The 144,179-nt window shown below is 44.3% G+C and overlaps 1 long non-coding RNA gene across 2 annotated transcripts; it reads right to left on the reverse strand.

The window, feature by feature from the left end:
• Positions 1–17,694: 17,694 nt before the first annotated feature.
• Positions 17,695–79,975, reverse strand: LOC141173221 (uncharacterized). Of its 2 annotated transcripts, XR_012252616.1 has the most exons (7): positions 79,824–79,975; positions 65,824–65,867; positions 29,294–29,461; positions 29,009–29,103; positions 20,271–20,395; positions 19,754–19,941; positions 17,695–18,085 (listed from the first exon to the last, which is right to left on the reverse strand). It is a non-coding gene; the product is annotated as an uncharacterized lncRNA (long non-coding RNA). The 2 variants fall into 2 exon arrangements; XR_012252615.1 differs by lacking the exons at positions 29,009–29,103; positions 29,294–29,461 and having other exon boundaries at positions 17,699–18,085.
• Positions 79,976–144,179: the final 64,204 nt, after the last annotated feature.

Here is a 144,179-nt window from a genome sequence, read left to right on the forward strand (position 1 = left end):
ACAAGTCTCTTCTGCTTGTTGCCTGTCCTTAGCAGTGGTTTCCTAGCAGCTATTTTACCATGAAGGCCTGCTGCACAAAGTCTCTTCTTAACAGTTGTTGTAGAGATGTGTCTGCTGCTAGAACTCTGTGTGGCATTGACCTGGTCTCTAATCTGAGCTGCTGTTAACCTGCGATTTCTGAGGCTGGTGACTCGGATAAACTTATCCTCAGAAGCAGAGGTGACTCTTGGTCTTCCTTTCCTGGGGCGGTCCTCATGTGAGCCAGTTTCTTTGTAGTGCTTGATGGTTTTTAGTTTGCCCAATTTTTCGGACTGACTGACCTTCATTTCTTAAAGTAATGATGGCCACTCGTTTTTCTTTACTTAGCTGCCTTTTTCTTGCCATAATACAAATTCTAACAGTCTATTCAGTAGGACTATCAGCTGTGTATCCACCTGACTTCTGCACAACACAACTGATGGTCCCAACCCCATTTATAAGGCAAGAAATCCCACTTATTAAACCTGACAGGGCACACCTGTGAAGTGAAAACCATTTCCGGTGACTACCTCTTGAAGCTCACACATGATTAGAATAAAAGGCTAAAAGGATACAACTTATTTGCAAGAAACAGACTTGATAAACGAGGAGGTGTCGCATTGTATGTTAGAAAAGCTTATATCTGCACAGAGATTGAAGCTTCAGAAACTGGGAGTTCTGTGGAAACTGTTTGGGTAAGAATACAAGGAGAAGACAACGGAAAGGACACCATTGTAGGCATTTACTACAGGCCACCTCGGCAAACTGAAGATATGGATGAACTCTTTATGTATCAAATGACCAATTCTCCAAAAAATATGACGTAGTGGTTGTGGTGCCCCTGGGGGTTCGATCGCCACAGGGATACTGCACCTCTTTAATGGGGTGTGGTATCTCTCCTTCGAGGTAAGGATGGTGCAACTGTCAGGACCCCACCTCTACATCCAACACCACACTTCTCCCACCTGTAGGGGGGGCTAATAGGCACCAGTGTGCTGCCCCAGCCAAGATAAGAGATTGGGGAACCAAAAGCTAAGGGGAACCATGTAGTGGGTGAGGGTGTAGGACGCACATGTAGGTTACACTTAATAATTCATATTTAATAACCGGCCATCTTGGGCTTATGGTCTTTTGATTGTGATCTTCATCACTGAACGTGTCTTTCTGTGTGAACCTGCAGTTGATGGGAACATGGTCCTCGTACTCTGGCCTTGAGACGAGGAGCGGGTTTGAGTTAACGGCTGTCTCTACCTGGTCAAGGTCCCAACCCAAGAAGGCATGGAGCTGAGGAGTCTAGCTCCACCGCAAAAGGATCCCAGGGGGATGCAGACAGAGCAAAATACGCCACCTGTCCTCGCTATTCTGGCTTAGTCAGAGGGATTCCGGCTGCAAGAGGGGTACCAGCCCCCGACACCCGACTTTGCTACTTCACGTCCTAGTCGGGAAAGCCCAGAAGGCTCAGTGGATCCCTCTGGGTAACAGACGGAGTGGAGTTGCCACCCGTACCCTTGTTCTGTGCATAGTCCAGAGGGAGACCCGGCCTTTCTACACACACACGGACCAGAGAGGACTCAGTTTGAAGTCTAGGAGCACTCTGGTGTGGGGTCCTGACTAAAGCACCTGAACTGCTCGGAGGTTGTCGGACCCCCGGTCCTGGTGGCCGCAGAGCCCCGTGAGGAGCAGGGAGAAGCCTTGCAGCTGCATGCTCTACCGTGAGTAAAAACCCTGGAAGTCAACCCCTATGGCCTCCGGTCTCTTTATTTCTGCACCGCACAGCACCAGAACACCTCCACTACGACTTCCTCCATCCGCGTCTCTGCCCTGAGGCCCTGCTCCGCCTGTGGGGAGTACTATCAACTACGGCTGCCACAACATCCCGCCTCAGAGGACTGCAGCAGCGCTGGTGGCCATCACCAGATACCACAGGTGGCGTAGTCGATAGCAACCACTCAACCCTGATAAAAGTTAATGGGCTATGTGACGGCCCTGGGCACGGAGCGGGTCCTGGCCACGACTGCCTCCCCAACATCTGACCCGGCTCCGAGTACCCCATTTCCCAGGGAGGGCTGTGAGCGTCACATGGTCATGGGAGATTTCAACTATCCAGACATTTGTTGGGAATCTCTCTCAAGTAAAACTAACAGGTCAAGCAAATTCTTATCCTCTCTTGCTGACAACTTTATCTTCTAAAAGGTAGGCGAGAAAACAAGGGGATCTGCTACTTTGGATCTAATCCTTATAAACAGGGAGGAAATGGTTGAAGAGGTAAAGGTGGCTGGGACACTAGGAGGCAGCGATCATGCTATTATAGAATTTTGGATAACTAGAGGAGGAAGACATGTGAAGACTCAAACTTCAAGGTTAGATTGCAGAAAGGCAGATTTTAAGCAACTCAGAAAGAGAATAAGAGGGATCCAATGGCTGGATGTCCTTAAGGACAAAAATGTCCAGGAAGGATGGAAAATTTTTAAAAATGAGATTCTCAAAGCACAATCGTTAACAATCCCGAAAAGTAGGAAGAATGGGAAGCATTTAAGGAAACCAGGATGGATGAACACAGAACTTAAACACATAAAGAAATGTTTATCAAATGGAAAGAGGGAGGCATATCTAAAGAAGATTACAATGCAGTCTGCAGAACCTGTAGGGCACGTATCAGGTTAGCTAAAGCTGACAATGAAGGCTTGCAAGAGGTGTCAAAAGCAATAAAAAAGGATTTTGGGGGTATGTCAAAAGTAAAAGAAAAGTCAAAAATGCTATAGGATTTTTACAGGATGAGAATGGTGAAATGGTAAGAAAGGATGTTGAGAAGGCCGAACTTTTTAATTCCTATTTTGCATCAATGTTCTCTCAGAAAAAAAATTTAACATAAACTGATCTTCACTGTCCTATTAAAGGAATAGAAGAATCCAGGTTATCTGTAAACAGAGAGATTGTGAGGGAATATTTAGCTAACATAAATGAGTTCAAGTCTCCAGGTCCAGATCAATTACACCCCAGAGTACTGAAGGAGATTGTAGAAGAAATTTTAGAACCACTCTCCATAATCTTTGAAAATTCTTGGAGAACAGGAGAAGTCCCAGAAGACTGGAGAAGAGGAAATGTTGTTCCTATCTTCAAAAAGGGGAAGAAGGTGGACCCAGGGAACTATAGGCCAGTGAGTCTGACTTCTATACCAGGAAAGATCTTTGAACAAATTATTAAACAACATGTATGCAAGTACCTGGATAAGAATGAAGTGATTAACCAGAGTCAGCATGGGTTTGTAACTAACAAGTCATGTCAGACTAACTTAATTTCCTTCTATGACAGAATCACTGACTGGGTGGATCAGGGAAATGCTGTATAGTATATCTTGACTTCAGCAAAGCATTTGACAAAGTATCTCACACCATCCTTATTGAAAAAATGACCAAGTATGGAATGGACAAGGCAACTGTTAGGTGGATTCATAACTGGCTTAGTGATCGGACTCAAAGGGTGGTTGTAAATGGCTTCACATCCAGTTGGATGAATGTCTCAAGTGGGGTACCACAGGGCTCTGTCCTGGGACCTGTATTGTTCAACATCTTTATCAATGATTTAGATGAAGGAGTTGAGGGTAAACTGATTAAATTTGCTGATGACACAAAGCTAGGAGGAATAGCTAACACTAGAGAAGAGAGAGAGGCTTCAAAAAGACCTAAATAAACTGGAGCAGTGGGCAGCAACTAACAGAATGGTTTTTAACAGGGAAAAATGCAAAGTACTACATCTGGGCAATAAAAATGAAAAAAAGCATATACAGAATGGGAGGAATAGAGCTAAGCAACAGTGCATGTGAAAAAGACTTAGGTATACTAATAGATCATAGACTGAACATGAGTCAACAGTGTGATGCAGCAGCAAAAAAGGCAAATACAATTCTGGGATGTATTAACAGAAGCATACAGTCTAGATCACGTGAAGTCATTATCGCACTTTACTCCTCTTTGGTCAGACCTCATCTGGAATACTGTGTTCAGTTTTGGGCACCACATTTTAAAAAAGACATTGACAAACTGGAACAAGTTCAGAGAAAAGCAACCAGAATGGTAACCGGTCTGCAAACCATGTCCTATGAGGAACGGTTACATGATTTGGGAATGTTTAGCTTGCAAAAAAGACTGAGAGGAGACTTGATAGCTGTCTACAAATATCTCAAGGGCTGTCACATTGTAGAAGGATCATCTTTATTCTCATTTGCACAAGGAAAGACTAGAAGCAATGGGATGAGACTGAATGGGAGGAGACACAGATTAGATATTAGAAAAAACTTTTTGACAGTTAGGGTGATCAATGAGTGGAACAGACTGCCACGAGGTGGTGAGTTCTCCTTTAACGGACGTCTTCAAACAGAGGCTGGACAGACATCTGTCTGAGATGATTTAGTGAATCCTGCTTTGAGCAGGGGGTTGGACCAGATGACCCAGGAGGTCCCTTCCAACTCTACCATTCTATGATTCTATGAGTGTGCAAAGCAGTCATCAAAGCAAAAGGTGGCTACTTTGAAGAACCTAGAATATAAGACATATTTTCAGTTGTTTCACACTTTTTTGTTAAGTATATAATTCCACATGTGTTAATTCATAGTTTTGATGCCTTCAGTGTGAATGTACAATTTTCATAGTTATGAAAATACAGAAAAATCTTTAAATGAGAAGGTGTGTCCAAACTTTTGGTCTGTACTGTATATAGCTTTCTATTTATTATAATGGAGAACACATAGCTTTACATATAATATTGACCCCACAAAACCACTTAATTTAATATATGAAGTCTTCCATTTAATATATGGGCCCCACATAGCCCTATATTTAATATAATGGAACCCATATACAGTGCTGGCCAAAAGTATTGGCACCCCTGCAATTCTGTCAGATAATACTCAGTCTCTTCCTGAAAATGATTGCAATCACAAATTCTTTGGTATTATTCTCTTCATTTAATTTGTCTTCAATGAAAAAAAAAACAAAAAGAATTGCCCTAAAGCCAAATTGGATATAATTCCACACCAAACCTAAAAAGGTGGTGGACAAAAGTATTGGCACCCCTTGAAAAATCATGTGATGCTTCTCTAATTCGTGTAATTAACAGCACCTGTAACTTACCTGTGGCACCTAACAGGTGTTGGCAATAACTAAATCACACTAGCAGCCAGTTAACATGGATTAAAGTTGACTCAACCTCTGTCCTGTGTCCTTGTGTGTACCACCACATTGAGCATGGAGAAAAGAAAGACCAAAGAACTGTCTGAGGACTTGAGAAACCAAATTGTGAGGAAGCATGAGCAATCTCAAGGCTACAAGTCCATCTCCAAAGACCTGAATGTTCCTGTGTCTTCCGTGCGCAGTGTCATCAAGAAGTTTAAGCCCATGGCACTGTGGCTAACCTCCCTAGATGTGGACGGAAAAGAAAAATTGACGAGAGATTTCAACGCAAGATTGTGCGGATGGTGGATGAAGAACCTCGACTAACATCCCTGCAGTCCGAGGGTACAACAGTGTCAACCCGTACTATCCGTCGACGTCTGAATGAAAATGGACTGTATGGTAGGATACCCAGGAAGACCCCACTTCTTACCCCGAGACATAAAAAAGCCAGGCTGGAGTTTGCCAAAACTTACCTGAGAAAGCCTAAAACGTTTTGGAAGAATGTTCTCTGGTCAGATGAGACAAAAGTAGAGCTTTTTGGGAAAAAGCATCAACATAGAGTGTACAGGAAAAAAAAAATAGGCATTCAAAGAAAAGAACACGGTCCCTACAGTCAAACATGGCGGAGGTTCCCTGATGTTTTGGGGTTGCTTTGCTGCCTCTGGCACTGGACTGCTTGACCGTGTGCATGGCATTATGAAGTCTGAAGACTACCAACAAATTTTGCAGCATAATGTAGGGCCCAGTGTGAGAAAGCTGGGTCTCCCTCAGAGGTCATGGGTCTTCCAGCAGGACAATGACCCAAAACACACTTCCAAAAGCACTATAAAATGGTTTTAGAGAAAGCACTGGAGACTTCTAAGGTGGCCAGCAATGAGTCCAGACCTAAATCCCATAGAACACCTGTGGAGAGATCTCAAAATGGCAGTTTGGAGAAGGCACCCTTCAAATATCAGGGACCTGGAGCAGTTTGCCAAAGAAGAATGGTCTACAATTCCAGCAGAGCATTGTAAGAAACTCATTGATGGTTACCGGAAGCGGTTGTTCGCAGTTATTTTGGCTAAAGGTTGTGCAACCAAGCATTAGACTGAGGGTGCCAATACTTTTGTCCGGCCCTTTTTTGGAGTTTTGTGTGAAATGATCAATGATTTGATTTTTGCTTCATTCTCTTTTGTGTTTTTTCCTTGCAAGCAAATTAAATGAAGATAATAATACCAAAGAATTTGTGATTGCAATCATTTTCAGGAAGAAACTGAGTATTATCTGACAGAATTGCAGGGGTGCCAATACTTTTGGCCAGCACTGCAGTTCTCCATTTAATATAGTGGGTCCAACATAGCCCTCCATATAATATAATGGGCCCAACGTAGCCTTTCCTTTAATATAACCAAAAACATCCAAATAATCCTGATCAAAAGTTCACATACCCCAGTTCTTAATACCGTGTATTGCCCCCTCTAACACCAATGAAAGCTTGAAGTCTTTTGTGGTAGTTGTGGATGAGGTTCTTTATTTTCTCAGATGGTAAAGCTGCCCATTCTTCTTGGCAAAAAGCCTCCAGTTCCCATAAATGCCTGGGCTGTCTAGCATGAGCTGCGTGCTTGAGATCTCCCTAGAGTGACTCAATGATATTCAGGTCAGGAGACTGAGATGGCCACTCCAGAACCTTCACTTTGTTCTGTAGCTAATGACAGGTCGATTTGGCCATGTGTTTTGGAGCCTTGTCATGTTGGAACGTTCAAGTACGTCCCATGCGCAGCTTCCGGGATGTTGAGTGCAAATTTGCCTCCAGTATTTGCTGATAATGTGCTGCATTAATCTTTCCTTTTAACTTTTACCAAGTTTCCACCTGCTTGCTTTAAAGTAGGAATGGTGTTCCTTTCATCATAGGCCTTGTTGACCTCCCTCCAAATGGTTTATGGTTGTGGCCAAAAAGTTCAAATTTTGGTCTCATCACTCCAAATTACCTTGTTCCAGACGTTTTGAGGCTCGTCTCTGTGCTATTTGGCATATTGTAGGCGAGATACTTTGTGGCATTTGCACAGTAATGGCTTTCTTCTGGCGCCTCGACCATGCAGCCCATTTTTCTTCAAGTGCCTCCTTATTGTGCATCTTGAAACAGCCACATCACTAGTTTTCAGAGTCCTGATTTTCAGCTGATGTTATTTGTGGGTTTTTCTTTGCATCCAGAACAATTTTCCTGGCAGTTGTGGCCGTAACTTTTGTTGGTCTAACTGACCATAGTTTGGTTTTTACAGAGCCCCTGATTTTCCATTTGTTAATCACAGTTTGAACGCTGCTGACTGGCATTATCAATTCCTTGGATATCATTTTGTATCCCTTTCCTGTCTTATACAATTTAACTACCTTTTCCCATAGATGCATTGACAATTCTTTTGCTTTCCCCATGACTCACAATCCAGAAATGTCAGTGGCTGGTTGAAAGATGTCTGGATCCCAGAAACTCACTCAGCTTTTATGCACACACTCTGATTACAAGCAAACAGGTCACAGGAATTTGTGTCAAATTCTGTGCACGTTTTCAGGCCAAAATCACCAGAGTATGTGAACTTTTGATCAGGGTCATTTGGATGTTTTTGGTTGTCATTAAGATTTAAAAAGAGAAAACACAGTAATTTGAAAATAAATGGCTTCACCCAACCAATAACCATGAGTGGAGAAAAATTTTTTTTGTTATCATTCATTCTCTGAAACAAGGCCAAAGAAGCAAAAATTCTCCCGTGGTATGTAAAGTTTTAAACACAACTGTAGCTTTCTATTTATTATAATGGGCACCACATAGCTTTACATATAATATGGGCCAAACAAAACCCTTCATTTAATATAATGTGCCCCACATAGCTCTCAATTTAATGTATTGGGCCCCACATAGCCCTCCATTTAATATAGTGAGTCCAACATAGCCCTCCATTTAATATTATGGGCTCCACATAGATTTTCTCATAATATACTGGGACCCACATAGCCTTCCATTCAACATAAGGGGTCGCATATAGCCCTCCATTTATTATAATGCGCCCTACATAGCTTTCCATTTAATATACTGTGACCCACAAAACCCTTTATTTAATACAATGGGCCCCACGTAGCCCTGCAATTAATATAATGGGTCCCACAAAGAACTCCATTTAATATAATGGAACCTGCATAGAATTCTATTTAGTATAATGGGACCCGCATAGCCCTTCAATTAATATAGTGGACCCCACACAACCCTCCATTTAAAATAATAGACCCCACACAGACTTTCATTTAATATAATGGGCGCCACAGAGCCATCCATATAATATCATGAGGCCCACATAGCCTTCCATTTAATATAAGGGGTGACATATAGGCCTCCACATAACATAATGGGCCCATGGTGCTAAATTTAATAACGGCCCCATATACCCTTTCATTTAATATAATAGGCCCCACATAGCCCTCCATTTAATGTATTGAGCGCCACATAACCCTCAACTTGAATATAGTGGGTCCAACATAGCCCTTCAATTAATGTAATGGGCACTACATAGCTTTACATATAATATAAAGCGCCCTACAAAACCCTCTATTTCATACAATGGGGCCCACGTAGCCCTGCAATTAATATAATGGGTCCCACAAAGAACTCCATTTAATATAATGGGACCTGCATAGCATTCTATTTATTATAATGGGACCCGCATTGTCCTCTATTTAATATAATGGACCTCACATAACCCTCCATTTAAAATAATTGCCCCACATAGCCTTCTATTTAATATAATGGGCGCCACATGGCCATTCATATAATATCACGGGACCCACATAGCGTTCCATTTGGTGTAAGGGGAAAGATATAGGCCTCCACGTAATATAATGGGCCCCTCATGGTACTAAATTTAATAACTGCCCCATATACCCTTTCATTTCATATAATGGGCCCCACATAGCCCTCCATTTAATGTATTGAGTACCATATAGCAGTCAATTTAACATAGTAGGTGCCACATAGCCCTTCAATTAGTGCAATGAATACCACATAGCTTTACATATAATATAATGGGTCCTACCGAGCCCTCAATTTAATATAACGTGCCCCACATAGATTTTCTTATAATATATTGGGACCCACATAGCCCTCCATTCAAAAAAGCGGGTCCTAAATAGCCCCCCATTTATTACAATGTGCTCTACATAGCATTCCATGTAACCCTAGAATGTGTATCCTGGGCCTTTTAGGCCCGGTAGCTTACTGTTTTGCTATTTTCTGCAAAATGACTTTAAAATTTTGAAACTCTAGGTATTCCTCAAGTATGTCGTTGTTGGTAATATCCAGTTGTACATATAACTTTATGTGATAGGCATTTTGGTATAAGAATGCTTTTTTGGGGAAACCCCATATTTATAGAACCCGGGCCTATACCGGGCCTTGTACTCATCAGTGTTTGTGTCTCAAGCTACTGTGTTATTGTAGTCAGGGTTGCTGGGGAGGGGGGGTTTATCATGCCTGTGTGTTGAAAGACCTGTGATGATGTAATGGCCATGTGATCTTGGGAGGGAGACTGACTCCTCCTTCCCAAAGTCATAAGGCCATAACATTGCTTCTGGAATAAAAAACATGGCAAAATATCTCAAAAGAGGAATTGTTTGCTTATATTGGACTAGCAATATCCACTTAAACCAGCTAGATGTATTAACACTAGAGGGATAACAGAGACTCTAGTTAGAATTTAAAAACATGATTTTATTGAAACACATATATTAAAAAACATACACAATATAAAAAACAGGGGACCTCCACAATAGAGAAGTGAAATGTAAGCGGATTCAAATCTCCATTTCCAACAAAAAAAGTTTAATGATGCCTCACAAATGTAAAAGTGCTGGGGGTGCAGAAAAATGTCCTATTTAAGACAAAAGATGCCAGCTATAGGGTTAATATTAAATATAAAGTGTAAAGTGCTATATAATTAAACCCCTATGACCTGACTATAAAGTAATCAATAAATGGACGCACCAACCACTATAGCACTAGGCAAAGGAGATGTATAAAATTCAATACCTGATTAGGCTTTTGACCAGAGATAAACCATGTGGAGCAGCTTCACCTCTCACCCTACGCCGTTTCGCAATTAAGCCTCTTCCGGGGTTGTGTCTTTACGATAGGGGGCTTGGACATATATCTAGATAAAGTTTTTGCAGTGTCTAGTGCACCTTTCTGCATTTATGGAAAATGGATTAATAATTATATTGGACTAACACTTCTGGCAGGGTGTAGAAAACCTTGTGATATTCCTATCAGAGAATTATTTCTGGATCCACTTTCTGATCCACACTACAAAGCAACAATGTCAGTGGATAGATATGAGGAAATTCGGAGAAGCCTTCAATTTGATCATAAGCGAACTTGTCCTGCGAGGTTGGAAATGGATCAAATAGCACCTATCAGTTACATCTGGAATATTTTTATCAAGCATTGTACCAAAGTCTACAATCTTAGTGCTAATGTAACAGTGGGTGAGCAACTTGTAGCCTACAGAGGATTTTGCAAGTTCATTCAATATAAGCCTAGTAAACCAGCCAAGTATGGAATAAAAATATTCTGGATGTGTGATTCTGCAAATTATTATGGGATGAATGGGCTTATCTACTGTGGCAAAGAACTTGGCGCTCCAGTGTAGAAAGACCTAGGTTCAGACATTGTAAAAAAAACTTGCTGTACCAATTTATAATTCTGGTAGAAACATTACAATGGGCAATTACTTTACTAATGTTGAACTGGGCAATTTTTTTGCATGAAAAAGATCTTACAGCTTACTATGAAGCCAAATTGACAAGATATTCCTCCAGTGATGAAGCACATTCCACAGCAATCACTTTATGATAGTGTCTTTGGTTTCAGCAACAAAGCAACAATTGTGTATTACAAAGTGAATAAGGAAAAATCCTTTATATTACTCAGCACCATGCATCATGGTTCCAGTATTGTCAGGAAACAGAAACCACAAATCATCCTGCACTGTAATAAAACTAAAGGAGGTGTGGACAAAATGGATGAAATGGTTGGAAAATATTCATGACAGAGGCAAACAAAATGTTGGTCTGTAGTAATTTTTTCAAATATGCTTGATGTATCAACCCTTAATTCCTACATTATTTATACTGAAACTAATCCCCATTTCCATGCTAGTAGGAAGGACAGTAGACGCCTATTCTTCAAGTTCCTTTGCCATGAACTTGTAATGCTTCACATGATGCAGCGAAGCAACATAAAATGCTTGCCAAAGCAAACTAGAAAAGCTATCAAATGGTGTGGCATATTCCATTTTCAGGTAATTCCAGAGCCAGGAGAAAGAAAACAAAAGCGTGGTTTTATTTCTCCAACAAACAAAGACAGGAAAACTTGAGTGTTACTGTATCATTTGTGCAGAAAATATCTGTAAAGAACATTTTTCACAAAAGATAACATGTAACTTGTGTGGAAGATCAATAAAATTGAAAAGGAAAAGTTGGAAAATAAATGTAGCTGCAGCCAGTTTAGTTCAACATTTATACACCCTTGTGTGTTTTTCATGTCTTTGTTTGAAATTTGAAAAAAAAATCGTTAAATGATAAAAAGGATTAATCACATAGAATGCGTAACCCGGGCCTTTTAGGCCCATGTACTTACTTTTTTGGTGTTTTCTGCAAACAATTATAATTACAACTAGATGGTGGCCCGATTCTAACGCATCGGGTATTCTAGAATATGTATGCGGCCGACCGGGCGCAATCAGCAGAGCGCTGTTTAAATTTGGTGCCAAAATCGCTGATTGGTCGCGGCCGGCAACCGCGACCAATCAGCAAAACGGTGTTTAAATTTGGCGCCAATATTGCTGATTGGTCGCGGCTGGCGGTCGCGACCAATCAGCAGAGGGGTGTTTAATTTGGCGCCAATATCGCTGATTGGTCGCGGCCGGCAACCGCGACCAATCAGCAGAGGGGTGTTTAAATTTGGCGCCAATATCGCTGATTGGTCACGGCCGGCGACCGCGACCAATCAGAAGAGTGTTGTTTAAATTTGGCGCCAATCTCGCTAATTGGTCGCGGCCGGCCGCAACCAATCAGCGAACCGTATTACTGAGGACCGCGCAGCGGCTCCGTCCCTCCCTTCACACTTGCCGTCAGGAGATCAGCGGCCCAAGCAGCTGATCTCCCGACGATAGCCGCATGGAGGTCAGAGCGCCACCCGTCGGGGTACTTGTGCTGCCAGCAGCAGGGGAGATGAGCGGCTAGCGCCGCTCATCTCCCAGCTGCTTCGCCACTGACTTCAGTCCCGCAGATGAGCCGCTAACGGCCACCATCTTTCTCTGAAATCCCGCGTCGCTGAATGGCCGCGGCCGGACCAATCAGCGACGCGGGATTTCCTGGACAGACAGACGGGATAAGACGATTATATATATTAGATGTTGTGCATTTTTCATATCTTACTTTGCAATTTTGAAATAAACGTGTAAAAGCTATTTATTTGAGTTCCTCCATATGATTTGTACAAGAGCCTAAAAGGCCCGGGTTACGTGAAAGTGTATATTTCAGACGTCACGCATTCTAGGGTTAATATATATTTGGAACGACAATACCCTTAATTTAATATAATCGGCCCCACATATCCCAACATTCAATATAATGGGTTATATGGGGACCATTACATTATATATAAAGCTATGTGGTGCCCATTATATTAAATTGAGGGCTATGTGGTGCCCATTACATTAAATGGAGGGCTTTGTGGGGCCCATTATATTAAATGAAAGGGTATATGGGGCTGTTACATTAAATTTACTGCCATGTGGGGCCCTTTATATTAAATGGAGAGCTATGTGGTACCCATTAAATTATGTGGAGGGCTGTATGTGACCGCTTATATTAAATGGAGGGCTATGTGGGTCCCGTGATATTATATAGATGGCTATGTTATTGGGCCCATTATATTAAATGGAGGGTTATGTTGGACTCACTACATTAAATGTGGGGCCCAATACATTAAATTGAGAGCTATGTGGGGCACATTATATTAAATGAAGGGTTTTGTTGGGCCCATATTATATGTAAAGCTATGTGGTGCCCATTATAATAAATAGAAAGCTACAGTTGTGTTTAAAAGTGTACACACCCCGGCAGAATTTTTGCTTTCTTGGCCTTGTTTCAGAGAATATAAATTATAACAAAAAAACTTTTTCTCCACTCATGGTTATTGGTTGGGTGAAGCCATTTATTGTCAAACTACTGTGTTTTCTCTTTTTAAATCTTAATGATAACCAAAAACATCCAAATGACCCTGATCAAAAGTTCACATACCCTGGTGATTTTGGCCTGATAACATGCACACAATTTGACACAAATGGGTTTGAATGGCTACTAAAGGTAACATCCTCACCTGTTACCTGTTTGCTTGTAATCAGAGTGTGTGCATAAAAGCTGAGTGAGTTTCTGGGATCTAGACAGACTCTTGCATCTCTCATCCAGCCACTGACATTTCTAAATTGTGAGTCATGGGGAAAGCAAAAAAATTGTCAACGGATCTACGGGAAAAAGCAGTTGAACTATATAACACAGGAAAGGGATACAAACAAATATCCAAGGAATTGATAATGCCAGTCAGCAGCGTTCAAACTGTGATTAACAAATGGAAAATCAGGGGCTCTGTAAAAACCAAACCACAGTCAGGAAGACCAACAAAAATTTCGGCCACCATTGCCAGGAAAATAGTTCGGGATGCAAAGAAAAACCCACAAATAACATCAGCTGAAATTCAGGACTCTCTGAAAACTAACAGTGTGGCTGTTTCAAGATGCAAAATAAGGAGGCACTTGAAGAAAAATGGGCTGCATGGTCGAGTCGCCAGCAGAAAGTGATTACTGCGCAAATGCCACAAAGTATCTCGCCTACAATACGTCAAACAGTACAGAGACAAGCCTCAAAACTTCTGGAACAAGGTCATTTGGAGTGATTAGACCAAAATTGAACTTTTTGGCCACAACCATAAACGTTACATTTGGAGAGAGGTCAACAAGGCCTACGATGAAAGGAACACCATTCCTAAAGTAAAGCGCGGAGGTGGATCGCTGATGTTTTGGGGATGTGTGAGCTACAAAAGCACAGGAAACTTGGTAGAAGTTGAAGGAAAGATGAATGCAGCACGTTATCAGCAAATACTGGAGGCAAATTTGAACTCATCAGCCCGGAAGCTGCGCATGGGACATACTTGGACATTCTAACATGACAATGATCCAAAACACAAGGCCAAGTCGACATGTCATTGGCTACAGCAGAACAAAGTGAAGATTCTGGAGTGGCCATCTCAGTCTCCTGACCTGAATATCATTGAGAAAATCTTGGGAGATCTCAAGCGCGCAGTTCACGCTAGACAGCCCAGGAATTTACAGGAACTAGAGGCTTTTTGCCAAGAAGAATGGGCAGCTTTACCATCTGAGAAAATAAAGAACCTCATCCACATCTACCACAAAAGACTTTAAGCTGTCATTGTAGTTAGAGGGAGCAATACACGGTATTAAGAACTGGGGTATGTGAACTTTTGATCAGGGTCATTTGGATGTTTTTGGTTGTCATTAAGATTTAAAAAGAGAAAACACAGTAGTTTAACAATAAATGGCTTCACCCAACCAATAACCATGAGTGGGGAAAAAAAAAATTTGTTATCATTCATATTCTCGGAAACAAGGCCAAAAAAGGAAAAATTCTGACGGGGTATGTAAACTTTTGAGCACAACTGTATACAGGTGCAGTAACCATACAAAAATAGCTAACATATTTACCAAACGAATTAAAGTACATCGTGCATGTAAACAATCAAATTGTCCATAAAGTATTAGCCATATATGGTCCCCGCTAAAGAGATTGATGAACCAAAAGTAGTGGTACAGCAAGAGTACTTACTAGTGAGTGCCAAATAGTAGTGCCAGCCCCAACGTGCGTTTCGGTGTGTGCCTTCTTCCGGGTGTGTAGCATCATAAGCAGTTTGTGTCCCATAAATAAACATAAGGTACCAATAGCAGCAACCATAAAATAAAGAGTATTCATGAGGAACGAGTCGGCGCTAAGGATAGGACAGACCTGTGCCGACGTCATTGCAAGAAAGCCGCCTCCCTAGTGTATCAGAATAGGTGTGCAACCCAACACCACGCCCACTGAGGTCACATGAGCGGAGAGAAAGTAAGGGTAAAAGTGCAGCCAAAAGCCACGCCCACGGAGGGTCATATAAATGGAAAGAAAGACTAAATGAGTGTGAAGCCTAAAGTCACGCCCACTAAAAGTCACATGAGCGGAGGAGCAGTCACTCAGAAGCACGCCACCCTTAATCGCAAATAGTGATGTAGGGGGAGAACGGGAGGAAGGCAAGCGCATAGATGGAAAGTCACAGTTAGATATAAGGAAACCTGTCACAAAAGGTCAAAATAGAGAACAGCTCAGTGAGAGGTAAACCCAGACATATAGCACAACAGGGTACTAATTAGTATTAACTTTTACCAGACATGGAGAATATATAGTATTAACTTTTACCAAACATGGGAGAGTATATGGATATCTAGGTATGACAGAAGGGGTTTAAAGCCTGGGCATAAAAAAGAAGCATGTATGTCAAATGACGACCTGTATGGTAAAGAATCAACAAAAAAGGTTTTATGCAATCTTAACATATACAATTTATACTATCTTAAGATATACAGTACAGACCAAAAGTTTGGACACACCTTCTCATTTAAAGATTTTTCTGTATTTTCATGACTATGAAAATTGTACATTCACACTGAAGGCATCAAAACTATGAATTAACACATGTGGAATTATATACTTAACAAAAAAGTGTGAAACAACTGAAAATATGTCTTATATTCTAGGTTCTTCAAAGTAGCCACCTTTTGCTTTGATGACTGCTTTGCACACTCTTGGCATTCTCTTGATGAGCTTCAAGAGGTAGTCACTGGAAATGGTCTTCCAACAATCTTGAAGGAGTTCCCAGAGATGCTTAGCACTTGTTGGCCCTTTTGCCTTCACTCTGCGGTCCAGCTCACCCCAAACCATCTCGATTGGCTTCAGGTTTGGTGACTGTGGAGGCCAGGTCATCTGGCGTAGCACCCCATCACTTTCCTTCTTGGTCAAATAGCCCTTACACAGCCTGGAGGTGTGTTTGGGGTCATTGTCCTGTTGAAAAATAAATGATGGTCCAACTAAACGCAAACCGGATGGAATAGCATGCTGCTGCAAGATGCTGTGGTAGCCATGCTGGTTCAATATGCCTTCAATTTTGAATAAATCCTCAACAGTGTCACCAGCAAAGCACCCCCACACCATCACATCTCCTCCTCCATGCTTCACGGTGGGAACCAGGCATGTAGAGTCCATCCATTCACCTTTTCTGCGTCGCACAAAGACACAGTGGTTGGAACCAAAGATCTCAAATTTGGACTCATCAGACCAAAGCACAGATTTCCACTGGTCTAATGTCCATTCCTTGTGTTCTTTAGCCCAAACAAGTCTCTTCTGCTTGCTGCCTGTCCTTAGCAGTGGTTTCCTAGCAGCTATTTTACCATGAAGGCCTGCTGCACAAAGTCTCCTCTTAACAGTTGTTGAAGAGATGTGTCTGCTGCTAGAACTCTGTGTGGCATTGACCTGGTCTTTAATCTGAGCTGCTGTTAACCTGCGATTTCTGAGGCTGGTGACTCAGATAAACTTATCCTCAGAAGCAGAGGCGACTCTTGGTCTTCCTTTCCTGGGGCAGTCCTCATGTGAGACAGTTTCTTTGTAGCGCTTGATGGTTTTTGTAACTGCACTTGGGGACACTTTCAAAGTTTTCCCAATTTTTCGCCCTGACTGACCTTCATTTCTTAAAGTAATGATGGCCACTCGTTTTTCTTTACTTAGCTGCTTTTTTCTTGCCATAATACAAATTCAAACAGTCTATTCAGTAGAACTATCAGCTGTGTATCCACCAGACTTCTGCACAACACAACTGACGGTCCCAACCTCATTTATAAGGCAAGAAATCCCACTTATTAAACCTGTCAGGGCACACCTGTGAAGTGAAAACCTTTTCCGGTGACTACCTCTTGAAGCTCATCAAGAGAATGCCAAGAGTGTGCAAAGCAGTCATCAAAGCAAAAGGTGGCTACTTTGAAGAACCTAGAATATAAGACATATTTTCAGTTATTTCACACTTTTTTGTTAAGTATATAATTCCACGTGTGTTAATTTATAGTTTTGATGCCTTCAGTGTGAATGTACAATTTTCATAGTAATGAAAATACAGAAAAATCTTTAAATGAGAAGGTGTGTCCAAACTTTTGGTCTGTACTGTAGGTCAGGGAGAACCAGATAAGAAAGAAACAAAAAAGGGAAGGAAAACCCAAGTTGGAGATTGGGCGCCCCCTGGGGCATCAAGGACATGAATTCAACACAGGTGGCAACATGGTACCAATGATGCCAGTGATATGAGCCATGCCCTGATGTCATGGAGGTAACCGCAATAAGGATAAACAAGGAAAATGCCCCAGAAAGAGAAAAAGACATTGTAGCAAATACCCGAATCCAAAAGCTATTAAGAGTATGGATAAAGCTGAAAGACATACAGAAAAATGAACCTGCAGGTCATTTAAAAAATGAAGTTGGACAAGTCAATAACATTGATTATATGCATATAATAAGAACATAGTATATATCCACATGAAACAAACTAATGTCCAGATGTAGTAGATATAGGCTGTTAAAGCCTAATTGTCCGCATCTTGTCTAGTGGTGCCTTCTCATCCTATTCTCTTATTTCTCCCCTTCAAAATGATGCCAGGAGGCATCCACATCCTCTTCAACATGGATAGAAGCAAGAGCCAACATCAACGTACGGTAAGTATATACTAAAAGATGATAAATGGGACATTATTAGGATTGTAGCAACAAACACAATTAAAAATAATTTTAGTTTAAAACATTATAAAAACATGATGCCAAAAATACGGCTGGAGGGGAAAAAGGGGAGGGAGATTAGAGAAATGGAGTAAAAGTCAAGGCCTCATTAAGGCCATGGGGATGTAACGTTTTCAAAGTCCAGATCCATCTTGAGTCTTTTTGGGCCAGGAGTCGGCTGGTATTACCACCACGCAGGTTCAAATATATGTGGTCTATCTCCTTAACCCGAAGGATCACAAGCGTTATGGAGCTTAAAAGGTTTAGGTATTGTCTTTAATAGATCCAAATTGTCTTCTGTAGCAGCTGCCATGATGTCCTGGACAAGTTCTCTCGCTCAAATTTTGAGCATCCTAGTTGTCATGCCTATATATATTAAGGAGCAGGGACATGTAGCAAGATATATTACGTTACGTGTTGTACAGGTAATAGGGTATGTGATAACAAACTCCTTTCCAGTCGAAGAGAGAAACTTCTTAGTCTTTTCAATACTAAGGCAAGTTATACAGGAGCCGCATGGAGTGAAGCCCCAATTCCTCTTCTTATAGGTTGGTTTGATGTCCGTAATCCGTGACTGATTAGTCGGTGTATAATAGCTCCGAACCAAATGGTCCTGTAAATTTAAAGATCTACGTGCAGTGATAGATGGGATTTGTAGGGAGGTATTGTTTAAGGGTGCGATCAGCCAATAGGATGAGCCAATGTTTTTTAAAAATGAGAATGGTATTGAGTCACCATTCTCACAGGATTGGCTTGCACCGATTGTCTCTTAGGATAGATTAATTGTTGACGAGCAGCATTTTTCGCTCGATTGTAGGCATACTTAATGCTTCTCTTACTGTACCCTCTATCCAAAAACCTCGCTTTCATTTCCTCTGCTCTCATTTCAAAGTCTTCAATGGTAGAACAAATCTGTCTGATTCTAAGAAACTGACTAATTGGAACTGATCTAACCACGTCTTGGATGTGAAGAAGAGGCGTGCAAGACAGCACTGACGGCTGTCTCTTTCCGATAGACATCAGACTGTAAAATGCCAGATTCACCCCTTTTAATAGTCACATCCAAGAAATCAATCTTTTGATAATCTAATTTATACGTCAGTCTGATATTAAGTTCATTAGAATTCAGTTCTTGAAAAAAACTGAGTAGTTCTACAGATGTACCTCGCTAGATCAAAAATACATCATCAATGTACCGGGTCCAAAAAATGACCCGGTCCATTGATGAGCATCAATGTGATGAGAAGAGCTCCCTCTCCCACAGCCCCAGGAACAAGTTAGCATAAGAGGGCACACAGGCTGCCCCCATTGCTGTTCACTGGAGCTGCAGGAAGAAGGACCCATTGCAGACAAAAAAGTTTTTGGTGAGTACAAACTCCAACAGTGTTAGAATGAAGTCTCTCTCCTCAAAGGTAAATTGAGACATGGAAAGGAAATGGGCAACGGCTCTCAGTCCATCACCATGGCGGATACTCGTATTTAATGACTACACATCACAAGTAACAAGAAGCATATCCTTGTCAATGTGAGTGGAGTCAATTTTTTGTAGATCAGATGTATCACGTAGATAGGAGGGAATTGTTTCCACCAAAGGTTTAAGAAATAATCCACATACTTACTGATCTCTGTGTGAGTCCTCCAATACCAGCAATTATGGGTCTACCCAGAGGGGTCTTCATATCTTTATGGACCTTCCGTAACAAGTACAGCGTTGAAACAGATGGATCCTTCACCAATAATGTGTCATACAATTCCCTGGTGATAATGCCTCTCTCTATCCCAGCTAAAAGGATTTTGTTGAGTTGATCTTTGAAAGATAATAAGGGATTGAACGTCAGTTTTTAGTAACACTGATAGTCTTTAAGCATTTTATTTTATTTGCCTCTGCCTCATACATTTTAGTTGGCCACACCACAACGTTGCCACTCGTGTCAGCTGGTTTGAATATAACGTCTTTTATTGCTTTAAGACGTTTCAAACCGATGTGTTCAGACATTCTAAGGTTATCATTGTGTATATTGATAGGTATGCTATATAAATCCTCAGAAACCAGCTGAACAAAGATGTCAACGTTGGAGCATAGTGACAATGGTGGAAAATTTTTTGATTTTGGTCGTAAGGATATTGGAACCTTACCTAAAGAAGGTATATTGTGTTCAGCCGCCAATCCCTCCAAAACTCTCAAAGCCTCCTGTTCCTCTGGCATTGGAAAATGCTTCTGTATATCTTCATTATGAAACCATTTTTTGAAAAGTAGAGTTCTGGCAAAAATGTATACGTCAAAGCTGTTAACTGATCAAGTCGCAGGATGGGAGGTAGCATATAACAGGATGGGGGCGCACATAGCCCTCAATTTAATAAAATAGGTCCCACATAGCCAAACATTCAATATAATAGGCCCCTCATAGCTTTACATAAAATATAAAGAGATCTTCAAAACCCTCCATTTAATACAGTGGGCCCCATGTAGCCCTGCAAGTAATATAATGGGTCCCACAAAGAACTCCATTTAATATAATATGACCTTTATAGCTTTCTACTTATTATAATGGGCACCACATAGCTTTACATATAACATGGGCCCCACAAAACCCTTCATTTAATATAATGTGCACCACATAGCTCTCAATTTATTATATGGACCCCATATAGCCCTCCATTTAATATAATGGGCCCCATATAGCCCTCCATTTAATATACTGAATCCAACATAGCCCTCCATTTAATATAAGGGGTCACATATAGCCCTCCACATAATATAATGGGTAGCACATAGCTCTCCATTTAATATAAAGGGCCCCGCATGGCACTAAATTTAATATAACGGCCCCATATACCCTTTCATCTATAATATAACCGGGGATGCGTATCTCTGTCTGAAGCCTTTATAGACTGCGCATGCGCGACGCGCAGTCTGGCTCCAGACAGAAGTAGGCATCCATCCGTTACAGGTAAGAGGAGTATATGGCGCCGGAGTTCGCGGTATGCGTAGACACTGAGCGCATACCACGATCTCCGGCGCCATACTTACATACTTACCTGACCGGGAGGAGCGTTTCCGCGGCGTCTCTCTTTGCCGGAGACCGGGGGCGGAGTGAAGGCATCGGATCGGCACATGCGCATAGTGCTATCCGGCGCCATTTTACGTCTTCAGCAAAATGGCACCGGACAGTGTGGTGCTCCGGCGCCGCACTCCTTCCCCGGCATCCGACAGAACAGGACACCGCAGCGCTGTAGCACAGGGAAGAAAGGTGAGTATAAAGTGTTTATTTTTTTGTATGTGTGTACAGCATGAAAGGCATGAGGGGGCCACACATACCAGGATTGTGGGATGAGGGGACCATGCATACCAGGATTGGGGGGTGAGGGGACCATGCATACCAGGATAGGGATCTGGGGGGACCATGCATACCAGGATGAGGGGACCATGCATACCAGGATTGAGGGGGTGAAGGGACCATGCATACCAGGATTGAGGGGTGAGGGGACCATGCATACCAGGATAGGGATCTGGGGGGACCATGCATACCAGGATGAGGGGTACCATGTATACCAGGATTGGGGGGTGAGGGGTCCATGCATACCAGGATTGGGGGGTGAGGGGACCATGCATACCAGGATTGGGGGGTGAGGGGACCATGCATACCAGGATTGGGGGGTGAGGGGACCATGCATACAAGGATTAGGGGATGATGGGGTGCCATGCATACCAGGATTGGGGGTGACGGGACCATGCATATCAGTATTGGGGGGGTGAGGGGACCATGCATATCAGGATTGGGGGATGAGGGGACCATGCATATCAGGATTGGGGGATGAGGGGACCATGCATACCAGGATTGGGGGGTGAGGGGACCATGCATACCAGGATTGGGGGTAGAGTGGTGCGATGCATACCAGAATAGGGATAAGGGGTGCCATGCATACCAGGATGAGGGATGGGGTGCCATGCATACAAGGATGAGGGGTACCATACATACCAGGATAGGGATGAGAGGTACCATGTATACCAGAATGGGGATGTGGAGTGCCATGTATACCAGGATTGGGGATGAGGAGAGCCATGCATACCGGGGTTGGGGATGAGAGAGCCATGCATACCAGGGTTGGGGATGAGAGAGCCATGCATACCAGGATTGGGGATGAGGAGAGCCATGCATACCGGGGTTGGGGATGAGAGAGCCATGCATACCAGGGTTGGAGATGAGGGGTGCAATGCATACCAGGATTGGGGATGAGGGGTGCCATGCATACCAGGATTGGGGATGAGGGGTGCCATGCATACCAGGATTGGGGATGAGGGGTGCCATGCATACGAGGATTGGGGATGAGGGGTGCCATGCATACCAGGATTGGGGATGAGGGGTGCCATGCATACCAGGATTGGGGATGAGGGAGCCATGCATACCAGGACCAGGATTGGGGATGAGGGAGCCATGCATACCAGGATTGGGGATGAGGGAGCCATGCATACCAGGATTGGGGATGAGGGGTGCCATGCATACCCGGATTGGGGATGAGGGGTGCCATGCATACCGGGATTGGGGATGAGGGGTAACATGCATACCGGGATTGGGGATGAGGGGTGCCATGCATACCGGGATTGGGGATGAGGGGTGCCATGCATACCGGGATTGGGGATGAGGGGTGCCATGCATACCGGGATTGGGGATGAGGGGTGCCATGCATACCGGGATTGGGGATGAGGGGGGCCATGCATACCGGGATTGGGGATGAGGGGGGACATGCATACTGGGATTGGGGATGAGGGGCGCCATGCATACCGGGATTGGGGATGAGGGGTGCCATGCATACCGGGATTGGGGATGAGGGGTGCCATGCATACCGGGATTGGGGATGAGGGGTGCCATGCATACCAGGATGAGGGACACCATACATACCAGGATAGGATGAGGAGTACCACACATACCTGGATAGGGATGAGGAGTACCACACATACCTGGATAGGGATGAGGAGTACCACACACACCAGGATTGGGATGAGGGGGCCACGCATATCAGGATTGGGGGTGAAGGGTGCCATGCATACCAGGATTGGGGGTGAGGGGTGCCATGCATACCAGGATTGGGGGTGAGGGGTGCCATGCATACCAGGATTGGAGGTGAGGGATGCCATGCATACCAAGTTAGGGGTGAGGGGTGCCATGCATACCAGGATAGGGGTGAGGGGTGTCATGCATACCAGGATAGGGGTGAGGGGTGCCATGCATACCAGGACAGGATGGGGGCAGCACAAATACCACGAGGGGGGTAGCACATACCAGCATGGGAGACCATATACCAATAAAAATGCTTGCCACACAGGCGTAGAACGGGTTCAATAGCTAGTTTAATATAATGGGCCCCACATAGCCCTCCATTTAATGTAATGGGTACCACATAGCCCTCCAATTAATATAATGGATCTGACATACCCCTTCAATTAATGTAATGGGCATCACATAGCTTTACAAATAAAATAATGGGCCAAATATAACCCTCCATTTAATGTTATGAGTCCCACATGGATTTTCTTATAATATATTGGAACCCACATAGCCCTCCATTCAATATAAGGGGTCCCATATAGCCCTCCATTTATTATAATGTGCCCTACCTACATAGCCTTCCATTTAATATAATGTGACCCACAAAACCCTTCATTTAATACAATGGGCCCCATGTAGCCCTGTAATTAATATAATGGGTCCCACAAAAAACTCAATCTATAATATAACTAGAGATGCTTACCTCTGTCTCAAGCTTTTATAGACTGCGCAAGCACGACACATCTGTGCAGTCTGGCTCCAGACAGAAGAAAGCATGTAGGTGTTACAGCTAAGAGGAGTGTGTATGGAGCCGGAGATCGCGGTATGCGTAGACACTGAATGCATACCCCGATCTTTGGCGCCATACTTACCTGATCGGGAGGAGCGTTGCTGCGGCGCCTCTCTTTTCTCTGTGTGCCCGCTAGTAAGGAGAATGAATATTCAGTGCTCCTCACTCCCATGGGCGTCGGGAGCAGTGAATATTCATTTTCTTTAGCAACAGGCACACGCAGGAGTTGCAGCAGCCATCTCCTGCCTCCTGTGTCAGCTCCTGCGCCGCTTCCCCCACAGTGTTTGTGTGTATGTATGTATGTATGTATATACACTGCTCAAAAAATAAAGGGAACACTTAAACAACAGAATATAACTCCAACTAAATCAAACTTCTGTGAAATCAAACTGTCCACTTAGGAAGCAGCACTGATTGACAATCAATTTCACATGCTGTTGTGCAAATGGAATAGACAATAGATGGAAATTAATGGCAATTATCAAGACACCCTCAATATAGTAGTGGTTCTGCAGGTGGGGACCACAGACCACATCTCAGTACCAATGCTTTCTGGCTGATGTTTTGGTCACTTTTGAATGTTGGTTGTGCTTTCACACTCTTGGAAGCATGAGACGGACTCTACAACCCACAGAAGTTGCTCAGGTAGTGCAGCTCATCCAGGATGGCACATCAATGCGAGCTGTGGCAAGAAGGTTTGAGGTCTGTCAGCGTAGTGTCCAGAGGCTGGAGGCGCTACCAGGAGACAGGCCAGTACACCAGGAGACGTGGAGGTGGAGCCCTGCAAAATGACCTCCAGCAGGCCACAAATACGCATGTGTCTGCACAAACGGTTAGAAACCGACTCCATGAGGGGGGTATGAGGGCCCGACGTCCACAGATGGGGGTTGTGCTCACAGCCAACACCGTGCAGGACGCTTGGCATTTGCCACAGCCCTGTGCTCTTCACAGATGAAAGCAGGTTCACACTAAGCACATGTGACAGACGTGACAGAATCTGGAGACGCCGTGGAGAGCGATCTGCTGCCTGCAACATCCTTCAGCATGACCGGTTGGCAGTGGGTCAGTAATGGTGTGGGGTGGCATTTCATTGGAGGGCCGCGCAGCCCTGCATGTGCTCGCCAGAGGTAGCCTGACTGCCATTAGGTACTGAGAAGAGATCCTCAGACCCCTTGAGAGACCATATGCTGGTGCGGTTGGCCCTGGGTTCCTCCTAATGCAGGACAATGCCAGACCTCATGTGGCTGGAGTGTGCCAGCAGTTCCTGCAAGATGAAGGCATTGAGGCTATGGACTGGCCCGCCCGTTCCCCAGACCTGATTCCGATTGAGCACATCTGGGACATCATGTCTCGCTCCATCCACCAACGTCACATTGCACCACAGACTGTCCAGGAGTTGGCGGATGCTTTAGTCCAGGTCTGGGAGGAGATCTCACAGGAGACCATCCACAACCTCATCAGGAGCATGCCCAGGCAAAAAAGTGTGAAACAACAGAAAATATGTCTTATATTATAGGTTCTTCAAAGTAGCCACCTTTTGCTTTGATGACTGCTTTGCACACTCTTGGCATTCTTTTGATGAGCTTCAAGAGGTAGTCACCGGAAATGGTTTTCACTTCACAGGTGTGCCCTGTAAGGTTTAATAAGTGGGATTTTGTGCCTTATAAATGGGGTTGGGACCATCAGTTGTGTTGTGCAGAAGTCAGGTGGATACACAGCTCATAGTCCCACTGAATAGACTGTTAGAATTTGTATTATGGCAAGAAAAAAGCAGCTAAGTAAAGAAAAAATAGTGGCCATCATTACTTTAAGAAATGAAGGTCAGTCAGTCCGAAAAATTGGGCAAACTTTGAAAGTGTCCCCAAGTGCAGTTGCAAAAACCATCAAGCGTTACAAAGAAACTGGCTCACATGAGGACCGCCCCAAGAAAGGAAGACCAAGAGTCACCTCTGCTTCTGAGGATAAGTCTATCCGAGTCACAAGCCTCAGAAATCGCAGGTTAACAGAAGCTCAGATTAGAGACCAGGTCAATGCCACACAGAGTTCTAGCAGCAGACACATCTCTACAACAACTGTTAAGAGGAGACTTTGTGCAGCAGGCCTTCATGGTAAAATAGCTGCTAGGAAACCACTGCTAAGGACAGGCAACAAGCAGAAGAGACTTGTTTGGCCTAAAGAACACAAGGAATGGACATTAGACCAGTGGAAATCTGTTCTTTGGTCTGATGAGTACAAATTTGAGATCTTTGGTTCCAACCACCGTGTCTTTGTGGGATGCAGAAAAGGTGTGCGGATGGACTCTACATGCCTGGTTCCCACCGTGAAGCATGGAGGAGGAGGTGTGATGGTGCTTTGCTGGTGACACTGTTGGGGATTTATTCAAGATTGAAGGCATACTGAACCAGCATGGCTCCACAGCATCTTGCAGCGGCATGCTATTCCATCTGGTTTGCGTTTAGTTGGACCATCATTTATTTTTCAACAGGACAATGACCCCAAACACACCTCCAGAATGTGTAAGGGCTATTTGACCAAGAAGGAGAGTGATGGGGTGCTACGCCAGATGACCTGGCCTCCACAGTCACCAGACCTGAACCCAATCGAGACGGTTTGGGGTGAGCTTGACAGCAGAGTGAAGGCAAAAGGGCCAACAAGTGCTAAGCATCTCTGGGAACTTCTTCAAGATTGTTGGAAGACCATTTCCGGTGACTACCTCTTGAAGCTCATCAAGAGAATGCCAAGAGTGTGCAAAGCAGTCATCAAAGCAAAAGGTGGCTACTTTGAAGAACCTAGAATATAAGACATATTTTCAGTTGTTTCACACTTTTTTGTTAACTATATAATTCTACATGTGTTAATTCATAGTTTTGAAGCCTTCAGTGTGAATGTACATTTTTCATAGTCATGAAAATACAGAAAAATCGATAAATGAGAAGGTGTGTCCAAACTTTTGGTCTGTACTGTATATACATTCAGGAGACCTTGCTTATAAAAAGGGTGCGAAGCTTAGAGCTTCATTTAGGCCCCGCGGAGTCCAGAGTAAGAATACATCTGGCCTCTTTATGGGCCAGAAGTTTTGCGGCATTGCCTCCCCGGGAGCCAAGATGTAACACATCTATTCCATGCACCTTCAATGTCCTTGGGTCCAAATTATGTACGGCCCGGAAGTGGCGTAGTAATGTGTTGAGATCCTGGGATCATCCGCCGTCCTGGCCGTGCTAATGTCCCGCGAGTGCTCCTGCACCCTGACTCATAGCTCTCGCGTAGTCAGTCTAATGTATATCAGGCCGCAGCCACAAGTGGCATGATAGACGACATTGGTGGTACCACACGAGATGTAATTCGTAATCCTAAATACAAGAGAGCCGCCAGATGATGCAAAGGATGCACTTCGGAAGAAATTGGCGCAGGCAAGACAGTGGCCACAGGGAAAGCAAACCACCGTGGGTCCGAAATGAGTTTGATGGAGATGGAACATAGTTGGTGGACAAGAGATCTCCCAAGTTTTTGGCCCGCCGAGCCTTCATCAGTGGGGGATTACCAAGGTGGCTTCGCAGGGAGGGCTCCATGCCAAGCATACCCCAATGTTTAGTCAAAATCGTCCGAATAGAGTCCCATTCGTGATTGAAGGTAGAAATATAGCGGGTACCTTCTTGTTCTTTCAAAGCCTCCCCCGAACAGGCTGGGTACAATAACTGGTTACAGGGAGTTCCCCGTGCCATCCGATAGCCACGGTCGATGTTCATGTTACTATATCCACGATTCCTAAAACGATCAGCCAGATCTGCGGCTTGTGTCTCAAATTTAGTCAGTGGAGCAAATCCGCCTCATCCTGTCCGACCGGGACGGCCCTAATCTTCGATCAATTATGTGCGGACTCAGTGTTTCAAAGCATTTACTGCCATAGGTTTGCGGTAGACGTCAGTCTGAATAGCGGAGTGGGCATCCACCTCCAGAGTGACGTCAAGAAAATCAATGCATTTAGCATGCTGTGTATAAGTGACTTTGATCCCAAGTGAGTTAGAAATGAGTCGCACCATAAAATTATCAAGCTCCTTCACCGTCCCCCGCCAAAAAAATAAAATGTCATCGATGTATCTCAGCAAAGACTCAACCTGGTCCACGCCCCGCGCGCCCTCATCACCAAAGAGGTCCCTCTCCCATGCCCCAAGGAAGAGGCTGGCGTACGAGGGCGCGCAGGCCGCCCTCATGGCTGTGCCTCGCTTTTGGAGATACACCATATCTTTAATTAAAAAATAATTATGTGAGAGGACGAGGTGAAGGAGCTCAAGGATAAATTCAAGCGATGGGCCGTCCAGGTCGGAGGTTCCGAGGAAGAGGCGGACAACTTCCAGGCCCAGATCATGGCTGATACAAGTGTACAGGCTCTCAACATCGGCCGTCACCATCAGAGTGCCGTCCTCCACAAGGACGCTATCAACCCAAGTAAGGACGTTCGTTGTGTCCTTTATATATGGTGGATAAACTCAACAAGGGGCCTGAGATGTCTGTCAATGTATTTTCATATCAATTCGCATAGGCTTCCCAAACCAGGCACGATCGGACGTCCCGGGGGGCTGACAGCGTCCTTGTGGATCTTGGGGAGGAGATAGAAGGTAGCCGTTTTTGGAAACTGCATTGTAAGAGCCTCCACTGTTTTCTTGTTGATAACTCCTTGTTCACAGGCATGAGCCAGGATCCCCTGGAGCACCGCGGACAACGTTGCTGTTGGGTTAAAAGATAATTTAGTATAGATGTTGAGCCCCGTAATTGGCGAAGTGTCTCCTTTTCATATTTGGAACAGGGCCATACCACTATGTTCCCTCACTTGTCTGCCGGTTTAAAGAACATGTCTTGAAGAGACTGCAACTGTTGAATGGCTACATGTTGGAAGTGTGTCAAATTATCAAATCTCCGGCGTGTGGAGAGACGTCTAAGGTCCTCCGTGACCAATCGCACAAATATCTCCACATCCGGACTGAGGGACAAGGGTGGGAAACATGTGGATTTAGGGTACAAGCATTGTAATGACCCACCTGTTGAAAGAGTTCCCTGCTTCAAAAGGAAGTCCTCTAAATTTTGTAGGGCCTCTTCCTCCACAGCGCTCATAGGGTCTCCATCACCACGCGACCTTGAATGGAGTTTATGGAGAATCAGTTTGCGGGCAAACATGTGGAGGCTCTTGAGAGCAGTGAAAAAAAGAATTGCATTTGTTGGTGAAAATGATAGGCCTCTCCCAAGAACTTCCACCTGTGCAGCAGATAGTATACAGTATGTGTAGATAGGTTAATGATACGGAGCCCCCCCTGGGATACACCAACCTGGAATGGAGTCGTCTGTTTCCTTCTGTTATTGAGTCTAGTCTGGACCCTTTGTGAGGGTAGGTGGGTGGTCTGGCATGAGAGCCTGATGGTTCCAGAGGGAAAAGGTCATCTATAGACGTCAATGACGCTGTTGATACCGAACGTGAGCGGGAATAGTTGCTGTTCCTAAAACGAGAGAGTGTGAAGTCTCAGATGGAAGCCTCCATCTATAAACACTCGAGGTCTGTTTATCCCGTATATAACGTTGTAATTTTTGGTCTTACTTGAATAAATTTCTTTGACCCACTTTTGGGATTCAGCGTCAATGTCGTCATTTAGTTTCTTCAGATCGTCACTAGTCATGTCTCTCTTGAGCTGGATCTGAAGCTGCTCAATTTCAGTTTCAATCTCTGAAAGGGATGCCTCATTCATCTTCTTTTTACTCACTCTTTTCTCCTTTGTCCTCATACTGCTTGAGTCGGCAGGTTTTCGTGATACACCAGTCCACTGGTAACTGGTGTATTTGCGACTCTTTTGTATAATATACTGGGCCTCCGTTTGACTCAATTTAATATAGTAGGTCCCACATAGCCGTACAATTAATGTATTGGGCACCACATAGCTTTACATATAATATAATGGATCTTACCTACCCCTCCATTTAATGTAATGGGCCCCACATAGATTTTCTAATAATATATTGGCAGCCACATAGCACTCCATTCAATATAAGGGGTCCCAATTAGCCCTCCATTTATTAAAATGTGACCTACATAACATTCCATTTAATATAATTGGAACCGCAAAACCCTTCATTTAATATAATCGGCCCCACATAGCCCAACATTCAATATAATGGACCCCACATAGATCTACCTATAATATAAAGAGCCCTACAAAACCCTCTATTTAACACAATCGGCCCCACGTAGCCCTGTAATTATTATATTGGACCTTGCATAGCCCTCCATTTAATATAATGAGCGCCACATGGCACTCCATATAACAGGCCACACTTAGCCTTCCCTTTGCCATTGCAGTGCCACCGGAGAACACCCTTTCCCGTTGGCGTGCTATCGGAGCACACCCTTTTCCATTGGCTTGTCACCAGAGTGCACCTTTTCCCATTGGCATGCCTCCATTCAATATAAAGGATCCCATATAGCCTTCCATTTATTAGAATACACCCTACATAGCCTTCCCTTTAATATAATCAAACCCACAAAACCCTTTCTTTAATATAATATAATGGATCCCATACAGCCCTCCATTTAACATACTGCGTCCAACTTAGCCCTCCACTTAATATAAGGGGTCACATATAGCCCTCCACATAAATTAATGGGTACCACATAGCTCTCCATTTAATATAAAGGGCCCCACATGGCACTAAATTTAATATAATGACCCCATATACCCTCTAATTTAATATGATGGGCCCCACATAGCCCTCCATTTAATATAATGGGTACCACATAGCCCTCAAATTAATATTAATGGTTCCGACATAGCCCTTCAATTAATGGAATGGGCACCACGTAGCTTTACATATAAAATAATGGGCCAAATATAACGCTCCATTTAATGTTATGGGCCCCACATTGATTTTCTTATAATATATTGGGACCCACATAGCCCTCCATTCAATAAGTGGTCCCATATAGCCCTCCATTTATTATAATGTGCCCTACATAGATTTCTATTTAATATAATGTCACCCAAAAAAAAACCTTCATTTAATACAATGGGCCCCGCGTAGCCCTGAAATTAATATAATGGGTCCCACAAAAAACTCTATTTAATATAATGTGATCTGCATAACTTTCTATCTATAATATAACGGGCCGAGCGTCCGTCTGTCTGAAGCCTATAGACTGCGCATGCGCGACGCGCAGTCTGGCTCCAGACAAAAGAACGCATGGAGCCGTTACAGGTAAGAGGAGTGTGTATGGCGACGGAGATCGCGGTATGCGTAGACACTGAACGCATACCGCAATCTCCGGCGCCATACTTACATACTTACCTGACCGGGAGGAGCGTTGCCGCGGCGCCTCTCTTCTGGCCAGAGACCGGGGGCGGAGTGAAGGCGTCGGAATCGCCGCATGCGCATAGCGCTATCTGGCGCCATTTTACTGAAGACATTTGCATTGTGTCTTCAGCAAAATGACGCCGGACAGCGCGTTGCTCTGGCGCCGCATTCCTCCCCGGCAGAACAGGACACAGCAGCGCTGGAGTACAGGGAAGAAAGGTGAGTATAAGTGTTTTTTGTTTGTATGTGTGCAGAGGAGTACCATGCATACCAGGATTGGGGGGTGAGGGGGCCACACATACCAGGATTGGGGGATGAGGGGTACCATGCATACCAGGATTGGGGGATGAGGGGGCCAAACATACCAGGATTGGGTGGATGAGGGGTACCATACATACCAGGATTGAGGGATGAGGGGGCCACACATACCGGGATTGGGGGATGAGGGGACCATGCATACCAGGATTGGGGGATGAGGGGACCATGCACACCAGGATTGGGGGTGAGGGGACCATGCATATCAGGATTGAGGGATGAGGAGGCCACGCATACCAGGATTGGGGGATGAGGGGTACCATGCATACCAGGATTGTGGGTGAGGGGTACCATGCATACCAGAATTGGGGGATGAGAGTACCATACATACCAGGATTGGGGGATGAGGGGTACCATGCATACCAGGATTGGGGGATGAGGGGTACCATGCATACCCGGACTGGGGGATGAGGAGTGCCATGCATACCAGGATAGGAGATGGGGGGTGCCACGCATATCAGGATAGGGGATGGGGGGTGCTATGCATACGAGTATTGGGGAAAGAGGGGTGCCATGCATACCAGGATTGGGGGAAGAGGGGTGTCATGCATGCCAGGATTGAGGGGCGAGGGGTACCATGCATACCAGGATTGAGGGGTGAGGGGTACCATGCATACTAGGATAGGGGAATGAGGGGTACCATGCATACCTGGATTGGGGGATGAGGGCTACCATGCATACCAGGATAGGGATCTGGGGGGGCCATGCATACCAGGATTCGGATAAGGGGCCATGCATACCAGGATAGGGATGAGGGGTACCATGTATACCAGGATAGGGATGAGGGGTACCATGCATACCAGGATGAGGGAGCTATGCATACCAGGATGAGGGGCGCCATGCATTCCAGGATTGGGGATGACGGATGCCATGCATGCCAGGATTGGAGGTGAGGGGTGCCATGCATACCAGGATAGGGATGAGGCGTGCCATGAATACCAGGATAGGGATGAGGGGACCATGCATACCAGGATTGGGGGATGAGGGGACCATGCATACCAGGATTGGGGGTGAGGGGACCATGCATATCAGGATTGAGGGATGAGGAGGCCACGAATACCAGGATTGGGGGATGAGGGGTGCCATGCATACCAGGATTAGTGGTGAGAGGTGCCATGCATACCAGGATTGTGGGTGAGGGGTGCCATGCTTACCAGGAATGAGGGTGAGGGGTGCCATGCATACCAGGATTGAGGGTAAGGGGTGTCATGCGTACCAGGATTGGGGGGTGAGGGGTGCCATGCAAACCAGGATAGGGATGAGGTGTACCATGCATACCAGGATAGGGATGAGGGCAGCACATAACAGGATGGGGGAACAGGATTGAGGAGCACAAATACCAGGATGGGGGCAGCACAAATACCAGGATGGGGGCAGCACATATCAGCATGGGAGACCATATACCAATAAAAATGCTAGCCACCCGGGCGTAGAATGGGCTCAATAGCTAGTTTATTATAATGGGACCTGCATAGCCCTCCATTTAATATAGTGGACCACACATAATCCTCTATTTAAAATAATGGTCCCCACGTAGTCTTCCATTTAATATAATGGGCGCCACTTAGCCATTCATATAATATCACGGAACCTACATAGCCTTCCATTTAATATAAGGGGACACATATAGGCCTCCACGTAATATAATGGGCCCCACATGGCAATAAATTTAATAATGTCAAATATACCCTATCATTTAATATACCGTATTTTTCAGACAATAAGATGCACTGGACCAAAAGACGCACCTAGGTTTTAGAGAAGGAAAATAGAAAAAAAAAATTGAAGCAAAAAATGTGGTCATGATGCGCTGTTAAAGGGGAGGGGGTCTCTTGCTGACACTTATAAGGGTAATGTCCCTCAATTCTGTTAATAATATCCCCCATCCTGGAATATATGGCCCCGCTCTTCCTATTATAAGTGGTCCCCATCTCTATCCAGGTATGCATGGCACCGCTGATCCCCATCCTGGTATGCATGTCACTCTTCATCCTTGTATACATGGCATCCCTCTTCCTAGTATGCGTGGACCCTTCATCCCTCTTCCTTATATGCATGGCACCCCTCATCCTAAAATGTATGGTCCCCCTCATCCCTCTTCCTGGTATGAATGCCCCCTCCCCGATCCCCATCCATGTATGCAAGGCACCCCTGATCCCCATCCTGGTATGCAAGGCACCCCTAATCCTGGTATGCATGGCACCCCTCATCCTTATCCTACAATACATGGCCCCCCTCATCGCTATCCTGGTATGCAAGTCACCTCTCTTCCCTATCCTGGTATGCATGGCACCCCTCATCCCTCTTCCTGGTATGCATGACCCTTTCATCCCTCTTCATGGTATGCATGGCACCCCTCATCCCTCTTCCTTGTATGGATAGCACCCCTCATCCCTCTTCCTGGTATGCATGGCACCCCTCATCCCTCTTCCTGGTATGCATGGCACCCCTCATCCTGGTATGTATGCCTCCCCCCATCCCTGTTCCTGGTATGCATGGTCCCTCCCCAATCCCCATCACGCTGCACACAAAAATAATAAACAATTAGGCTATGTGCCCACGATGCACAAATGCTCAGGATTTTTTCCTGAGCATTTCTGCATCTCCCTGGCAGAAAAAAACGCATGCGGATTGTACATGCGTTTTCCTGCCAGGGACATGCGGAAGTGAAGCGTTCTTCACATGAATTTCCGCATGCGGGTTGACAAGCGCTTTCCAAGCGATTTTAGCATCACTTGGAAAGTGCTTGTCAACTTGGTCACACTATATAAATCCATGCAAACAGCATGGATTTATATAGTGTGACCCGAGAAAATGTCAAAAAATAAAAAAATAAATCTATACTTCAGTCCCGGCTGTGGTAGACTGATGGACCTGCCGACGTCAGCGTCGCGTGACCCATCACATGACTATGACGTCAGCGCAGGTCCTTCAGTACATCGCGAACTGTCGGCATGTACCATCTGCATATTAGAACGCATGGAATGCGCATCTACATACGTATGTAGTGATGCGTAATCCATGCGGTCTAATGCAAGTCAATGGCGGCGAAAACGCAGCACTTCCGCAAAATAATTGGTAGTGCTGCGTTTTTTTCCGCAATGATAATCCACAGCGGAAATTTCCGCAGCATGAGCACAGCACATGCAGATTATCATTGAGGAACATGGCAGGCCTTCTACCATGCGTTTAAGTGTTTCTGCAGCGTTTTTGCCGCTGCGGAAACGCTTAAAAAACGCATCGTGGGCACACAGCCTAATGCTCACCTCCTCTCTCTACTACAGTGCTGTGTCCTGCTCTGCTGCCAGCACTGGTCTCACCGTGATAGCCATGCATGGCGTAACTTCCATGTGCCCTTACAAGGTGAGATCAGCTACCGGTATAGTCACTGCTTCCCACGCCGGGATTGTGTGCGTGCGGAGCAGTGACTTCATACTCCTTAATAGCCAGCACACAGTGTAGCCGTATCGTGGCTCCTGCTGCCGGGCGATCGCGTGTGCCCGCTATCAAAGAGCATGAATATTCATCCCTCTCCACTCCCATGGGCGTGGAGAAGGGTGAGTAATCATGCTCTTGAATAGCAGGCACACACGATCACCTGGCAGCAGCAGAAGGCGCGCTGCATCTATACTGTGTGCCCACTAGTAAGGAGAATGAATATTCAGTGCTCCCATGCAGTGAATATTCATTTTCTTTAGCAGCAGGCACACACAGGAGCTTCAGCAGCCGGCTTCAGTCTCCTGTGCCGGCTCCTCCGCCGCTCCCCCCACAGTGTGTATGTATGTATGTGTGTGTATATATATGTATATGTATGTATATATATATATATATATATATATATATATATATATATATATATATATATATATATATATATATATACAGTTATATTTGGGTACCCCTATTAATCTTAATGTTTTATAAAAATTGGTGTTTTTGCAACAGCTCTTTCAGTTTGATCTATGTAATAACTGTTGGACACAGTAATGTTTCTGCCTTGAAATGAGGTTTATTGTACTAACAGAAAATGTGCAATCTGCATTCAAACAAAATTTAACAGGTGCATAAGTATGGGCACCTCACAAGAAAAGTGACATTAATATTTAGTAGATCCTCCTTTTGCAAAAATAACAGCCTCTAGTCGCTTCCAGTAGCTTTTAATGATATCCTGCATGAAGGTATTTTTGACCATTCCTCTTTACAAAACAATTCCAGTTCAGTTAAGTTTGATGGTCGCCGAGCATGGACAGCCCTATTCAAATGATCCCACAGATGTTCAATGATATTCAGGTCTGGGGACTGGGATGTCCATTCCAGAACATTGTAATTGTTCCTCTGCATGAATGCCTGAGTAGATTTGGAGCGGTGTCATTTTTACAACAAAATTTACAAAACCATTTTTTAGGCACCACATCACATTTGAAGTGACTTTGAGGGGGCCTTTATGACAGAAAATATCCAAAAGTGACACCGTTCTAAAAACTGCATCCCTCGAGGTGCTCAAAATCACATTCAAGAAGTTTATTAACCCTTCAGGTGCTTCACAGGAATTTTTGGAATGGGGAAGAAAAAAATGAACATTTAACTTTTTTCACAAAAATGTTACTTTAGACCCAATTTTTTCTGTTTTTGCAGGGGTAACAGGAAAAAATGGACACCAAAATTTGTTGTGCATTTTCCCGAGCACGCAGATACCCCATAAGTCGAGAAAAAACACTGTTTGGGCTCACGGCAGGGCTCAGAAGGGAAGGCGCGCCATTTGACTTTTTGAATGTAAAATTGGCTTAAATAATTAGCGGACTCCATGTTGCGTTTGGAGAGCCCCTGATGTGCCTAAACAGTGGAAACCCCCAAATGACACCATTTTGGAAACTAGGCCCCTCCGGGAACTTATCTAGATGTGTGGTGAGCACCTTGAACCCCCAGGTGCTTCACAGAAGTTTATAATATGGTGCTGTGAAAATAAAATTTTCACATTTTTCCCACAAAAATGTTTTTCAGCCCCCAGTTTTGCATTTTCATAAAGGTAACAGGAGAAATTGCACCATGCAACTTGTTGTGCAATCTCTCCTGAGTAAGCCGATACCCCATATGTGGAGGAAAATCACAGCATGGGCGCACGGCAGGGTTCGGAAGGCAAGGAGCGCCATTTGACTTTTTGATTGTAAAATTTGCTTGAATAATTATTGGATGCCATGTTACGATTGGGGAGCCTCAGATGTGCCTTAACATTGGAAACCCCCCACAAGTGACACCATTTTGGAAACTACCCCCCTCAGCGAACTTATCTAGATGTGTGGTGAGCATCCTGAACCCCCAAGTGCTTTACAGAAGTTTATAACATGGAGCCGTGAAAATAAAAAAATTCTAACTTTTTCCACAAAAATTATGTTTTAGCCCCTATTTTTTTTTTCTTTTCACAAGGTTAAGAGGAGAAAATGGGCCCCAAAAACTATTGTGCAATTTCTCCTGAGTACGCCAATACCCCATATGTGGGGAAAATACAGTGTTTGGGCGCATGGCAGAGTTCAGAAGGGAAGGAGCACTGTGTGACTGTTTGAACGCAAAATTGACTGGAATCGAGAGCGGACGCCATGTTGAGTTTGGAGAGCCCATGATGTGCCTAAATAGTGGAAACCCCCCACAAGTGATCCCATTTTGGAAACTACACCCCTCAAGGATTTTATCAAGGGATATAGTGAACATTTTGAACCCAGAGGTACGATACAGAATTTGATAACATTAGGTCATCATATTCAATAAGTTGTCATTAGTCTTGAGCGCAAGTGCTCGCTACTTGAGTTTGCAACGGGTACTCAGGCATGCAGCATGTATCGCGCATGCTCAACTGACATGCTCAAGTCCCCGCCCGGCATGTTTCACGGTTAGTAGACACCCCAAAAAAAAAAACATGAGGGGATAGCTCGTGCAGGGCAGGCAATCCCCGCAAGGTTTTTTTGGCCGCGAAACATATGGGGCGGAGACTCGAGCATGTCACTTGAGCACCCGCGATACTCAGTGCATAACCGAGCACCCGATGCAAACTCAAGTAGCGAGCACTTGCGCTCAACACTAGTCGCCATATCGTCATTTTTTATTTTTTTTTTTACTTTTAAAAAAATCCCAACCCTAACCCTAGCCCCAACCCTAACCCCAACCCTAACCCTAACCCCAACCCCAACTTTAGCCCAACCCTAACCCCAGCCCAACCCTAACTCTAGCCCAACCCTAACCCTAGCCCCAGCACAACCCTAACCCTAGAGTGTATTTTTTACGCCGTTCCTCGTGCGGTATAATTGATTAGACGACTTTATTCTTCGGGTCGGTGCGATTACAGCGATAACAGATTTATGTCGGGTTTTTATGATTGACAGCTGTCACACACTAAAAGACGCATTTTTTTGTAAAATCTAGTTTTTGCATCGCCATATTTTGAGAGCTACTATTTTTCCATATTTCGGCCCACAGAGTCATGTGACGGCTTGTTTTCTGCGGGATGAGTTGACAATTTTATTGGTGCCATTTTCAGGCACGTGCCATTTTTTGATTGCTTTCCATTCTGATTTTTGGGAGGCAGAATAAACAAAAACCAACAATTCAGGAATTGTTTTTTTTTTTTTTTTTATTCTGTTCCGCATGTGGTAAAATTGATAAGGTAGCTTTTTTCTTCGGGTCAGTACGTTTACAGCGGTACCACGTTTATATAGCTTTTTGATGTGTTGGCGCTTTTACACAATAAAAGCTATTTTATAGAAAAATAATTTTTTTGCATCGCTTTATTCTGAGAGCTTTAACTTTTTTATTTTTCGGCTGATGGAGCTGTATGGCAGCTTGTTTTTTGCGGGACAAGATGACATTTTCAGAGGTACCATATTTATTTATATTCGTTTTTTTGATCGCGTGTTATTCCATTTTTTGATTGGCGGTATGATAAAGCATTGTTTTTTACTTAGTTTTTTTTTTTTTTTTACCATGTTCACTAAAGGGGTTAAGTAGTGGGACAGTTTTATAGGTCAGGTCATTCCGGACGCGGCGATACCAAATATGTGTACTTTTATTGTTTTGGGTTTTTTTCAGAATATTTATTGATGGGTACATTATATTTTTATTTTTGGTGGATTATTATTTTATTTTTTTTTAGATTTTTACAATTTTCTTTTTTCATTTTTTAATACTTTTTTTAACTTTTATTCTTTGTCCCACTATGGGACTTTCACTTTTTTTTATTCTGATCGCCTGTATAGCATAGGGATGGAGCACCATCCCTGTGCTATACAGGCTGTCAGCGCTGCAGATGCAGAAGATATTTTGGTCATGCACTGCGCATGACCAAAGTATCTTCCTGCTGTCTGGTGACCTAGATGTTGTCATGATGACATCGGGTCGTCAAGGCAACATCCGGGAAGCCGCAGCAGATAGCAATGGACACCGGCAGGAGAGATGAGCATCGCGATCACCTCCCATTGCCACTGCAATGCTGTGATCGACTTCGATCGCAGCACTGCGGGGATTAATGTGCCGGGAACGGTGCGGTACCGCTCCCTCCACATAGCACTGGGTGTCAGCTGTGACAATCAGCTGACACCCGGCGGCAATCGCGCATGCACAGCTTGTGTGCGGGCGCGATCACCATGACGTACTATTCCCTACCTGGATCTAAAGTCCCAGGGCGCAGGTACGTATTAGTACGTCTTGGGCTTTTAAAGAGTTGATAATAAGACCTATATAGCTCTCAAATTTAATGTAATGGGCCCCACATAGCCCTCCATTTAATATTGTGGGTCCCATACAGCCCTCCATTTAATATATTGCGTACAACATAACCCTCAATATAAGGGGTCACATACAGCCCTCCACATAATATAATGGGTACCACATAGCTCTCCATTTAATATAAAGGGCCCCACATGGCATTAAATTTAATATAACGCCTTTCAACGCAAAGCAGTGCGTCTTAATCATTCATTATAATGATTGATTAAGACGCACTGCTTTGCGTCGAAACAGGTATGTTTTTAATTTCTGGACTGTGACTTACTGGATTTTATACCATTTGAAGCTATGAAATAAATGAAGAATGGATTTTTAATGGGCTAATAGCGCTGGACTTATTCCTTTCTAAGTTCTGAAAACTTGCAGCACAGCAGGATCCGTGCGCTCCAGGAGGTGGTGAGCAGACATTAACTTTTTTGTATGTTTTTCAACTACCTCATATACTCTTTCATTTAATATGATGGGCCCCACATAGCCCTTCATTTAATGTAATGGGTACCACATAGCCCTCAAATTAATATAATGGATCCGACATAGCCCTTCAATTATTGGAATGGGCACCACATAGCTTTACATATAAAATAATGGGCCAAATATAACTCTCCATTTAATGTTATGGGCCCCACATGGATTTTCATATAATATATTGGGACCCACGTAGCCCTCCTTTCAATAAGAGGTCCAATATAGCCCTCCATTTATTATAATGTGCCATACATAGCCTTCCATTTAATATAATGTGACCCACAAAACCCTTCATTTAATACAATGGGCCCCACGTAGCCCTGAAATTAATATAATGGGTCCCACAAAAAACCCTATTTAATATAATGGGATCTGCATAGCATTCTATTTATTATAATGAGACCCACATAGCCCTCCATTTAATATAGTAGACCCCACATAGTCTTCCATTTAGTATAAGCCATTCATATAGTATCATGGGGCCCACATAGTTTTCCACTTAATATAAGGGGACATATATAGGTCTCCAAGTAACATAATGGGCCCCACATAGCACTAAATTTAATACCGGCCAGTATACCCTATCATAAAATATACCGTATTTTTCAGACTATAAGACGCATCGGACCATGAGACACACCCAAGTTACAGAGGAGGAAAATAGAAAAAAAATTGAAGCAAAAAATGTGGTCATGATGCACTGTTAAGGGGGATGGGGTCTGCTTCTGACACTGTTATAGGGGAAATGTACCCCAATTATGTTAATATCCCCCCATCCAGGGCTATATGGCCCCGCTCTTCCTATTATACGTAGTCCCCATCCTGGTATACGTGGCACCTCTGATCCCCATCCCGGCATGCATGGCACCCCTCATCCATGTATGCATGGCACCCCTCATCCCTCTTCCTGGTATGCGTGCCAACCCTCATCCTGGTATGTATGGTAACCCCCTCATCCTTCTTCCTGGTATGCATGGCCCCCATCATCCCTGTATGGATGGCACCCCTGATCCCTATCCTGGTATGCATGGCAACCCTGATCCCCATCCTGGTATGCAAGACATACCTCATCCTGGTATGCACGGACCCCCTCATACCTATCCTCGTATGCAAGGCATCCCTCATCCCTATCCTGGTATGCATGGCGCCCCTCATCCCTTTTCCTAGTATGCATGGCCTCTTCATCCCTCTTCCTGGTATGCATGGCGCCCCTCATCCTTGTATGCATGGCACCCCTCAGATGCATTGCACCACTCATCCCTGTATGCATAGCACCCCTCATCCCTAATCCTGGTATGTATGGTTCCCCTCATCCATCTTCCTGGTATGCATGGCTCCCTCCATCCCTCTTCCTGGTATGCGTGCCAACCCTCATCCTGGTATGTATGGTAACCCCCTCATCCTTCTTCCTGGTATGCATGGCCCCCATCATCCCTGTATGCATGGCACCCCTGATCCCTATCCTGGTATGCATGGCAACCCTGATCCCCATCCTGGTATGCAAGACATACCTCATCCTGGTATGCACGGCCCCCTTCATACCTATCCTGGTATGCAAGGCATCCCTATCCTGGTATGCAAGGCATCCCTCATCCTGGTATGCATGGCACCCCTCATACGCATAGCACCCCTCATCCCTGTATGCATAGCACCCCTCATCCCTAATTCTGGTATGTATGGCTCCCCTCATCCATCTTCCTGGTATGCATGGCTCCCTCCATCCCTCTTCCTGGTATGCATGCCCCCCCATCCTTCTTCCTGGTATGCATGCACCCCCCCCTAATCCCTATCAAACTGCACACAAAAAAATAAACAATTATACTCACCTCTGTCTCCTCCAGCATTGGGTCCTGCTCTACTGCCAAGCACTGGTCTCACCGTGCGAGACAGGCATGGCGTTACTTCCATGCGCCCTCACAAGATCAGCTGTCGGAATAGTCACTGCTCCACACGCTGGGACTGTGTGCGTGGAGAGCAGTGACTTCATACTCCTTAATAGCCAGCACACAGTGTAGCCGCAGCGTGGCTCCTGCTGCCGAGCGATCGTGTGTAACCGCTATCAAAGAGCACGTATATTCACCCCTTTCCGAGAGGGGTGAATATTAATGCTTTTTAATAGCAGGCACACGCGATCACCTGGCAGCAGCAGGAGCCACGCTGCAGCTACACTGTGTGCCCGCTAGTAAGGAGAATGAATATTCAGTACTCCCCACTCCCATGGGCGTGGGGAGCAGTGAATATTCATTTTCTTTAGCAGCAGGCACACGCAGGGGCTGCAGCAGCCGGCCCCTGCCTACTGTGCCCGCTCCCCCGCAGTGTGTGTGTGTGTGTGTGTATGTATGTATGTATATATATATACACACACACCACACAAACACACACACCACATTCGGACTATAAGACGCACCCCCCACTTTCCTCCAAATTTTTGGAGAAGAGTGCGCTTTATAGTCCGAAAAATACAGTTATGGGCCCCTCATAGCCATCCATTCAATGAATTGAGCGCCATAGGTCCCACATAGCCCTTCAATTAATGTATTGGGTACCACATAGTTTTACTTATGATATAATGGATTCTACCTACCCCTCCATTTAATATAATGGGCCCCACATAGATTTACTTATGATATAATGGCACCCACATAGCCCTCCATTCAATATAAGGGATGTGCCCCGCATAGGATTCCATTTAATATAACTGGAACAACAAAACCCTTCACTTAATATAATCGGCCCCACATGGAACAACATTCAATATAATGGACCCCACATAGATCTACGTATATTATAAAGACCCCTACGCAATCCTCTATTTAATACAATGTGCCCCACGTAGCCCTGCCTTGCATAGCCTTCCATTTAATATGAGCCCCACATGCCATTCCATATAAAAAGCCACACATAGCATTCTCCTTTGTCATTGCAGTGCCACTGGAGCACACCCTTTTCCCATTGGCGTGCCACAGCACTTAACTTAATGGGTACCACATCGCCCTCAAATTAATATAATGGATCCGGCATAGCCCTTCAATTAATGGAATGGGCACCACATAGCTTTACATATAAAATAATGGGCCAAATATAACCCTCCATTTAATGCTATGGGCCCCACATGGATTTTCATATAATATATTGGGACCCACATAGCCCTCCATTCAAAATAAGGGGTTCCATATAGCCTTCCATCTACTATATAATCGGCTTATCCCGTCTGTCTGTCCGTCCAGGAAATCCCGCGACGCTGATTGGTCCAGCCGCGGCCAATCAGCGACGCGGGATTTCAGAACAAGATGGCGGCCGTAAGCGGCTCATCTGCCGCACGGAGGTCAGCGGCGATGTAGCCGGGAGATGACTGGCACTAGCCGGTCATCTCCCAGCTGCTCGCAGCAGAAGTACCCCGACGGGTGGCCTAGGCGGCGCCGCTCCCCGGTCCTCCCTTCACACTTGCCGTCGGGAGATCAGCGGCCCTAGCTGCTGATCTCCCGATGGTAGCCGCATGGAGGTCAGCGGCGATGCAGCCGGGAGGCCGGTCATCTCTCGGCTGCTAGCAGCGGAAGTACCAGCACAGGCAGCGCCGCTCCCCCATCCTCACTAAAGCGGTTCGCTGATTGGTCGCGGCCACCGGCCGTGACCAATCAGCGATATTGGCGCCAAATTTAAACACCGCTCTGCTGATTGGTCACGGCCGCGACCAATCAGCGATATTGGCGCCAAATTTAAACACCGCTCTGCTGATTGGTCACGGCCGCCCGGCCGTGACCAATCAGCGATATTGGCGCGAAATTTAAAACACTGCTTCTCTGATTGGCGCCGGATTTGAAACACGCAGGCCACCGTCAGGAGATCAGCGACACAGCAGAAGTACCCCGACCGGCGGCCTTGCTCCCCGGTCCTTCCTTCACACTTGCCATCGGGAGGGGCCCCGGAGGGATACATTGGGGGGTTAATTTTAAAGTAGTGCGCAACCTATTTAAACACTGCTTTGCAGATTAGTCGCGCCCGGTCGGCCGCATACATATTCTAGAATACCCGATGCGTTAGAATCGGGCCACCATCGTTTATTATAATGTGCCATACATAGCCTTCTATTTAATATAATGGAACCCACAAAACCCTTCCTTTAATATAATGGGCCCCACGTAGCCCTCTATTTAATAAAATGGGTCCCATATAGCCCAATACTTAATATAATGGGACCTACATAGCTTAACATATAATATAAAGGGCCCTTCAAAACCCTCCATTTAATACAGTGGGCCCCATGTAGCCCTGCAAGTAATAAAATGGATCCCACAAAGAACTCCATTTATTATAATAGGACCTATATAGCTTTCTATTTATTATAATGGGCACCACATAGCTTTACATATAACATGAGCCCCACAAAACCCTTCATTTAATATGTGCACCACATAGCTCTCAATTTACTTTAATGAGCCCGACATAGCCCTCAATTTATTATATGGGCCCCACGTAGCCCTCCAATTAATATAATGGGACCCATACAGCCCTCCATTTAATATACTGAGTCCAACATAGCCCTCCATTTAATATAAGGGGTCACATATAGCCATCCACATAATATAATGGATGCCATATAGCTCTTCATTAAATATAAAGGGCCCCACATGGCACTAAATATAATATAACTGCCCCATATACCCTTTCATTTAATATAATGGGCCCCACATAGCCCTCCATTTAACGTAATGGGTACCACATAGCCCTCCAATTAATATAATGGATCCGACATAGCCCTTCAATTAATGTAATGGCATCACATAGCTTTACATATAAAATAATGGGCCAAATATAACCCTCCATTTAATGTTATGGCCTCCACATGGATTTTATTATAATATATTGGGATCCACATAGCCATCCATTCAAAATAAGGGGTTCCATATAGCCTTCCATTTATTATAATGTGCCCTACATAGCCTTCCATTTAATATAATGGAACCCACAAAACCCTTCCTTTAATATAATGGGCCCCACGTAGCCCTTAATTTAATAAAATGGGTCCCATATAGCCCAATATTTAATATAATGGGCCCCGCACAGCTTGACATATAATATAAAGGGCCCTTCAAAACCCTCCATTTAATACAGTGGGCCCCATGTAGCCCTGCAAATAATAAAATGGGTCCCACAAAGAACTCCATTTATTATAACAGGACCTATATAGCTTTCTATTTATTAGAATGGGCACCACATAGCTTTACATATAATATGGGCCCCACAAAACCCTTCAATTAATATGTGCACTACATAGCTCTCAATTTACTGTAATGGGCCCCACATAGCCCTCTATTTATTATATGGGCCCCACATAGCCCTCCAGTTAATATAATGGGATCCATACAGCCCTCCATTTAATTTACGGAGTCCAACATAGCCCTCTATTTAATATAAGGAGTCACATATAGCCCTCCACATAATATAATGGATGCCACATAGCTCTTCATTTAATATAAAGGGCCCCACATGGCACTAAATTTAATATAACTGCCCCATATACTCTTTCATTTAATATAATGGGCCCCACATAGCCCTCCATTTAACGTAATGGTTACCACATAGCCCTCAAGTTAATATAATGGATCCGACATAGCCCTTCAATTAATGGAATGGGCATCACATAGCGTTACATATAAAATAATGGGCCAAATATAACCCTCCATTTAATGTTATCGGCTCCACATGGATTTTATTATAATATATTGGGACCCACCTAGCCCTCCATTCAAAATAAGGGGTTCCATATAGCCTTCCATTTATTATAATGTGCCATACATAGCCTTCCATTTAATAAAATGTGACCCACAAAACCCTTCATTTAATACAATGGGCCCCACGTAGCCCTGCAATTATTATAATGGGCATCGCATCGCCATCCATTTAATATGAGCCCACATGGTATTCCATATAAGAGGCCACACATCGCCTTCCCTTTGGTCATTGCAGTGCCACCGAAGAATACCCTTTCCCACTGGTGTGCCATCGGAGCATACCCTTTCCCAATGACGTGACACTGGAGGACACCCTCTCCCATTGGAGTGCCACCCAGAGCACCTTTCCCGTTGGCGTGCCACCGGATCACACCTTTTCCCATTGGCGTGCCATCGGAGCACATTTTTTCCCGTTGGTGTGCCACCGGAGCACACCCTTTCCTGTTGCCGTCCCAATGGAGCACACCCTTTCTCGCTGGCATGCCACCGCAGCACACCCTTTCTCGCTGGAGTGCCACCGGAGAACACCTTTTCCCGTTGGAGTGCCACCAGAGAACACACATTCCCGTTGGAGTGCCACGGGAGCACACCCTTTACAGTTTTTTCACCTAACCCTCCATTCAATATAAAGGATCATATACAGCCCTCCATTAATTAGAATATGCCCTATATAGCCTTCCCTTTAATATAAAGGAACCCACAAAACCCTTCCTTTAATATAATGGGCCCCACACAGACCTCTATTTAATAAAATGGGCCCCACATAGCTTTACATATAATATAAAGGGCCCTTCAAAACCCTCCATTTAATACAGTGGGCCCCATGTAGCCCTGCAAGTACTATAATGGGTCCCACAAAGAACTCCATAGGACCTATATAACTTTCTATTTATTGTAATGGGCACCACATAGCTTTACATATAATATGGGCCCACAAAACCCTTCATTTAATATGTGCCCCACATAGCTCTCAATTTATTGCAATGGCCCCACATAGCCCTCAACTTATTATATAGGCCCCACATAGCCCTCTATTTAATATAATGGGCCCCATACAGCCCTCCATTTAATATACTGAGTCCAACATAGCCCTCCATTTAATATAAGGGGTCACATATATAGCCCTCCACATAATATAATGGGTACCACATAGCTATCCATTTAATATAAAAGGTCCCACATAGCACTAAATTTAATATAATGGCCCCATATACCCTTTAGTTTAATACAATGAGACCCACATAGACCTCCATTTAACGTAATGGGTATCACATATCCCTCAAACTAATATAATGGATCCGACATAGCCCTTCAATTAATGTAATGGGCACCACATAGCTTTACATATAAAATGGGCCAAATATAACCTTCCATTTAATGTTATGGGCACGAACATTGGTTTTATAATATATTGGGACCCACATAGTCCTCTATTCAATATAAGGGGTTACATATAGCCCGCCATTTATTATAATGTGCTCTACATTGCCTTCCATTAAATGTATTGTGACCCACAAAACCCTTCATGTAATACAATGGGCCCCACGTAGTCCTGCCATTAATGTAATGGGTCCCACAAAGAACTCCACTTAATATAATGGGATCTGCATAGCATTCTATTTATTATAATGGGACCTGTATAGCCCTCCATTTAATATAGTGGACCCCACATAACCCTCCATTAAAAATAATGGACCCCACAGTCTTCCATTTATTATAATAGGCGCCATATAGCTATTCATATAATATCACGGGACCAACATAGCCTTCCATTTAAAATCAAGGGCCCCACATGGCACTAAATTTAATAATGGCCCGTATACCCTATCATTTAAAATACTGTAATGGGCGCCACATAGCCCTCCATTTAATGTATTGAGAACCACATTGCCCTCAATTTAATAGTCGGTTCCACATAGCCCTTCAATTAATGAATGTATTGGGCACCACATAGCTTTATATGTAATATAATGGGTCCTACCTACCCCTCCATTTAATATAATAGGCCCCACATAGATTTTCTTATAATTTATTGGCACCCACATAGCTCTCCATTCAATACAAGGGGTCCCAAATAGCCCTCCATATAAAAGGCTACACAGTCTTCCCTTTGTCATTGCAGTGCCATCGGAGCACACCCTTTCCCGTTGACGTGCCACTGGAGCACACTCTTTCCCGTTGACGTGCCACTGGAGCACACTCTTTCCCGTTGGCGTGCCACCGGAGCACCCCCTTACCCGTTGGTGCCCCACCGGAGAACAGCCTTTCCCGTTGGCGTGCTACCGCAGCACAACCTTTCCCGTTGGGAATGCCACCGAAGCACACCCTTTCCCGTTGGGAGTGCCACCGGAGCACAACCTTTCCCGTTGGGAGTGCCACCGGAGCACACCGTTTCCCGTTGAGAGCGCCACCGAAACGCCCCCTTTCCCGTTGGGAGTGCCACCGGAGCACACCCTTTCCCGTTGGAAGTGCCACCGGAGCACCACCTTTCCCGTTGGGAGTGCCACCAGAGACACCCTTTCCCGTTGGGAGTGCCACCGGAGCACACCCTTTCCCGTTGGGAGTGCCATCGGAGCACACCCTTTCCCGTTGGTATGCCACCGGAGCACTTCCATTCCCGTTTTACCACCGATGCACCACTTTTGGGATTTTTATCTTGCTACCGGGGTGCATCATTTGGCCTTTTTGCTTACCACCGGGGCCGCCCATCATGGGCTTTTTAGCCTACAACCGGGGTGCATTTTTTTGGCCTTTTTGCTTACCACCGGGGCCACCCATCATGGGCATTTTAGCCTACAACCGGGGTGCATTTTTTGGCCTTTTTGCTTACCACCGGGGCTGCCCATCATGGGCTTTTTAGCCTACAACCGGGGTGCATTTTTTTGGCCTTTTTGTTTACCACCGGGGCCGCCCATCATGGGCTTTTTAGCCTACAACCGGGGTGCCTTTTCTTTTGCCTTTTTGCTTACCACCGAGGCCGCCCATCATGGGCTTTTTAGCCTACAACTGGGGTGCATTTTTTTTGGCCTTTTGGCTTACCACCGGGGCCGCCCATCATGGGCTTTTTAGCCTACAACCGGGGTGCCTTTTTGTTACCACCGGGGCCGCCCATCATGGGCTTTTTAGCCTACAACCGGGGTGCATTTTTTTAGCCTTTTTGTTTACCACCGGGGCCGCCCACAATGGGCTTTTTAGCCTACAACCGGGGTATTTTTTCTTTTGACTTTTTGCTTACCACCGGGGCCACCAATCATGGGCTTTTTAGCCTACAACCGGGATACATTTTTTTGGCCTTTTTGCTTACCACCGAGGCCGCCCATCATGGGCTTTTTAGCCTACAACCGGGGTGCATTTTTTTGGCCTTTTGGCTTACCACCGGGGCCGCCCATCATGGGCTTTTTAGCCTACAACCGGGGTGCCTTTTTGTTACCACCGGGGCCGCCCATTATGGGCTTTTTAGCCTACAACCGGGGTGCAATTTTTTGGCCTTTTGGCTTACCACCAGGGCCGCCCAACATGGGCTTTTTAGCCTACAACCGGGGTGCCTTTTTGTTACCACCGGGGCCGCCCATCATGGGCTTTTTAGCCTATAACCGGGGTGCATTTTTTTGGCCTTTTTGTTTACCATCGGGGCCGCCCATCATGGGCTTTTTAGCCTACAACCGGGGTGCCTTTTCTTTTGCCTTTTTGCTTACCACCAAGGCCGCCCATCATGGGCTTTTTATCCTACAACCGGGGTGCATTTTTTGGCCTTTTGGCTTACCACCGGGGCCGCCCATCATGGGCTTTTTAGCCTACAACCGGGGTGCCTTTTTGTTACCACCGGGGCCGCCCATCATGGGCTTTTTAGCCTACAACCGGGGTGCATTTTTTTGGCCTTTTTGTTTACCACCGGGGCCGCCCATCATGGGCTTTTTAGCCTACAACAGGGGTGCCTTTTCTTTTGCCTTTTTGCTTACCACCGGGGCCGCCCATCATGGGCTTTTTAGCCTACAACCGGGGTGCATTTTTTTAGCCTTTTTGCTTACCACCGGGACCGCCCATCATGGGCTTTTTAGCATACAACCAGGGTGAATTTTTTTGCCTTTTGGCTTACCACCAGGGCCGCCCATCATGGGCTTCTTAGCCTACAACCAGGGTGCCTTTTCTTTTGCCTTTTTGTTTACCACCGGGGCCGCCCATCATGGGCTTTTTAGCCTACAACCGGGGTGCATTTTTTTGGCCTTTTTGCTTACCACCAAGGCCGCCCATCATGGGCTTTTTAGCCTTCAACCGGGGTGCATTTTTTTGGCCTTTTGGCTTACCACCGGGGCCGCCCGTCATGGGCTTTTTAGCCTACAACCGGGGTGCCTTTTTGTTACCACCGGGGCCGCCCATCATGGGCTTTTTAGCCTACAACCGGGGTGCATTTTTTTGGCCTTTTTGTTTACCATCGGGGCCGCCCATCATGGGCTTTTTAGCCTACAACCGGGGTGCCTTTTCTTTTGCCTTTTTGCTTACCACCGAGGCCGCCCATCATGGGCTTTTTAGCCTACAACTGGGGTGCATTTTTTTTGGCCTTTTGGCTTACCACCGGGGCCGCCCATCATGGGCTTTTTAGCCTACAACCGGGGTGCCTTTTTGTTACTACCGGGGCCGCCCATCATGGGCTTTTTAGCCTACAACAGGGGTGCATTTTTTTTGCCTTTTTGTTTACCACAGGGGCCGCCCACAATGGGCTTTTTAGCCTACAACCGGGGTACCTTTTCTTTTGACTTTTTGCTTACCACCGGGGCCGCCAATCATGGGCTTTTTAGCCTACAACTGGGATGCATTTTTTTGGCCTTTTGGCTTACCACCGGGGCCGCCCATCATGGGCTTTTTAGCCTACAACCGGGGTGCCTTTTTGTTACCACCGGGGCCGCCCATCATGGGCTTTTTAGCCTACAACCGGGGTGCATTTTTTTGGCCTTTTTGCTTACCACGAGGCCACCCATCATGGGCGTTTTAGCCTACAACCGGGGTGCATTTTTTTGGCCTTTTGGCTTACCACCAGGGCCGCCCATCATGGGCTTTTTAGCCTACAACCGGGGTGCCTTTTTGTTACCACCGGGGCCGCCCATCATGGACTTTTTAGCCTATAACCGGGGTGCATTTTTTGGCCTTTTTGTTTACCACCAAGGCCGCCCATCATGGGCTTTTTATCCTACAACCGGGGTGTATTTTTTTGGCCTTTTGGCTTACCACCGGGGCCGCCCATCATGGGCTTTTTAGCCTACAACCGGGGTGCCTTTTTGTTACCACCGGGGCCGCCCATCATGGGCTTTTTAGCCTACAACCGGGGTGCATTTTTTTGGCCTTTTTGTTTACCACCGGGGCCGCCCATCATGGGCTTTTTAGCCTACAACAGGGGTGCCTTTTCTTTTGCCTTTTTGCTTACCACCGGGGCCGCCCATCATGGGCTTTTTAGCCTACAACCGGGGTGCATTTTTTTAGCCTTTTTGCTTACCACCGGGGCCGCCCATCATGGGCTTTTTAGCATACAACCAGGGTGCATTTTTTTGCCTTTTGGCTTACCACCAGGGCCGCCCATCATGGGCTTCTTAGCCTACAACCAGGGTGCCTTTTCTTTTGCCTTTTTGTTTACCACCGGGGCCGCCCATCATGGGCTTTTTAGCCTACAACCGGGGTGCATTTTTTTGGCCTTTTTGTTTACCATCGGGGCCGCCCATCATGGGCTTTTTAGCCTACAACCGGGGTGCCTTTTCTTTTGCCTTTTTGCTTACCACCGAGGCCGCCCATCATGGGCTTTTTAGCCTACAACTGGGGTGCATTTTTTTTGGCCTTTTGGCTTACCACCGGGGCCGCCCATCATGGGCTTTTTAGCCTACAACCGGGGTGCCTTTTTGTTACTACCGGGGCCGCCCATCATGGGCTTTTTAGCCTACAACAGGGGTGCATTTTTTTTGCCTTTTTGTTTACCACAGGGGCCGCCCACAATGGGCTTTTTAGCCTACAACCGGGGTACCTTTTCTTTTGACTTTTTGCTTACCACCGGGGCCGCCAATCATGGGCTTTTTAGCCTACAACTGGGATGCATTTTTTTGGCCTTTTGGCTTACCACCGGGGCCGCCCATCATGGGCTTTTTAGCCTACAACCGGGGTGCCTTTTTGTTACCACCGGGGCCGCCCATCATGGGCTTTTTAGCCTACAACCGGGGTGCATTTTTTTGGCCTTTTTGCTTACCACGAGGCCACCCATCATGGGCGTTTTAGCCTACAACCGGGGTGCATTTTTTTGGCCTTTTGGCTTACCACCAGGGCCGCCCATCATGGGCTTTTTAGCCTACAACCGGGGTGCCTTTTTGTTACCACCGGGGCCGCCCATCATGGACTTTTTAGCCTATAACCGGGGTGCATTTTTTGGCCTTTTTGTTTACCACCAAGGCCGCCCATCATGGGCTTTTTATCCTACAACCGGGGTGTATTTTTTTGGCCTTTTGGCTTACCACCGGGGCCGCCCATCATGGGCTTTTTAGCCTACAACCGGGGTGCCTTTTTGTTACCACCGGGGCCGCCCATCATGGGCTTTTTAGCCTACAACCGGGGTGCATTTTTTTGGCCTTTTTGTTTACCACCGGGGCCGCCCATCATGGGCTTTTTAGCCTACAACAGGGGTGCCTTTTCTTTTGCCTTTTTGCTTACCACCGGGGCCGCCCATCATGGGCTTTTTAGCCTACAACCGGGGTGCATTTTTTTAGCCTTTTTGCTTACCACCGGGGCCGCCCATCATGGGCATTTTAGCATACAACCAGGGTGCATTTTTTTGCCTTTTGGCTTACCACCAGGGCCGCCCATCATGGGCTTCTTAGCCTACAACCAGGGTGCCTTTTCTTTTGCCTTTTTGTTTACCACCGGGGCCGCCCATCATGGGCTTTTTAGCCTACAACCGGGGTGCATTTTTTTGGCCTTTTTGCTTACCACCGAGGCCGCCCATCATGGGCTTTTTAGCCTACAACCGGGGTGCATTTTTTTGGCCTTTTGGCTTACCACCGGGGCCGCCCGTCATGGGCTTTTTAGCCTACAACCGGGGTGCCTTTTTGTTACCACCGGGGCCGCCCATCATGGGCTTTTTAGCCTACAACCGGGGTGCATTTTTTTGGCCTTTTTGTTTACCATCGGGGCCGCCCATCATGGGCTTTTTTGCCTACAACCGGAGTGCCTTTTCTTTTGCCTTTTTGCTTACCACCAAGGCCGCCCATCATGGGCTTTTTATCCTACAACCGGGGTGCATTTTTTTGGCCTTTTGGCTTACCACCGGGGCCGCCCATCATGGGCTTTTTAGCCTACAACCGGGGTGCCTTTTTGTTACCACCGGGGCCGCCCATCATGGGCTTTTTAGCCTACAACCGGGGTGCATTTTTTTGGCCTTTTTGTTTACCATCGGGGCCGCCAATCATGGGCTTTTTAGCCTACAACCGGGGTGCCTTTTCTTTTGCCTTTTTGTTTACCACCAAGGCCGCCCATCATGGGCTTTTTATCCTACAACCGGGGTGCATTTTTTTGGCCTTTTGGCTTACCACCGGGGCCGCCCATCATGGGCTTTTTAGCCTACAACCGGGGTGCCTTTTTGTTACCACCGGGGCCGCCCATCATGGGCTTTTTAGCCTACAACCGGGGTGCATTTTTTTGGCTTTTTGGCTTACCACCAGGGCCGCCCATCATGGGCTTTTTAGCCTACAACCGGGGTGCCTTTTTGTTACCACCGGGGCCGCCCATCATGGGCTTTTTAGCCTATAACCGGGGTGCATTTTTTTGGCCTTTTTGTTTACCATCGGGGCCGCCCATCATGGGCTTTTTAGCCTACAACCGGGGTGCCTTTTCTTTTGCCTTTTTGCTTACCACAAAGGCCGCCCATCATGGGCTTTTTATCCTACAACCGGGGTGCATTTTTTTGGCCTTTTGGCTTACCACCGGGGCCGCCCATCATGGGCTTTTTAGCCTACAACCGGGGTGCCTTTTTGTTACCACCAGGGCCGCCCATCATGGGCTTTTTAGCCTACAACCGGGGTGCATTTTTTTGGCCTTTTTGTTTACCACCGGGGCCGCCCATCATGGGCTTTTTAGCATACAACCAGGGTGCATTTTTTTGCCTTTTGGCTTACCACCAGGGCCGCCCATCATGGGCTTCTTAGCCTACAACCAGGGTGCCTTTTCTTTTGCCTTTTTGTTTACGCCCGGGGCCGCCCATCATGGGCTTTTTAGCCTACAACCGGGGTGCATTTTTTTGGCCTTTTTGCTTACCACCGAGGCCGCCCATCATGGGCTTTTTAGCCTGCAACCGGGGTGCATTTTTTTGGCATTTTGGCTTACCACCGGGGCCGCCCATCATGGGCTTTTTAGCCTACAACCGGGGTGCCTTTTTGTTACCACCGGGGCCGCCCATCATGGGCTTTTTAGCCTACAACCGGGGTGCATTTTTTTGGCCTTTTTGTTTACCATCGGGGCCGCCCATCATGGGCTTTCTAGCCTACAACCGGGGTGCCTTTTCTTTTGCCTTTTTGCTTACCACCAAGGTCGCCCATCATGGGCTTTTTATCCTACAACCGGGGTGCATTTTTTTGGCCTTTTGGCTTACCACCGGGGCCGCCCATCATGGGCTTTTTAGCCTACAACCGGGGTGCCTTTTTGTTACCACCGGGGCCGCCCATCATGGGCTTTTTAGCCTACAACCGGGGTGCATTTTTTTGGCCTTTTTGCTTACCACCGGGGCCGCCCATCATGGGCTTTTTAGCTTACAACCGGGTTGCATTTTTTTGGCCTTTTTGCTTACCACCGGGGCCGCCCATCATGGGCTTTTTAGCCTACAACCAGGGTGCATTTTTTTGCCTTTTGGCTTACCACCACGGCCGCCCACCATGGGCTTCTTAGCCTACAACCAGGGTGCCTTTTCTTTTGCCTTTTTGTTTACCACCGGGGCCGCCCATCATGGGCTTTTTGGCCTACAACCGGGGTGCATTTTTTTGGCCTTTTTGATTACCACAGGGGCCGCCCATCATGGGCTTTGTAGCCTACAACCAGGGTGCCTTTTTGTTACCACCGGGGCCGCCCATCATGGGCTTTTTAGCCTATAACCGGGGTGCATTTTTTTGGCCTTTTAGTTTACCATCGGGGCCGCCCATCATGGGCTTTTTAGCCTACAACCGGGGTGCCTTTTCTTTTGCCTTTTTGCTTACCACCAAGGCCGCCCATCATGGGCTTTTTAGCCTACAACCGGGGTGCATTTTTTTGGCCTTTTTGTTTACCATCGGGGCCGCCCATCATGGGCTTTTTAGCCTACAACCGGGGAGCCTTTTCTTTTGCCTTTTTGCTTACCACCAAGGCTGCCCATCATGGGCTTTTTATCCTACAACCGGGGTGCATTTTTTTGCCTTTTGGCTTACCACCGGGGCCGCCCATCATGGGCTTTTTAGCCTACAACCGGGGTGCCTTTTTGTTACCACCGGGGCCGCCCATCATGGGCTTTTTAGCCTACAACCGGGGTGCATTTTTTTGGCCTTTTTGTTTACCACCGGGGCCGCCCATCATGAGCTTTTTAGCCTACAACAGGGGTGCCTTTTCTTTTGCCTTTTTGCTTACCACCGGGGCCACCCATCATGGGCTTTTTAGCTTACAACCAGGGTGCATTTTTTTGGCCTTTTTGCTTACCACCGGGGCCGCCCATTATGGGCTTTTTAGCCTACAACCGGGGTGCATTTTTTTGGCCTTTTTGTTTACCATCGGGGCCGCCCATCATGGGCTTTTTTGCCTACAACCGGAGTGCCTTTTCTTTTGCCTTTTTGCTTACCACCAAGGCCGCCCATCATGGGCTTTTTATCCTACAACCGGGGTGCATTTTTTTGGCCTTTTGGCTTACCACCGGGGCCGCCCATCATGGGCTTTTTAGCCTACAACCGGGGTGCCTTTTTGTTACCACCGGGGCCGCCCATCATGGGCTTTTTAGCCTACAACCGGGGTGCATTTTTTTGGCCTTTTTGTTTACCATCGGGGCCGCCAATCATGGGCTTTTTAGCCTACAACCGGGGTGCCTTTTCTTTTGCCTTTTTGCTTACCACCAAGGCCGCCCATCATGGGCTTTTTATCCTACAACCGGGGTGCATTTTTTTGGCCTTTTGGCTTACCACCGGGGCCGCCCATCATGGGCTTTTTAGCCTACAACCGGGGTGCCTTTTTGTTACCACCGGGGCCGCCCATCATGGGCTTTTTAGCCTACAACCGGGGTGCATTTTTTTGGCTTTTTGGCTTACCACCAGGGCCGCCCATCATGGGCTTTTTAGCCTACAACCGGGGTGCCTTTTTGTTACCACCGGGGCCGCCCATCATGGGCTTTTTAGCCTATAACCGGGGTGCATTTTTTTGGCCTTTTTGTTTACCATCGGGGCCGCCCATCATGGGCTTTTTAGCCTACAACCGGGGTGCCTTTTCTTTTGCCTTTTTGCTTACCACAAAGGCCGCCCATCATGGGCTTTTTATCCTACAACCGGGGTGCATTTTTTTGGCCTTTTGGCTTACCACCGGGGCCGCCCATCATGGGCTTTTTAGCCTACAACCGGGGTGCCTTTTTGTTACCACCAGGGCCGCCCATCATGGGCTTTTTAGCCTACAACCGGGGTGCATTTTTTTGGCCTTTTTGTTTACCACCGGGGCCGCCCATCATGGGCTTTTTAGCATACAACCAGGGTGCATTTTTTTGCCTTTTGGCTTACCACCAGGGCCGCCCATCATGGGCTTCTTAGCCTACAACCAGGGTGCCTTTTCTTTTGCCTTTTTGTTTACGCCCGGGGCCGCCCATCATGGGCTTTTTAGCCTACAACCGGGGTGCATTTTTTTGGCCTTTTTGCTTACCACCGAGGCCGCCCATCATGGGCTTTTTAGCCTGCAACCGGGGTGCATTTTTTTGGCATTTTGGCTTACCACCGGGGCCGCCCATCATGGGCTTTTTAGCCTACAACCGGGGTGCCTTTTTGTTACCACCGGGGCCGCCCATCATGGGCTTTTTAGCCTACAACCGGGGTGCATTTTTTTGGCCTTTTTGTTTACCATCGGGGCCGCCCATCATGGGCTTTCTAGCCTACAACCGGGGTGCCTTTTCTTTTGCCTTTTTGCTTACCACCAAGGTCGCCCATCATGGGCTTTTTATCCTACAACCGGGGTGCATTTTTTTGGCCTTTTGGCTTACCACCGGGGCCGCCCATCATGGGCTTTTTAGCCTACAACCGGGGTGCCTTTTTGTTACCACCGGGGCCGCCCATCATGGGCTTTTTAGCCTACAACCGGGGTGCATTTTTTTGGCCTTTTTGCTTACCACCGGGGCCGCCCATCATGGGCTTTTTAGCTTACAACCGGGTTGCATTTTTTTGGCCTTTTTGCTTACCACCGGGGCCGCCCATCATGGGCTTTTTAGCCTACAACCAGGGTGCATTTTTTTGCCTTTTGGCTTACCACCACGGCCGCCCACCATGGGCTTCTTAGCCTACAACCAGGGTGCCTTTTCTTTTACCACCGGGGCCGCCCATCATGGGCTTTTTAGCCTACAACCGGGGTGCATTTTTTTGGCCTTTTTGATTACCACCGGGGCCGCCCATCATGGGCTTTGTAGCCTACAACCGGGGTGCCTTTTTGTTACCACCGGGGCCGCCCATCATGGGCTTTTTAGCCTATAACCGGGGTGCATTTTTTTGGCCTTTTAGTTTACCATCGGGGCCGCCCATCATGGGCTTTTTAGCCTACAACCGGGGTGCCTTTTCTTTTGCCTTTTTGCTTACCACCAAGGCCGCCCATCATGGGCTTTTTAGCCTACAACCGGGGTGCATTTTTTTGGCCTTTTTGTTTACCATCGGGGCCGCCCATCATGGGCTTTTTAGCCTACAACCGGGGAGCCTTTTCTTTTGCCTTTTTGCTTACCACCAAGGCTGCCCATCATGGGCTTTTTATCCTACAACCGGGGTGCATTTTTTTGCCTTTTGGCTTACCACCGGGGCCGCCCATCATGGGCTTTTTAGCCTACAACCGGGGTGCCTTTTTGTTACCACCGGGGCCGCCCATCATGGGCTTTTTAGCCTACAACCGGGGTGCATTTTTTTGGCCTTTTTGTTTACCACCGGGGCCGCCCATCATGAGCTTTTTAGCCTACAACAGGGGTGCCTTTTCTTTTGCCTTTTTGCTTACCACCGGGGCCACCCATCATGGGCTTTTTAGCTTACAACCAGGGTGCATTTTTTTGGCCTTTTTGCTTACCACCGGGGCCGCCCATCATGGGCTTTTTAGCCTACAACCGGAGTGCATTTTTTGGCCTTTTTGCTTACCACCGGGGCCGCCCATCATGGGCTTTTCAGCCTACAACCAGGGTGCATTTTTTTGCCTTTTGGCTTACCACGACGGCCGCCGAACATGGGCTTCTTAGCCTACAACCAGGGTGCCTTTTCTTTTGCCTTTTTGTTTACCACCGGGGCCGCCGATCATGGGCTTTTTAGCCTACAACCTGGGTGCATTTTTTTGGCCTTTTTGCTTACCACCGGGGCCGCCCATCATGGGCTTTTTAGCCTACAACAGGGGTGCCTTTTTGTTACCACCGGGGCCGCCCATCATGGGCTTTTTAGCCTACAACAGGGGTGCCTTTTCTTTTGCCTTTTTGCTTACCACCGGGGCCGCCCATCATGGGCTTTTTAGCCTACAACCGGGGTGCATTTTTTTGGTCTTTTTGCTTACCACCGGGGCCGCCCATCATGGGCTTTTTAGCATACAACCAGGGTGCATTTTTTTGCCTTTTGGCTTACCACCAGGGCCGCCCATCATGGGCTTCTTAGCCTACAACCAGGGTGCCTTTTCTTTTGCCTTTTTGTTTACCACCGGGGCCGCCCATCATGGGCTTTTTAGCCTACAACCGGGGTGCATTTTTTTGGCCTTTTGGCTTACCACCGAGGCCGCCCATCATGGGCTTTTTAGCCTACAACCGGGGTGCATTTTTTTGGCCTTTTGGCTTACCACCAGGGCCGCCCATCATGGGCTTTTTAGCCTACAACCGGGGTGCCTTTTTGTTACCACCGGGGAAGCCCATCATGGGCTTTTTAGCCTACAACCGGGATGCATTTTTTTGGCCTTTTTGTTTACCATTGGGGCCGCCCATCATGGGCTTTTTAGCCTACAACCGGGGTGCCTTTTCTTTTGCCTTTTTGCTTACCACCAAGGCCGCCTATCATGCGCTTTTTATCCTACAACTGGGGTGCATTTTTTTGGCCTTTTGGCTTACCACCGGGGCCGCCCATCATGGGCTTTCTAGCCTACAACCGGGGTGCCTTTTTGTTACCACCGGGGCCGCCCATCATGGGCTTTTTAGCATACAACCAGGGTGCATTTTTTTGCCTTCTGGCTTACCACCAGGGCCGCCCATCATGGGCTTCTTAGCCTACAACCAGGGTGCCTTTTCTTTTGCCTTTTTGTTTACCACCGGGGCCGCCCATCATGGGCTTTTTAGCCTACAACCGGGGTGCATTTTTTTGGCCTTTTTACTTACCACCGAGGCCGCCCATCATGGGCTTTTTAGCCTACAACCGGGGTGCATTTTTTTGGCCTTTTGGCTTACCACCGGGGCCGCCCGTCATGGGCTTTTTAGCCTACAACAGGGGTGCCTTTTTGTTACCACCGGGGCCGCCCATCATGGGCTTTTTAGCCTACAACAGGGGTGCATTTTTTTGGCCTTTTTGTTTACCATCGGGGCCGCCCATCATGGGCTTTTTAGCCTACAACCGGGGTGCCTTTTCTTTTGCCTTTTTGCTTACCACCAAGGCCGCCCATCATGGGCTTTTTATCCTACAACCGGGGTGCACTTTTTTGGCCTTTTGGCTTACCACCAGGGCCGCCCATCATGGGCTTTTTAGCCTACAACCGGGGTGCCTTTTTGTTACCACCGGGGCCGCCCATCATGGGCTTTTTAGCCTACAACCGGGGTGCATTTTTTTGGCCTTTGTTTACCACCGGGGCCGCCCATCATGGGCTTTCTAGCCTACAACAGGGGTGCCTTTTCTTTTGCCTTTTTGCTTACCACCGGGGCCGCCCATCATGGGCTTTTTAGCCTACAACCAGGGTGCATTTTTTGGCCTTTTTGCTTACCAAAGGGGCCGCCCATCATGGGCTTTTTAGCCTACAACCGGGGTGCATTTTTTTGGCCTTTTTGCTTACCACCGGGGCCGCCCATCATGGGCTTTTTAGCCTACAACCGGGGTGCATTTTTTTGCCTTTTGGCTTACCACCACGGCCGCCTATCATGGGCTTCTTAGCCTACAACCAGGGTGCCTTTTCTTTTGCCTTTTTGTTTACCACCGAGGCCGCCCATCATGGGCTTTTTAGCCTACAACCGGGTTGCATTTTTTTGGCCTTTTTGCTTACCACCGGGGCCGCCCATCATGGGCTTTTTAACGTACAACCGGGGTGCCTTTTTGTTACCACCGGGGCCGCCCATCATGGGCTTTTTAGCCTACAACCGGGGTGCATTTTTTTGGCCTTTTTGTTTACCATCGGGGCCGCCCATCATGGGCTTTTTAGCCTACAACCGGGGTGCCTTTTCTTCTGCCTTTTTGCTTACCACCAAGGCTGCCCATCATGGGCTTTTTATCCTACAACCAGGGTGCCTTTTCTTTAGCCTTTTTGCTTACCACCAGGGCCGCCCATCATGGGCTTTTTAGCCTACGACGGAGGTGCACTCTATGGCTTTTTTGCCAACCACTGAGGCACCCAACTTGGCCCTTTCAGCCTGCCACCGGGGTGCATTTTCTGACCTTTTAACTTACCACCGGAAAACCCATCCTGGGCTTTTTATCGTTGTGAAGTAATATATCTGTCGGATATCTATTATTGTTGCACATCTTAAAAGGAACCTATCACCAGAAATAACGGTAATAACCTGCAGATATGTGGTTAATCTGCAAGTTAATATCGTTATTATGCTGCCCAGAGCCTGCACGCAGCCAACAGCATAAACTTTATTTAATTTATAAAATGAACTTTATTCCCCCCGCAGCATTCTGGTTTCAGCCATAGGGGCAGTGTTGGCAAAGGTCAGTCACCGTTCTGTATATAGATATCATATTATTTGGTCCACAGTCTGATAAATTAGTCAGAAACCAAAATAGATTCAGCAAGTATTCAATCTTTATTAGTAAAATACATATACGTAAATAAGAAAGAAGATAAAAAGTACCTCCATACTGTGAGGGATCACTAGCCGCATATATGTGCCTAATTAGAGATATATATGTTGTACATATAATACTATATATCCATGAAAGTGCTATAGTGCAGACTGTGAGTAAAGAGTACCCTAATAATTAGATAGACGTACCACAAAGCAGTTATGTTGCAGGCACCAGGATACTGCGGTCTCCCTCATTCCCCTACGCACGTTTCATCATAATGACTTCCTCAGGGGGCGTGGAAATATAGGAGAGGTAGCAGCCTTTTTGTGTGTGGTGAGAGCCAATGGAAACGAGGGGGAGTGTAACGAGACTAGAAGCTTGTCAAATAGAGTGCCGGCTCTGTGAGGGGAAAGCGTCATAAAGCTGGAAGCCAATAGGGTCTGATAGTCACCGACCATGTATGGCGCGTGCTTAGAACCTCCATAATATACTATATTGCATCTATAAGTATAATAGAAGTTAACTTATGGCTCCAATATACATCAATGTTACACATTTTAGTCTTTTTAAATTCATTTACGCACGCATGTCACTAGTCCTCACGAGCTCGGGATCTTAATACCTACATACATGCACATCACTTCTTTCCCTATGTTTTTCATTTATCTTTTTTTAGTATACAGTCATATTCAGCGTACATATTTTTCTGCACACTGCAATATGGCTCTCTTACAAAAAGTTCACTACTATATCACTACACTTCCTTACTTCTTTCACAACATATACATTATTCTTTCATATTGCACTATGCTTTAGTGAGATTACACAATGTCTGGTATAATCACTCCCAGTACTGCTCTGTCCTTCTCTCTTCAGCTGCTGTCACCCACTAGTGCGCTTGCGCCTTCACGTTCAGCGCTTCAGACTTCTGAGTATCCGGCCACAGTGGGAGCGCATGCGCGGTAAACCTCGTAAATCACCATGGTGACTGAGGTGGTGTGCGCTCCACAGACCGGAACCCGGAAGTCACAACTAATAGGAAGCGCTGCGGGAGGTTCTAAGCACGCGCCATACATGGTCGGTGACTATCAGACCCTATTGGCTTCCAGCTTTATGACGCTTTCCCCTCACAGAGCCGGCACTCTATTTGACAAGCTTCTAGTCTCGTTACACTCCCCCTCGTTTCCATTGGCTCTCACCACACACAAAAAGGCTGCTACCTCTCCTATATTTCCACGCCCCCTGAGGAAGTCATTATGATGAAACGTGCGTAGGGGAATGAGGGAGACCGCAGTATCCTGGTGCCTGCAACATAACTGCTTTGTGGTACGTCTATCTAATTATTATATCATGTCTTGCATTTTGCACTGTTAGGGTACTCTTTACTCACAGTCTGCACTATAGCACTTTCATGGATATATAGTATTATATGTACAACATATATATCTCTAATTAGGCACATATATGCGGCTAGTGATCCCTCACAGTATGGAGGTACTTTTTATCTTCTTTCTTATTTACGTATATGTATTTTACTAATAAAGATTGAATACCTGCTGAATCTATTTTGGTTTCTGACTAATTTATCAGACTGTGGACCAAATAATATGATATCTAGGTTTAGGCTGGTTCAGCAATTACATATGTTATCATAGGACAATTTCTTTGCTCTTCTGATTATAACCGTTCTGTATATGCAGAATCTCCGGCCCTGACTGACAGTCGGTCCCAATGCAGAGCGAGTGTCAGTCAGTGCGGGGGCGCAGTTACAGCCGCCACTCTGTATTCTCAGAGCCATAAATGAACCGGCACCGCCCCCATGACTGAAACAGGTACTCTGCGGGGAAAATAAAGTTCATTATCTCCTCGCAGTGTTTGGCTAAGTGCGGGCACCGGGCAGGTTAGTAATTCTATTAACCTGCAGATTAACCAGCACCATTCTAATTTATACAATTGTAAGACACAGAGGGAGCAGAGATGAGAATAAGGATTTTTTTATTTTATTCTTATTTTTACACTTGTTGCACACAGCAGGAGCAGAATACTACACTCAACATTGTCCCCTACTGACGCTGAACACAGCGCTAGCAGGGGACAATGATGAGGGAAGCGTTCAGCACCCGGCATTTGAGAACAGCGCAAACTGTACGGCTGATTCGCAGTCGCCGGTACGTGTGATAGGCAGTGTGCCCACTATGCGTATTTTAAGCGTTTCCGCAACGGCAATTCTGCTGCAGCAACACAAAAAAAAATTTTTTAGAAGGTCTGCCATGTTCCCCAATGATAAATCCGCATGTGCTGTGCACATGCTGCGGAAATTTCCGCTGCGGATTATAATTGCGGAAAAATCCGCAGCACTACCAATTATTTTGAGTAAATGCGGCGTTTTCGCCGCCACTGACTTGCATTGGACCGCATGGAATCCGCATCACTGCATCTGCAGAATCCAAGCGTTTCAATGTGTGGATGGTACCCGGGTCTGGAGAAGAGGAGACTCTCCTCCAGACACGGGTACCATAGTACCTGTAAAAAAAATAATAAAATAAAAAATAAATATTATACTTACCTTCTGATGGCCCCTGGTCTCCATAGCGATGCGTCCTGGCTTGCCGGCAACTCGCGATGGTCTGAAAAGGACCTGCCGTGAAGAAATTTAGCCATGTGACGGGTCACGAGACCGGTGACGTCGGCAGGTTCTTTAGTCCACCGCGAGCTGCCGGCAAGCCGAGACGAATTAGATGAAGACTCCGGGGGCCATCGGAAGGTAAGTATAGATTTACATTTTTTTTACCATTCTTTACGGTCACACTATATAAATCCATGCCGTTTGCATGGATTTATATAGTGTGACCAAGTTGTCAAGCACTTCCCAAGTGATGCTAAAATGGCTTGGAAAGCGCTTGACAACCCACATGCGGAAATGCATGTGAAGAACGCTTCACTTCCACTGGTCCCTGGCAGAAAAAACGCATGTACAATCCGCATGCGTTTTTTCTGCCAGGGAGATGCAGAAACGCTCAGGAAAAAAATACGGAGCATTTCTGCATCATGGGCACATAACCATACTGATGCATCACACGGCGGCACACGGTTGCAACACGTATGCCACACGTATCATACACATGGACACACGTACATAGATATCTCCGGTACTGTTTTTTCCAGTACCGGAAATATCCGGACGTGTGGAAGAGGCCTAATAGCGTTGTTTCTAGTGGGAGATTCTCTTTAACACATAAAAATCTGTAATTTCTTGAATGCATTTTATTCCAGTATGTGTCACACGGACGGCACACATGTACACATAGATGGTAAAAATGGACCAGGCCACACTTTCACGCGTACATGTGAAGGAGGCCTAAGATGTATTGCGATGTTCTGCAGCAGCTGAGGTGTATTATAAGGTTATTATGAGGTATATTTATGTGTATACACACATACTTACACTCATGCACACACACACACATCACTATAGACTGAGCTGAGGTTCTGCAGTAGCCGAGATATATTATGAGGTTGTGCATCTGCCGAGGTGCATTATGAGGTTCTGCAGCGGCTGAGGTGTATTATAAGGTTCTGCAGTAACTGAGGTGTATTATGAGGTTCTGCAGCCGCCAAGGTGTATTATGAGGTTCTGCAGCGGAGGTGTGTATTATGAGGTTCTGCAGCCGCCAAGGTGTATTATGAGGTTCTGCAGCTACCAAAGTGTATTATGAGGATCTGCAGCTGAGGTGTGTATTATGAGGTTCTGCAGCCTCCAAGGTGTATTATGAGGTTCTGCAGCTGAGGTGTGCATTATGAGGTTCAGCATCAGCTGTGGCATATTATGAGGTTCTAAAGCACCTGCTGTGTATATTACGTGGTTCTGCAGCAGCTGTATATATGTAGATATACACATACAGCTCTGACAAAAATTAAGAGACCACTGCAAAATTTTTAGTTTCTCTGATTTTTCTCTTTCTAGGTATATTTTTGAGTAAAATGTACATTGTTGTTTTAGTTTATAAACTACTGAGAACATGTGTCCAAAATTCAAAGCTAAAAATTTTGTATTTATTTACAGCAAATGATAAAGCGTCAAAAATACTAAAAAAGAAACAGTGCTTTCAGACCTCAAATTACTCATGTCTTAACTCAGGGACAGTTCATAAATCAATATTTGGTGGACTAACCATGATTTTTAATCACAGTTTTCATGCGTCTTGGCATGCTTTCCAATAGAAAACTGTTCAGTGGTCTCTTAATTTTTGCCAGAGCTGTATACTTGCATTCTTGCACACACACAATCACTATAGACTTTTCACTTCACAGTACTCATATGCCAGAGGTGATGTGGAGAAGTGGTGTGGAGTGCAGTGATTGTCATGCCTTCCTTAGATGAGGACACTGCTCTGTTATTTCCAATTCTGGAGTGATGATGCTGGGGACAATACTGGCAGGCCTGAGTGTGCAGTGGGCCAGCAGGGGGCAGGGCTGGACACTGAGGCCAGTTCTGGCTATGAGGTTAGCTAATACAGCACAGGGAGCTGTCAAGTTTGGTAGAGCCACAGCTAAACAAAGTAGCTGAGAGAATGAATTGAAATTCAGGAGGAACGAAAGGCAGAAACAAAAAACAAAATTTATAGGGGTATTGTATATTACAATACAGCACAGATTACCTTAAAAAACAAATTTGGATTTTGTGGTCGGACAACTTCATTAATTCTCACTCCAGAAAGGGGGATGATGTAAAAAGTAGAAAATTGGCTCTAAACAGTCATCTAAAGATGCAAAAAAATTCATCATCCAACTTTGTGCAACACTTCAATAATCTGGTGTAAATTACAGCAAAGTGGTTACAAACAAAACAAACATCCCCTTAATGATAAATTCTCCAACTTAAAAACCCATTAAACACATGTGACTGAGGTTATTTTTATGCAGATCCATGGATTTCCACACAATCCAAATCAGATAAATGGGAAAGGTGTCAATATTTTTGCAATAAAACTGTCGCATGTGAACTGACCCTAATGACTCAGTACATGAGGCAAATGCTGAGATATTAGGAAAGCTCATCCGTACCTTGCTGCCTGTAGCTTCCAGATGAAGAGTAGTTCCTGGGTTCCCTGCAACAGCAAAGCACAACATTAAAGGGAATGTTGTTTTAACCTATGCTTTATTAAATTGTATTTATGCTGTTTTTTTTTTTAAATATATGGGAATCTAGAATGAAAATTACTTTGTAAGGGCTGCAAAGTTATGAGATATGCTCTTCTGTGACACCGCTGAATATTATTATTTTTGGGGTAGTGGGGGTGGTTGCAATTAATGTGTAACCCAGCTCTGTCTACTTCTATGGGAGCAGTGGTGTAATGCATAACCCATATTACACCACTCGTCGCATAGAAGTGGATGGAGCGGTGTCGCTGATTACACCACTTCTCCCATAGAAGTGGACTGTTCGGGGAGACACAATATATACATTAGAATAGATACTGTGTATTTAATCCTATCCTGTGTGATACACTCCGCTGAGCTCAATGTCTAATCCCATCAGGTGATACACTACACTTGGCCCTGTATCTAATTCCAGCGTTACTCTAAGCGTATCTAATCGCAGCACGATACACTCCATGTATCTAACAACTTTAACTTATGATACAGAAAGAAGCAACTAACAGAATCAATGCTGCCAGCTGTCCTCTGTGACACTGTACTTGTCAGTAACACTTTGCAGTCACTAACAAAATGGCTCCACACTGTGATCCTTAACTTCATCCTTTCTTATCCTTTTCCAAACACTCAGAATAGGAGGGGTGACGTCCCACACATGTGTGCAGATCCAGCCCACATTCACTGCAGTTGTAACGTGAACTGGCACTACTAGGTTTTTATGGCAAATTTCAGCAGCTGCTCTCCCTAGTGTTTAAGGCTATGTTCCCACGATGCAGAAATGAAGCAGAAAATTTCTGCAGCATTTCTGCATCTCCCTGGCAGAAAAAACGCATGCAGATTGTGCATGCGTTTTTCCTGCAGAATACATGCGGATCCACATGCAGATTCACATGCGTTTCCGCATGCAGATTGACAAACGCTTTCCAAGCGATAGCATCACTTGGAAAGTGCTTGACAACTAGGTCACACTGTATAAATCCATGCAAACAGCATGGATTTATACAGTGTGAACCGTAAAAATAAAATAAAATAAAGCTATACTCACCCCCGATGCCCCGGCGTGGCTGCAGCGCTGCTTCCTGGCTGCCGGCATATCGCAAGACAGAGCGGTGAAGGGCCTGCGGTCACATGACTGTGACGTCACCGAAGGTCCTTCAGCGATGCCGGCATGCAGAGAAGCCTTCGGAAAGGTGAGTATAAACTTTATTATTTTATTCTTTTTTTTACAGGTACAATGGTACCCAGGTCTGGATGAGAGTCTTCTCTCCTCCAGAACTGGGTACCATCCGCACATAGAGACGCATAGCATTCGCTTGTAGAAATGTACAGATGCGCATTCTATGCGTCTCAATGCAAGTCAATGGCGGCCATTCCGCAGCGCTTCCGCAAAATTAAATGACATGCTGCGTATTTTTGTACAGCAGCATGTGCATAGAACATGCGGAATCCCCTTGGGGACCATGGGGTACGGATTACCTAGCGTTTCACAAGCGTTTACGCTGCGGAAATTCCGCAGCATAAACGCTTGAAAAACGCTACGTGGGCACCCAGCCTAAAAGAGAAAATATAAAAACTTTTAAAATTATGTTTAATATTTTACTTATTTAAAAACAAATGATAATATTTGGAAGAAAAAAAAATTTCAGGCTGTATGCCCACTATGCGTTTTTTAAGCGTTTCCGCAGCGGCAGTTCCGCATGTGCTGTGCACATCCTGCGGAAATTTCCGCTGCGGATTATCATTGCAGAAAAATAAGCAGCACTACCAATTATTTTGCGTAATCGCAGCGTTTTCGCCGCCTTTGATTTGCATTGAATCGCATAATATCCACATGACTACATGTGCACATGCGGATATTAAGCGATTCACTGTGCGGATGGTACCCGGGTTTGGAGAAGAGGAGACTCTCCTCCAGACCCGGGTACCATAGTACCCATAAAAAAAAAGAATTAAAATAAAAAAAAATACATTATACTTACCTTATGATGGCCCCCAGTCTCCTCAGCGATGCGTCCTGGCTTTCCGGCAGCTCGCGATGGTCTAAAAGGACCTGCCATGACGTCATTTAGATATGTGACGGGTCACGCGACGGCTGACGTCGGTGGTCGCGTGACCTGTCACATGACTAAATGATGTCACGGCAGGTGCTTTTACACAACAGCGAGACACCGGGAAGACCGGACGCATCGGATGAGGAGACTTTACATCAGCACAATTTTGGAACCAAAATTTATTTTTGTTATGGAGCTTTTAGGGTTAAAAATTGTCCACCATTTTTTTTAGGGACCACATCATATGTGAAGTGACTTTGATGGGCCTTTACGACAGAAAATACCCAAAAGTGAAACCATTCTAAAAACTGCACCCCTCAAGGTGATCAAAACCACATTCAATAAGTTTATTAACCCTTTAGGTGCTTCACAGGAATTTTTGGCACGTGGAAGAAAAAAAATGAACATTTATTTTTTTTTCACAAAAATGTTACTTTAGACCCCAATTTTTTTTTATTTCCGCAAGGGTATCATTAAAAAATGGACCCAAAATTTGTTGTGCAATTCCTCTTGAGCATGCTGATACCCCGTATGTGGGGGGAAACCACTGTTTGGGCGCACGGCAGGGTTCGGAAAGAGAAGGAATTTATCTAGATGTGTGGTGAGCACCCTTTCACATAAGTTTATAACATTGAGCCGTAAAAATAAAATTTTCACATTTTTCCAACAAAAATGTTTTTCAGCCTCCAATTTTGCATTTTCATAAGGGTAACAGGAGAAATTGCACCATGCAATTTCTTGTGCAATTTCTCCTTAAGTAAGCCGATACCCCATATGTGGGGAAAATACAGTGTTTGGGCGCACGGCAGGGTTCGAAAGGGAAGGAGTGCCATTTGACTTTTTTACTTCGTCCCACTATGGGACTTTCACTTTTTTTATTCTGATCGCCTGCATGGCACAGGAATGCAGCACCATCCCTGTGCCATGCAGGCAGTCAGCGCTGGACAGGGAGAAGATAGTTTGGAGATGCACTGCGCATGTCCAAACAATCTTACTGCTGTCTGGTGACCCGGATGTTGTCATGACGACATCGGGTCGTCATGGCAACACCCGGGAAGCCGCGGCAGACAGCGCTGGAGGCCAGAAGAGGAGGTGAGTATACCGATCACCTCCCCTTGCCACCGCAATGCTGCGATCGACTTCGATCGCAGCATTGCGGGGGTTAATGTGCTGGGAGCGGTGCGGGACTGCTCCCTGCACATTGTCACAGCTGACACCCGGTACAATCAGCTGACACCCGGTGGCGATCGTGCCCGCACATCCTGTGTGCGCGCGCGATCGCTATGACGTACTAATACGGGTCAGGCTCTTAAAGCCCAGGGCACAGACGCGTATTAGTACGTCATGGGCTTTAAAGGGGCTAAGCAGGGACACACTGACGTATTTCTCCTGCGAGTATCGCATGGTAAACCTCCTACTGGCCAGCACCTATCCTGACCCGAGCTTGACAGCTGTATAGAAATCCATCACGCTGTCATACTCAGGTCAGGAGAGGTGCCGGCCAGTCCATTCAGTGCGATGCGAACATAGCACGTGTTAAACGGCTGTGTGTCCATGCTCTTATTCAGCCTGTTGAAGGGAACACGTGAAAAAATGCTATTAACCTGAAGAAATCTCATTCTGTACCTGCGTAGCGCCCGCACTCAAAGTCCGGGAGGAAATTAACTTTTTTTCCCCGGAAGCATTTGGGTTTCAGTCACAGGGGTGGAGCTGGCGCAGTTTCAGTCACCGCTCAGTGTATAGAGAGCAGCGGCTGTAACAACACCCTCGGAAGTGACTGACAACAGGATCCACATTAGGGTCAGCTGTCAGTCAGTGCGGGGGGCTCGGTCATAGCTGCCGATCTCTATACATAAAGCACTGATTGAAACCGTGCCTGAGCCACCCCTATGATCGAACAACAAACGCTGGTGGGGGAGAGTGGAATAAAGCTCATTTCATCCTGGAAATGAGGCTCAAAGTGTGGGCGCCGAGCAGGTTCAGAATGCTATTAACCTGCAGATTAACCCTGGATCTGCAGTTAAATAGCTTATTTTTGCATGTGACAGGTTCCTTTTAATAGTTACAATGCTATAAAGCTGCCGCACTGAAGGTGCAATTACTGGAATGAAATTAATTGTATTTCTCCCATAAGCCGCCGACTTTGAGTCATAAAGGCGTGTTCGGAATGGAAGCGTGTCACCGCTTAATTAACAGTGATCTGAGATTCCAAGCACGCCCTGTTACTTTGATGGAAAGCTCACAATGTAGCGCATCTGTGCAGTCTTAAAAAGGATGCGCAGCACTCCTGTTGATGGGTGGACAAATAAGATTCCACTCCACAAACAGTATAAAAAGTAAAATAAAAAAAGTGACTGCATTTTATTTCATACAAGTGATCCAAGTCACTGCTGGCACCAACCCTCGTGACTGAAACCGGAACGCTGCGGGGAGAATAGTTAATTTTCTCACCATAGCGTTCGGCTAAGTGCGCGCACCGGGCAGATTAGTAAAGCTATTAACCTACAGATTGACCCTACATCGGAACGTTAAGGCCACGTTCAGTTTTTGGTCAGTATTTTACATCCATATTGTAAGCCAAAACCAAGGGGTTGGGTGAGAAATGCAGAAGTGGAGCACATGTTTCTATTTTACTTTTCCTCTGATTGTTTCACTCCTCATTGGCTTACAAATATTAATGTAAAGTACTGACCAAATCCTAAATGTGTGAATGTAGCCTAATATTGGTGACAGGTCACACCCCCCCCCCATCCAACCCAGCAGCATTCACCTATGTATGAGTAAATTCCCTGCCTAACCAGCCCTGTATAACATTATTCAGTTAAATAAATGCTTTGGGCTATGTGCACACAGTGTGTTTTTTGTGCGTTTTTTTTTTTTTTTTTTTTTAGAGCTGAAATGGGCCAAAAACGCATTGCATACCTTATCCTATGACATTTTGCAAGTTCCGTGCACATGATCAGAAATTTTCCTGACCAGATTTCATGTGCGGAAAAAAACGCTGCATGCCCATTCTTTGTGTGTTTCCGCATGCTTTTTTGCCTAGCTCAGAGCTCAGCTGCGGCTACGCTGGGGTGAGTCATCATTAAGCACAGACCGAAGGCGAGCTCACCAGCAGGTATAGGGAGTTCCCGCGCTGTCAGCCATCGTTCTCCTCACCCCAGCGTAGCAGCAACTGAGCTCAGCTCGCTCAAGCGCCGCTTTAGCTGTCAGGACAGCGGGTGCCTTATAGGAGTGATGGCTTCCTGTGGTGTGGATCAGAAGCGGCGGCGCCATTTTAAACTCCAGTGGCAAGAATCAGCAGCCGCATCAGTCAGTGAGCGCCTGAATACAGGTAACGCTCTTACTTCATACCACTAGTCAATTAGGGGGACGTCAGTTACCTACAGTACAGACCAAAAGTTTGGACACACCTTCTCATTTAAAGATTTTTCTGTATTTTCATGACTATGAAAATTGTACATTCACAATGAAGGCATCAAAACTATGAATTAACACATGTGGAATTATATACTTAAAAAAGTGTGAAACAACTGAAAATATGTCTTATATTCTAGGTTCTTCAAAGTAGCCACCTTTTGCTTTGATGACTGCTTTGCACACTCTTGGCATTCTCTTGATGAGCTTCAAGAGGTAGTCACTGGAAATGGTTTTCACTTCACAGGTGTGCCCTGTCAGGTTTAATAAGTGGGATTTCTTGCCTTATAAATGGGGTTGGGACCATCAGTTGTGTTGTGCAGAAGTCTGGTGGATACACAGCTGATAGTCCTACTGAATAGACTGTTAGCTGCTTTTTTCTTGCCATATTACAATTTCTAAGTAAAGAAAAACGAGTGGCCATCATTACTTTAAGAAATGAAGGTCAGTCAGTCCGAAAAATTGGGCAAACTTTGAAAGTGTCCCCAAGTGCAGTTGCAAATACCATCAAGCGCTACAAAGAAACTGGCTCACATGAGGACCGCCCCAGGAAAGGAAGACCAAGAGTCACCTCTGCTTCTGAGGATAAGTTTATCCGAGTCACCAGCCTCAGAAATCGCAAGTTAACAGCAGCTCAGATTAGAGACCAGGTCAATGCCACACAGAGTTCTAGCAGCAGACACATCTCTACAACAACTGTAAAGAGGAGCCTTTGTGCAGCAGGCCTTCGTGGTAAAATAGCTGCTAGGAAACCACTGCTAAGGACAGGCAACAAGCAGAAGAGACATGTTTGGCCTAAAGAACACAAGGAATGGACATTAGACCAGTGGAAATCTGTGCTTTGGTCTGTTGAGTCCAAATTTGAGATCTTTGGGTCCAACCACCGTGTCTTTGTGCGACGCAGAAAAGGTGAACGGATGGACTCAACACGCATGGTTCCCACCGTGAAGCATGGAGGAGGAGGTATGATGGTGTGGGGGTGCTTTGCTGGTGACCCTATTGGGGATTTATTCAAAATTGAAGGCATACTGAACCAGCATGGCTACCACAGCATCTTGCAGCGGCATGCTATTCCATTCGGTTTGCGTTTAGTTGGACCATCATTTATTTTTCAACAGGACAATGACCCCAAACACACCTCCAGGCTGTGTAAGGGCTATTTGACCAAGAAGGAGAGTGATGGGGTGCTACGCCTCCACAGTCACCAGACCTGAACCCAATCGAGATTGTTTGGGGGTGAGCTGGACCGCAGAGTGAAGGCAAAAGGGCCAACAAGTGCTAAGCATCTCTGGGAACTCCTTCAAGATTGTTAGAAGACCATTTCCGGTGACTACCCCTTGAAGCTCATCAAGAGAATGCCAAGAGTGTGAAAAGCAGTCATCAAAGCAAAAGGTGGCTACTTTCAAGAACCTAGAATATAAGACATATTTTTAGTTGTTTCACACTTTTTTGTTAAGTATATAATTCCACATGTGTTAATTCATAGTTTTGATGATTTCAGTGTGAATGTACAATTTTCATAGTCATGAAAATACAGAAAAATCTTTAAATGAGGTGTGTCCAAACTTTTGGTCTGTACTGTATATACACAGTACTTCGGGAGTACAGTTTGCCCTTCCCCTTAAGAGCAAAGACGCCATCTCTGTTCCCCACATGGAATTAGCCAGGGACACCTCCAGCATATGGAAGTAAACTTCCCTCCTTTTAATCAAGTAGTCAGCTAGCTAACTGCAGAAACCCTTTTATTGAAGAAGATGGCTAAAAGAAAAAAAATGAGGAGTATCGTACTTTTCAGCAGGAATGGACAGAAGAATTCACCTTTGTGGAGAGAGCAGGTACTTATTGTACTTTTAAAGTGTTGGTCTTGCATAAAATGCACACATTTAGGCACTGTGCCCACTATGCGCTTTTTAAGCGTTTCCGCAGCGGCAATTCTGCTGCAGAAACGCTTAAAAAACTCTTGGTAGAAGGTCTGCCATGTTCCCCAATGATAATCCGCATGTGCTATGCACATGCTGCGGAAATGTCCGCTGCATATTATCATTGCGGAAAAATCCGCAGCACTACCAATTATTTTGCGGAATCGCGGTGTTTTCGCTGCCATTGACTTGCATTGGACCGCATGACATCCGCATCACTACATATGCACATGCGGATATCATGCGGTTCAATGTGTGGATGGTACCCGGGTTTGGAGAAGAGGAGACTCCTCCAGACTCGGGTACCATAGTACCTGTAAAAAAAAAGAATAAAATAAAAAATATACATTATACTTACCTTCTGATGGCCCCCGGCGTTCTTATCCGATCCGTCCTAGCTTGCCGGCAGCTCGCGATGGGCTTAAAGGACCTGCCATGACAGGTCACATAACCGTCGTCAGTGGTCGGGTGACCCATCACATGACTAAATTACGTCATGGCAGGTCTTTTAGACCATCGCGAGTTGCCGGCAAGCCAGGATGGATCGGATAAGGACACCGGGGGCCATCAGAAGGTAGGTATAATATTTATTTTTTACCATTCTTTTACGGTCACACTATATAAATCCATGCCGGTTGCATGGATTTATATAGTGGGACCAAGTTGTCGAGCATTTTCCAAGTGATGCTAAAATCGCTTGGATAGCACTTGACAACCCGCATGAGGAAATGCATGTGAAGAACGCTTCACTTCCGCTGGTCCCTGGCAGGAAAAACGCATGTAAAATCCGCATGCGTTTTTTCTGCCAGGGAGATGCAGAAACGCTCCGGAAAAATCTGGAGCATTTTTGCATAGTGGGCACATAGCCTTACTTGTATTTAGTTTTAAAAATATTGTATGGCTCTCACAGAACTACATTTTAAAATATGTAGCGTTCATGGCTCTCTCAGCCAAAAAGGTTCCTGACCCCTGCTCTACGCGTTTCTCCTGCAAATCGGCTCATCAGGAGTCACAAACCATATAAATTCCTAAGATGCAAGATGTAGAATCAAAAGACGATTTAGCTTTTCGTGATTGTAATGGCATTCTTGATAAAGTGCCTTGTGCATGCTCCTTCGCAGTGTACCAGTGGTGTTATTAATAAAGTGCCTCATGCATCCTCTGGATCAAATGTTCAAATAATGGTGCAGATATCACCAAATGGCAGTAAAAAGCACTAGACCCCACCCGGCTTTTTTGTGGTCCGTTTATGGGTATTTACTACATGCACAACAACTATGTGCTGTATGTTGTAGGACTATTGTCTAATATAGAATATACAACAGGTAATAGTGTTCTCAGGATATCACACAGACTTTCCAGGATATTTTTCACCACATCTGCATGCTGCAGGTACAGTGGTGAGTTGGTTGCGGTGTCCAGAATCAGCTGTTTGGCTACTTTTTTTCTGCCCCACTCACCTCTGTACGGAATCCCATCAGCTTCCATCTGCTCAGGGCCTAATGGTACCCTTTGGCGAGAGCCATCGAGGAGCGGGGGCGCCATTTGCGTTCAAGAGGGTACCAACCTCCGCTGACAGGTAGGGATAGACCAGTGTAAGGTATCCAACCCACCCCTCCCCCCCATCCACATGTATTATCCAGTTTTGGTTATATACTGGCTTTTGTTTTTTGAGGGATTTTTTTGTCTTTGATATTTTTAATTGATACTAATAAATTATACGTTTTATGTGTATTATCTGTGAGTCTCAAGAACAGGTGAGCCCCAAATTTTGACTGGCACTGTAGGTTACACTCCCAAATATGGCTTTGTGCCACTGCAACATCGCAGCAAAATGCAGTGACATTGAGTACCGCGACAAGCAGAAGTCTAAGGGTATGTGCAGAAGTATCTCCCAGCCTGCAGCTCCGATGCTACGGAGCTGATATGCAAATGAGCTCTGCTTTTTTTTTTTTACCTACGGACTTTCCTCATAGAGATTAGGTCTATGGGGAAAGTCCGCACCGCATGCGGACCCGCATGAGAAATTGACATGCTGCGGTCTGGAAAGACGCGCTGCATGTCAGTTTCCACGGGTGCACAGAGACGCATAGTGGACATGGGATTTGTACAAATCCCATCCACTATGCTGTAACAGCTAGCCGCTGCGGGTTTGACGTTGCATAAGTCCGCAGCGTCAAACCCGCAGCGGATCTGGATCATCTGCACACACCCTCAGTTAGCCTTTGTGTGACTTGCTCCTTGTGGTATCCTAGGCGTTGCAATGCAATCCCATTCACCTGTATTACGCTGTGACGTACCGTAGTAATGGCACATAGTGATCTCTGGCCGTCTGACCTGGGTCTCGGCCAAAGTCACAGTGTAACTAGACCCAGTCTTAGGCCAAGTGCCAACGATGCAGAAATGCTGCATATTTTTTCCATTTCTCCCTGGCAGGAAAAACGCATGCGGATATTACATGCGTTTTTCCTGCCAGGTAGAAGCGTTTGTCAAGCGTTTTTGCATGCATTTCTGCATGCGGGTTATCAGGCGCTTTTCCAAGCGATTTTAGCATCACTTGGAAAAGTGCTTGACAACTTGGTCACACTATATAAATCCATGCAACCGGCATGGATTTATATAGTGTGACCAAGTAATAGTTAAAAAAAAAGAATAAGAATGGTAAAAAATAAAAAATAAACATTACACTTACCTTCAAATGGCCCGCGGTCTCCTTCTCCGATGCGTCCGATCTCCCCGGTGTCTCGCGGTTGTGTAAAAGGACCTGCCATGACGCCATTGAGTCATGTGACAGGTCACGCGACCGCTATCAGCGGTCGCGTGACCTGTGACATGACTCAATGGCGTCATGTCAGGTCCTCACACCACCGCGAGCCGCCCAACACACCAGAAGCATCGCTGAGGAGACCAGGGGCCATCGGAAGGTAAGTATAATCTTTATTTTTTATTTTAAATTCTTTTTTTTTTTCAGGTACTATGGTACCCGGGTCTGGATGAGAGTCTTCTCTACTCCAAACCCGGGTACCATCCGCACATTGAATCGCTTCATATCCGCGTGTGCACATGTAGTGATGAGGATATCAAGCGTTTCAATGCAAGTCAATGGCGGCAATTAAGCTGCGTGTCCGCAAAATTAGTGGACATGCTGCGTATTTTTCCGCAATGATAAAACGCAGCGGAAATTTCTGCAGCATGTGCACAGCACATGCGGATTATCATTGGGGACCATGGGGCACGTATTAGGCTAAGTGCCCATGATGCGTTTTTAATGTGTTTCTGCGTTTTTGCAGCTGCAGAAAAGCATTAAAAAAGCATGGTAGAAGGGCAGCAATGTTCCCCAATGATAATCCGCATGTGCTGTGCACATGCTGGGGAAATTTCTGCTGCGGATTATCATTGCGGAAAAAAACGCAGCACTACCAATTATTTTGCGGAAATGCTGCGTTTTCGCCGCCATTGACTTGCATTAGAATGCGCCAATTCCGCAAGACTGCATCTGTACTTGCATAATTGGCGCGTTCTAATGTGCGGATGGTACCCGGGTGTAGAGGAGACTCTCACCAACACCATGGTACCATTAAAAAAAGCTGTAAAAAAAGAATGAAATAAATCTATATTTACCTTCTGGCGGCCCGCGCTGCACTCCTACTTGCTTCCCGGCACTTTGCAGTGGATTGAAAGACCTGCGCTGACGTCAGAGTCATGTGACGGGTCACGCGACGCTGACATCGGCAGGTCTTTCAATCTACCGCTGTCGGCACCGAGCGAAGCAAGCCAGCGCGGGCCAATAGAGGGTAAGTATATATTTATTTTTTTATTTTTAACCCCTTTGCAACCCATGACGTCTTAGTACGTCATAGGACTCCTCCCCCGGTTCAGTGAGGGCTGCGGCACTGAGCCCGCACTGAACCAAGCACATGTCAGCTGATTCTTACAGCTGACAAGTGCCAGCAACAGCCGCGGGTGGAATCGCAATCCACCTGCGGCAGTTAACATGTTAAATGCCGCTGTCAATCTCCGCCCTAAGCCCCGCCCATTGGCGACCCCGTCACGTGATCGGGGGTCACCGATGGGTGGGCATGACAACCCAGGGTCTGCAGCAGACGCCTGTGGTTGTCATGAGCTGGTCCCTATGAGCGCCACCTAATGGTCGGCGCTCATAGCACAGGACCAATTCTGCTATATGAAGGGGATCTGCTGATCCCCTGTATGTAGCAGAGGCGATCGGATAGTTGCTGCTTCTAGTCTCCTATGGAGACTGTAGATGCATGCAAAAAGTGGGGAAAAAAAAAAAAAAACATTTTTAAAAATATTTAAAAAAAAATAAAAAATATAAAATTTTAAATCACCCCCCTTTCGCCCCATTCAAAATAAAATATTAAAAAAAAAAACCTACATAGACATATTTGGTATCGCCGCGTTCAGAATCACCCGACCTATCAATATAAAAAAAGAATTAATCCAAACAGTAAATGGCGTAACGAGAAAAAAATTCTAAACGCCAGAATTACTTTTTTTGGTCGCCCCAAAATTGCAATAAAATGCAGTAACGGGCGATGAAAACATCGGATCTACCCCAAAATGTTATCAATAAAAACGTCAGCCCAGCGCGCAAAAAATAAGCTCTCACCCAGCCCCAGATCCCGAAAAATGGAGACGCTACAGGTCTTAGAAAATGGCGCTTTTTTTTTTTTTTTTTTACCAAATTTTGGAATTTTTTTTCACCACTTAAATATAAAATAACCTATACATGTTTGGTGTCTACGAACTCGTAATGACCTGGAGAATAAGAATGGCAGGTCAGTTTCAGCATTCAGTGAACATGGTAAAAAAATAAAAATAAAAAACAACTGTGGTATTGCACTTTTTTTGCAATTTCACCGCACTTGGATTTTTTTTTCCCGTTTTCCCGTACACGATATGGTAAAACTAGTAATTGCGTTGAAAAGAACTCATCCCGCAAAAAATAAGCCCTCACACGGCCATATTGACCCCCCAAAAAAACGCTATGGCTATGGGAACAAAAAACGAAAACGCAAAAACGGAAAATGCTCTGGTCCTTAAGGGGTACCACTCTCTCGGGTCACACTATATAAATCCATGCAGTTTGCATGGATTTATATAGTGTGACCTAGTTGTCACAAGCACTTTCCAAGTGATGCTAATCGCTTGGAAAGCGCTTGTCAATCCGCATGCGGAAATGTCAGTGAATAACGCTCCATTTCCGCATGTCCCTGGCAGGAAAAACGCATGTACAATCCGCATGTACAATCCGCATGCGTTTTTTCTGCCAGGGAGATGCAGAAACGCTCAGGAAAAAATCCTGAGCATTTCTGCATCGTGGGCACATAGCCTTACCAAGCGTTTTCGCTGCAGAAATTCCGCAGCAAAAACGCTTGAAAAACGCATAGTGGGCACGCAGCCTTACAATGTCAGGCAATCTAACAGAACATGCCTCTGTCAAACGCCTTACATACCAATGCAAAAAAAATAAAATTACAAAATTGTTATTGCAGTAATCGTTCAGATCTGGAGAATCATGTTCCAGGTATTTTTTATCACACTAAATGCTCTAAAAACAAAATTTTAAGAACAATGGCAGAATTGTATTTTTTTCAAATTACTTTAAAATTTTAAAAAATATGACTCTTGGAAGAGAAGGAAAAAGCAAAAGCGCAAACAAATAATCACCAGGTCTGGAAAGGGAGTTACATGCTAGATCTAAACACTAATGATCAAAATCCTGTCAGGTAAAAGTGAGGGAAATGCCACCATTTCCAGCCGCACAGCGACCTCTGAGACACAAGGAGGCAGAGAAGGAACCTTGCCAATCTGCACTTGGGCCAAATTGACTGACTTCTGACATGTTTTATTCACACAGGATACATTAGATTTTACTAATGGGGCGACTCTCATTCTATTACACATAACACAGCATGACGTGGGCTGAACAAATACATGTCCTAACTCTTATTCTTTACAGTAACTGCTCTACTAAGCTTACTACATTTAGCATGCACTGTGTCAAGAGCATTGCACATTCATGTCCACCTTATATGTATAAGTGCAATATATAAAGCCAGCCATTAATCATAAAAGTACTGAACATTAGTAGCACGTAGCTATTTCCATAATATATCGGATTTGCAGCTCATTTCTTTATATAATAAATGATGAGGCGCAGTGGCGCCATTTAGCTTTCGCTCTTCCCGCCATTTTATGTGAGTGGGCGGAGCCTCGTGGTTTCCCGCCGAAAGTCCCCACCGTGTATGTAGTCCCGGCAGCAGCAGTGGGACTCCGCAGTTCTCATCCCGGACATGACGGCTGTCTCCTGCGCAGGCCTAATCACTGACATAACAGACTTCTGCTGAGCAGGTCTCACTCCTGCCATAATAAAACCTTTCTAATACACCCACAGCAATAATAGGAGAGCAGAACCAATTACAGGAACAGTCTCTACCCCGCGCTGCAGTGTAACCAGCTACTAGTCAGCCATATCCCGCACATTCCCGCTCCTCACCAGCTCATGAAGGCTCCTGTCAGCAGGCGTCCAGACATGGCGAGCAGTTGTGAGGGGAAACCTTTTGTCTGTCCACCAGGTTTCTCGCTCGTCGGTGCAGTAGTACTGACGACCCCCTCCCAGCTCCAGGCTGTATTACAGGGGGGCGGATACTGTACAGTGACACGTGTGAGGGGGGCTGTCCTCTCAGCTCTAAGTGCTGCCATAATGGCTTCCTACAGCAGTATGCTGATATAATATTGGCAGACAGTGCGGAGGTATAGACACAGCCCCCTAAGAACTGACTCACTGGTTGTTCTAATTCATCCATTAAAATGTTATTCACTAATTCTTTTATGGATAAATTGCAAAGTGTTTGTAAAACAACAACTTTGCAACTAGCTTCTTATTAAGGGGATTTTCTGAGCAGAACAATAAAGAAAGCATTGAGAAAAGCCCCAGAGAATGTAGTGGGGACATGAGAGAAGTATATAAATGGTGGTCAGGTGTCCACCCTCTGGTGCTGGCAATACAGGAGAATGGTGACAGTGTGCGCATTGCACATTGTCGCTAGTCGTCAGTCTGTGTTCACACACAAAGTGACAAGTGCAGGCTTTTCTAATCACACTAGAAATCCCTTGTAATCCCATTCCTGATACAACCATTTTCCTTTTTTGTGTTATTTTTCCTCTCTTTCATCCAAGAGCCATCATTTTTTTTTTTCAATCCACATAGCCGTATGAGGGCTTGTTTTTTTTTGCAGGATTTTTCTTATGGGAATGACATCAATCATTTCACCATACAATGTATTGGAAACCAGGGGAAAAAAATCCTAAGTGCAATGAAAATGCAAACATAAACCTACACAATTCCAACATTGTTTTTAAGGTTTAGTTTTTACAGCTTTCATGTTGCAGTAACAATAACCTTACGATCCACGTCAGTATGATTACAGCAATATCAAACTTCCGCAGTTTTTTTATTATTATTTTAGTGGTGAAAACAAAAATTCAGAAATTTGTACAAAAAATAAAACATTTTTTTGTTTGTGTCACCATTTTTCGAGACCTGTCATCTTTCCGTTTTTCAGTCGATACAGTTATGTGAGGCCTTGTTTCTTGCATGGTGAGCTGACAATTGTATTAACCCCTTAAGGACCGAGCCACTTTGTAGGTTAATGACCGGGCCAATTTTTTCAATTCTGCCCATTGTCAATTTATGAGGTAATAACTCTGGAACGCTTCAACGGATCCCACTGATTCTGAGATCGTTTTTTCATGACATATTGTACTTCATGATAGTGGTAAAATTTCTTCGATATCACTTGCGTTTATTTGTTAAAAAAAAAAATGGAAATTTGGCGAGAATTTTGAAAATTTTGCAGTTCTCAAACTTTGAATTGTCATGCCCTGAAATCAGAGAGATATGTCACGCAAAATAGTTAATAAATAACATTTCCCACATGTCTACTTTATATCAGCGCAATTTTGGGAAAAAAAAATTTGTCAGGAACTTAATAAGGGTTAACAGTTGACCAGCGATTTCTCATTTTTCCAACAAAATTTACAAAACCATTTTTTTTAGGGACCACATCACATTTGAAGTGACTTTGAGGTGTCTATATGACAGAAAATACCCAAAAGTGACACCATTCCAAAAACTGCACCCCTCAAGGTGCTCAAAACCACATTCAAGAAGTTTATTAACACTTCAGGTGCTTCACAGGAACTGACGCAATGAGGAAGAAAAAGATTAACCTTTAACTTTTTTTCACAAAAAATTAAATTTAGACCCATTTTTTTATTTTCACAAGGGTAACAGATAAAAATGGACCCCAGAATGTATTGTGCAATTTCTCCTGAACATGCTGATACCCCATATATGGCGGAAAACCAATGTTTGGGCGCACGGCAGGGCTCGGAAGGAACAGAGCGCCATTTGACTTTTTGAATTCAAAATTTTCTGGATTAATCAGCAAACGCCATGTCGCATTTGGAGAGCCCATGATGTGCCTAAACAGCGGAAACCCCCACAAGTGACCCCATTTTGGAAACTAGATCCCTCAATGAACTTATCTAGATGTGTGGTGAGCACTTTGAACCCCCAGGTGCTTCACAGAAGTTTACAACGTAGAGCCGTGAAAATAAAAAAAAAATCACAAAAATTTTCTTTTAGCCCCAAATTTTTTATTTTCACAAGGGTACTAGAAGAAAAATTGACCTCTCATTTTGTTGTGCAATTTTCTCCTGAGTATGCCAATACCCTACATGTAATTGGGAACTACTTTTGAGGCACAGTACAAAGGTCAGAAAGAAAGGAGCACCATATTATAGTGCAGATTTTACTGTTGAGGTTTGCAGGTGACATGACCCACTGGGAGAGCCCCCGAGGTGTCAGAACAGCAGATTCCCCCATAAATGACCCCATTTTACAAACTACTCCTCTCAATGAATTCATCTAGGGGTGCAGTGATTATACTGACACCAAGGGTGTGTCACAGAATTTTATACCATTGGGCAGTAAGGAAAAAAATAATTACATTTTTACCGCAAAAAAATTGTTTTAGCCCCAGATTTTACTTTTTCACACTGGGATAATGATTAAAAATGGCACCAAAATTTGTCCCATAATTTCTGCTGAATGTGGCAATACCTCATATGTGGCTGTACAGTACTGCTTAGCCACATGGCGACACTCGGGAGGGACGGAGTGCTATTTACCTGCTGGAGCGCAGATTTTCCTAGAATAGTTTGCGGACTCCATATACAAAGCCCTTAAGTGCTAGAAGAGCCGAATCCCCCCTCAAGTGACCACATTTTGAAAATTATACACCTGCCAAACATGTGGACACTAAATGTGGTTTTGTACTACCAGTAACGTGGAAGCCCCCTATATTTCCATTAACACATGATAGTCCTGAGTGGGGGCTTTTATGTGAAGCTTTTATTGGGAACATTTTACATAACATTTTAGATCACATTTATCCGGCGCTCTACGCTGAGGACTTACTTAGGGGTTTTAAACTAAATCTCCGAATGACGTGATTCAGATGAAACCCCTGAGGGCTCCATTCACTATAATGAGATGAGGCAGCAGAGTTACTCTGGACTCTGTCTTACCTCTGTTCAGCGTTGTCCTTCTGTTCAGAGGTGCACAAACTGTGGCCGACCGCGCTTTTATCTACGCCTAAAAAGATGGACACCGCCAAATCATAGGTCAGACCGAGTCCACAGTGCCTCCATCTGCCTCATTACAGGGAATATTCCATCATGGGTTCCGTCTGAATCACTTTTTTCAGAGATTTACACTGAAAGCCCGGTGAAAGCGCTCAGCGTAGAGCGCAGTATAAATGTGCGCCGAGCCATATTTTGATGTTAGGGAGGCAGAATAAACAAATCAGCAGCAGGTGAATTGGTTTTATTTATTTTTTACGCCGTTCCTCGTGCCTTATAAAAGTGATTAGGCGTCTTTATACTTTGAGTCGGTGCGATTACAGCGATGCCAGATTCATATTGGGTTTTTATGATTTACAGCTGTCACACACCAAAAGACAATTTTTTTTGCAAAAAACAATGTTTGCATCGCCATATTATGTGAGCTATAACTTTTCCATATTTCGGCTGATAGTGTCATGTTAAGGCTTGTTTTTTGCAGGACAAGTTGACGTTTTTATTGGTACCATTTTCGGGCAAATTACATTTTTTGATCGCTTTCTATTCTGACTTTTGGGAGGAAGAAAAAAACAAACAAAAGCACGAGTGGAACAATAAGAGGAATAGTATAATAGAAACACGTCACCACTTCTGTATTTATCACCCACTCCTGGTTTTGGCTTACAAATACTGAAGTAAAAAACTCACCAAATACCCGACATATGAACGTCACCATACTGGATTGTACAGGTATGTGACTGCAGACTTGTGAATCCGCACAGCGCGCACTGTCAGGTGTCTCCAGTGGCAGTAGAGGGTAGTCATGCGACTGCAAGTATGCCATATGCATAATCTGTGTTACGCTCACGTCCGGACTGACTGCTGTGAGCGTGGTTAGTGGTCCCACTGGGCCACGAACCGAGGAATGCCTGGAGGGTCGCGACTAGGGGCCTCGCCAGATCCGACCACGAACACACTGCGGCTTAATCGACTCAGTGGTCCGAAGAGGGACGTGGGAGGTGGCCGAGGTGCTACTCCAGGTCAGACCCCGGTCCCAGCTATTGACCCACACTGGGGAATGCTGGAACAGGCAGGTTTGGCTGGTAAGCAGACAGGTGGGTACTGGCAGGCACGGCTGGTATGCAGACAGGCGGGTACAGGCAAGTACGGCTGGTATGCAGACGGGCCGGTACAGGCAGGTAGGAAACAGGCTGGAGAGGGACCAGTACAGACTGGGATACAGGAACAGAGCCGCAGGTGGGGTGGACAAGCAGAGCAGAGCCGCAGGTGCGGAGGACAAGCAGAGCAGAGCAAAGCAGAACCGCAGGTGCGGAGGACAAGCAGAGCAGAACCGCAGGTGCGGAGGACAAGCGGAGCAGAGCAGAGCAGAACTGCAGGTGCGGAGGACAAGCGGAGCAGAGCAGAACCGCAGGTGCGGAGGACAAGCAGAGCAGAACCGCAGGTGCGCAGGACAAGCAGAGCAAAGCAGAACCGCAGGTGTGGAGGAAAAGCAGAGCGGGGCTGAGCAGAGCAAAGCTGCAGGTGTGGAGGGTAAGCGGAGCAGAGCAGAGCGGAACTGCAGGTGCAGAGGACAAGCACAGCAGAGCAGAACCACAGGTGCGGAGGACAAGCAGAGCAGGGCAGAGCAGAGCAAAGCTGCAGGTGCGGAGGACAAGCAGAGCAGAGTGGAGCAGAGCCGCAGGTGCAGGCAGACAGGACAGGGCTCTGTTCACATGGAACAGACTGGGAAACACAGGAAGATAGCTAGAACACAGGAGGTAGAAAAGGAGGCAGGGAAACGGGACAAGCAGAACCAGATACACACAAGGTACTTGCAATGAAGTAGCGAGAGGACACAAAACTCACAAACAGAAGTACAGAGAGAATGAGTTGGAGTTAGGTACTGGTTCAGACACAGCAGGAAAAGGGAAGGATCGGACATAGAGACAAACAGGTAACAGACTAGAACACAGTTCAGACAGGAACTGACACTGGAACAAGATACAGGAACGAGCCTGGGTACTCAGACCCCAGGATGGCAGGAATAGACTAGAAGTCACAGATACAGGTAACGGGCCTGGGTAATCCGCCCCCAGGGTGGCGGAAACAGACAAGATACAGAACAGGACCTGACAACTCAATTGCACAGAATACACTGAAAGAAAGTGTTGCTCAGGCCCCTCCCACTGGGTGGAGGAGCTTTAAGTATCCAGTGACTCTCAGCAATAGGCTGGGGATGCATTAGGACTGCGCACGCTGCAACTTTAAGAATCAGGAAGTGCCAGCGCTGCCGCCCTAAGCCAGCAGACAAGAGACATGCACACAGCAAGTAAAGGAGTATAGTGCACAGCCTAGACCGATAGGTAAGTTGGCGGTCTTGCATGGTGGGAGATGGTAAGCCATGCCAGCACGCCGCCAGTGATGTTACAGTATCCCTCCCTTTACGCCCCATCTTCTTCAAGCCCGCAAGGATTTTCTGCAGAGAAGTTGGAGGCCGATCCTTCACAATGGATTCCCAAGACTTATCTTCAAGAAGACTACATCTTTTGTCCACTAGAGGAAACAATACTGGTCTCACCATCCTGGTGACTAGGATGCTTCGTCCCACCGAGCCATCCTCAGCATCACATGGCGTGGATGAAGTACCAGGAACAGGGTGTAGGAGAGTCTCTGTCCATTTGTTAATATCAGGTAGCACTCCGGAAGATTCAAGAGACAACTGGAGGTCCTCCGCCTGGTAGGAGGGGCGCAGAGACTTGGGGGTAGCCACCCCTTTGATGTACACTTTGCCAAGCTTAATGGATGAAGTGGATGAAGTGCCAGGTACAGGGTGTAGGAAAGTCTCTCCATTTTTTAACATCAGGTAGCACCCCGGAGGTTTCAAGAGACAACTGGAGGTCCTCCGCCTGGTTGGAGGGGTGCAGAGACTTGGAGGTAGCCACTGCCTTGAAGGACTTATTGCCAGACTTATTAAAGATGGAAGATCCTTGCTTCGGGACCATCTTCAGTCTGGTCTCTTAGATGACATGTCTAAGAGGCGGGGCGGTAGCTGAAGACAGATCATTGGTACAATCGTCGAGACTTCGTGGGGACATCGCCTCCGCTTCCCTTCTTTCGGAGACTTCAGTGCACAACGAGTCAGCAACTAGCAGATCTGGTGAAGAAGACGACATTGCTGACTGTCCTGAAGATATGGGGACTGGTCACTCCTTGTACCTCAGCAGTCCCCCAGGAAGCACCATGCAGGATCTCCAGACCTGAGCTCTCGGCTCTGGACGACCTGTGGGTAAACCAGACAGCACCTGTAATGGGAAATTCTTCATGTGTAATGCTCCAATCTGGATCTTGATTTGTACAGACACATTTTGACTGTTTCTGAGTAGGGCTCGTCCTACCCCTGACAATGCCCAAACCGGATTCTGGAGTTGTCGGACGGGGAGCACACATCGACTCTTCACGGCTTTCAGCCAGAAACTTCCAGTTAATCCGAGGCCTTCACTTGCCACGGAGACAGTCACGGTCATCTGTGGAGAGGAAACACTAACGCCAAGGGCAGCCTCTCCTACAGGCCTAATGTCTTGGGACTCTCCAACCTTCGCTGGACAAAGACCGTCAGGGTGTTCCAAACAACCGCAGCGGGTCCACAATCCGATTTTATGACTGAGTTCCGGCCTCTTCTTTGCCTGATGAACATGGTCAACCTTCATGGATTCTGTGCGGGTAGCTGCCCCTACAGGCTGGGGAACAGGAGGTCTTTGGGAGGACAGAACCTGACGTGACGGTTTACTTCTATGCCTTGCACGTCTAGACTGCCTCTTGAGGTTGGGAAGGGAAGTATTCTGCGGAGCACCCATATATTGCTCCATACAGAATAATGAGCCCCATATAATGCTCCATACAGAATAATGAGCCCCATATAATGTTCCATACAGAATAATGGGCCCCATATAAAGCTCCATACAGAATTATGGACCCCATATAATGCTCCATACAGAATAATGGACTCATATATTGCTCCATACAGAATAATGGACCCATATAAAGTTCCATACAGAATAATGGGCCCCATTTAATGCTCCATACAGAATAATGGGTCCCATATAATTCTCCATACAGAATAATGGATCCCATATAATGCTCCATACAGAATAATGGACTCATATATTGCTCAATACAGAATAATGGACCCCATATAATGCTACATACAGAATAATGAGCCCCATATAATGCTCCATACAGAATAAAGAGCACCATTTAATGCTAAATACACAATAATTTGTCCCATATAATTCTCCATACAGAATAATGGACCCATACATTGCTCCATACAGAATGATGGACCCCATATAATGCTCCATACAGAATAATGGACTCCATATATTGCTCCATACAGAATAATGGACCCCATATATTGCTCCATACAAAATAATTGACCCCATATAATGCTCTATACAGATTAATGGACCCATATATTGCTCGGTACAGAATAATGGACCCATATATTACTCCATACAAAATAATGTACCCCAGATATTGCTCCATACAGAATAATGGGCCCTATATAATGCTCGATAAAGAATAATGTACCCCATATATTGCTCCATGCAGAATAATGGACCCTGTATATTGCTCCATACAGAATAATGGGCCCCATATAATGCTACATACAGAATAATGGACCCATATATTGCTCCATACAGAAAAATGGACCCCATATATTGCCCCATACAGAATAATGGACCAAATGTAATGCCCTATACAGAATAATGGACCCCATATATTGATCCATGCAGAATAATGGATCCAATATAATGCTCCATACAGAATAATGGACCCATATATTGCTCCATACAGAATAATGAGCCCCACATAATGTTCCATACAATATAATGGGCCCCATATAATGCTCCATACAGAAAAAGGGCCCCATATAATGCTCCATACAGAATAATGAGCCCCATATAATGCTCCATACAGAATAAAGGGCCCCATATAATGCTCCAAACAGAATAATGAGCCCCATATAATACTCCATACGGAATAAAGGACATATATATTGCTCCATGCAGAACAATGGACCCCATTTAATGTTCCACACAGAATAATGGACCCATATATTGCTCCATACAGAATAATGGACCCATATATTGCTCTATATAGAATAATGGACCCCATATATTGCTCCATACAGAATAATAGGTCCCATATAATTTTCCATACAGAATAATGGACCCATATATTGCTCCATACAGAAAAATAGACCCCATATATTGCTCCATGCACAATAGTGGACCCTATATATTGCTCCAAACAGAATAATGGGCCTCATATAATGCTCCTTACAGAATTGATCCCATATATCGCTTCATACAGAATAATGGATCCCATATAATGCTCCATACAGAATAATAGACCCCGCATATTGCTCTATACAGAATTATGGACCCCATATATTGCTCCATACAGAATAATAGACCCCATATATTGCTCCATACAGAATAATGGACCCCATATGATGCTCTATACTGAATAATGGACCCCATATATTGCTCCATACAGAATAATGGACCCCATATAATGTTCCAATCAGAATAATAGACCCATATATTGCCCCATACAGAATAATGGACCCCATATATTGCTTCATACAGAATAATGGGCCCCATATAATGCTCCATACAGAATAATAGACCCTTTATATTGCTCAATGCGGAATAATGGACCCCACATATTGCTCCATACAGAATAATTGTCCCCATATATTGCTCCATACGGAATAATGGACCCATATATTGCTCCATACGGAATAAACGGCCCATACATTGCTCCATACAGAATAATGGACCTCATATATTGCTCCATAGAGAATAATGGACCCCATATAATGCTCTATACAGAATAATGGACCCCATATATTGCTCTATATAGATTAATGGAAACATGTATTACTCCATACAGAAAAATGGACCCCATATATTGCTCCATACAGAATAATATACCCCATATATTGCTCCATACTGAATAATGGACCCATATACTGCTCCATACGGAATAATGGCTCGCATATAATGCTCTATACAGAATAATGGACCCCATATATTGCTCTATATAGATTAATGGAAACATGTATTACTCCATACAGTATAATGGACCCATATATTGCTCCATACAGAATTATGGGCCCTGTATGTTGCTCCATAAAAAATAATGGACCTCATAATGCTACCTATAGAATAATGGACCCATATATTGCTCCATACAGAATAATGGACCCCATATATTGCTTCATACAGAATAATGGGCCCCATATAATGCTCCATACAGAATAATAGACCCTTTATATTGCTCTATGCAAAATAATGGACCCCACATATTGCTCCATACAGAATAATTGTCCCCATATAATGCTCCATACGAAATAATCGACCCATATATTGCTCCATACAGAATAAAGGACCCATATATTGCTCAATACAGAATAATGGACCCCATATATTGCTCCATACAGAATAATAGATCCCATATAATGCTCTCTACAGAATAATGGACCCCATATCTTGCTCCATACAGAATAATGGACCCCATATAATGCTCCATACAGAATAATGGACCCCATATAATGCTCCATACAGAATAATGAGCCCCATTTAATGCTCCATACAGAATAACGGGCCTCATAAAATTCACCATAGAGAATAATGGGCACCATATAATACACCATACAGAATAATGGACCAATATATTTCTCCATTCACCATAATAGACCCAATATATTCCTCCAAGCAGAATAATGGACCCCATATATTGCTCCATACGGAATAATGGATCCCATATATTGCTCCATACAGAATAATGGACCCCATATAATGCTCCATACAGAATAATGGAACCCATATAATGCTCCATACAGAATAATGGGCCCCATATAATGCTCCATGCAGATTAATGGACCCATATATTGCTCGGTACAGAATAATGGACCCCATATATTGCTCCATACAGAATAATGGACCCATATATTGCTCCATACAGAATAATGTACCCCATATTTTGCTCCATACAGAATAATGGGCCCCATATAATGCTCAATACAGAATAATGTACCCCATATATTGCTCCATGCTGCATAATGGACCCCATATATTGCTCCATACAGAATAAAGGGCCCCATATAATGCTCCAAACAGAATAATGAGCCCCATATAATACTCCATACGGAATAAAGGACATATATATTGCTCCATGCAGAACAATGGACCCCATTTAATGTTCCACACAGAATAATGGACCCATATATTGCTCCATACAGAATAATGGACCCATATATTGCTCTATATAGAATAATGGACCCCATATATTGCTCCATACAGAATAATGGGTCCCATATAATTTTCCATACAGAATAATGGACCCATATATTGCTCCATACAGAAAAATAGACCCCATATATTGCTCCATGCACAATAGTGGACCCTATATATTGCTCCAAACAGAATAATGGGCCTCATATAATGCTCCTTACAGAATTGATCCCATATATCGCTTCATACAGAATAATGGATCCCATATAATGCTCCATACAGAATAATGGACCCCGCATATTGCTCTATACAGAATTATGGACCCCATATATTGCTCCATACAGAATAATAGACCCCATATATTGCTCCATACAGAATAATGGACCCCATATGATGCTCTATACTGAATAATGGACCCCATATATTGCTCCATACAGAATAATGGACCCCATATAATGTTCCAATCAGAATAATAGACCCATATATTGCCCCATACAGAATAATGGACCCCATATATTGCTTCATACAGAATAATGGGCCCCATATAATGCTCCATACAGAATAATAGACCCTTTATATTGCTCAATGCGGAATAATGGACCCCACATATTGCTCCATACAGAATAATTGTCCCCATATATTGCTCCATACGGAATAATGGACCCATATATTGCTCCATACGGAATAAACGGCCCATACATTGCTCCATACAGAATAATGGACCTCATATATTGCTCCATAGAGAATAATGGACCCCATATAATGCTCTATACAGAATAATGGACCCCATATCTTGATCCACACAGAATAATGGACCCCATATAATGCTCCATACAGAATAATGAACCCCATATAATGCTCCATACAGAATAATGAGCCCCATTTAATGCTCCATACAGAATAACGGGCCTCATAAAATGCTCCATAGAGAATAATGGGCCCCATATAATACACCATACAAAATAATGGACCCATATATTGCTCCATACAGATTAATAGACCCAATATATTGCTCCATACTGAATAAGCGACCCATATATTGCCCCATACAGAATCATGGACCCATATATTGCTCCATACAGAATATTGGGCCCCATATAATGCTCGATGCAGAATAATGGACCCATATATTGCTCCATACAGAATAACGTACCCCTTATAATGCTCTATCCAGAATAATGGACCCCATATATTTCTCCATACACAATATTGGACCCCATATATTGCTCCATACAGAATAATGGACCCCATATATTGCTCCATACAGAATTATAGACCCCATATATTGCTCCATACAGAAAAATGGGTCCCATATAATGGTCCATACAGAAAAATGGACCCCATATATTGCTACATGCAGAATAGTGGACCCTATATATTGCTCCAAACAGAATAATGGGCCTCATGTAATGGTCCTTACAGAAAGGATCCCATATATCGCTTCATACAGAATAATGGATCCCATATAATGCTCCATACAGAATAATAGACCCCGTATATTGCTCTATACTGAATTATGGATCCCATATATTGCTCCATACAGAATAATAGACCCTATATATTGCTCCGTACAGAATAATGGACCCCATATAATTCTCTATACAGAATAATGGACCCCATATATTGCTCCATACAGAATAATGGACCCCATATATTGCTCCATGCTGAATAGTGGACCCCATATATTGCTCCAAACAGAATAATGGGCCTCATATAATGCTCCATACAGAATGGATCCCATATATCTCTTCATACAGAATAATGGACCCCATATAATGTTCCATACAGAATAATAGACCCATATATTGCTCCATACAGAATAATGGACCCCATATATTGCTCCATACTGAATAATGGACCCCATATATTGCTCCATACAGAATAATGGGTCCCATATATTGCTCCATACAGAATAATGGACCCCGTATATTGCTTCATGCAGAATAGTGGACCCCATATATTGCTTCATATAGAATAATGGGCCCCATATAATGCTCCGTACAGAATAATAGACCCTATGTATTGCTCTATACAGAATAATGGACCCCATATATTGCTTCATACAGAATAATTGGCCCATATAATGCTCCATAAAGAATAATGGACCGATATATTGCTCCATACAGACTAATGGACCCCATATATTGCTCCATACAGAATAATGGACTCCATATATTGCTCTATACAGACTAATGGGCCCAATATAGTGCTCCATACAGAATAATGGACCCATATATTGCTCCATACAGAATATTGGACCCCATATAATGCTCTATACAGAATAATGGGTCCCATATATTGCTCCATACAGAATAATGGACCCCATATATTTCTCCATCCAGAGTAATGGACCCATATATTGCTCCATACAGAATAATGTACCCCATATAATGCTCTATCCAGAATAATGGACCCCATATATTTCTCCATACACAATATTGGACCCCATATATTGCTCCATACAGAATAATGGACCCCATATATTGCACCATACAGAATAATAGACCCCATATATTGCTCCATACAGAAAAATGGGTCCCATATACTGGTCCATACAGAAAAATGGACCCCATATATTGCTACATGCAGAATAGTGGACCCCATATATTGCTCCATACAGAATAATGGACCCCATGTAATGCTCTATACAGAAAAATGGACCCCATATATTGCTACATGCAGAATAGTGGACCCTATATATTGCTCCAAACAGAATAATGGACCTCATGTAATGGTCCTTACAGAAAAGATCCCATATATCGCTTCATACAGAATAATGGATCCCATATAATGCTCCATACAGAATAATAGACCCCGTATATTGCTCTATACAGAATTATGGACCCATATATTGCTCCATACAGAATAATAGACCCCATATATTGCTCCATACAGAATAATGGACCCCATATAATGCTCTATACAGAATAATGGACCCCATATATTGCTCCATACAGAATAATGGACCCCATATATTGCTCCATACAGAATAATGGACCCCATATAATGCTCTATGCAGAATAATTAACCCCATATATTGCTCCATACAGAATAATGGACCCCATATATTGCTCCATTCTGAATAGTGGACCCCATATATTGCTCAATACAGAATAATGGGCCTCATATAATGTTCCATACATAATGGATCCCATATATCGCTCATGCAGAATAATGGATCCCATATAGTTCTCCTTACCGAATAATGGACCCCATATATTGCTTCATACAGAATAATAGACCCCATATATTGCTCCATACAGAATAATGGACTGCATGTAATGCTCCGTACAGAATAATGGACCCCATATTTTGCTCCATACAGAATTATGAGCTCCAAGCAATGCTCCATACAGAATAACGGGCCCCATATAATGGTCCATATGGAATAATGGGCCCCATATAATGCTCCATAAAGAATAATGGGCCCTGTATGTTGATCCATTAAAATAATGGCCCTCATAATGCTACATATAGAATAATGGACCCATATATTGCTCCATACAGAATAATGGGCCCCATATATTGCTTCATACAGAATAATGGGCCCCATATAATGCTCCATACAGAATAATAGACCCTTTATATTGCGCTATGCAGAATAATGGACCCCACATATTGCTCCATACAGAACAATTGTCCCCATGTAATGCTCCATACGGAATAATGGACCCATATATTGCTCCATACAGAATAAAGGACCCATATATTGCTCCATACAGAAAAATGGACCCCATATATTGCTCCATACAGAATAATATACCCCATATATTGCTCCATACTGAATAATGGACCCATATACTGCTCCATACGGAATAATGGCTCGCATATAATGCTCTATACAGAATAATGGACCCCATATATTGCTCTATATAGATTAATGGAAACATGTATTACTCCATACAGAAAAATGGACCCCATATATTGCTCCATACAGAATAATATACCCCATATATTGCTCCATACTGAATAATGGACCCATATACTGCTCCATACGGAATAATGGCTCGCATATAATGCTCTATACAGAATAATGGACCCCATATATTGCTCTATATAGATTAATGGAAACATGTATTACTCCATACAGTATAATGGACCCATATATTGCTCCATACAGAATTATGGGCCCTGTTTGTTGCTCCATAAAAAATAATGGCCCTCATAATGCTACATATAGAATAATGGACCCATATATTGCTCCATACAGAATAATGGACCCCATATATTGCTTCATACAGAATAATGGGCCCCATATAATGCTCCATACAGAATAATAGACCCTTTATATTGCTCTATGCAAAATAATGGACCCCACATATTGCTCCATACAGAATAATTGTCCCCATATAATGCTCCATACGGAATAATCGACCCATATATTGCTCCATACAGAATAAAGGACCCATATATTGCTCAATACAGAATAATGGACCCCATATATTGCTCCATACAGAATAATAGATCCCATATAATGCTCTCTACAGAATAATGGACCCCATATCTTGCTCCATACAGAATAATGGACCCCATATAATGCTCCATACAGAATAATGGACCCCATATAATGCTCCATACAGAATAATGAGCCCCATTTAATGCTCCATACAGAATAACGGGCCTCATAAAATTCACCATAGAGAATAATGGGCACCATATAATACACCATACAGAATAATGGACCAATATATTTCTCCATTCACCATAATAGACCCAATATATTCCTCCAAGCAGAATAATGGACCCCATATATTGCTCCATACGGAATAATGGATCCCATATATTGCTCCATACAGAATAATGGACCCCATATAATGCTCCATACAGAATAATGGAACCCATATAATGCTCCATACAGAATAATGGGCCCCATATAATGCTCCATACAGATTAATGGACCCATATATTGCTCGGTACAGAATAATGGACCCCATATATTGCTCCATACAGAATAATGGACCCATATATTGCTCCATACAGAATAATGTACCCCATATTTTGCTCCATACAGAATAATGGGCCCCATATAATGCTCAATACAGAATAATGTACCCCATATATTGCTCCATGCTGCATAATGGACCCCATATATTGCTCCATACAGAATAATGGACCCCATATAATGCTCCATACAGAATAATAGACCCATATATAGCTCCATACAGAATAATGGACCCCATATATAGCTCCATACAGAATAATGGACCAAATGTATTGCTCCATACAGAATAATGGGTCCCATATATTGCTCCATACAGAATAATGGACCCCACATATTGCTCCATACAGAATAATGGGTCCCATATATTGCTCCACACAGAATAATGGACTCCTTATAATGATCCATACAGAATGATAGACCCATATATAGCTCCATACAGAATAATGGACCCCTTATATAGCTCCATACAAAATAATGGACCCAATGTATTGCTCCATACAGAATAATGGGTCCCATATTTTGCTCCATACAGAATAATGGACCCCATATATTGCTCTATACAGAATAATGGGTCCCATATATTGCTCCATACAGAATAATGGACCCAATATATTGCTCCATACAGAATAATGGGTCCCACATATTGCTCCATACAGAATAATGGACCCCATATATTGCTCCATGCAGAATAGTGGCTCCCATATATTGCTCCATACAGAATAATGAGCCTCATATAATGCTCCATACAGAATGGATCCAATTTATCGCTTCATACAGAATAATGGATCCCATCTTTTTCTCCTTACCGAATAATGGACCCCATATATTGCTTCGTACAGAATAATGGGCCCCATATAATGCTCCATACAGAATAATAGACCCTTTATATTGCTCTATGCAGAACAATGGACCCCACATATTGCTCCTTACAGAATAATTGTCCCCATGTAATGCTCCATACGGAATAATGGACCCATATATTGCTCCATACAGAATAATGGACCCATATATTGCTCCATACAGAATAATGGACCCCATATATTGCTCCATACAGAATAAATAACCCCATAATGCTCCATACAGAATAATGGACCCCATATATTGCTCCATACAGAATAATGGAACCCATATATTGCTCCATACTGAATAATGGACCCATTTACTGCTCCATACAGAATAATGGACCCCATATAATGCTCTATACGGAATAATGGACCCCATATATTGCTGCACACGGAATAATGGACCCCATATATTGCTCTATACAGATTAATGGAAACATGTATTGCTCCATACAGAATAATGGACCCCATATATTGCTCCATACAGAATAATGGACCCCATATAATGCTCCATACAGAATAATGGGCCCTGTATGTTGCTCCATAAAGAATAATGGCCCTCATAATGCTACATATAGAATAATGGACCCCATATATTGCTCCATACAGAATAATGGACCCCATATAATGCTCCATACAGAATAATGGGCCCTGTATGTTGCTCCATAAAGAATAATGGCCCTCATAATGCTACATATAGAATAATGGACCCCATATATTGCTCCATACAGAATAATGGACCCCATATAATGCTCCATACAGAATAATGGACCCCATATAATGCTCCGTACAGAATAATGGACCCCATATATTGCTCCATACAGAATAATGGACCCCATATAATGCTCCATACAGAATAATAGACCCATATATAGCTCCATACAGAATAATGGACCCCATGTATAGCTCCATACAGAAAAATGGACCCAATGTATTGCTACATACAGAATAATGGGTCCCATATATTGCTCCATATAGAATAATGGACCCCATATATTGCTCCATACAGAATAATGGGTCCCATATATTGCTCCATACAGAATAATAGACCTAATATATTGCTCCATACAGAATGATGGGCCCCATATAATGCTCCATACAGAATAATAGACCCTTTACATTGCTCTATGCAAAATAATGGACCCCACATATTGCTCCATACAGAATAATTGTCCCCATATAATGCTCCATACGGAATAATGGACCCATATATTGCTCCATACAGAATAAAGGACCCATATATTGCTCCATACAGAAAAATGGACCCCATATATTGCTCCATACAGAATAATAGACCCCAAATAATGCTCTCTACAGAATAAAGGACCCCATATCTTGCTCCATACACAATAATGGACCCCATATAATGCTCCATACAGATTAATGGACCCATATATTGCTCCATACAGAATAATGGGCCCCATATAATGCTCAATACAGAATAATGTACCCCATATATTGCTCCATGCTGCATAATGGACTCCATATATTGCTCCATACAGAATAATGGAACCCATATAATGCTCTGTACAGAATAATGGACCCCATATATTGCTCCATACAGAATAATGGACCCCATATAATGCTCCATACAGAATAATAGACCCATATATAGCTCCATACAGAATAATGGACCCCATATATAGCTCCATACAGAATAATGGACCCAATGTATTGCTCCATACAGAATAATGGGTCCCATGTATTGCTCCATACAGAAGAATGGACCCCATATATTGCTGCATACAGAATAATGGGTCCCATATATTACTCCATACTGAATAATGGACCTAATATATTGCTCCATACAGAATAATGGGCCCCATATAATGCTCCATACAGAATAATAAACCCTTTATATTGCTCTATGCAAAATAATGAACCCCACATATTGCTCCATACAGAATAATTGTCCCCATAGAATCATAGAATCATAGAATGTAGAGTTGGAAGGGACCTCCTGGGTCATCTGGTCCAACCCCCTGCTCAAAGCAGGATTCACTAATAGTGTTGAGCCACCCCCGTAGTGTTCGAGTTCGGTTCGGTTCGTCGAACACCCGTGTGTTCGCCGAACAGTTCGTCGAACTGTTCGTCGAACACCTTCGAACACCGTTAAAACCAATGGCAGGCAAACAAAAACACATAGAAACACATAGAAAACACCTTCAAAGGTGTCCAAAAGCTGACAAACTGCTCAGAAGACACAACTAACACATGGAAAAGTGACAAGTACATATAGTCATGCGAAAAGAAAAGAGGTGGAGGAGTAAAAGGAGGGGGAGACACAGATATAGGCATGTCATGCCCTTCTAAAATCCAAAAAGTGAGAAGCCGAGACGGCCAGTCCGCTCCTGCCCTTGCCACCTCCGTGTCGCCGGGTTTGTGCCAGAGCCGCGGTGAACCCTGACGGCCAGCCCCCCTCTCCCAATACTGGTGCCTGTCCGCTGGTGGGTCGAGAGAGCCCCCCTGTGGTGGAGGCAGCTCTAAGCTTTTTAATTTAAATTGTCCCTCTAATTTGAATGAATACACTTTAAATCCATTTACAAGGATCTATTGGAGGGCAAGTCTCATGCCAGCAGCCGCGTAATTCCAGCTCCAGTAGCGTCCACTAAAGCTGCTGCAGTTAAAAAGCTTTTATAAGGATCGAGCTCGGCTGTCCACCGCAAGGCATCCTAGTGCCAGTCCCAGCCCCTATGCCTTGGGGTGACTCCTGATGCTCTTCACTAAGTATCCCGTGGTCCCGAAGCATTTCCTTTGAAAAAATTAAGTGTCCAAACTACAGGTGGTGTAGCTTGCTTAACAGCCGGGATAATCCGCTGACTAGCAGACACTGCTACTAGGCACAAAGTATTTCCTGGGCTAGATGCAGTTAAAAATTTGTAAGTAGATACTCTCGTTGGATGCTGAGAAAGCATTCCATAGAGTCTCCTGGCACGCCATATATGATTCTCTTAAAAAGCTTGGGGTAGGGGTCTAGGGGACCCTTTTATAGCCAAAATCACGGCCCTGTATCACAATACGTCACCTAGGCTGAAGATAAATGGAACTGTAGCACCGAGGGCTCGGTTGCTACAGACGTATTGCACCTCACCCAGAGGTGTGATATCTCACTCTCAGATAAGGATGGAGTGTGGATCAGGACCCGACACCTGCATGCATTACACCACATTGCCGTGGGGCAGGGCGACCAATATGCCCCTGAGATGGGCACGACAGTCCCTGTCCCTGGCTGGAGTGGGGGGAGGGAACACTGAGGAAGGGGAACCCTGCAGTGCAGGAGCAGGGAGGAAGCAGTTCCTGGGTGCATTGAGAAGGGAGTATAAAAGGTGGGCACCATCTTAGTTCAGTGCAGAGAAGTCTGAGCAGAAGTGGCAGGGAGCAGGGGCTCTGCATGAGCTCTGCTCCGGAGGCGGGCCTAGTAACAGAGGCCCAGGCCTGCAAGAGGGAGAAGGAAGGAAGAGGAGCGGAGAAGGCTCCAGGAACGAGGAATGAAGGGATCCCAGGGGTGCGGACGGGCGAGTCGCCACCGCACGCCCGAATCCACCTGCGTGGAGGGGTCAGGCCAAAGGGGGAGACCGGTCCCCGAACTAGTGGAGGCAGGAAACGACCCTCAGCTAGAAACCGGAGGCTCTGACATTTTATGTGGCGCAGCCCCTTGCTCCACCCGCTAGGAAGGCACCACATAGGGTCAGGGAAACTGGCGCCAAGTTTACCAAGAGGAGGCCCGAGGCAGCCGGACAGAAGTGTTGGTAAGAAAGGCCAGACAAAGGACACACAAAGGGGGTCCTGTGAAGCGCTCCAAAGTTATCTGGGAGTTGTCTGAGCCCCTCACCTGGTGAGCACAGTACGACGTGGGCAGCCGTTACCTGCAGACGTGGTCTGGATAATAAGAACTGTGAGTAAAGGCCCTGAACTGCATCACTGACTCCGTGTCGTTACTGCTGCTGCCCTGCACCATCACCCCCATCCTCCGCATACACTGCCCTGAGGCTATACTCCTCCCGTGGGGAGTTATGCTACGCTCTGCTGCACCCACAACACCAGCCTTAGCGGTCTGCCCTGTAGCGGCGGTTCACTCTGACCGCAATCCACGGGTGGCGTAGTCGGACATTTAAACATCAAAACCACATAAATAGTTCCGCCACTGGTTTGACCGCCCTGAGCCACGGAACCGGATCGCCGCCACGAAGACTACAACCACCAGCATCCACCAAAAAGGGTCCGGCTCCGGGTGTCCCAAGGCCCAGGGGGTGCGTCAGAACATTTTCATCACCTTTCACAATCACCAATGGGACAAGGCAGGGATGTCCTCTGTCCCCTCTCTTATACATCCTAGTGACGGAGCACCTGCTCTCATCAATTCGCCATAACCCCAATATTAGGTGGATTGAGGTGGGAGGCACCGAGTACAAGTGCTCTCTATTTGCTGATGATGTCCTAGTATATATCACTCAATCACATATATCCATCCCTGCTGTTATGGCTGAAATAGATCACTTTGTTACATGGTAAAATTTTAAAATCAATGCAGCGAAGTCTGAGGCCCTCGATGTCTCCCTCCCTAAATCCATATAGGATTCCATCCAGTCCAACTTTCCCTTTGCCTGGCCCTCACAGGGTATCAAATACTTAGGAATTCCTATTCATAGAGACCTCTCCCATCTATGTTATCTTAATTTTGGGCCCTTTATTGAACAATTCCATACAGACCACGGTTGGCAAGTTAGAACTGTAAGATTCACTACGTGAACCACTGGTGTTTTGTGGAAAAGCACATGTACACCGCGTTCCAAATTATTATGCAAAAAGTGTTTAGGAGTGATAAGGGAAGAATTTGTTTGTTTGTCAGTTAAACTCATTGATGGTGATGTGTGTCAGGGCTCTTTATATCACTGTAAGCAATTGCAGACACCTGTGCTAATTAGTTTGGCAGGTGTGTCCAATAAAGGCAAGACTACTTAAGAAGGCTCTCTCACATTATTAAGCAGCCTACATTTTCTGCCAAAATGGGAAAGAAAAAGGATGTGTCGGCTGCTGAGAAGCAACAAATTGTGGAGTGTTTAGGTCAAGGCATGACTACAATCAACATTGTGCGATGATCAGGATGAAGTGTCTTGGCAATCAAGAAGTATGTAGCTGATTCACAGTACACACGTGTGCGTGCTGATAAGGGCAAATTGAGGACTCTTTCCTACAGGCAATTACGTCAGGTTGAAAGAGCAGCGGCAAAAAAGCCTTGTCATAGCAGCAGACAAGTTTTTGAAGCTGCTTGTGCCTCCAACGTCCCCCGAACAACAAGATGCAGGGTCCTTCAGAGGTTTGCAGCTGTGCATACGCCATCCTGTCGACCTCCTCTATCCACTTCACACAAGCAGAAACGGCTCCAGTGGGCCAAACATTACATGAAGACTGATTTCAAAACTGTTTTGTTCACGGATGAGTGCCGTGCAGCGCTCGATGGTCCAGATGAATGGAGTGGAGGATGGCTGGTTGATGGACACCCCACGCAAACACGGCTACAGCGCCAACAAGGAGGAGGTGGAGTAATGTTTTGGGCTGGAATCATGGGGAGAGAGATTGTCGGCCCCTTTAGGATCCCTGAAGGCGCTAAAGATGAACTCCATAATGTATGTGGATTTTCTCAAACAGCACTTCCTGCCATGGTTCAAGAAGAAGAACCGTGTATTTCACAGCAAGATCATTTTTCTGCATGATAATGCACCATCTCATGCTGCACATAAAACATCTGCATCTCTGGCTGATATGGGCATAAAAGGGGACAAACTTATGGTGTGACCCCCATGCTCCCCTGACCTCTACCCCATTCAGAACCTTTGGAGCATCATTAAAAGGAGTGTCTATGATGGCAGGAGGCAGTTCACATCTAAGCAACAGCTCTGGGAGGGTATTCTGTCCTCATGCAAAACAATTGAAGCAGAAACCATCCAAAACCTGACAAATTCAATGGACGAGAGCTCCTTTCGAACAAGGGGTCCTATGTGAAAATGTAACATCACCTAGAATAAAGTTTTGAGTTGAAAACTGTTTGATTTCAGTTTCTAACAACCTGCTAATGCTTATAATTTCAAAAATGACCATTTTTTTGGTCTTTATTAAAATGAAAAGGTTGATCGAAAAGTTTGGGGGATCTAAGAGTGTGGCAACCCAGTAGTCATGATTACTTCGAATTCTGACAATATGAGGGTCATGCTGCAGGTAGTGCAGCAAGAAGGCACTTATGTGTCTTGCGCATCTCGGAGCCCCAAAATTATTTTCCGGGCTAGATGCAGCTAAAAATTATTTTTAATTTTAAATCTGGTGAAGCTTATTATAGATGGCCTAATAGGATCAGTGCTGCACACTGCTACAAAGCCCAAATTATTTTCCAGTCAAGATACAGATAAACATGATTAGTAATTTGAAAGCTTAAAACGGTTGGTAGGGTGATTTTAACCAATCATCAAGCTTTTACTCTCCCCAGGATGACACAGGGGTAGAAAAGTCGTTTCGGATCCATGATTTGTTCATCTTTATGAACGTGAGTCTGTCTACATTATCAGTGGAGAGCCGCGTGCGCTTATCTGTCAGCACACCACCAGCAGCGCTGAACACACGTTCAGACAGAACGCTGGCTGCGGGGCATGACAAGATCTCCAAGGCGTAAGTGGCTAGCTCCGGCCATTTATCCAGATTGGAAGCCCAAAAAGAGCAAGGGTCCAGTGACACAGTCGTGGCTTCAATGTTTACTTGGAGATACTCCTGTACCATCGTCTCTAGGCGTTGACTATGTGTCAGACTTCTTGTCTCCTGTGGCCTTGCAAAGGATGGGCTAAAAAAGTGGTGAAATGATTCCGCAAAATTGATGTTACCAGCAGATACTGTGGTTCTGTTACGGTTTGAGTGCTGAACACTTGACGGTCCCACGGTTGGCAAGTTGGAACTGTGAGATTCACTACGTGCACCACTGGTATTTTGTGGAAAAGCACATGTAAGATTCTGCAACAGTCTCTGCTGATACTCCTGCATGCGTGCATCCCTTTCTATGGCAGGAATAATTTCTGCAAATTTACTTTTGTACCGGGGATCTAACAGTGTGGCAACCCAGTAGTCAGGATTATTTCTAATTCTCACAATTCGAGGGTCATGTTGCAGGTAGTGCAGCAAGAAGGCACTCATGTGTGTTGCGCATCCAGGAGCACCAAGTCCCTGTTGTGTTGGTGGCGAGGTAACAATCATGCTTCCTTCCTCTGTCCTCTCCCCCCAACCTCGCACAACAGAAATGTGATCAAGGTCTCCCTCATCTGATGAGTCTTCCATCAGTTCGTCCTCCACTTCTTCCTGGGCTCCTGCACCTTCCTCACTAGTTTGGCTGCTACCATGCGCCCTGGTTAAACCATCTCCCCCACCCTCACATGCCTGCCGCCTTGGTGCTGCCGACCGTCTGGACCTTGCAGATGTTAGCCCTTCCGCATACAACTCCTCCTCCTCTACTTCCTCCACCTCCTCTTGTGCCACCACCTGACTCCGAATTCTGTTTAACATGTGCTCCAGCATGTAAATCACCGGAATAGTCATGCTGATAATGGCATCGTCAGCACTAAACATCTTCGTCGCCATTTCAAAACTGTGCAGAAGGGTGCATAGGTCCCTGATCTGAGACCACTCCTCCAGCGTGATTTGCCCCACCTCTGAATCTCGTTGGCCCAGGCTATACGTCAGAACGTATTGCACCAGGGCTTGTCGGTGCTGCCACAGTCGCTGCAACATGTGCAGAGTTGAATTCCACCGGGTAGGCACATCGCATTTTAGTCGGTGAAGTGGCAGGCCCAACGACTTCTGTAGAGATGTAAGTCGCTGAGCTGCGGGATGCGAACGGCGGAAGTGAGCACACAGCGACCGTGCCCTCTGCAGAAGGCCATCTAGTCTGGGATAGTGGGCTAAAAATTGCTGGACAACCAGGTTCAACACGTGAGCCATACAAGGCACGTGTGTGACATTGCCCCGGCGAAGGGCCGCACCCAGGTTTGCAGCATTGTCGCACACGGCCTTCCCTGGTTTCAGGTCCAGTGGAGACAACCATTCATGAAATTGGTTCTCCAGAGCTGACCACAACTCCTCAGCTGTGTGACTCACATTTCCCAGACATTTCAATGTAAAAACCGCCTGATGACGTTGAGCCCTACTGCCAGCATAGTAAGGAGGTGTGCAGGATCCCTTCTGCGCAGTTAGAAAGCTTGTGGCATGACCAGACAGGCTTTGGGTGCAGGTGGAAGACCGAGAGGAGGTTGAGGAGGCAGAAGCAGTGGAGGAAAAATGACATAAAGAGGATTGACGCACAACTCGTGGGGACGGCAAGACTTGGACAGCAGCCCCTTGTCCTGCTGTCACCATAGTTACCCAGTGCCCAGTCAGCGACATGTAACGCCCCTGTCCATGCCTACTCGTCCAAGTGTCTGTGGTGAAATGCACCCTGTCACACACAGAGTTTCTCAAAGAAGCGGTGATGTTGTGTGCGACATGCTGGTGGAGCGCAGGCACACCTTTCTTTGAGAAGTAGTGCCGACTGGGCATCTGGTACTGGGGCACTGCGACGGACATAAGGTCTCGAAAATCCTCTGTGTCCACCAGGCGGAAAGGCAGCATTTCTGTAGCCAAGAGCTTGCAGATGGTGAAATTCAACCTCTTAGCTTTCTCATGGCTAGGAGGAAATGGTCTTTTACTTGTCCACATCTGAGGGACCGAGGGCTGGCTATTGTGCTTAGACGGGGTTGATAAGGGTGTCCCCGGCAAACTGCCGGTCTGTGAGGAAGATGCAGGCGGACATGTTAGGTTGCCTTGATCCAAAGGTGGTGCTATCGATGTCGGACAGCGCTCAAGACCAGCTGGTGTTACCACCTCCAAAGAAAATGATGACCTGCCAATCACGCTGGCTGTTGCGGGTAAAGAGGTGGCAGGTCTGCGCCCCAAAACAGGTGTGACTGCTGTCCCCCCAGTCACAGAGGATGAAGAGGCCGCGGATGCACAAGATATGGCAGACGGTGGTTGGCCCGGCCGGCTAGACCGCATTGTAGCACACTGAGCTTCCCACTGCAACTTATGCTTCATGTCCATGTGCCGGTTCATGCATGAAGTACTCAAACTATGTATTTTTTGGCCTCTACTTAGCTTTTGCTGACAAATGTTACAGATAACACGAGTTGGGTCATCTTTATCGATCTGAAAAAATGCCCAGGCTATGCAAGGCTTAGCACCCATGCGACCTGAAGAGCCACCACGACTTGTGGTGAGAGGCAGAGTTGTGTTTGAGGATGCAGTTGTTGACGTGCTTCCAGTACTACGTCTCTGTCCAGGAAGGCGCAACCTGACCTCGTCGTCACTAGCATCTTCCTCCACCTCCTCTGCTGACCTCATCTCTTGGCTGACTGTGGGTTGACAGTAAGTGGGATCTCCGACCTCATCATCATCACCCTGTGCGTTATCACACCCGTCGTCCTCAGAGCCAACCTGTTCCTGCCCTGACAAAAAACTAAAGTTGTCGCTCCAATCAGGTATTTGAGTCTTATCATCGTCTTCCTCATTGTCTCCACCAACAGGAGTTACAGTTTGGGAATGAGGGTCTACATTATGGTCAGAACCTTCTGCGTCTGGTCCTGGATCCGACTCATAAAGATTCTGGGCATCAGTGCAGATCATTTCCTCGTCTGGATTCACAGAAGCGCTGGAGTCGACCTCTGATTCCCAGGCTATAGTATGAGTAAACAGCTCTGCAGACTCAACCATCTGTTCTACCTCATACTCAGACGGGCAGCTGGAGATTTGGGAGCTGTGAGGAAGCAAGTGCGATTTGGGTGACACCTTTGAGGACTGGAGTATTTGTGATGTTGAAGTTGATGTAGAGGAGAGCCCACTTAAAGGAGCACTTGATATCCGTTGAAGCACCTGCTGTTTTTGTGCCTCATCTGGAATTTGTAGCGATTGGCGTGGCCGTAAGAAAGGGATCTTATCACATTGTCCGCTAAAAGAAGTAGACATTTTAGTTTGGCTGGAAGATGGTCTTTCTTCTGCACCTACCCCACGGACACAACCTTTTTTCCCCTTCCCAACACGCCTATTCCCCTTTCCACCAGCAGCAGGCCTTTTTCCACTCATTTTGGTGGTTAACTAATTCACAACTCTGGAGTTGTTTGCACAAAAAAACAATGGATGGTAACCGAGCAGAGCTGAGTGGCCAAACTGTGGTATTAGGCCAAAACTATTGGCTGGGTTAGATGCAGAAAAAAATTATTTTTAATTTGCAACCTGATGGAGGTCAGTATAGATGGACTAATAGACCAAGTCCCACACACCGCTAGAAGCCCAAATATTTTTTCAGAGCTAGATGCAGAAAATTTTTTTATTCAATTTGCAACCTGATGGAGGTCAGTATAGATGGACTAATAGACCAAGTCCCACACACTGCTAGAAGCCCAAATATTTTTTCAGAGCTAGATGCAGAAAAAAAATATTTTTAATTTGCAACCTGATGGAGGTCAGTATAGATGGACTAATAGACCAAGTCCCACACACTGCTAGAAGCCCAAATATTTTTTCAGAGCTAGATGCAGAAAAAAATTATTTTTAATTTGCAACCTGATGGAGGTCAGTATAGATGGACTAATAGACCAAGTCCCACACACTGCTAGAAGCCCAAATATTTTTTCAGAGCTAGATGCAGAAAAAAATTATTTTTAATTTGCAACCTGATGGAGGTCAGTATAGATGGACTAATAGACCAAGTCCCACACACTGCTAGAAGCCCAAATATTTTTTCAGAGCTAGATGCAGAAAAAAATTATTTTTAATTTGCAACCTGATGGAGGTCAGTATAGATGGACTAATAGACCAAGTCCCACACACCGCTAGAAGCCCAAATATTTTTTCAGAGCTAGATGCAGAAAAATTTTTTATTCAATTTGCAACCTGATGGAGGTCAGTATAGATGGACTAATAGACCAAGTCCCACACACTGCTAGAAGCCCAAATATTTTTTCAGAGCTAGATGCAGAAAAAAATTATTTTTAATTTGCAACCTGATGGAGGTCAGTATAGATGGACTAATAGACCAAGTCCCACACACCGCTAGAAGCCCAAATATTTTTTCAGAGCTAGATGCAGAAAAAAATTATATTCAATTTGCAACCTGCTGGACGTCAGTATAGAAGGACTAATAGAACAAGTCCCACACACTGCTAGAAGCCCAAATATTTTTTCAGAGCTAAATGAAGAAAAAAATTATTTTTAATTTGCAACCTGATGGAGGTCAGTATAGATGGACTAATAGACCAAGTCCCACACACTGCTAGAAGCCCAAATATTTTTTCAGAGCTAGATGCAGAAAAAAATTATTTTTAATTTGCAACCTGATGGAGGTCAGTATAGATGGACTAATAGACCAAGTCCCACACACCGCTAGAAGCCCAAATATTTTTTCAGAGCTAGATGCAGAAAATTTTTTTATTCAATTTGCAACCTGATGGAGGTCAGTATAGATGGACTAATAGACCAAGTCCCACACACTGCTAGAAGCCCAAATATTTTTTCAGAGCTAGATGCAGAAAAAAATTATTTTTAATTTGCAACCTGATGGAGGTCAGTATAGATGGACTAATGGACCAAGTCCCACACACCGCTAGAAGCCCAAATATTTTTTCAGAGCTAGATGCAGAAAAAAATTATATTCAATTTGCAACCTGCTGGACGTCAGTATAGAAGGACTAATAGAACAAGTCCCACACACTGCTAGAAGCCCAAATATTTTTTCAGAGCTAAATGAAGAAAAAAAATATTTTTAATTTGCAACCTGATGGAGGTCAGTATAGATGGACTAATAGACCAAGTCCCACACACTGCTAGAAGCCCAAATATTTTTTCAGAGCTAGATGCAGAAAAAAAATATTTTTAATTTGCAACCTGATGGAGGTCAGTATAGATGGACTAATAGAACAAGTCCCACACGCTGCTAGAAGCCCAAATATTTTTTCAGAGATAAATGAAGAAAAAAATTATTTTTAATTTGCAACCTGATGGAGGTCAGTATAGATGGACTAATAGACCAAGTCCCACACACTGCTAGAAGCCCAAATATTTTTTCAGAGCTAGATGCAGAAAAAAAATATTTTTAATTTGCAACCTGATGGAGGTCAGTATAGATGGACTAATAGACCAAGTCCCACACACTGCTAGAAGCCCAAATATTTTTTCAGAGCTAGATGCAGAAAAAAATTATTTTTAATTTGCAACCTGATGGAGGTCAGTATAGATGGACTAATAGAACAAGTCCCACACGCTGCTAGAAGCCCAAATATTTTTTCAGATATAAATGAAGAAAAAAATTATTTTTAATTTGCAACCTGATGGAGGTCAGTATAGATGGACTAATAGACCAAGTCCCACACACTGCTAGAAGCCCAAATATTTTTTCAGAGCTAGATGCAGAAAAAAATTATTTTTAATTTGCAACCTGATGGAGGTCAGTATAGATGGACTAATAGACCAAGTCCCACACACCGCTAGAAGCCCAAATATTTTTTCAGAGCTAGATGCAGAAAAAAATTATATTCAGTTTGCAACCTGATGGAGGTCAGTATAGATGGACTAATAGAATGATGCTATGCCCAAAAGATTTTACTTCACTAGGTGCAGTAAAAAAATTGGTATTCTATACACAGGTGGTATATCTTGCAACACAGATAGGCTACTCCACTGACTAACACACTCTGCAATAGGCCAAAAAGGATTAGCTTTGCTAGATTCAGCCAAATGCTGTGAAAAAAACTTGCACAGCACTGGCACAGACCTGCCTGGCAAAAACTGATAGGAACTGATGTAACCTAGTCCTGAAAAGGACTCCAATTACAATTAGTCTTTACTCCCACAATCTATCTATTTAAGAGCACAGACCTGCCTGATAAAAGTCGTAGGAAATGCTGTAACCTAGTCCTTAAAAGGACTGCAATCACAACTATTCCCTACTCCCAAGCTATCTGTATATTTGTGCGAAAATTGGCTTGAAATTAACAAGGTATAGCGCACACAGCAACAGCGGTGCCGTCTAACACGCAGCTGCAGCAGTGAGAAAATGGTGGCGACGGGGAAAATGGCTTGGTCTTATAGGGCAAGGACATGTGACATACACTGCCAATCACACATGCCCTTGCTTGTGTGAAAAAAAAGCACTTCGCTCCGTGTGTGCGCTGCTGATAGGCTGACAGATTGCACCTCCCCACTGCAAATGCGGGAAAGAGAAAAAAAAATGGAGATCTTCATTGTTCCTGCAGAGATCCATCCCCTGCCCCTCCCCCCGCCCCGCTGTACACTCAAACTGCGTATTACCATTAATTTTCATCATTACTGAGAAAAAATCCAGTTATGATTTTGGTGCACGAACAGTTATCGAACATAACCTCGAACAGCCGAATTTTTCTCAAATTGTTCGTGTTCGCCGACCGGCTCGAACACCACCCAAAACAGCTCGAATTTGAGATTGGCGAACAGTTCGAGTAGAACAACGCTCATCTCTATTCACTAAATCATCTCAAACAGATGTCTGTCCAGCCTCTGAAGACGTCCATTGAAGGGGAACTCACCACCTCTCGTGGCAGCCTGTTCCACTCATTGATCACCCTCACTGTCAAAAAGTTTTTTCTAATATCTAATCTGTGTCTCCTCCCATTTAGTTTCATCCCATTGCTTCTAGTCTTTCCTTGTGCAAATGAGAATAAAGATGATCCTTCTACAATGTGACAGCCCTTGACATATTTGTAGACAGCTATTAAGTCTCCTCTCAGTCTTCTTTTTTGCAAGCTAAACATTCCCAAATCCTGCAACCGTTCCTCATAGGACATGGTTTGCAGACCAGTCACCATTCTGGTCGCTCTTCTCTGAACTTGCTCCAGTTTGTCTATGTCTTTTTTAAAATGTGGTGCCCAAAACTGTACACAGTATTCCAGATGAGGTCTGACCAAAGAGGAGTAAAGTCCGATAATGACTTCACGTGATCTAGACTGTATGCTTCTGTTAATACATCCCAGAATTGTATTTGCCTTTTTTGCTGCTGCATCACACTGTTGACTCATGTTCAGTCTATGATCTATTAGTATACCTAAGTCTTTTTCACATGTACTGTTGCTTAGCTCTATTCCTCCCATTCTGTATATGCTTTTTTCATTTTTATTGCCCAGATGTAGTACTTTGCATTTTTCCCTGTTAAAAACCATTCTGTTTGTTGCTGCCCACTGCTCCAGTTTATTTAGGTCTTTTTGAATCCTCTCTCTCTCTTCTCTAGTATTAGCTATCCCTCCTAGCTTTGTGTCATCAGCAAATTTAATCAGTTTACCCTCAATTCCTTCATCTAAATCATTGATAAAGATGTTGAACAATACAGGTCCCAGGACAGAGCCCTGTGGAACCCCACTTGAGACATTCATCCAGCTGGATGTGAAGCCATTTACAACCACCCTTTGAGTCCGATCACTAAGCCAGTTATGAATCCACCTAACAGTTGCCTGGTCCATTGCATACTTGGTCATTTTTTCAATAAGGATGGTGTGAGATACTTTGTCAAATGCTTTGCTGAAGTCAAGATATACTATATCTACAGCATTTCCCTGATCCACCCAGTCAGTGATTCTGTCATAGAAGGAAATTAAGTTAGTCTGACATGACTTGTTAGTTACAAACCCATGCTGACTCTGGTTAATCACTTCATTCTTATCCATGTACTTACCTACATGTTGTTTAATAATTTGTTCAAAGATCTTTCCTGGTATAGAAGTCAGACTCACCGGCCTATAGTTCCCTGGGTCCACCTTCTTCCCCTTTTTGAAGATAGGAACAACATTTGCTCTTCTCCAGTCTTCTGGGACTTCTCCTGTTCTCCAAGAATTTTCAAAGATTATGGAGAGTGGTTCTAAAATTTCTTCTACGATCTCCTTCAGTACTCTGGGGTGTAATTCATCTGGACCTGGAGACTTGAACTCATTTATGTTAGCTAAATATTCCCTCACAATCTTTCTGTTTACAGATAACTTGGATTCTTCTATTCCTTTAAAACGACAGTGAAGATCAGTTGATGATACATTTTCTTTCTGAGAGAAAACAGATGCAAAATAGGAATTAAAAAGTTCGGCCTTCTCAACATCCTCTCTTACCATTTCTCCATTTTCATCCTGTAAAAATCCTATAGCATCTTTGACTTTTCTTTTACTTTTGACATACCCCCAAAATCCTTTTTTGTTGCTTTTGACATCTCTTGCAAGCCTTAATTCATTGTCAGCTTTAGCTAACCTGATACGTGCCCTACAGGATCTGCAGACTGCATTATAATCTTGTTTAGATATGCCTCCCTCTTTCCATTTAATAAACATTTCTTTCTTTCTTTTTAGCATGTGTTTAAGTTCTGTGTTCATCCATCCTGGTTTCCTTAAATGCTTCCCATTCTTCCTACTTTTCGGGATTGTTAACGATTGTGCTTTGAGAATCTCAGTTATGGGTCCAGAATCTCAATATATGGGTCCATTCATACGGAATAATGGACCCATATATTGCTCCATACAGAATAAAGGACCCATATATTGCTCCATACAGAATAATGGACCCCATATATTGCTCCATACAGAATAATAGACCTCAAATAATGCTCTATACAGAATAAAGGACCCCATATCTTGCTCCATACAGAATAATGGACCCCATATAATGCTCCATACAGACTAATGGACCCCATATAATGCTCCATACAGAATAATAAGCCCCATTTAATGCTCCATACAGAATAACGGGCCTCATAAAATTCTCCATAGAGAATAATGGGCCCCATATAATACACCATATAGAATAATGGACCCATATCTTTCTCCATTCACAATAATGGACCCAATATATTCCTCCAAACAGAATAATGGACCCCATATATTGCTCCATACAGAATAATGGACCCCATATATTGCTCCATACAGAATAATGGACCCCATATAATGCTCCATACAGAATAATGAGCCTCATGTAATGCTTCATACAGAATAATAGGCCCCATATAATGCTCCATACAGATTAATGGACCCATATATTGCTCGGTACAGAATAATGGACCCCATATATTGCTCCATACAGAATAATGGACCCATATATTGCTCCATACAGAATAATGTACCCCATATATTGCTCCATACAGAATAATGGGCCCCATATAATGCTCAATACAGAATAATGTACCCCATATATTGCCCCATGCTGTATAATGGACTCCATATATTGCTCCATACAGAATAATAGAACCTATATAATGCTCTGTACAGGATAATGGACCCCATATATTGCTCCATACAGAATAAGGGACTCCATATAATGCTCCATACAGAATAATAGACCCATATATAGCTCGATACAGAATAATGGACCCCATATATAGCTCCATACAGAATAATAGACCCAATGTATTGCTCCATACAGAATAATGGGTCCCATATATTGCTCCATACAGAATAATGGACCCCATATATTGCTCCATACAGAATAATTGGTTCAATATATTGCTCCATACAGAATAATGGACCTAATATATTGCTCCATACAGAATAATGGGTCCCATATATGGCTTCATACAGAATAATGGACCCCATATATTGCTCCATGCAGAATAGTGGATCCCATATATTGCTCCATACAGAATAATGAGCCTCATATAATGCTCCATACAGAATGGATCCCATATATCGCTTCATACAGAATAATTGATCCCATCTAATTCTCCTTAGCGAATAATGGACCCCATATATTGCTTCCTACAGAATAATGGGCCCCATATAATGCTCCATACAGAAAAATAGACCTTTTATATTGCTCTATGCAGAATAATGAACCCCAGATATTGCTCCATACAGAATAATTGTCCCCATATAAAGCTCCATACGGAATAATGGACCCATATATTGCTCCATACAGAATAATGGATCCCATATATTGCTCCATACAGAATAAATAACCCCATATAAAGATCTAGACAGAATAATGGACCCCATATATTGTTCCATACAGAATAATGGACCCCATATATTGCTCCATACTGAATAATGGACCCATATACTGCTCCATACAGAATATTGGACCCCATATAATGCTCTATACAGAATAATGGACCCCATATATTGCTGCATACAGAATAATGGACCCCATATATTGCTCTATGCAGATTAATGGAAACATGTATTGCTCCATACAGAATAATGGACCCCATATATTGCTCCATACAGAATAATGGACCCCATATAATGCTCCATACAGATTAATAGACCCTGTATATTGCTCTATACAGTATAATGGACCCATATATTGCTCCATACAGAATAATGGGCCCTGTATGTTGCTCCATAAAGAATAATGGCCCTCATAATGCTACATATAGAATAATGGACCCATATATTGCTCCATACAGAATAATGGACCCCATATATTGCTTCGTACAGAATAATGGGCCCCATATAATGCTCCATACAGAATAATAGACCCTTTATATTGCTCTATGCAAAATAATGGACCACACATATTGCTCCATACAAAATGATTGTCCCCATATAATGCTCTATACAGAATAATAGACCCCATATCTTGCTCCATACAGAATAATGGACCCCATATAATGCTCCATACAGAATAATGGACCCCATATAATGCTCCATACAAAATAATGAGCCCCATTTAATGCTCCATACAGAATAACGAACCTCATGAAATGCTCCATAGAGAATAATGGGCCCCATATAATACACCATACAGATTAATCTACCCATATATTTCTCCATACACAATAATGGACCCAATATATTGCTCCATACAGAATAAGGGACCCATATATTGCTCCATACAGAATAATGGACCCCATATATTGCTCCATACAGAATATTGGGCCCCATATAATGCTCGATGCAGAATAATGGACCAATATATTGCTTCATACAGAATAATGTACCCCATATAATGCTCTATCCAGAATAATGGACCTCATATATTTCTCCATACACAATATTGGACCCCATATATTGCTCCACACAGAATAATGTTCCCCATATATTGCTCCATACAGGATAATAGACCCCATATATTGATCCATACAGAAAAATAGGTCCCATATATAGCTCCATACAGAAAAATGGACCCCATGTATTGCTCCATGCAGAATGGTGGACCCTATATATTGCTCCAAACAGAATAATGGGCCTCATATAATGCTCCTTACAGAATGGATCCCATATATCGCTTCATACAGAATAATGGATCCCATATAATGCTCCATACAGAATAATAGACCCCGTATATTGCTCTATACAGAATTATGGACCCCATATATTGCTCTATGCAGAATAATAGACCCCATATATTGCTCCATACAGAATAATGGACCCCATATAATGCTCTATACAGAATAATGGACCCCATATATTGCTCCATACAGAATAATGGACCCCATATAATGTACCATACAGAATAATAGACCCATATATTGCTCCGTACAGAATAATGAACCCCATATATCGCTCCATGCAGAATAATGGGTACCATATATTGCTCCATACAGAATAATGGACCCCATATATTGCTCCATGCAGAATAGTGGACCCCATATATTGCTCCAAACAGAATAATGGACCCCATATATTGCTCCATACAGAACAAAGGACCCCATATATTGCTCCTTAAAGAATAATGGACCCATATATTGCTCCATACAGAATAATGGACCCCATATATTGCTCCATACAGAATAATGGACCCCATATATTTCTCCATACAGAATAAATGACCCCATATAAAGCTCTATACAGAATAATGGACTCCATATATTGCTCTATACAGAATAATGGGCCCCATATAATGCTCCATACAGAATAATGGACCCATATATTGCTCCATACAGAATATTTGACCCCAGATAATGCTCTATAAAGAATAATGGACCCCATATATTGCTCCATACAGAATAATGGACCCCATATAATGCTCTATACAGAAAAATGGACCCCATATATTGCTCCATGCAGAATAATGGACCCCATATATTGCTCCATACAGAGCAATGGACCCATGTATTGCTCCATACAGAATAATGGACCCCATATATTGCTCCAAAAAGAATAATGGACCCCATATAATGCTCCATACAGAATAATAAAGCCTTTTTATTGCTCTATACAGCATAATGGACCCATATATTGCTCCACATAGAATAATGGACCCCATATATTGCTCCATACAGTATAATGGACTCCATACGATGCTCCATACAGAATAAAGGGCCCCAGATATTCCGCCAAACAGAATAATGGACCCCATATATATCTCCATACAGAATAATGGACCCTATATGTTGCTTCATACAGAATAATGGGCCTCATAATGCTCCATACAGAATAATGGACCCATATATTGCTCCATACAGAATAATGGGCCCGATATAATGGTCCATACAGAATTATGGACCCATATATTGCTCCATACAGAATAATGTACCCCATATATTGCTCCATACAGAGTAATGGGCCCCATGTATTGCTCCATACAGAATAATGGACCCATATATTGCTGCATACAGAATAATGGACCCCATATATTGCTCCATACAGAATAATAGACCCTATGTATTGCTCTATACATAATAATGGACCCCATATATTGTTCCATACAGAATAATGGGCCCCATATAATGCTCCATAAAGAATAATGGACCCATATATTGCTCCATACAGACTAATGGACCCCATATATTGCTCCATACAGAATAATGGACCCTATATATTGCTCCATACAGAATAAATGACCCCATATAAAGCTCCATACAGAATAATGAATTCCATATATTGCTCTATACAGAACGATGAGCCCCATATAATGCTCTATACAGAATAATGGACCCCATATATTGCTCCATACAGAATAATGGACCCCATATATTTCTCCATATAAAGTAATGGACCCATGTATTGCTCCATACAGAATAATTCACCCCATATATTGCTCCAAAAAGAATAACGAACCCCCATATAATGCTCCATACAGAATAATAAACCCTTTTTATTGCTCTATACAGCATAATGGACCCCATATATTGCTCCATACAGTATACTGGACCCCATAAAATTTTCTATACAGAATAATGGGCCCCAGATATTCCTCCAAAAAGAATAGTGGATCCCATATATTGCTCCATACAGAATAATGACCCTATATGTTGCTTCATACAGAATAATGGGCCTCATAATGCTCCATACAGAATAATGGACCCATATATTGCTCCATACAGAATAATGGACCCCATATACTGCTCCATACAGAATAATGGATCCATATATTGCTCCATACAGAATAATGGACCCCATATATTGCTCCATACAGAATAATGGACCCCATGTAATGCTCCATACAGAATAATGGACCCATATTTTGCTCCATACAGAATAATGGACCCCATATATTGCTCCATTCAGAATAATGGACCCCATATAATGCTCCATGCAGAATAATGGACCCCATATAATGCTCCATACAGAATAATGAGCCCCATGTAATGCTCCATACAGAATAATGGGCCCCATATAATGCTCCATACAGAATAATGGACCCCATATATTGCTCCATACAGAATAATGGGTCCCATATATTGCTCTATACAGAATAATGGACCCCATATATTGCTCCATACAGTATAATGGACTCCATACAATGCTCCATACCGATTAATGGACCCATATATTGCTCGGTACAGAATAATGGACCCCATGCATTGCTCCATACAGAATTATGGACCCATATATTGCTCCATACAGAATAATGTTCCCCATATATTGCTCCATACAGAATAATGGGCCCCATATAATGCTTGATATAGAATAATGTACCCCATATATTGCTCCATGCTGCATGATGGACCCCATATATTGCTCCATACAGAATAATGGACCCCATATAATGCTCTGTATAGAATAATGAACCCCATATATTGCTCCATACAGAATAATATACCCCATATAATGCTCCATACAGAATAATAGACCCATATATAGCTCCATACAGAATAATGGACCCCATAAATAGCTCTATACAGAATAATGGACCCAATGTATTGCTCCATACAGAATAATGGGTCCCATATATTGCTCCATACAGAATAATGGACCCCATATATTGCTCCATACAGAATACTGGGTCCCATATATTGCTCCATACAGAATAATGGACCCAATATATTGCTCCATACAGAATAATGGGTCCCATACATTGCTCCATACAGAATAATGGACCCCATATATTGCTGCATGCAGAATAGTGGATCCCATATATTGCTCCATACAGAATAATGAGCCTCATATAATGCTCCATACAGAATGGATCCCATATATCGCTTCATACAGAATAAGGGATCCCATCTTCTTCTCCTTACCGAATAATGGACCCCATATATTGCTTCGTACAGAATAATGGGCCCCATATAATGCTCCATACAGAATAATAGACCCTTTATATTGCTCTATGCAGAATAATGGACCCCACATATTGCTCCATACAGAATAATGGACCCCATATATTGCTCCATACAGAATAAATAACCCCATATAATGCTCCATGCAGAATAATGGACTCCATATATTGCTCCATACAGAATAATGGACCCCATATATTGCTCCAAACTGAATAATAGACCCATATACTGCTCCATACAGAATAATGGACCCCATATAATGCGCTATACAGAATAATGGACCCCATATATTGCTGCATACTGAATAATGGACCCCGTATATTGCTCTATACAGATTAATGGAAACATGTATTGCTCCATACAGAATAATGGATCCCATATATTGCTCCATACAGAATAATGGACCCCATATAATGCTCCATACAGAATAATAGACCCTGTATATTGCTCTATACAGTATAATGGACCCATATATTGCTCCATGCAGAATAATGGGCCCTGTATGTTGCTCCATAAAAAATAATGGCCCTCATAATGCTACATATAGAATAATGGACCCATAGATTGCTCCAAACAGAATAATGGACCCCATATATTGCTTCATACAGAATAATGGGCCCCATATAATGCTCCATACAGAATAATAGACCCTTTATATTGCTCTATGCAGAATAATGGACCCCACATATTGCTCCATACAGAATAATTGTCCCCATATAATGCTCCATACCAAATAATGGACCCATATATTGCTCCATACAGAATAAAGGACCCATATATTGCTCCATACAGAATAATGGACCCCATATATTGCTCCATACAGAATAATGGACCCCATATAATGCTCCATACAGAATAATGGGTCCCATATATTGCTCCATACAGAATAATGGACCCCATATATTGCTTCATACAGAATAATGGGTCCCATATATTGCTCCATACAGAGTAATGGACCTAATATATTGTTCCATACAGAATAATGGGTCCCATATATTGCTCCATACAGAATAAATAACCCCATATAATGCTCCATACAGAATAATGGACTCCATATATTGCTCCATACAGAATAATGGACCCCATATATTGCTCCAAACTGAATAATAGACCCATATACTGCTCCATACAGAATAATGGACCCCATATAATGCGCTATACAGAATAATGGACCCCATATATTGCTGCATACTGAATAATGGACCCGGTATATTGCTCTATACAGATTAATGGAAACATGTATTGCTCCATACAGAATAATGGACCCCATATATTGCTCCATACAGAATAATGGACCCCATATAATGCTCCATACAGAATAATAGACCCTGTATATTGCTCTATACAGTATAATGGACCCATATATTGCTCCATGCAGAATAATGGGCCCTGTATGTTGCTCCATAAAAAATAATGGCCCTCATAATGCTACATATATAATAATGGACCCATAGATTGCTCCAAACAGAATAATGGACCCCATATATTGCTTCATACAGAATAATGGGCCCCATATAATGCTCCATACAGAATAATAGACCCTTTATATTGCTCTATGCAGAATAATGGACCCCACATATTGCTCCATACAGAATAATTGTCCCCATATAATGCTCCATACCAAATAATGGACCCATATATTGCTCCATACAGAATAAAGGACCCATATATTGCTCCATGCAGAATAATGGACCCCATATATTGCTCCATACAGAATAATGGACCCCATATAATGCTCCATACAGAATAATGGGTCCCATATATTGCTCCATACAGAATAATGGACCCCATATATTGCTTCATACAGAATAATGGGTCCCATATATTGCTCAATACAGAGTAATGGACCTAATATATTGCTCCATACAGAATAATGGGTCCCATATATTGCTCCATACAGAATAATGGACCCCATATATTGCTCCATACAGTATAATGGACTCCATACAATGCTCCATACAGAATAATGTGCCCCAGATATTCCTCCAAACAGAATAATGGACCCCATATATTGCTCCATATAGAATAATTGACCCCATATATTGCTCCATACAGAATAATGGACCCCATATAATGCTCCATACAGAATAATGGACCCCATATTATACTCCATACAGAATAATGAGCCCCATGTAATGCTCCATACAGAATAATGGGCCCCATATAAAGCTCCATACAGATTAATGGACCCATATATTGCTCGGTACAGAATAATGGACCCCATATATTGCTCCATACAGAATAATGGACCCATATATTGCTCCATACAGAATAATGTACCCCATATATTGCTCCATTCAGAATAATGGGCCCCATATAATGCTCGATATAGAATAATGTACCCCATATATTGCTCCATGCTGCATAATGGACCCCATATATTGCTCCATACAGAATAATGGACCCCATATAATGCTCTGTACAGAATAATGGACCCCACATATTGCTCCATACAGAATAATGGACGCCATATAATGCTCCATACAGAATGATAGACCCAAATATAGCTCCATACAGGATAATGGACCCCATATATAGCTCCATACAGAATAATGGACCCAATGTATTGCTCCATACAGAATAATGGGTCCCATATTTTGCTCTATACAGAATAGTGGACCCCATATATTGCTCCATACAGAATAATGGGTCCCATATATTGCTCCATACAGAATAATGGACCCATATATTTCTCCATGCAGAATAGTGGATCACATATATTGCTCCATACAGAATAATGAGCCTCATATAATGCTCCATACAGAATGGATCCCATATATCGCTTCATACAGAATAATGGATCACATCTTTTTTTCCTTACCGGATAATGGACCCCATATATTGCTTCGTACAGAATAATGGGCCCCATATAATGCTCCATACAGAATAATAGACCCTTTTTATTGCTCTATGCAGAATAATTGACCACACATATTGCTCTATACAGAATAATTGTCCCCATATAATGCTCCATACGGAATAATGGACCCATATATTGTTCCATACAGAATAATGGACCCCATATATTGCTCCATACAGAATAAATAACCTCATATAATGCTCCATAAAGAATAATGGACCCCATATATTGCTCCATACAAAATAATGGAACCCATATATTGCTCCATACTGAATAATGGACCCATATACTGCTCCATATGGAATAATGGACCGCATATAATGCTCTATACAAAATAATGGACCCCATATATTGCTGCATGCAGAATAATGGACACCATATATTGCTCTATACAGATTAATGGAAACATGTATTGATCCATACAGAATAATGGACCCCATATAATGCTCCATACAGAATAATAGACCCTGTATATTGCTCTATACAGTATAATGGACCCATATATTGCTCCATACAGAATTATGGGCCCTGTATGTTGCTCCATAAAGAATAATGGCCCTCATAATGCCACATATAGAATAATGGACCCATATATTGCTCCATACAGAATAATGGACCCCATATATTGCTTCATACAGAATAATGGGCCCCATATAATGCTCCATACAGAATAATAGACCCTTTATATTGCTCTATGCAAAATAATGGACCCCACATATTGCTCCATACAGAATAATTGTCCCCATATAATGCTCCATATGGAATAATGGACCCATATATCTCTCCATACAGAATAAAGGACCCATATATTACTCCATACAGAATAATGGACCCCATAGATTGCTCCATACAGAACAATAGATCCCATATAATGCTCTATACAGAATAATGGACCCCATATCTTGCTCCATACAGAATAATGGACCCCATATAATGCTCCATACAGAATAATGGACCCCATATAATGCTCCATACAGAATAACGGGCCTCATAAAATTCTCCATAGAGAATAATGGGCCCCATATAATACACCATTCAGAATAATGGACCCATATATTTCTCCATTCACAATAATGGACCCAATATATTCCTCCAAACAGAATAATGGACCCCATATATTGCTCCATAGAGAATAATGGACCCCATATATTGCTCCATACAGAAAAATGGACCCCATATAATGCTCCATACAGAATAATGGACCCCATATAATGATCCATACAGAATAATGAGCCCCATGTAATGCTCCATACAGAATAATGGGCCCCATATAATGCTCCATACAGATTAATGGACCCATATATTGCTCGGTACAGAATAATGTACCCCATATATTGCTCCATACAGAATAATAGACCCATATATTGCTCCATACAGAATAATGGGCCCCATATAATGCTCAATACAGAATAATGTACCCCTTATATTGCTCCATGCTGCATAATGGACCCCATATATTGCTCCATACAGAATAATGGACCCCATATATAGCTCCATACAGAATAATGGACCCAATGTATTGCTCCATACAGAATAATGGGTCCCATATTTTGCTCCATACAGAATAATGGACCCCATATATTGCTCCATACAGAATAATGGGTCCCATATATTGCTCCATACAGAATAATGGACCCAATATATTGCTCCATACAGAATAATGGGTCCCACATATTGCTCCATACAGAATAATGGACCCCATATATTGCTCCATGCAGAATAGTGGCTCCCATATATTGCTCCATACAGAATAATGAGCCTCATATAATGCTCCATACAGAAAGGATCCCATATATCGCTTCATACAGAATAATGGATCCCATCTTTTTCTCCTTACCGAATAATGGACCCCATATATTGCTTCGTACAGAATAATGGGCCCCATATATTGCTCCATACAGAATAATAGACCCTTTATATTGCTCTATGCAGAATAATGGACCCCACATATTGCTCCATACAGAATAATTGTCCCCATGTAATGCTCCATACGGAATAATGGACCCATATATTGCTCCATACAGAATAATGGACCCCATATACTGCTCCATACAGAATAAATAACCCCATATAATGCTCCATACAGAATAATGAAACCCATATATTGCTCCATACAGAATAATGGAACCCATATATTGCTCCATACTGAATAATGGACCCATATACTGCTCCATACGGAATAATGGACGCCATATAATGCTCTATACAGAATAATGAACCCCATATATTGCTCCATACAGAATAATAGATCCCATATAATGCTCTATACAGAATAATGGACCCCATATCTTGCTCCATACAGAATAATGGACCCCATATAATGCTCCATACAGAATAATGGACCCCATATAATGCTCCATACAGAATAACGGGCCTCATAAAATTCTCCATAGAGAATAATGGGCCCCATATAATACACCATTCAGAATAATGGACCCATATTTCTCCATTCACAATAATGGACCCAATATATTCCTCCAAACAGAATAATGGACCCCATATATTGCTCCATAGAGAATAATGGACCCCATATATTGCTCCATACAGAAAAATGGACCCCATATAATGCTCCATACAGAATAATGGACCCCATATAATGATCCATACAGAATAATGAGCCCCATGTAATGCTCCATAGAGAATAATGGGCCCCATATAATGCTCCATACAGATTAATGGACCCATATATTGCTCGGTACAGATTAATGTACCCCATATATTGCTCCATACAGAATAATAGACCCATATATTGCTCCATACAGAATAATGGGCCCCATATAATGCTCAATACAGAATAATGTACCCCTTATATTGCTCCATGCTGCATAATGGACCCCATATATTGCTCCATACAGAATAATGGACCCCATATAATGCTCCATACAGAATAATAGACCCATATATAGCTCCATACAGAATAATGGACCCCATATATTGCTCCATACAGAATAATGGACTCATATATTGCTCCATACAGAATAATGTACCCCATATATTGCTCCATACAGAATAATGGGCCCCATATAATGCTCAATACAGAATAATGTACCCCTTATATTGCTCCATGCTGCATAATGGACCCCATATATTGTGCTGTAGAGAATAATGGACCCCATATATAGCTCCATACAGAATAATGGACCCAATGTATTGCTTCATACAGAATAATGGGTCCCATATATTGCTCCATACAGAATAATGGACCCCATATATTGCTCCATACAGAATAATGGGTCCCATATATTGCTCCTTACAGAATAATGGACCTCATATAATGCTCCATACAGAATGATAGACCCATATATAGCTCCATACAGAATAATGGACCCAATATATTGCTCCATACAGAATAATGGGTCCCACATATTGCTCCATACAGAATAATGGACCCCATATATTGCTCCATGCAGAATAGTGGCTCCCATATATTGCTCCATACAGAATAATGAGCCTCATATAATGCTCCATACAGAAAGGATCCCATATATCGCTTCATACAGAATAATGGATCCCATCTTTTTCTCCTTACCGAATAATGGACCCCATATATTGCTTCGTACAGAATAATGGGCCCCATATATTGCTCCATACAGAATAATAGACCCTTTATATTGCTCTATGCAGAATAATGGACCCCACATATTGCTCCATACAGAATAATTGTCCCCATGTAATGCTCCATACGGAATAATGGACCCATATATTGCTCCATACAGAATAATGGACCCCATATATTGCTCCATACAGAATAAATAACCCCATATAATGCTCCATACAGAATAATGAACCCCATATATTGCTCCATACAGAATAATGGAACCCATATATTGCTCCATACTGAATAATGGACCCATATACTGCTCCATACGGAATAATGGACGCCATATAATGCTCTATACAGAATAATGGACCCCATATATTGCTGCATACAGAATAATGGACCCCATATATTGCTCTATACAGATTAATGGAAACATGTATTGCTCCATACAGAGTAATGGACCCCATATATTGCTCCATACAGAATAATGGACCCAGTATATTGCTCTATACAGGATAATGGACCCATATATTGCTCCATACAGAATAATGGGCCCTGTATGTTGCTCCATAAAGAATAATGGCCCACATAATGCTACATATAGAATAATGGACCCATATATTGCTCCATACAGAATAATGTACCCCATATAGCGCTTCATACAGAATAATGGGCCCCATATAATGCTCCATACAGAATAATAGACCCTTTATATTGCTCTGTGCATAATAATGGACCCCACATATTGCTCCATACAGAATAATTGTCCCCATTTAATGCTCCATACGGAATAATGGACCCATATATTGCTCCATATAGAATAAAGGACCCATATATTGCTCCATACAGAATAATGGACCCCATATATTGCTCCATACAGAATAATAGACCCCAAATAATGCTCTATACAGAATAATGGACCCCATATCTTGCTCCATACAGAATAATGGACCCCATATAATGCTCCATACAGAATAATGGACCCCATATAATGCTCCATACAGAATAATGAGCCCCATTTAATGCTCCATACAGAATAATGGGCCTCATAAAATTCTCCATAGAGAATAATGGGCCCCATATAATACACCATACAGAATAATGGACCCATATATTTCTCCATTCATAATAATGGACCCTATATATTCCTCCAAACAGAATAATGGACCCCATATATTGCTCCATACAGAATAATGGACCCCATATATTGCTCCATACAGAACAATGGACCCCATATAATGCTCCATACAAAATAATGGACCCCATATAATGCTCCATACAGAATAGTGAGCCCCATGTAATGCTTCATACAGAATAATAGGCCCCATTTAATGGTCCATACAGATTAATGGACCCATATATTGCTTGGTACAGAATAATGGACCCCATATATTGCTCCCTACAGAATAATGTAACCCATTTATTTCTCCATACACAATAATGGGCCCCATATAATGCTCAATACAGAATAATGTACCCCATATATTGCTCCATGCTGCATAATGGACTCCATATATTGCTCCATACAGAATAATAGAACCCATATAATGCTGTGTACAGAATAATGGACCCCATATATTGCTCCATACAGAATAATGGACCCCATATAATGCTCCATACAGAATAATAGGCCCATATAATGCTCCATACGGAATAATGGAACCATATATTGCTCCATACAGAATAATGGACCCCATATATTGCTCCATACAGAATAAATAACCCCATATAATGCTCCATACAGAATAATGGACCCCATAGATTGCTCCATACAAAATAATGGACCACATGTAATGCTCCATACGGAATAATGGACCCATATATTGCTCCTTACAGAATAATGGACCCCATATATTTCTCCATACAGAATAAATAACCCCATATAATGCTCCATACAGAATAATGGACCCCATATATTGCTCCATACAGAATAATGGAACCCATATATTGCTCCATACTGAATAATGGACCCATATACTGCTCCATACGGAATAATGGACGCCATATAATGCTCTATACAGAATAATGGAAGCCATATATTGCTGCATACAGAATAATGGACCACATTTATTGCTCTATACAGATTAATGGAAACATGTATTGCTCCATACAGAATAATGGACCCCATATATTGATCCATACAGAATAATGAACCCCATATAATGCTCCATACAGAATAATAGACCCTGTATATTGCTCTATACAGCATAATGGACCCATATATTGCTCCATACAGAATTATGGGCCCTGTATGTTGCTCCATAAAGAATAATGGCCCTCATAATGCTACATATAGAATAATGGACCCATATATTGCTCCATACAGAATAATGGACCCCATATATTGCTTCATACAGAATAATGGGCCCCATATAATGCTCCATACAGAATAATAGACCCTTTATATTGCTCTACGCAAAATAATGGACCCCACATATTGCTCCATACAGAATAATTGTCCCCATATAATGCTCCATATGGAATAATGGACCCATATATTGCTCCATACAGAATAAAGGACCCATATATTACTCCATACAGAATAATGGACCCCATATATTGTTCCATACAGAATAATAGATCCCATATAATGCTTTATACAGAATAATGAACCCCATATCTTGCTCCATACAGAATAATGGACCCCATATAATGCTCCATACAGAATAATGGACCCCATATAATGCTCCATACAGAATAATGAGCCCCATTTAATGCTCCATACAGAATAACGGGCCTCATTAAATTCTCCATAGAGAATAATGGACCCATATAATACACCATACAGAATAATGGACCCATATATTTCTCCATTCACAATAATGGACCCAATATATTCCTCAAAACAGAATAATGGACCCCATATATTGCTCCATAGAGAATAATGGACCCCATATATTGCTCCATACAGAATAATGGACCCCATATAATGCTCCATACAGAATAATGGACCCCATATAATGATCCATACAGAATAATGAGCCCCATGTAATGCTCCATACAGAATAATGGGCCCCATATAATGCTCCATACAGATTAATGGACCCATATATTGCTCCATACAGAATAATGTACCCCATATATTGCTCCATACAGAATAATGGGCCCCATATAATGCTCAATACAGAATAATGTACCCCTTATATTGCTCCATGCTGCATAATGGACCCCATATATTGCTCCATACAGAAAAATGGACCCCATGTAATGTTCTGTACAGAATAATGGACCCCATATATTGCTCCATACAGAATAATGGACCCCATATAATGCTCCATACAGAATAATAGACCCATATATAGCTCCATACAGAATAATGGACCCCATATATAGCTCCATACAGAATAATGGACCCAATGTATTGCTTCATACAGAATAATGGGTCCCATATATTGCTCCATACAGAATAATGGACCCCATATATTGCTCCATACTGAATAATGGGTCCCATATATTGCTCCTTACAGAATAATGGACCCCATATAATGCTCCATACAGAATGATAGACGCATATATAGCTCCATACAGAATAATGGACCCCATATATAGCTCCATACATAATTATGGACCCAATGTATTGCTCCATACAGAATAATCGGTCCCATATTTTGCTCCATACAGAATAATGGACCCATATATTGCTCCATACAGAATAATGTACCCCATATATTGCTCCATACAGAATAATGGGCCCCATATAATGCTCAATACAGAATAATGTACCCCTTATATTGCTCCATGCTGCATAATGGACCCCATATATTGCTCCATACAGAATAATGGACCCCATGTAATGTTCTGTACAGAATAATGGACCCCATATATTGCTCCATACAGAATAATGGACCCCATATAATGCTCCATACAGAATAATAGACCTATATATAGCTCCATACAGAATAATGGACCCCATATATAGCTCCATACAGAATAATGGACCCAATGTATTGCTTCATACAGAATAATGGGTCCCATATATTGCTCCATACAGAATAATGGACCCCATATATTGCTCCATACTGAATAATGGGTCCCATATATTGCTCCTTACAGAATAATGGACCCCATATAATGCTCCATACAGAATGATAGACGCATATATAGCTCCATACAGAATAATGGACCCCATATATAGCTCCATACAGAATAATGGACCCAATGTATTGCTCCATACAGAAAAATGGGTACCCATATTTTGCTCCATACAGAATAATGGACCCCATATATTGCTCCATACAGAATAATGGGTCCCATATATTGCTCCATACAGAATAATGGACCCAATATATTGCTCCATACAGAATAATGGGTCCCACATATTGCTCCATACAGAATAATGGACCCCATATATTGCTCTATGCAGAATAGTGGCTCCCATATATTGCTCCATACAGAATAATGAGCCTCATATAATGCTCCATACAGAAAGGATCCCATATATCGCTTCATACAGAATAATGGATCCCATCTTTTTCTCCTTACCGAATAATGGACCCCATATATTGCTTCGTACAGAATAATGGGCCCCATATATTGCTCCATACAGAATAATAGACCCTTTATATTGCTCTATGCAGAATAATGGACCCCACATATTGCTCCATACAGAATAATTGTCCCCATGTAATGCTCCATACGGAATAATGGACCCATATATTGCTCCATACAGAATAATGGACCCCATATATTGCTCCATACAGAATAAATAACCCCATATAATGCTCCATACAGAATAATGGACCCCATATATTGCTCCATACAGAATAATGGAACCCATATATTGCTCCATACTGAATAATGGACCCATATACTGCTCCATACGGAATAATGGACGCCATATATTGCTCTATACAGATTAATGGAAACATGTATTGCTCCATACAGAATAATGGACCCCATATATTGCTCCATACAGAATAATCCACCCCATATAATGCTCCATACAGAATAATAGACCCTATATATTGCTCTATACAGTATAATGGACCCATATATTGCTCCATACAGAATAATGGGCCCTGTATGTTGCTCCATAAAGAATAATGGCCCTCATAATGCTACATATAGAATAATGGACCCCATATATTGCTTCATACAGAATAATGGGCCCCATATAATGCTCCATACAGAATAATAGACCCTTTATATTGCTCTATGCAAACTAATGGACCCCACATATTGCTCCATACAGAATAATTGTCCCCATGTAATGCTCCATACGGAATAATTGACCCATATATTGCTCCATACAGACTAATGGACCCATATATTGCTCCATACAGAATAATGTACCCCATATATTGCTCCATACAGAATAATGGGCCCCATATAATGCTCAATACAGAATAATTTACCCCATATATTGCTCCATGCTGCATAATGGACTGCATATATTGCTCCATACAGAATAATGGAACCCATATAATGCTCTGTATAGAATAATGGACCCCATATATTGCTCCATACAGAATAATGGACCCCATATAATGCTCCATACAGAATAATGGACCCATATAATGCTCCATACGGAATAATGGACCCATATATTGCTCCATACAGAATAATGGACCCCATATATTGCTCCATACAGAATAAATAACCCCATATAATGCTCCATGCAGAATAATGGACCACATATATTGCTCCATACAGAATAATGGACCCCATATATTGTTCCAAACTGAATAATAGACCCATATACTGCTCCATACAGAATAATGGACCCCATATAATGCTCTATACAGAATAATGGACCCCATATATTGCTGCATACTGAATAATGGACCCCATATATTGCTCTATACAGATTAATGGAAACATGTATTCCTCTATACAGAATAATGGACCCCATATAATGCTCCATACAGAATAATAGACCCTGCATATTGCTCTATACAGTATAATGGACCCATATATTGCTCCATACAGAATAATGCCCTGTATGTTGCTCCATAAAAAATAATGCCCCTCATAATGCTGCATATAGAATAATGGACCCATATATTGCTCCATATAGAATAATGGACCCCATATATTGCTTCATACAGAATAATGGGCCCCATATAATGCTCCATACAGAATAATAGACCCTTTATATTGCTCTATGCAGAATAATGGACCCCACATATTGCTCCATACAGAATAATTGTCCCCATATAATGCTCCATACGGAATAATGGACCCATATATGGCTCCATCCAGAATAAAGGACCCATATATGGCTCCATACAGAATAAAGGACCCATATATTGCTCCATACAGAATAATGGACCCCATACATTGCTCCGTACAGAATAATAGACCCCATATAATGCTCTATACAGAATAATGGACCCCATATCTTGCTCCATACAGAATAATGGACCCCATAAAATGCTCCATACAGAATAATGGACCCCATATAATGCTCCATAAAGAATAATAAGCATCATTTAATGCTCCATACAGAATAATGGGCCTCATAAAATTCTCCATGGAGAATAATGGGCCCCATATAATACACCATACAGAATAATGGACCCATATATTTCTCCATACACAATAATGGACCCAATATATTCCTCTAAACAGAATAATGGACCCCATATATTGCTCCATACAGAATAATGGACCCCATATATTGCTCCATACACAATAATGGACCCCATATAATGCTCCATACAGAATAATGGACCCCATATAATGCTCCATACAGAATAATGAGCCCCATGCAATGCTCCATACAGAATAATGGGTCCCATATAATGCTCCATACAGATTAATGGACCCATATATTGCTCGGTACAGAATAATGGACCCCATATATTGCTCCATACAGAATAATGGACCCATATATTGCTCCATACAGAATAATGTACCCCATATATTGCTCCATATAGAATAACGGGCCCCATATAAAGCTCTATACAGAATAATGTACCCCATATATTGCTCCATGCTGCATAGTGGACCCCATATATTGCTCCGTACAGAATAATGGGCCCCATATAATGCTCTGTACAGAATAATGGACCCCATATATTGCTCCATACAGAATAATGGACCCCATATAATGCTCCATACAGAATAATAGACCCATATATAGCTCCATACAGAATAATAGACCCCATATATAGCTCCATACAGAATAATGGACCCAATGTATTGCTCCATACAGAATAATGGGTCCCATATATTGCTCCATACAGAATAATGGACCCCATATATTGCTCCATACAGAATAATGGGTCCCATATATTGCTCCATACAGAGTAATGGACCTAATATATTGCTCCATACAGAATAATGGGTCCCATATATTGCTCCATACAGAATAATGGACCCCATATATTGCTCCATTTAAGATAATGGACTCCATACAATGCTCCATACAGAATAATGTGCCCCAGATATTCTTCCAAACTGAATAATGGAACCCATATATTGCTCCATACAGAATAATGGACCCCATATAATGCTCCATACAGAATAATGAGCCCCATGTAATGCTCCATACAGAATAATGGGCCCCATATAATGCTCCATACAGAATGATAGATCCATATATAGCTCCATACAGAATAATGGACCCCATATATAGCTCCATACAGAATAATGGACCAAATGTATTGCTCCATACAGAATAATGTGTCCCATATTTTGCTCCATACAGGATAATGGACCCCATATAATGCTCCATACAGAATAATGGACCCCATATAATGCTCCATACAGAATAACGAGCCCCATGTAATGCTCCATACAGAATAATGGGCCCCATATAATGCTCCATACAGATTAATGGACCCATATATTGCTCGGTGCAGAATAATGGACCCCATATGTTGCTCCATACAGAATAATGGACCCATATATTGCTCCATACAGAATAATGTACCCCATATATTGCTCCATTCAGAATAATGGGCCCCATATAATGCTCGATATAGAATAATGTACCCCATATATTGCTCCATGCTGCATAATGGACCCCATATATTGCTCCATACAGAATAATGGACCCCATATAATGCTCTGTACAGAATAATGGACCCCACATATTGCTCCATACAGAATAATGGACCCCGTATAATGCTCCATACAGAATGATAGACCCATATATAGCTCCATACAGAATAATGGACCCCATATATAGCTCCATACAAAATAATGGACCAAATGTATTGCTCCATACAGAATAATGGGTCCTATATTTTGCTCCATACAGAATAATGGACCCCATATATTGCTCCATACAGAATAATGGGTCCCATATATTGCTCCATACAGAATAATGGACCCAATATATTGCTCCATACAGAATAATGGGTCCCATATATTGCTCCATACAGAATAATGGACCCCATATATTGCTCCATACAGAATAATGGGTCCCATATATTGCTCCATACAGAATAATGGACCCAATATATTGCTCCATACAGAATAATGGGTCCCATATATTGCTCCATACAGAATAATGGACCCCATATATTTCTCCATAGGGAGACCCGGCCTATCTACACATGCACAGACGGGAAAGGGTGAAGTCTGTAGTGCAGGAACACTCTGGTGTAGGGTCGCTACCTAATACTGGACCTTCTCGGAGGTAGTCGGACCCCTGTCCCTGGTAGCCGCAGGACTCTGCGGGGAGCAGGGAGTCGCCTTCCCGCTATCATCTATAAGTGAGTAAAGTCTTGGAAGTTCACCCCTATGGCCTCCGGACTGTTCATTATGCGCCATACCATGCGACGCGGTGCCCGTACTCCCCGCACTACTACCCCCCCTCCATCCTGTTTGCCTGCCCTGAGGCCTTGCTCCGCCTGTGGGGAGCAGTGAGAACTTTGGCCGCCATGACACCAGGCCTTGGCGGACTACAGCGGCGCTGGTGGCCCTTCACCAGGCACCACGGGTGGTGTAGTCGTTAATCAGCCACTCAACCCGGACAAGCCCATACCATCTCTTTCTAATGTGTCGACCCTGAGCACGGGTCGGGCCCGGGCCATGGCTGCACCCCACCTCTCCATCACAGGGCCAGACACCGAGTCCCCCAACACCCAGGGTAAAACACGGGCTTTTCGAGTAGAGGCGTCACACATGTAAATACAACCAAAATGTTTCTGTGTGCTTGTATGTTAGCATTTGGGGCCCCACTTTAATCTTTTGCCCAGGACCCCACTTTATCTAATCCTGGCCCTGAGTAGGTGATAACATATTGATTGGTGGGGGTCTGATTCCTGGGATCCCCACTCACTGGGAATTGTTATCCCCAACAGAGCACTGTTATCCCCTTTTCAAAATGGAGCTGCAGGTCAAATGCCCGACCACTGCTTCATTCATTTTCAATGGGTATGTTTCGGTGCCAGTTCAGACTGACAAGGATAAGGGTGAGAATAAAATCATGGTGGAGAATAGAGAAAAGGGAGAGGTTTATATGTGTATTGAGGGTCCTCTAGGGGCCTGTCAGGAAAACTTGCCGGCCGGTGGGTGCAGCTCTCTGGCGCCCCTTGGCCTCTCAAGTCAGTCAAGGTACTGCACCTAGAGTAAGTAGTGCCAGGAAGCCGCTACCAGCGGGGGAAAACACGGTGGTGTGTTGTCCCTTACATGTCACCAATCCCTGACGCCACGATACAGGCACAACTCTCTGGCGCCCCCTCGCCTCTCAGGTCAGTCAAGGTACTGCACCTAGAGTGAGTGGTCACCGGAGAGGCCATCCTGTAGCCCACTGGGTATTTGAGGCCCTCTGCAGTGAGGGCGGTATATATATATTTCCCTGGCCTTGCCAGTAATATATATCCACACCTCCGACCGTCACTGCCAGCCTTCCTCAAATCCCCCAGATGGTATGCTGCCACCAGTTCTGGTTTGATACAGCCCGGTATTAATGGACTTGTATCGGGTCAGGAACCAACCCGGTAGCGTTTATGGCTTCGGGGAGGAGAACGATTACAGAACAAAAGAAACAGAACTATTAAATTTTATATTTAATCCAAAAGGGAGGCAGTGTTTAGGAAAAATATATACATAAGGATGTTACAAAGGGGGCATTAAAATACATAAGCAGATACATAAAATAAAACAAGATAAAGAGTGAAAATTACTTACACTACACGATCGCGGAGACGATTCAATATAGTGGGAGGGGGGGTTCTCCAGATTGCTGTTATTGAACAGGACCCTTTGCGTATAATTCGTATTCCCCCCAGCAATGAGTGCTTCTGTCTTCCCCCTAGATTACTTTATACTTAGGGAGAGACCTGGCCACACGCCCCTGGTGGTGACATCATGTGGGCCGGTCTTCCGCCTGTAGATTTTTATTAGAAATGCTGACTTTTGCGATAACTCATCGCCCGTTAATCGCAGAAGCTCGCAAACTACGCCATATTTTCCCTCATGATTTTATCCTTATTTTGACATCACGCATCACATCGCTGCAGTCTGCTATTCCGGGGTTCTTGCACTACGGCCCCCCGGTGTTGGTTACGGCTCTGGAAAAATACCTGCATATTCCGGGGCTGATTTGGTCACTACCCATTTGGGTCTCGTTATTGTCGGACCTATGGAACTCATATTATTTCATAACTAATATCGGAGTCAATGAGTCTGCAAATTCCCCTTTGAAGCTCGGGGAAGACCCTTCACAGTTACACACAAATTAGGGAAGCCTGCATTTTAAGTACCTCCTGTGTCTTTCAGGGACAAGAGGCCTGCTTCCTAACAAAGTTTTCACACTTCTTCCCTGGCCGTGTGTGAATAACTATTTATCAGTCATGCGTTAATTGGGGCTTTTGTGCTGAGCAGAAAGAGTGGGTGATAATTTGCATTAGACACTGTATGATTGTCATCTCTGGACAAACACTACAGCAGAGGGCATGGGAGAAGGGCTAATATTCTGTTAAGCTGTCCCTGATATCAATATTTTATAATATTCCTGACATTTCCCTCTCTTAGAGGTGGCATAAGGGGTGATTTACAGATCGCCCCTTGAGCCCACCTCCTGGCCCACCCTTCCTGCTGATCTGACAAGCCGCAGATCCACTTGCCCACCAACCTGAGTGTCCAGCTTTCCGATCACCCTGACTGGTTTGGGATACATTTTCCCCACACCTTTGACAGGCTATGGGTACCTTCCTCCCATACTCCTGACAGACAGGGGGACACACTTTCCTGTAACCTCGCCTGGTTATGTGGCCTACCTTTTTACCTCTCCTCATCTTTACATTGGGAGCTGCGCTCCCTAGGAGGGAGCTATGACCGGCCATGTCACAGTCCGTCGCCGGCCCGGGACCACTTTCCCTATGATCCCCATGTTTCTCCCCATCCTTCCACATCACCTCTGGAGCCGTGCTAGACATGGGGCAGCTACCATTGACCATGTTACCATCTGGTGTGACATTGGTCACCTGCACGGGACGACCTGCTTCCTGGTGTCCGTGCCTGCTCCCCTTGCCCCTAGCACTTATGCTGGCTCACTTCAGGGGATGCTCAGCAGCATCACCCCGCGGGGTGAGGTGGCTGAGTTCCCCTTTATCACAACACACACTTTTATTAGACATCACATTCACATTTTTGACAGCGGCATTAAATGACATATTAGATCTGGGAGGGTTGTCAGGAATGTATCGGGCAACCAACCGTCCCAGATCAGTTCCTAATAACACATTAGTGGGGAGATTCTCCGACACCCCCACTTCCCTTAACACCCTCCCCGCACCCCAGTCCAGGAAAACTCGGGCCATCGGTATGGGACGGCGAACACCCCCAAACCCGGTGACAGTCAGGGTCTTCCCAGGAATGAGTTCCTCTGGTAACACAAACTCAGGGCGGATCAGGGTGCGTTCTGTGCCAGTGTCCTTAAGGCCGACAGTGACTGTGTTTCCCACAGTAATGGGTTGTAAGTTCTCCTGGGCCCGGCCAACCGCCCCACCCACAAAAAGAATGGCTGCAGTAGGCCCTGGGGCCTCAGGTGTGGGGTTCATCTTCTGCCTCTCCGGGCAGACAAGACTGATGTGACCAGTTTGGTCACAAGTAAAGCACTTACGGGAGTCAAATGCAGTCCAGGTGCTGGAAGAAGGGGCAGGACCCACTGAGGGCCGGCGGGCTGGAACACTGGGGGTGGTTGTCGGCTTACCCCCTTTCCAGCTGGCGACGGCTGACATCCGCACCTCTGGTGCGCGGTTGGCCTCATAGGCATCTGCGATCTGGGCTGCTTTGGCGGCTTCCTTTGAGTCCCGGTCAAGCACAAACTGTCTCACTTCCACAGGGCAAAGGTGAAGAAACTGGTCCTTCACCATCAGATCCTTCAGCTCCTCGAAGGTGGTGACTGACAGTCCTTGGATCCACTGCTCAAAGTTGGTTCTGAGCCCGTCTACCACATCGCTGTAGGTGTCATGTGGTCCACGTTGGAGGGCTCTGAACTTTTTCCGGTAAACCTCCGGAGTCAGCTGGTACTTTTTTATCAGGGCCAGCTTGACGGCCTCATAGTCTCCATCTTGTTCTCGAGGGAGGGAAGCAAACACCTCCAAGGCTTTTCCTCGGAGCCCTGGAGTTAAATATCTTGCCCACTGGTCGGTGGGCAGCTGATACTGCCTGCAGGCCTTTTCAAAGCCTCGCAGAAATGTGTCCAAGTCCCCATCCTTTTCCATCACAGGGAAGTGCTCAGGACGGGGTTTAATGCAGCTGGCACTGTTGGACGCACGGGTCTGCGTAGAGGATGACTCCTTCTGAATCCGGGCTAGCTCCAGCTGGTATTGTCGGTCAGCTTGTCGCTCAGCAGCCTCTCGGTCAGCTTGTGCCTGGCGCTCAGCAGCCTCTCGGTCAGCTTGTCGCTCAGCAGCCTCTCGGTCAGCTTGGGCTTGTCACTCAGCAGCCTCTCGGTCAGCTTGGGCCTGTTGCTCTGCTCGCTCCTGGAATTTCAGGATCAGCTGCAGTCGTCCGTCACGATCGTCTGGGGCGAGCTGCTCCAAGGCCATCTGCAGGTGGGGGTCCACACTACCCTGGATGCGGGTATGGCTGGCCATCATAGGTGGGACCCCTGCAGCAGCGCCATCCGGGCCTTGGCTGGCCGCCCCATCATCAGGGCTCTGCTGTCGGATGGGCTCTGCATCACCTTGCAATAGTTCAGCAATCATTTGGGCCTTGTTTTTGCCCGTGGGTTCAATCTGTCTCAGCTCACAGAGGGCGATGAGAGTGGGCTTCGTCTGCTGGTTATACCAGTTCTCTCCTCGTGTAGCCATTATTGCCAAATAAAAGATAGGATAGAAAACCAAGAGAAGGGAGGGGATGCAACTGCTAAACGTATAGTAATGTCCCAGATAAAAAAAATATTAAAACACTGAGTCTGATTTCTTAAAACTCTGCACAGAATTCTCGCAAGAACCGTGCAAGTTTTCAGTGACAGGAATGATTGCTCCATCCAGCCACTGATGTTCTGTAATATCCCACCGCTGTCACCAATTTGTCAGGAAAACTTGCCGGCCGGTGGGTGCAGCTCTCTGGCGCCCCTTTGCCTCTCAGGTCAGTCAAGGTACTGCACCTAGAGTAAGTAGTGCCAGGAAGCCGCTACCAGCGGGGGAAAACACCGTGGTGTGTTGTCCCTTACGCATCACCAATCCGTGACGCCACGATACAGGCACAACTCTCTGGCGCCCCCTCGCCTCTCAGGTCAGTCAAGGTACTGCACCTAGAGCGAGTGGTCGCCGGAGAGGCCGTCCTGTAGCCCACTGGGTATTTGAGGCCCTCTGCAGTGAGGGCGGTATATATATATTTCCCTGGCCGTGCCAGTAGTATATATCCACACCTCCGACCGTCACTGCCAGCCTTCCTCAAATCCCCCAGATGGTATGCTGCCACCAGTTCTGGTTTGATACAGCCCGGTATTAATGGACTTGTATCGGGTCAGGAACCAGCCCGGTAGCGTTTATGGCTTCGGGGAGGAGAACAATTACAGAACAAAAGAAACAGAACTATTAAATTTTATATTTAATCCAAAAGGGAGGCAGTGTTTAGGAAAAATATATACATAAGGATGTCACAAAGGGGGCATTAAAATACATAAGCAGATACATAAAATAAAGCAAGATAAAGAGTGAAAATTACTTACACTACACGATCGCGGAGACGATTCAATATAGTGGGAGGGGGGGTTCTCCAGATTGCTGTTATTGAACAGGACCCTTTGCGTACAATTCGTATTCCCCCCAGCAATGAGTGCTTCTGTCTTCCCCCTAGATTACTTTATACTTAGGGAGAGACCTGGCCACACGCCCCTTGTGGTGACATCATGTGGGCCGGTCTTCCGCCTGTAGATTTTTATTAGAAATGCTGACTTTTGCGATAACTCATCGCCAGTTAATCGCTGAAGCTCGCAAACTACGCCATATTTTCCCTCATGATTTTATCTTTATTTTGACATCACGCATCACATCGCTGCAGTCTGCTATTCCGGGGTTCTTGCACTACGGCCCCCTGGTGTTGGTTACGGCTCTGGAAAAATACCTGCATATTCCGGGGCTGATTTGGTCACTACCCATTTGGGTCTCGTTATTGTCGGACCTATGGAACTCATATTATTTCATAACTAATATCAGGGTCAATGAGTCTGCAAATTCCCCTTTGAAGCTCGGGGAAGACCCTTCACAGTTACACACAAATTAGGGAAGCCTGCATTTTAAGTACCTCCTGGGTCTTTCAGGGACAAGAGGCCTGCTTCCTAACGAAGTTTTCACACTTCTTCCCTGGCCGTGTGTGAATAACTATTTATCAGTCGTGCGTTAATTGGGGCTTTTGTGCTGATTAGAAAGAGTGGGTGATAATTTGCATTAGACACTGTATGATTGTCATCTCTGGACAAACACTACAGCAGAGGGCATGGGAGAAGGGCTAATATTCTGTTAAGCTGTCCCTGATATCAATATTTTATAATATTCCTGACAGGGCCCATTTAAAAAAGGAGGTAAAGGAAAAATTTTGGAAAGACGAATTTGTACAAAATTTTTCTCTTCTCCTGTTGGAGAAATTTTATTTGGTCAAAAAAAATAAGAGAAAAAGGAGAGGAAAAGCATAGGTGCCAGCTGATTCCACAGATGTTAACAAATTAGTTGCAAACTTTTTCTACTCTGTCATTGGCGAAAGAACTTGGAAGCATTGTCCTGGCGATTTTGTTATGTGGATACCATAGAGGGTGCACATTGCAATTACAGTGGGAGGACTTGGCTGCGATAAAATGTGAAGTTTAGACAGAGAAAAGCAATGAAGCCCAGTAGTCGCTGGGACCACAAGACTATAGTCGGTCCTAGATAGACATAGATGGGCCAGTCCTTTCCAGATGGGGCTAACCCACCCAGCCATTTTGGGTTTCAGGGTCCTTTGCTCAGGCTGTGACTACAAGGACGAAATTTGAGTTGCCCTGGCAATTTAACAAAAGTCAATGTAAGTTTGGGGTTGGACCCCTTATCTAAATAAATACCCCAAATGGAGTAAAGCTGGGGGAGGGGTTTAGTTTGGTTTTGGTATCCTCCCTGTGTTGCATGTGGTTCATTTTGGATTAAAAAATGTCAAGTTTGCCTACCAGCATCCCTTGGTCATGTCTCAAAAACGGACTCAGGAGGTTTCATTAATGCGTATGGCGGGGCTTTCTGAGTCTCCCTTTTTTGACAAATAAATTTTGCCTCACTCGCCATCTCTCTTACCCCCAAAGTGTGTGCAGTGAATTTTGATGTGGCAGTTAGTTGGGTTAGGCCTTACAGGAGGGTGTCTCTTTTAGCGAAAACAGATGTTGAGTCTGCTTCCACTAATTGCTTGTTCACCTCAAGAGTTAAAATTTGTTGGGATGTTTTAAGGTTGGTGGTTATTTTGTGGATTGCAGTCTTCCAATTGGTTGTTCGATTGTCGCTTGCTATTGTGATTGATAGAGTGGGTAGCTTGCCGTTATGGGGTTTCTTAAGGGATATTCCCATCTTCAAGATCCTATCCCAATATGTAGTAGGTGTAATAGTAATAATATTAGCAAACACCTCCAATTAGAAATGTAGTATAGTTCTTCTGATTCGCTATCTCGATTACCCCATGTGAAGGGCATTGAAGTAGCTTATTGAGGAGGGTGTGGAGATGTCACTTTTGTTGGTGGCCTCATTTGTATTCTTAAGGGAGTCAAGTCATGCTCCCTGTGACAATTGAGAGGGGTTCTTGGAGTTGGCAAAATTGTTGAGGCAGGGTTTTAAACTTGGTTGATGGTACCATTGGATTGTGTTTATAATTTGGTACTGGCCTGGAATATTGGGACCCTTCAAGGTGGGGACCCTTGGAGTTGATTGCATGATATTGGGTTCCTGAAATTATAGGTTCTCCAGGGACTGTGGTTGTGAGAAAGGTTAACATTTTCCGTACAGCTAAACTCTTGGAGCTCCATGAACCTCCTTACTTAAAATTTGTTATTTATCTATGTTTGCAATAAAGACCATTTTTTACCAGTTTAGTCCAAAACCATTAGACTGTCTTAATTTGGAATTTGGGGAGATTGGTGGAGGAAAGCTAAGTTAGATAGCAGCCAGCCTCTAAAATACAGGAATCATATAACAATGACAACTCCAGGTGCAAACTAAAAATGTTATAAATTATATATTATTAATATGGGAAAATATTAATTATTTCAATGCATAACTTGCATTTACTATTATTTCCTGCAGTAAAATTGTTATTACTATTTATTGAAGGTTAGAAAATCAGGCTCTGGCATAGATAGAGCTGAGAGGGTTTTTTAATGGGCCTGGATTTTTGGGTCCAGGTTTTAGGATCTGCCAGAAGAGCTTGTTGGACCCAGCAGTGATCTCCACTTTCTGCTGCTAATTGACACCCCCTTGCTTGATATTTAAAAACCCTCATTGTCTACAGAGAGTCGCCGGTCATAGAACTATTTTCCCCTTCTCAGGCCTGAAGTACTAGCAGTCGGCTAGTTTCTTCTTGGAGTTTCTTGGTGGATTATTGTCGTCTTCTCTCTGGTGTCTTCTCAAGTTAAGTGTATCCCCTTGTCTGCTTTCCTTGTTTGTCTGTAGTTGCAGTGGGGGCTGACTAGTGCTCACGCCTTCCCCTCCCTATCTAGGACCTAGCTCTAAGGACAGTTATGGATTAGGTACCCTGCTCAGCGATAAGTGCGGAACCTATTTAGGGATGGTAGGGGAGTCAGGGTGTTGTAAGATCTGCCTAGGGGTCTCCACTCTCCTTTTCCCTAGTTGTTGGGATTCCCCTCTTTTCCCATCGTCATGCACTTGGTCCTTCTTTTACTTAGCGTGACAGTAGGTCTACCCTTTTGGAAGTGCATTGAGCTGTAGGGTGCATTGCTGCAAAAGGGAAAAAAAAAACTCTTTAAATCTGTGCACGTTGTGCGTTTGGAAGCCCAGGTACTGGATCTAAATGAGCAGCTGGCAACACTGAGATCCATTGACAATATGGAAAGGAGTCTGCTGCTCACTGAGCAGCTGCTCACTGGGGTAGATGTGGGGGAGGGTGGTAGTAGGGAGCTGCAGGACAGTGAGGCCGCTAGTTGGGTGACAGTTAGAAGGGCAGGTAGAGGGAAGAGTGCCAGGGAGGCTAGTCCTGGTCTGGCACATCCCAATAAGTTTGCAAAGTTGGCAGATGAGGGGAGTGACGGCACAGGGGTAGCACTGCTGCAGCAAGGCACGTCCCCTGAAAGCCGGAGGAGTGTCAGCTCCAGTAAAGAGGGAAATGGGAGAGCAGGGCAGGCCAGGCAGGTGCTGGTAGTGGGGGACTCAATTATTAGGGGAACAGGGCAATCTGTCACAAAGACAGGGATCGTCGAACAGTGTGCTGCCTACCTGGCGCTCGAGTCCGGCACATCGCTGATTGGGTTGACAGATTACTGGGAGGGGCTGGTGAGGACCCAGTGGTCATGGTGCACATTGGCACAAATGACAAAGGTAGAGGTAGGTGGAAGGTCCTTAAAGATGATTTCAGGGAATTAGGCTGCAAGTTGAAAGCAAGTACCTCCAAGGTGGTATTCTCTAAAATACTACCGGTACCACGTGCCACGCCAGAGAGGCAATGGGAGATTAGGGAGATAAATAAGTGGCTCAAGAACTGGTGTAGGAAGGAGGGATTTGGGTTCCTGGAGAACTGGGCCGATTTCTCAGTTGGCTACAGACTCTACGCTAGGGACCGGCTGCACCTCAATGGGGAGGGTGCAGCTGTGCTGGGGGAGAAAATGGCTAGAAGGTTGGAGGAGTGTTTAAACTAGGGATTGGGGGGGGGGTATTTATTTTATAGGTGGAGAAGCTGACTCCCCCCCTGGGCCGTGGGGCACTCGGATCCGGACAATAGGGGAACGATGGGGGTAGTAGTGGCAACCCGGTTCCGTGGCTCAGGGTGGTCAGACCAGTGGTAGTCCGTTATGTGCTGATGTTTATGTCCGACTACGCCACCCGTGGATTGCGGCTATTAGGAACAGCCGCTGCATGCAGACCGCTTGGGCTCATGATGTATGCAGCTGGGATGGTGTGACTCCCCACGGGAAGAGTGCGGCCCCAGGGCAGTGTAGTGGATGTTGGGAGTGATGGTAGTGAGAGTCCCAGTGCCGGTAGTGCAGGAGGCGCGAAGGAGCACACAGACAACAGGTTGCAGTCCAGGGTCTTTACTAGAACAGGTAAACTGACCCATAAACAGTCCCGGCTAGGAGGGGACCTGGATGTCTGAGAGCAACGGGGAAATTGGTCCTGGTCAGGGTGAGGGTGTAGGCCTACCGTGCTTTCTATGCTCCTTCTGGCTATCTCCTCCTTATAGGGTAACAGCCCACGTTTCCGAGCTCTCCATGTATTCTCGCCTGTATGACCTGCGACGTGGGTTCCTTTCTGCTCCCAGCCTTGTACGGCTTTGCTGGTCCCTTCTGTTGTGGCAGGGCCTCCAGGCTTCTTAGGCCAAGGAATATACAGTCCCCTGCGGACTGGTTATCTGCTGGGGGATGTGGAATCCTCCCAGCCTCAGACACCAAAGTCTGGTAAATTAAGTCCGTTATCTGCCAAGACAGGCTCACTTCGCCTCTTGTCTCTGGCTTGTGGCTCTCCTCCTGCCACACTTCCTCTTAGGTGCAATACAACTGTCAGTCCCTGCTCTGCTCTGGGACAAGTCTCAGTCCTGAGACAGGTCGTCAAGTTCTCCCTAACCCTGCCCCCAGCACCAGCTTTTATAGGGGCAGCCTGCTCCCCCTACTGGCCTGAGACAGGAGGTACTGCATGCTAATGTTCCCCTGACTAGAGAACCTCCCCCTTGCTCTCAGACACAGCTTTATTATGTAGCACCCTGAGGATTCGGCTGCTACAGGGGTATTGCACCTCAAGCCAGAGGTGTGGTATTCCACTCCCGGGTAAGGATGGAGTGTGGAACTGAGCTCAGTTAGCTGCATGCACTACACACATCCCATTTCCGAGGAACAGACCGATGGTACTCCCACTAGAGAAATGTGCAGGTACAACAGAGTCTGTTCCTGGCTGGAGTGGGAGGGGGGTGGAACATCCCAGTAGTGTAGGGGCAGATAGGGGGAGCAGTCTGGGTAGTGCTAGGAGCTCATTGGGTGCTGGTCACCTGAGCTCACACATAGAGGGAGTATATAAGGTGGGCACCATCTTAGATCAGGGTCAGTCTGTGAGACGTCAGTCAGTCTGTCAGTCTTTTGTCAGAGCAGAGCAGAGGAAGAGAGCAGAGGAGAAGAGCAGCTCCAAGGCCCAGAGAGAGAGAGGAGAGAGAAAGACCCAGAGGGGGAGAAAGAAGGAACTCCAAGAGCCCAAATTAGACCAGAGGGTGAAGAGTTGGCAACAGGGTACCGGATCCCAAGCTGGCAGAGGCTACAGCACACCTTAGCCAGGAACCGGAGGTCGTGGGCAGGATCTGCCACGATCACCCACTAAATCCACCCGGAAGGCAGACCACGAATAGGGTCAGGGAACCCAGAGACAAGGGTTTACCACCAAGAGGCCCGAGGGAGCCGGACATAGGTGGATCCCTGGTGGGGAAGGCCAGAGAAGAGGACAGGACAGAAAGGGAGCTCAGGACCACGCTCCAGAATCACCTGGGGGTTGGCCGAGTCCAGGACCTGGTGGACGCAGCACGGCTCGGGTGGTCACTTAAGGCCGGAGTGACCAGAACAACTGCAGTAAGTAAACAAACCCTGAACTGCACAGCCCGACTCTGAGTCTCATTTCCATCCCCGCTGCACCACCACAACCCCCATCCTCTGCAACTGACCC

This window comes from Phyllobates terribilis, unplaced genomic scaffold (genome assembly GCF_046119375.1).
Source record: "Phyllobates terribilis strain yellow unplaced genomic scaffold, ASM4611937v1 Scaffold_12__6_contigs__length_324123572, whole genome shotgun sequence".
Taxonomy (NCBI): Eukaryota; Metazoa; Chordata; class Amphibia; order Anura; family Dendrobatidae; genus Phyllobates; species Phyllobates terribilis.